General features: G+C 38.3%; 9 protein-coding genes and 2 long non-coding RNA genes across 22 annotated transcripts in view; 4 read left to right on the forward strand and 7 right to left on the reverse strand.

The window, feature by feature from the left end:
• LOC138130723 (G-protein coupled receptor Mth2-like) overlaps positions 1-4,413 on the reverse strand; it is a 6,412-nt gene extending 1,999 nt beyond the window's left edge. The window contains exons 1-2 of the mRNA XM_069047346.1: positions 3,645-4,413; positions 1-146 (exon numbers count right to left, since the gene is read on the reverse strand). The exon at positions 1-146 is cut by the window's left edge and continues 289 nt beyond it. Coding sequence (XP_068903447.1) covers positions 1-146; positions 3,645-4,332 — 834 coding nt within the window. The 5' untranslated portion in view covers positions 4,333-4,413. The remainder of the gene's footprint in view (positions 147-3,644) is intronic.
• Positions 4,414-10,508: 6,095 nt separating this feature from the next.
• Positions 10,509-12,475, reverse strand: LOC138131300 (guanine nucleotide-exchange factor SEC12). The gene is made up of 6 exons (XM_069048236.1): positions 12,226-12,475; positions 11,783-12,176; positions 11,223-11,457; positions 10,930-11,173; positions 10,722-10,878; positions 10,509-10,667 (listed from the first exon to the last, which is right to left on the reverse strand). The coding sequence occupies exons 1-6, from the start codon at positions 12,364-12,366 to the stop codon at positions 10,582-10,584; spliced, it is 1,257 nt and encodes a 418-aa protein (XP_068904337.1). The 5' UTR covers positions 12,367-12,475; the 3' UTR covers positions 10,509-10,581.
• A 128-nt stretch (positions 12,476-12,603) lies between these two features.
• On the reverse strand, positions 12,604-27,229 carry stai (stathmin). Of its 6 annotated transcripts, XM_069048241.1 has the most exons (10): positions 27,087-27,229; positions 26,609-26,660; positions 22,282-22,359; positions 17,209-17,378; positions 15,238-15,423; positions 15,030-15,176; positions 14,791-14,931; positions 14,535-14,687; positions 14,203-14,355; positions 12,604-13,852 (listed from the first exon to the last, which is right to left on the reverse strand). In XM_069048241.1, exons 2-10 carry the CDS (start codon positions 26,640-26,642, stop codon positions 13,781-13,783), a joined length of 1,134 nt encoding a protein of 377 aa, XP_068904342.1. In that variant the 5' UTR covers positions 26,643-26,660; positions 27,087-27,229; the 3' UTR covers positions 12,604-13,780. The 6 variants fall into 6 exon arrangements, with proteins under 6 accessions (XP_068904342.1, XP_068904343.1, XP_068904340.1 ...); XM_069048242.1 differs by lacking the exon at positions 22,282-22,359 and having other exon boundaries at positions 27,087-27,228; XM_069048239.1 differs by lacking the exons at positions 26,609-26,660; positions 27,087-27,229 and adding an exon at positions 24,137-24,438.
• A 2,896-nt stretch (positions 27,230-30,125) lies between these two features.
• On the forward strand, positions 30,126-33,068 carry LOC138131298 (zinc finger protein 501-like). Its single transcript, XM_069048233.1, has 4 exons — positions 30,126-30,752; positions 30,807-31,713; positions 32,248-32,451; positions 32,502-33,068. Exons 1-4 carry the CDS (start codon positions 30,642-30,644, stop codon positions 32,822-32,824), a joined length of 1,545 nt encoding a protein of 514 aa, XP_068904334.1. The 5' UTR covers positions 30,126-30,641; the 3' UTR covers positions 32,825-33,068.
• Positions 31,476-32,297, reverse strand: LOC138131305 (uncharacterized). The gene is made up of 2 exons (XR_011159756.1): positions 31,995-32,297; positions 31,476-31,799 (listed from the first exon to the last, which is right to left on the reverse strand). It is a non-coding gene; the product is annotated as an uncharacterized lncRNA (long non-coding RNA).
• Positions 33,054-34,792, reverse strand: LOC138131302 (transcription factor Adf-1-like). 2 transcript variants are annotated; one of them, XM_069048238.1, is made up of 7 exons: positions 34,575-34,792; positions 34,292-34,450; positions 34,088-34,244; positions 33,966-34,033; positions 33,771-33,917; positions 33,578-33,719; positions 33,054-33,531 (listed from the first exon to the last, which is right to left on the reverse strand). In XM_069048238.1, the coding sequence occupies exons 1-7, from the start codon at positions 34,639-34,641 to the stop codon at positions 33,102-33,104; spliced, it is 1,170 nt and encodes a 389-aa protein (XP_068904339.1). In that variant the 5' UTR covers positions 34,642-34,792; the 3' UTR covers positions 33,054-33,101. The 2 variants fall into 2 exon arrangements, with proteins under 2 accessions (XP_068904339.1, XP_068904338.1); XM_069048237.1 differs by having other exon boundaries at positions 33,966-34,042; positions 34,575-34,791.
• Positions 34,793-35,579: 787 nt separating this feature from the next.
• LOC138131297 (venom dipeptidyl peptidase 4) lies at positions 35,580-39,595 on the forward strand. The gene is made up of 14 exons (XM_069048232.1): positions 35,580-36,589; positions 36,681-36,822; positions 36,873-36,967; positions 37,019-37,093; positions 37,152-37,204; positions 37,257-37,447; positions 37,493-37,662; positions 37,708-38,162; positions 38,212-38,428; positions 38,475-38,659; positions 38,710-38,904; positions 38,950-39,110; positions 39,158-39,369; positions 39,421-39,595. Exons 1-14 carry the CDS (start codon positions 36,575-36,577, stop codon positions 39,559-39,561), a joined length of 2,307 nt encoding a protein of 768 aa, XP_068904333.1. The 5' UTR covers positions 35,580-36,574; the 3' UTR covers positions 39,562-39,595.
• A 3,856-nt stretch (positions 39,596-43,451) lies between these two features.
• Positions 43,452-103,463, forward strand: LOC138131296 (inactive dipeptidyl peptidase 10). 4 transcript variants are annotated; one of them, XM_069048229.1, is made up of 16 exons: positions 43,452-43,659; positions 79,570-79,786; positions 87,650-87,820; positions 91,263-91,403; positions 91,450-91,524; positions 92,819-92,871; positions 95,224-95,438; positions 95,606-95,799; positions 95,850-95,953; positions 96,316-96,445; positions 97,187-97,416; positions 97,880-98,054; positions 98,106-98,392; positions 98,439-98,788; positions 101,345-101,550; positions 101,606-103,463. In XM_069048229.1, exons 2-16 carry the CDS (start codon positions 79,679-79,681, stop codon positions 101,729-101,731), a joined length of 2,565 nt encoding a protein of 854 aa, XP_068904330.1. In that variant the 5' UTR covers positions 43,452-43,659; positions 79,570-79,678; the 3' UTR covers positions 101,732-103,463. The 4 variants fall into 4 exon arrangements, with proteins under 4 accessions (XP_068904330.1, XP_068904331.1, XP_068904332.1 ...); XM_069048230.1 differs by having other exon boundaries at positions 79,570-79,771; XM_069048228.1 differs by lacking the exons at positions 43,452-43,659; positions 79,570-79,786 and adding an exon at positions 87,031-87,472.
• Positions 103,464-103,530: 67 nt separating this feature from the next.
• mei-W68 (meiotic W68) lies at positions 103,531-107,169 on the reverse strand. 2 transcript variants are annotated; one of them, XM_069048225.1, is made up of 6 exons: positions 105,320-107,169; positions 105,124-105,264; positions 104,887-105,074; positions 104,691-104,839; positions 104,504-104,641; positions 103,531-104,448 (listed from the first exon to the last, which is right to left on the reverse strand). In XM_069048225.1, exons 1-6 carry the CDS (start codon positions 107,071-107,073, stop codon positions 104,152-104,154), a joined length of 2,667 nt encoding a protein of 888 aa, XP_068904326.1. In that variant the 5' UTR covers positions 107,074-107,169; the 3' UTR covers positions 103,531-104,151. The 2 variants fall into 2 exon arrangements, with proteins under 2 accessions (XP_068904326.1, XP_068904327.1); XM_069048226.1 differs by having other exon boundaries at positions 105,124-105,328.
• Positions 107,170-107,997: 828 nt separating this feature from the next.
• Positions 107,998-110,363, forward strand: LOC138131048 (uncharacterized). Of its 2 annotated transcripts, XR_011159702.1 has the most exons (3): positions 107,998-108,069; positions 108,125-108,230; positions 108,471-110,363. It is a non-coding gene; the product is annotated as an uncharacterized lncRNA (long non-coding RNA). The 2 variants fall into 2 exon arrangements; XR_011159701.1 differs by having other exon boundaries at positions 108,007-108,230.
• A 6,289-nt stretch (positions 110,364-116,652) lies between these two features.
• LOC138131964 (large ribosomal subunit protein eL13-like) lies at positions 116,653-117,556 on the reverse strand. The gene is made up of 2 exons (XM_069049258.1): positions 117,445-117,556; positions 116,653-117,318 (listed from the first exon to the last, which is right to left on the reverse strand). Exon 2 carries the CDS (start codon positions 117,309-117,311, stop codon positions 116,712-116,714), a length of 600 nt encoding a protein of 199 aa, XP_068905359.1. The 5' UTR covers positions 117,312-117,318; positions 117,445-117,556; the 3' UTR covers positions 116,653-116,711.
• Between the last annotated feature and the right edge of the window lie 26,623 nt (positions 117,557-144,179).

Genomic DNA, 144,179 nt, shown 5'->3' on the forward strand with positions numbered 1-144,179 from the left:
TTTTTCTTTGTCGATTGGGTATTGTAAGTACGAGCTGGATTTATTAGAGAAAGCGTACAAGGTTCCATCGGTGTTCAAAAAGAACTGGATTTTCTTTTTCAGGATGTAGATTCTGCAGTTGTAACCGTGCATGATGGCGAAAGGATCTGGAAAATTATTTTTGTAAAAGAGGAAATATGGTTATTACAGTTTAATTTTTATTTAAAAAAAACTCGTCTTTATTTTATGAGTGTATCTAAACATAATAGTTATTTATGATGTAAGTGTTAAAAGTGAGATTTTATTTTGTAAGTGGGGTAGATTGGGAAACGAGCGCAGCGAGTTGACCAACCCCACGAACAAAATAAAATCATTTTTAACACATCCATCATACATCTATTTTTTATACAACTGGTTTACATTGCATTAAAAAACGCAGTCGTATTTTTGATGTTTATTTTAATTTCTGCGGCAAAAATCATATAGCTAGTCTTGTATTGACATTTGTTTATTAGAAACGTCAAAAAAGTTTTCATTACGTTTTGTAAAACACTTTCAATTCCACATTATTGCATTCGTAAACATGGAATGCAAAGAAAACGACGTTAACGATGCCGATATCGACGACAGATTTCCCGCAGATATTGAAAAAGCCGCAAATAGAGCCACTTTAACATTTATAAATACATAAATAAAAAAATAACTAGTGTTAAAAGTTTTTTTTTACTAGTGTTAAAAATACTTTTAACACGGTAAGTTATAAAGAGCAATTTTTAATCAAATTAGCTTCCACTAAAAACGTCACTTTTAATGTCAGTTGTATAAAAAAATATTTTTTTACCAACAGTAATAATATTTTTTGGAGTTTTCTTAAAAACACAAATACCTTTGCGTCTGGAGTAAATATTTGTAAAAAGTAGTTGTTTATGCAACATGTGTGTAAAGCAGAACTTTTTTAACAAGTGGAAAGCTTACGCACTGTGAGTAAAACGTGCTTAATGCATACGTTGTGTTTACAATTTTTTGCAATATCATTGTCTTTGTAAAATAAAATTATTATAAAACAAATAATTAAAACGAATCACTTGAATGGTGATTCAAGTGCAAGGGTACTAAAGTACCAAACTGCAAAATAAAAGGCACAGTTATGATTAAAAAATTACTATTTTTTCAACGGTGGTGCAAAAATAGTATTTCACACAGGGTTCTTCGTATTGACGCTGTCTAACTGAGATAATAAAAGTATCTGGAAAATATATTTTTAGGAAAAGGGAGTCTGGTTAACATATTTTAGTTGTTATGATTGCTCCTGGGAATCGATCGAAACAATCTTTTAGTTTTAAGGTACTGGGAAAACTCCCGAATCATCTAATTTTAATCAACAACTTTGAAAAATAAAAACAGTGTTTTCTGAAAGCATCATCGGAAACTTATTTAACAAAATTATATCGTAAAATGTCAACCAGATAATTTCAGTTAAAATACTTTACATTTGTCAATAAAATGGCCAAAGGTTAACAAATTTTAATCTGATCCAGAGGGCAAAATTTTATTTGAAAAAAATCACTTTAAGCTGTACCACGCAAAAAATTTGACAAATTTACGAAAGACCTGTTGTTTTTACTTGCTCCATAGGGAGTTAAGTAGATGTTAGGGGAAACAAATTAATTACGTCCAACCAACACAGCTTCATTATTTTGAAGTTTACTTGATACGCCCTCTGATCATAATTAACAGCCCTCGGGGGTTCACCCGTGAGGACAGCAATATTTACTGAAAAGAACGTTAGGGTGCGTCATCGGAAATTCAATTTGCAAGTGTAAATTTAGGTATGTTGCATTGCATTGAGACCAATGCAATCAATAGTATTAGACTATTGTCATTAGGTAACTATGACTCCTTTTGCTGAATAAAACAATGAAATGATATTTGTTTATTTGCTACAATGCGATGTTAGTCACTCCAGTAATACCAACTGTGGAAAAATTGAATTTACTGCTTATGCAATTCAAACAAAATGTTGATGGAGGAAAAAATGTTGCATAAATATCGATTTGGAATAAATCAGTTAGCCTGTTAGTATCAGTTTTAAAATTAAAGAAAAATATTCTCTATGAATTTAAATAGAGTTTTATTATTAGAATTAAAAATGTAAACACTAAATGATCCATAAATCATCAATTTATTTAATATTTTCTCCATAAATATTATGTATTTATAAATTAACACACATTAAACGGTAGACGAGGAAGGATTATGTATGTAATATACCTAACTTGACATCTGTCAAAGATAACCTAAAAATTAACAATTAATTATTGTTTTTTGAGACTTTGTCCAAACTAAAATGCCCAAACGAACACGAAAAACGTTAGTCAATATTCGTGCGCTGTCACTTTTCCTGTTTTGCATCAGTGAAAATGAAATGAAAATGAAATAACTATCTATATGTATATTACTAAATGCGTCTCAGGACATTCAATTTCCAGATTACAAAGTGCACAGGTAACAGTAAAATCAACACATTATGTTAACCAATCAAAAGAATTGAAGCACTCGCGTTTTCCTTTATCCTTTTCTTTATTTACTCCTTCGCTGCGAAAAATATTAGGTAATTGTCAACGTCTGTAAATATACATTCGTAACAAGGTCTCAATCTACATCGTGCAAACATATATGACGTAAGAAATGAGTAAATAAGTATATTGAACCATTTTTGTTGGCTCGAATGAGTTAAGTTTTAATCCTTCTAATTAGGAAAACGGATTCTCATTGGCTAGTGTCTTAGAAATAGAGCAAGGAAGGTTGTAGATGCTCAAATTCCCTTATTGAGATTAGGAAGAGCTTTCCACAAAATTGAAGAAGTACTTAATATTGCATTACCAGTTACTTTCTTCTTTATCGGATGTTGTTATTTGCGTCACAAAATTTAGTTTAGTCCAACGAATGTCAGTCACTATTATCATTCAAAGGATGTCACGATGTTAAGATTAATGTTATTTTCGTGGCCTCGTAAATAATGCAAATCAAATCATTTCCATTAAAATATTCATTACTGGCCACACAGAATTTTGTTTATAGCAAATACGAGTATAATTCTTCACTTCGCTTTGCTCCTTGTTTTTAGCAATTTGTGTATTAACAAAAATTCATTAGATAAAGTTTGATAAATGTTATCAGAGATTTTATTTAAAATAGAGACAGCAGAACAGCGTTCTTATTTGTAATGTTTGATTATTATTATGACAACTACAAAGAAATAATTATCTTCCGTCAAATTCTTTTAAACCAGTCTTTATTACCCATTTGTTACAATTATAAACGTAGTAAAAAGATAAATTTAGAAAAATGTAAACAAAAAACGTACCTACCACAAAACGAGTCTTGTACAACTTTCTGTGTGTAACGCTTCAATAAACATTTAAACAGAGAGCAACAATAAAAGTAATAACAAATAAAAGATTAGGAGAAAGAATTCATTAACTAATTCGCAAATAAATATGTAGAGTGGTGCCAACAAATAAAGAGTATTTAGACACGGAATAGTTTCAGAATTAACAAATTGCTAATTATGCAATTTTAGAAATTGTCCAGACAAACTCGTTGAGAAGCTGTTGGCGTGATAAAAATGTTCAAGACTCAGCTTTGAAAAATGAAAACTTTACCTTGTGAATTATTTATTCTGTCGGAAAAAGACAAATTTAGACCATGGACGTAGGTGTTCTTGCACTGCGGTCCCCCGACGAAGCTCTGTCCATCCGGGCAACATTTCCTAACGCACCTGGTTGTGTAACAGACTGACAAATCGTCATAACACCCTCGAACCACCATCCCTTGGTCTCGATCTCTATCGATGCAAAACTCCCCATCTCGAAATTTGATGGACTGATCGTCAATGTACAAGTTTCTCAAATCTAGTCGGTACCTTCCGGGGGTCAGTTTGTAATCAACGATCACTTTACACTGCGGAAGCCCCACGCTAACAAACTTTTCAGTGATGAACTCCTCGTTCTGCTTCTTCTCCGCACAGGAGTGAGTGACGGAGTTGTAAAAATAGCCGAGAGGACAACACTTGTAGTAGAAGTCGGCGTGGACCTCCTTCTTCTCGACGATCGTCCAGTTTCTGTATTTGTACTCGACGATGTTCCCGTCGACGTCGAAGCACTCTCCGTCGGCGTTGTTTTTGAAGAAATTCGTATCTTCGGTGAAGATCTGCACTCTCTTATCTTCGTCGCGGTCGCAAACGTACGTGGAGTTGTTTTTCGTTAAACGAGAGTCTCGATCGCAGCATTTGTTCAGTGGTGAGGCGCAACGAGTGCTCAACACCAGCAGAAGTGCCACAAGAACGAACATGTTTCTGGAGCGAGCTTTCCTCGCACACACTTCTGTGTTAACTTGTTGCCAACGCCGACACTACTAACAGCGTAAGATGCGCGCATCATTATGAATGACTCGAGTTTGGGGGCGGTTCGCAGGTTCAGGGAGCTGGACCTGATTGTCAAAGGAAATGGACACAAATCGCCAGCTATGAGAGCAAATAATAAAAAGTATTTATAAAATTCCAGTATGATAGTACCGGTGACAATTGCTTTTTCTCAGTTAAAGATTTGTACCAGTTTCAATTAAGACTTCTTAACGTCGTAAAGTACCATGCGTACAAATAAAAACCTGTGCTGAGTAGGCGTTGAAAAAAGCAAACCAGTTGGAACAGTGTAAAGTTTGAATTTCACACTCTTTGACACGAATGACATTTGTTTATGTTCAATCGGCATATTTCTTTTTAGCAAAGAGTGGCCTTAGATATTTGCTTTGAGAACAAGAACCGTTACTTATTCTATTTTTAAAGTAAAACATTGCAAAGAAAGAAAAAATAGAAAGATTCTCTGTTTCTAAATTTTAGGTTAGCTGTCAACATGCTCTAATTACAACAGTCAATTTACCTAAGGTTCTCGATGATAAATAAGGTAGCGACAACTCATTGTTCATTTTTGAGACTCCAAATTGAAAGAGAGGACATATCGACAAATGCCGTGAGTGTGACAAAGACAGAAGTATACAGAATGTTATGGGATGTTTGTATCGTGTCACGGGATGTTTGTATCGTGTCGAACCGATTAACATGCATAGACTCCAAATTAAGTGAGATATATTGGCCTATTGGCGCAACCGTTGTCGTTACCTTTTATAATCGAGAACCTTAAATTTACCCGATTTCCAACGCCCTCCCAGATTTGAACGCCCGATACTTGCACTTATTTGCACTGAATTCTGCTGAAGCGTTGTTGAGTTGCAGACATTTTGTTATTTATTTATTTCAAATTGTTTTGTAAGAAGTAATTTCTGCAAATAACACAGGACTGAAAGCCAAAAATTGAATATTTTGCTTCAAAGAAACTTCAAGCTTTTGATGACGTAACAAGATTCATTTCTGGATGAATTATTGCGTTAATGTCAGGGAAGTTTATTATCAAGATGTTAAATTAATAAACATGTGAAAAACTTTAAACTTTTCAGTGCTAAAGCTTAGAGCAAGACCTCTGCGAAGTCATATTTTAAACAGAAAAAGTTATAATAACAAATAATTAGTGTTAGATTTGTAAAAATATTATTTATAGTTTTCTTTTGCTCTGGAAATGTATAAACATAAATGTGTGGGAAAAACCTGAAATTTTCTGTACCTACCTCTCAAAATGACAGTCCAATTCCGTTTTATTTTTTTTAAGTCTTAAAATGAAAAATACCAGCTGATTATAAATGTTTGTGATTTTTTTTTTGCCGCCTTGGAGACATATTTTAAGTTTTATGTTGGCATACCCGATTTTCAAATTCAAATATGATGTCAAGTGAAAAGTCAAATAAAACAAAGTTGTCATTATCACCCTTTATTTTCCAAATTGTTAATATTACTGAGCACAATTGAAGGACATTTGCAAACGTGATATCTGAAATGTTCGTTAATGTTTTTAACAATTTATAAAATCTTATTTAAGTACGATGTGGATTATGCACAATAATACTGAACTTACAAAACCTTAACCTAAAAAATGAATTAAGACAGTTACAAATTGCTCAGGGATGCCAACCCGCTAAATTTGTTTGGAACTCAACTTAATAAGAATAATGGGTAGATTTCACTGATGCTTCCTTAGGTTCACCAACATATTATACCTAATATGTTGGTGAACCTAAGAAAGCATCAGTGAAATCTACCCATTAAATAATAATTTATTATTGAAATCTACGCATTAAATAATAATTTATTAATTTAATAATTTAATAATTTATTATTTAATGGGTAGATTTCACTGATGCTTCTTTAGGTTCACCAACATATTATAAAATGTTTCTGTCGTTTGCTGATCCGCCTGTAATATCTTCTGGTACTCTTCGGCGATAGTATCATTTAACCTGCGTTCGTCTTCTTCTATTTTAGCAATCTCTTCTTTCAACTCTTTTATTTCAGTTTTTAACCGGTGATGCTCTTCCAACTTAGAGGCACACTCTGCAGATTTACTTTTTATTTGTTCTTCCTGACGTTCCATTTCAAGTGCTAACTTATTTGTTAGCTCTGTATTCATGGTTTGTGCCATATCCAGCAATTCTTTCCATTGTTCTACCTGTTTTGTTTTCGCAACAATTCTGGTATTTAATGACTTCACTTCATCGGTAAGTTTCTTTTGTTCGCCCTGGTGTAAAGTGTGTTGTTGCTTAAGGTGTTCCACAGTTGTAACATGCAATACGTTGAAGTTTAAACTCTCTAAATTCTTGGCACAGTCTTCAAGACGTTTTACATCTTGGATGGTTTTGTCTATATCAGTATCAAAATCTTCAGAGCACAATTCTTCGAGTTCTGTTTGCAAAGATTTTTCTGTATTTTTCAAAGCTTCAAAATCTTTTTCCGTTATAATGTGGTCTTTTAAGTTTCGTTCCTTCCCTTCCAGCAACAACAACTCATATTCTAAGTTGTCTACTTCATTTCGTAAACGTTTTGCTTCTGCCTTCTTTTCAGAATGAATCTGTTCCAGTTTGTCTTGATCCTTTCTCATTTTTTCGTGTGTTTTTTTTACTTGTTCGAATTTCACTTTCAATATGTCATACGTATCTTGTGCGCGCGCCAAATTTTCGGCGTTTTCGGCAGTTTCTTGCAAGTACTGCTGTTTCAATGCTTTCAAATTTTGACAATCACCCAGCTTTTTGAAATTATCGTTGACAATATTAAAGATCTCGTCTAAATAGTTGTTAACGTAGATCACAAAATGAATTGAAAATTTTATGAAAGGGTACATCTTTTTAGGATTTTGATTGTAAAAGTCGATCAGATGAAGCGAATAGTATTCCATTTTTTTGAAAATCTTTGCCACCTTGCAATACAAGATAACTTCCTTGTCGGTCTCTTGAATATTATCAAATTCGTCTCCAACTAATTCTTCGTTGATCAAGTAAGAAAGTTTGTCGTTGAGTTCGGCAACGAAAGCAGTGTAAAATCGAGTAACGAAATCGGGCCGTCCAGATTGGAGATCTTCTTTGTCAAAAGATAAATCCGGCCAAAAATTGCGAATTAATTCAACTGTGGTCATCAGATCGCTGGTGGCCATTCTGCAATATGTATTTAAAGAAAAACGTTATGGTATTAGCGAATATTAACAAAATGAACATGTTGCTGTTAAAATTACAAGTCAAAAGTATATAGAAAGAAAATAAAACGTACTTTTAAAGTTTAAAATTTTTATGAATTACATAACAGATATGTTGCTTAAAAGAAATATTCAGACACGCAAATGGACAAAGAAAATGGGATCCGGAAAAGAAGGGGAATACAAGAGAGAAGATACAAAGGGGAGGGTACAAGCAAAAAAAAAGAAGACAATTTTTTGGGAGTACGTTAGTACGGAGCTGGGAAAAAATAGAAAAGAATTTACTAAATGGTCATTACAAGTGAAAACGATGTTCGGATGAAGAAGAGAAGGAAGGAGATGATAAGTAAAGGAAAAAAGCGATGTAACTGTAGTACCTACCTTGTCCTTGCCGAACGCAGATGAACCTTGAAAATTATCGATGCAGATGAGGGATGTCTGACCAAGAGGACGATACTGGCAAGAGATAAATAAGTATTACTTAGATGAGTAGAAGCAATGAAACCGTTCGTAAGATACTCTTGAGAGGAAATAAAATTGAAACACTGGAGTTATAGGTACGGCGTGACCACATTTGCATTTGGATGCACTCACAAGTGCAGCAGTTCGCAGAAAAAAACTAATCGGCCCGGTGATAACTCCCCGATAAAAACAAGTAGCCCTGAAGCATGGAGTAAGTTTGGAGAGGGAACTATACGATCGGCTAGTGAAACCGCACATGACAGAGCGCCATTTTGATATGCCTTATTGACCGCGAGGCCGCCATCTTGTATGAAAGGTGCAAAAAACAAGTTTTCATAGAATAACTCGATAACCGTTCATTATATGAGAAAAATGTTCAAATAAAAGTTGTAAAGGATAAAATTTGTCAGCTTTTTTGTACCTATTTACAATTGTCTTGTAAGCAAGCAATAATATTGTTGAAGACTTTATAGATCTTGGTGGATTCCGGTACAGAATTAACAAATTGCTAATTATGGATGATAGTTGTGCAATTATAGAAATTGTCCAAACTCCCTAAGCAGTTGTTATTGTATTGTTTTATATACCACAACATGATAAATTATATGAGCATAGCATCAGAAATTTATCATTTTTATTGGTTGTAAAGACAAGATATTGATGACATCAAGTTTTTATCGCCAAAGTTTTTTTAAACGGTTTCATCATCCTTAATATCCAAGGAAATGTACAAATGAATCCTGTCGGTTGGTACTTTCACTTTTTTCATAAACTTGAAGATTAGTTAATAAATTAATAATTTTAATAAAATCTCAATCTTCAGTTTCATCCATCAAGCTCAAAAGTATATTTTTCCGGAAGATTCCAGGAACATCAAAATGCGCTCAGGCACTAGGAACCAAACTGTATGAAACGGGAAATAAAAACCCCCTTACTGAAGGGGTCTAGGGCAGTTCGCAACCAGCACCACACCATACTCCAGTTGTTATTACAACCACGTGGCCTTCGTTCCTTCAACACTGGTGACCTGCACCACTGCCACAGATTAAAATACAGCAATAAGTACATTAATTTTAACCAGTGACAGATCTCGTCAAGAACATTGTTATGTACCATTTTTTCGAAATATAATTTTCATTTCAGTATTTTACCTCCCATAAATTAACGAGCTATCTATTTACTCGTATTTCCTAGTTATTGACCCAACAACAGTGACCGTGAAATAATACTTTTTGTAAAATCAGCGCAAAACATTGTGTTTTTAGAATAAAGTTTTTTCGCTCTGCGGCCGAGGTAGGAGGATTACATGTTCAGTTAGTTTTATACGACTGCAAAAGGCAGGTGTTTACGAGTTGGTTCTGTGATTTAAGCAAAAATTTTGTGAAAATGGCGCGTTTATTTTCGAATAGTGAATACATAAATGTTGTGTTGGCGTATGGTGAAGCGTGCAGGAGTGATCCTCGAGCCCAGAGAATTTCCGTGCGACTTCTTCTTATGGGGGAAGGTACATGAAGGATTTGGTGGAAAATGCTGCTACAATTCGCAATAACAGAGGTAGGTATGCTGGAAAGAGTGGAAGAATCATTTCGTCGGCGCCTTCATTATTGCATTGACAGTAACGGCGGTCACTTTGCACTTCGTGTAATGATTGGTGATTACTCTGATTACTTCATGATTAATACACTAATTTTAGGCGACATTTTGTCATTACTTATCTTAGGTATGGATGATTTATTCGGGGCAGTTTAAAATATTTATAATTAAAATTGTTTTCATTTAATATCTACCATATGATTCTTTTTTTTTCTCTTCCACACTTAATAGGTCATAGTAACGGGCGCAGCAGTTAGCCGGTGTTAGCAAAAAACAAGGGAAGGTTTTCTCGTATTTGTTTTTTTTTCTTCGCATCGGCGAAGCAAATAATGCCCATAGGCGGGTAACGAAATTTATAGCAAATTTTTCAATAATTTTAATTGCATAACTGCAAGGTTTAGGAAAAAATATATTTCAAATATTGTTTCTATTAATGAGTTCTATTACCAGTTGAAATTAATGTAGGTACTTATTTCTGAGACACCGTTAGAGGACAACCACAGACGCAAGTTCAATAATCAAGGTCAGAAAGATTTTTTTTTCAATTAACCTCATTGCGTAAATCTTTGAAATTAATAAGTGAATTAAAATTGTACTATCCTTTTCATTCTTTACGTAAAAAAGGCGTCACTGATGTAATGTATCAGATAGCTAGCTAAAAATATATCTTTTGCTGTTTTATCAACGTTTAGAGGTCAGTTTTCGTAAATTTGAAAACAAATGTGTGGACTTGCGCTATAAACATGACGTGTAGTATATTGTTGCTAAAGTAATAAGTTATTGCGTTATTAGTAATCACCTTCGCGATTAGGAATATGGTTTACAGTAAAACGCTTCACGTTCATGTAAATATTTTTATTCTGTGAACCACCTTTGTACAAAAACCATAACTTTAATTATTTGCTATCTCCGATCATAGGCCTATGTAGGAGCAAAACACAAAAGTCAAGAATAACGTTAAAACTAATATCAAAATTCCTACTAAGGCCGGCATAGTACCTGTAAAAAGAATATTTAAAAAATTACCATAATGATGAGATAAATAATACTCACGTCTGTAAGGTAAGGTATGTATACAAACGTGATTATCCACAGATATAGACAACACAGCCGCTTCTGCTACACTCGTAACAGTATGGTTTTCAGAGACAGGCAAGAATTCCAGCCCCGTGACAAACATGGAATGTGCACCAGGTATGTTCAGTACCCTCTACAACACCCAAATCAGCTCCTCGACAATTTTACCTTTACCCCAACCTACCTGGAGACTAAAAGCGATATAAATCATCACCGACCCGCTGAACATCGTCCCAACGGCTACAAATCTCCCGTCGTCTCGCACGGCCAGCGCCGCCAGACTCTCGTCAAACTCCGCCGACTTCTTCAAGACACCCTCGTCGGGCAACCACTGCTGCAAATACGACTTTTGTTTCTTGGCCAAACCCGTCGGGTTTGCCAACATGTACAGCGCGGACTTCTTGTCTTCGCCCTCTACGACGCCGAACCTGCGCACGATTTGTTTATTTTTGACAAAGAAAATAAGTGTTGACGGACCGAGTGCGTTTGTACAAATACTTGGAACCCTCCGGCTGCTTCCACGTCAACCTTCGAATTTCTTTCCCTTTGGAGCAGTCCCACAGCACCGCGACACCGTCTTTCGCTATCGTGATTAGATAGTTCTGGTGAGCGCTGAAGTCTAGATCGTCGATTTCTTTCGTGTGCGCTTTGAGGACGTGGGCGGGCTGCAGGCTCGGGAACTTCCACAACCGCACGATGCCGTCAGTCCCCCCTGACAAAACGATCTCAATATTTAAACAGAAAATATCGTGTTATTTTTTTTAATTTCACCTTAGAGTAGGCGTTGAAGAGTCGATTGTGAACGCACCACGGATTAGAGATCACGGATCAGCTGTTTAACGCTAACCTCACTTTTTGCGTTGTTTGTGTTTTTACTGTGCAGAGCGTTCACAATCAACTCTTCAACGCCAAGTTTGAGGTGAAATTTAAAAAACACCAAAAACACGCGATATATTACAACAAATTTGACACTGCCATCTTTTTTTTTTAATTTCGTTTAGCGACGTGACAATATCCGATGAACGCTTTTTGATTACCTGTCGCCAAGATCTTCCCCGTTGGGTGGATCCGCGAGACCCTCAAAAGGGGCTCGAGCCCTTGAAAGTCCGTCTGTACGCTGTCCGCCGGCTTGATTACGAACTTTAACCTCTTCGAGTTTCTGTTGTTGTCCGTCTTCGGTTTGGCCTTGGACTGCCGTTGCCTAACCTCACTATTGTGATTGTGCCCTATCGTTTCAACGTTTTCCTCTTCCGTGACTAGAACGCTCTCGACATTGTACAACTGACAATGACTCTCTTGTCCAGCTACCAAGTACGACCGTTTATTATCACTGTAGGCCGAACAATTCATAACTACACTAGGTCCAGTCTCGTGTCTTGTGACTTCTTCAGCTACAAATTTCGTGCCGTCATGTGCCAACTCGAAGATTTCCTTAAAGGTTTGTGTTATAAAAGGCGATTGTGGTCACTGTTTCACTTACAAAACCATTTGCCACTCCAGTTTTTGAAGAGCCTCCACCGCCCCCGACGATTACGTGTCTGTTAGTGAGCATTTGCACCGTATAAAGGGGGAAATTTAACCGCGCTAATATGTCGTCAATGTACTTGCGTGACGGTGCCATTCTCGAAACAATTTCTTTGATTTTTATTCAATATTTTTCAAAAGTTCCACGTAGATAACCTCCAAAAACATAAACACTTTGGAATGTCAAAATATAAAAGGTGGGGAGAAACGTCCCAATTTAACTAGAAGCGCCGCACCCGACAGGTGGCGCGTCATTCGGAAATTTGAAAACATTTACGACACTTTTAACTTTTTTGGAAGTTTGTGGTGTGGAAAGGTGACGAAAAATGTCAAATCGTTAATAATATTTATTAAGCAACATTAGTACTTACTGAACAAAACGTATAATGAAACGAAACATATCGTTAAAAATGTTACAAACAACACGTTAAAATGTAGCATTAACCAGGATACAAGTACGTCCCCACAACTGATTACCGATGATTTGAACAAACAATATTCGTTTATACATATTGAAAGCGTATGAAACATTATAAATTGGTGACTGCTGAACACTACACAAATGCTACAGTTTTACATTTTAGCTAAATATCTTTTCTTTGCTATAAATTTATATTCGAAAAAACAACTCATCACAGAAGCTAGTAGTGGTATTTTTGTTTAATTTGTCCAAATAATCGCCCCAAAAGCGACACCATCTGAAATTACTTGGACAAAGCAAACCGAAATAACTACAGCAATAAGCACAATCTGTATTTCCAATCACTCCTGTCGTTCATACACAAGGCAGCACTAGGCGGTTGTTGTTGTGATATAAACACTTAAACGAAACTCATCCTCTTATTGAAATCGAAAAAGTACTCACAAGACGCTCGTGTATACTTTTTACTCAATCAATAAATCCTTACTCCTAGTTTCGCATGGGTCCGATTTTTCGAGTGACCGACATTGTACAAATGAAATGGCACTGACATGCGTTCGCTACCGACGTCTTTCTATAAGAAATATTTAAACCGCGCACTACCATGTCACTCGAAAAACGCAATCCAACTTCTTTACACAAAAATAAAACTTTGATTTACAATTCTTTTAATATCTAGCTACATGTGAAAAAGTGCGCGAAACACATCTTAAAGCTTTATTATAATTGTCCACAGGTGGCTAAGCTAGCTGGTCAGTTTAAAACACAATTATCCTTAGCGTTAAACTTCGCTTAATATCAATTACATTATATTGGACTTTGCAAAAACTATGGAAACAAACGGAAAACAAACACAACTCCATCTATAAACAATGAGCATTTAGTAATACAATATACTTCATCAAAAACAAATACAAATGAAATATAATTAAATAATCACAAAGTTTTCAGTCTAAAAGCAATACTTGAGAAGAACTTAACTATTGATAATCTTCTCGTAATATGATATTAATCTTGAGGCAAAAAACCCAAGACCGGTTGATACAAGCAGATGATTATGGATATAAAATAGAACTACGTTTCGTGATATTTAACCAGACGAAGGAGTGCCTTGGGCCAGAAGATTCGCTTTGTTCTGGCGCACCGCCTCGGCTCGCTTCTCCTGCAAAACAACTCAACATCACAAGCCTGATCCGGACAGTTCGAAATCTGAACGACCACTTCAAACGAAACATCAAACATTTACTTGACAACAAATCGAAGCGACAACTTTGATCGGCAAAGTGTCTTCTTCGATTCGCCGTTCCACCATCCCGCTGACATTTAAATCTTCCCGTGAAACAATATGGACGCACATGGGTCATTAAACGTCACAATATTGACTCTGGTTCCCGTTCGGATTGCAAGATGAAGCAGCGCGTCCAACATTTATCACCTACACACATCGAGATGATACATGACCCATTGACAAATACCCATTACAAAAATTCCACAACTCCACCAGATACCTACGTTCTTTTTGATGATTTCCAATTTACGCTGTATCTCCTTTTCTCGATTTTGCTCGGCGGTAGTGAGCTTACTTTCGATTTTGGTAACCTTCTCGGTCTTGCGGTTCTCTTCCGTCGACTCGATTGTCTGTTTGACTTCCATTAAGTGCTCGTTCTAAGCGGGATATGTCAAACAAAGAACAAATAAGCCGGTGTGCCGAAAGCGAAGGACGAAAAAAAAATTCAAAACAAAAAAACAACTCGCCGCCGATACCACTTTACGCTCTCGTCGAAAGCTCGTTTCCGACGGCGCGTCGAGTGCCACCGACGGCAAAAGAAAGCAAACATAATTACGTGTTTTTTGGCAGTTTCGAGTTTGCGCTGGATTTCCTGCTCCCGCTTTTGCTCGGCGATGGTTAACTTCGTTTCCAGCTGGGCCGTGACTTCGGTTTTGCGAACCTCCAACGTGGAAACGGCGCTCTGTTTCACTTCCAGCGGACGTGAGTTCTGAGGGGTATTAATTGATGGGAAAAAAATAAAACAAAAAACGGCATGCCTGGCGTGCTCGCACAAACACTACATCGATATTCTGTTTGTCCACGTTACTTACGTAATTACGCAATTTCTCTTTCTGTTCCTGCTCGAGCTGCGAGCGCCTGGTCTGCGCCTGTTCCAGTTTTTCCTGTACGGCCGCCTCTAATTGTTGGAACTTAAGAGCATTGCTGGTTCGGACCTTTTGCACTTGTTCTTCCTGGATGATGCACACAAACATGCAAGCATTTGTGAATGAGATGTGTTGATGATAATATTGAGAAGTGCACCGATAACGAACCGACACAGATTACTTACGTGCTCCTTCAGGCGTTCCAGCATTTTTTTGATATTCTCGTCGCGTTGCACCGACGCCGTCTTCAGCTTCTCCTCGATCGCAGATCTCACTTCGTCGGTCTGTTGTTCGATTGATAATCTGGTCTTTTCTACGTTTTCGATGTGATCCTGCGGATTAAAGACGCGCTTTGTAACACCCGTCCGCGCTAGATTCCCTCGCAACTATTACCTTAAGTTTGGTCTTCAGATCCGTGATGTACGCTTCGCGCTTCTCCGTGTGGTTCTCCATTTTCTGTTCGAGGGCATCTCGAGTGGCCGAGATGAATTGACTAGTTTGTTCGTCCTTCTTCCGGGATGCGTCCTCGATCTTTTGCATCTTCGCTGCCAGCGCCGCGATTTTGTTAGATTCTAGTTGCTGCAATCATGGTAGGAGGTTATCGCGAATCGTCATCCAAGAACTTTTCAAACATTTTCAATTCATAAATATGTATTGCGTTTTTGTTTTTACGTGCCGAATATGTATTACGTTACTTTCAAATAAAAATAAAAGTAATCCACATAAAAGGAACAAGTTTTTCAATTAACAATTCCCCAAAGAACGTAGTCCCGCCCGAAATTGCTTCAAAATCGATGTTCCATTAGATACAAAAGACAAGCTCGTAGTTTCCGGTGAGCATATCATTACAAGTTTGGTCGATTAATATTTTACATCTATTAGTTTATAATAGATTTCTGAAATGTCGTTGAACTTGCTTTTTATGGAATAACTGGAAATAAGAGTTTTTACTAAAATCCTTCCCACACAAATAAGTTCATATGAAACTGTCAATGTAACAGTTGTGGACAATTAATTTATTATTCGTTAATTTGGAGCATTTTTCTTGGGAATATAAAAATATTTTCAGATAATTATCTTCTAAAAAAAGCTTAAGCAACTGATGCCTTAATCCAAGAAAAAGTGGAATCTATTTATAAAAAAATATGTGGGTAATTCAATCGTTTTGTTAATTTATTTAAAAACTTTCTAATTACATAAGTAGGCAATTTAAAATATAAAAGAAAAATCATTTCATTCAAAATCAATTATGAATATGTTATCAAAATTTTATTTTACTGTGAAATTAATTATACTCGTACTACAAATAAAATAATTACTTGTAATAATTACGGAGCTGAAAGAGGAAGAGAGAATGAGTTGACGAATGAAAACGGGAACGGATGAGGTGTGCGAATGAAAGAAGAAGTGCACTCGGAAGATACCAAGAGGAATTTAATTAGTTTTTAATATACAGGGTGATTCATATAGCTCAAACATCCATAAATTATTCGGTCAGAAGACCAATTATTATCAAATAAAAGCCCTCGACTTCGTCTCGTGCTCTTATTTGCTAATAATTGGTCTTCTGACCTCATTTATGGATGTTTTGCTTTTTTTAAGATGCATTTTTTAAATGAACATACTATGTATGTCCTTAACTTTGTGTACCTATTACGTTGTCTATTATTTCATTACCACCTTTTTTATTTCTTCTTCTTATTAAATTATAAATAAAGGTAGACATGATACATCAAATTATTATTTGCCATTATAGTTTTTACGAGTTATTTTAGAAATCATTTACAAAAAGTAACTCCGAACAAAAATATTTACATTTCTTTTATGCATTCCACAAACGACAATCAAAGTCATAAATGGCCTAAATTTGATCCTAACGGCTTATTATCCTTCCATAATAAATAAATCCATAACAATGAGTGGAAAAAGTGTTAACCTTTAACACTCCGTGACCTAACGCAAGTTTACCGAGTTTATCCCGAGATAAAAATAGACACAGACATACAAGCGCTCCGACTATTCGAGCTTTTAATCTATTTCACGTAATTTATAATTTATATCAATTCCGGAGCAACATACAATTTAAACTTAATATTTTAATTTGTCAGAATGTAAAAGAGCACTTTTATTAAAATTTCAACACTTTTGGTTTCATCGGAAATGACTCCAACTTTCTTCTCAACTCTTCCTTTCCCAGTTTGAGACCAAAAATATAATCGTATTGAATTATGAAATTTTTTTAAATAAAAATCACGTCCAGAATCTGGCTCTTTCATTTCTATCGACCAAAAAGAACCTTCCTCGTGCTCGCATAAAGTTGAAATATTTAAGAAAACGAGAACCCATCATCGCTCCATCGATTACCTGTCTACGTTCTTCGGCCGCTTTGAGCTTATCCTCGATGTCCTGTACGGACATGCTGTTCTTTGGGGAAGCGGCCTTTTTCGGCGGGGTGACCTTGACTTCCGGTTCGCTCAGAATGACCTCGTAACGCAATCCGCCCCGGGTCTTCTCCTGGCAACGAACTTCGGTCGCTGAAAAAGAGAATTCGTCAACAAAAAAAATATAAAATGATAAAGAACGACTCGATCTAGCCGAGACAACAAAACGACCGAGAATTTGTAGCGATATAAGCGTTAAAAAGGGGCAAAAAAAAACGTGAAAATAACGGCACTTCATTAGGGCGAAAAATAACGGTAATGAGGTGGCGGACCGGTTAAAAATCCTCCATCCTCGGGGGCGGCAATTTTTCACCGCTGAAATTACCACCACCGTCGAAAATAATCGTGCTCGCTGTCTCCAAGAATCACGTCTTATAAATCAGGAGGCGTTTTCATTAGCCCCCTAACTGAATTGTAATTCGTGATGAACGATCCGCGAAAAAGCAATTTCATAGGATCGTGGCTTCGGGGTTGATTACAGACATCGAACATCCCTTTTCGGCGGACTTTTCCCCACGATTTAACAACATCCGCGCAAATTTGTCAACGGCTGCGACGCATCCGCAAACAGCCCCCGACATTCCAAACTTATCGTCGCAATTTTTCCGTCACAACAGGCCAACGCATTCTCCAAAAAATATTATTTCGCGAATCTTGCGCACAAAAAAATAAAAATTGTGTTTCTCTCACCTAATTATTAACACAAAAATATAAAAAAGTGTTGTTGTCGTCGAAATGACAAAGGAAAAGTTGTAAACTGTGACAGTGAAATATGTGGCAGTGGAAGTTAATGGAGGGACTGCATGTTCAGAATTTCATAAATACATTTGAATGCCTAAACAAACGTAACAAAAAACGCGGCGAACCGTCCCTGTTGTTGACTCCTCGTTCCTCCAACTGGAAATTTTCCGGTCGCCACTCGAAAATTCCCTTTTCCGGGTTTGACGCGATGCAAATCCCATCCACCGCAACCCTGTCCCTCTCCAGTCATTGAACGCGGAAAATCGATGCGAGCGCCAGACGAATTTCACTCTCCGAAATCGGCACCCCCAACCCCATTCAGACGGCGAGGTGAGGTGATGCGGACGCTGCGGATGACGGGAGAGTCCTTTCTCTTTCCCTTTTTCCGGCGTGACGTCAGAGACGCGACGTCGAGGGCGTCTGCCAGGGGTGGATTTGTGTGTGTACATGGCGGCGTCAAGACAGACTTTGGGGCGCCGGCGACGGCCAAGATCGATAAGACCTAGGCAACGAGCCGTCCGCACGCTCATCAATTGTTGATGAGGGGCTTATGAAAAATAGTGGAGTCGCCGCCGGGGTCGCAATTACACGGTCGCCGAAAAGCGCCAAGGACCCGGAGCGGACGAGACGCGACGACTCCGGACAATTACCGGAGGAGGTGCGAACCGAAACGAGGCTCTATCGGGCGAATTTATCGCGCCGGCGATAACTGTGAATTGTTAATTTCCAATTCTGGCGGCGGCGAAAATTACGCACCCGACAAATTAGCGTATCTGTACACGTGGTGGGGCTAATTGGCGTGTTAATAACTAATTTATTACGGAGGTATCGACCCGTCCAAAGAGCTTTCCGCCGGTGTCAACCCCCACAATAACGTTTAATTTTAACGGCCCAAAATAAATTAACAATGAACGATCCGGGCCACAACAGTTCAACCAACTCCGGGTCCTTTCGAGCATATTTCATTTGAATTGATTGAAGAAAACTGGGCGAAAAAATATTAGTTTCATTTGGAAAAAAATCGATCGGTATTTCGGCAACAGTGCTGCCAACTCAAGGTTCTGCCATAATGTCCCGGCTAGTTTCGTGACCTTCAAAGTAGCGTAATTAGATCGATTCCATCTCTGTGCGTGGCGTCATCAATAATTTTCTACTCACGAGTTGATCATGCAAACGAATAAAATGAAACAAGCACACATAATGCAGTGAAAATGAACTACCCCCTTCATGTTTATGCATCAGGAAAATGCACACAACACACACTTAAAATCGCAGAAACACAGCATTGTGGGATTTTAAATTTTAGAGCATATTCTAGTATGGAATTGAATATTTTATTCTGTTTGGAGATTCTTTTTAAACCATAAAACGTTTTACTGTCGGTCTTTTGTGTACAAATTTACTCATGTTTTCATAGTGTACAATTTTTTTCAAATAAATAAAATTACAATTAAGCTTGCTACATCCGCGAACAAAATTCCCAAATGGCTGCCACGATTTCAACAGTACTGCTCAGGTCAGAAAAAGAAACGAATAATTTCTTAATCAGTACCAGTATGCCTATAGTTTTAAAATTAATCAACAGATTTTTTTTTTTTTATTACTCATGGGTTAAAAAGTTAGGTAACGGTGATGCCACGTAGCCATCGAAATCGAAGTCAATCGGTAAATAGACCTTAATAAAATATGGCAACACCTTTAAAAACTTATAAAAACGCGTTTATTAATTTTTTTATCTACAATTTTACTGATTTTTTTTTAAACCGGTACAAGTTCGCTAATGCTGTAAATTTTCGGATGGGGTTTTAGAATAGTTATTTTCATTATGCTGTCAGATCACTTTTCAGGGATGAGGCCGAAGTTTGAAGCACGAGACGGTAGCCGAGTGATGCAAAACAGGCCGAATACCTGAAAAATGACAGCGCACGAATATTGGATGACGTTTTTCGTGTTGTTTCAAATTTCTAGACTAGAATATCTCCTTAATTTAAAAAAGAAATCGGAAGTTTTATTTGAATAATTTCTTTTTGTCCATAGTTCCCTTATTTATCGGAGGATTTTCATTATCTATACACCAAATTAAATTGTTGTGAATAGGCTACAAAATGGCATAATAAAATCACGTATGGCCCCAAGGGCTTCAAGGCTAAACTATCAAAATATTTTGAGTTTTAGCGTAGTGTTTTTTTTTTATGTAAGTGTATACTTGTGATACCTACATTGTTGTTTTCAGAATAAAAATCTCTCATAATTACTAAAAAAAAGTGTGTTCACTATTATCGCGCGTTCAAATGAAATCCTGTGCTGGGAAGGCGTTGGAAACCCTCAATTGTTGTGCTTTTTTAAAGCGTAGATTAATTGGAATATGTTGACAGCTAACCAAAAATTTAGAGCCAAAAAAATCTTTCTTTTTTCTTTCTTTGCAATGTTTTACATTAAAAATAGAATAAATCAACGATTCCTGTTCTCGAAGCAAATATCTGAGGGCACCCTTTGCTGAAAACAAACATGTTCAATTGTGTTCCAATTAAACATAAACAAATGTCATTCATGCTAAACGGCGGGAAATTCAAACTTTACACTGTTCTAAACAGTTTAATTTTTCCAACGCCTACTCAGCCCAGGATTTTATTTGAACGCGCGATAGTAGCATCTTAGGTATAATTTATATAAAATTTGTCTTCATTATTTAAAAAAATATAACGCTATCAATCTCAGAAGTCGGTCAACCGTAGCAGGTGGTCATTATGTTAAATAACTCCTACCATTAATGAACCACTACATAACTATTTGGTGATGTCTGTAGTGTAGACTTAATTGTAATTTTGTTGAGCCAACCCAAATCGTATTTATTCCACTTAGGCCACAGCAAATGAGCTTTTATGAACATTACTTACAAATATGTTTTTGTCGGAGGTAAACGAACCCGAAATCGGGATCGCCAACAATTCACTACAACATTTAGCATTTCTACAGAATCTTAAAATGCAAAACATGCACTTTCCAGAAACAACTCGCTTCATTAAAACCCACGAGTGCGCCGAGGGGGTTGCATTACCATTCGCTTTTACATTCGACATTTCTTTGGAACGGAAGCAACGAACGTATCTATAATTACCGTAAAACAGTAAATCGAGAAAATAACAGGAACGGCGCCAATTTGCAAATTAAAAGCGTTAATGAAGAAGGCGATGCAGCATTCTGGGGGAAAAACACATTTCACATTCGTTCACTTTTTTCTATTCCGAAACAATTTACTCCGTTGTAAATGCAAATGGAAGCGAGAGTCGTACTTTAAAACAATGTTTTTTATTCGTGCAGCGAACGCGTTTTAATTTTTACGGTTACGACCGAAAATCCACAAGTAATCAAGCAACTCCCCCAGTCGCTTCAATCAACTCACAGATGTTTAATCTTTCGGTCTTAATTAAAATTTTACGACCTTAATTAATGCGGGTTGTCGTTCTGTAAGTGTTAAAGCTCATAGTGCGGTCGCCTTTCCGGGGAAACACAGAATGGAACTTAACCAGCTGATATATTACGTGTCTCATCCATTAGGAAATGAAACGTCAGCGGAATGGAAACGTTCTCGACAGGTAGAAATAAGCTCGAACTTTCGATCTTTCCCGTCGTCTGTGTACATTTCCGAAAATAGTTCCGCCATGGACTTTTACAACAGTGCAAAAATCCCGTTTTCCAGGTCACCGTGTCGAGTCCCCGATCCGACCAAAAAAAAAAGCGTCTCGTCTGATAAAGCGCCGACCGAAAGTAAGTCACGAGTAAGCTCCGATAGAGATTAAACGAACCTGAGAAACTCGAATAAATCACGTGGCCATATCTGTGACGTCGTTCGCACCCTCCGAAGGAAAAAATCTCAAGAAAGTTGTCCGCATTGCACCAAACGAGATCAGACCTGGTGGTGTTCACGGCGGAAGTGCCCGTCGAAATGGCAAGATGCCACATGCACTCGTAAAAACGCGAAACGACACAAATTTCGACGTTCGCGATTAAGATCGATCGAGCTATTTGGGTAGGCGATCGCCGATCGATCTGAACCAGATTTGGTTGCCTAATTTCGATTTCGCATGTCCGTAAAATCGGGGAAAGTGCGGACGGGAAAAGCGTGCATGACAATCGGGTCGCCTCGAATTAACATGAATTAACAAGAAACAACACCAACAAAAAAACACACATAAAAAATAAAGAAACAAGCTTTTATTGCGGGACAATACAGAGCGACTGGGTCTATACTTACTGACGAATTGTACTTTTTTGGGCTGATTAGTCCTTGGTTTCGTTTTAACTTTTGTAATTGGAATTTGTCTCCTATGAACTGAAAAGGGGAAAACATTTCGATAATTCTTTGGCAACGAGTCGGACAACCTTGGTAAAGTCTGATATGGTAAAACGCCGATCGCTGGACCTTGCCGTGGATTATTTCGAGAGCGAACAAAAACGTCACCGACAGCTTTCCAGTCGACCTCTCCGGAACCAGGATATCCTGGATTTTTTTCGACTGGGCAAAAACAGGAGTAAAGTGAATGAAAATGCCCTTTCGAGAGATCAGCCCTTGACAGTGATTTACGAGCGGCTCTCGCCGCATTCAACGATCAAACTCGCATTGTCAATCACGGCCCTGACCGCAACCGACGGCGGTGTCCACCAGTTCCTCGTCAGCTCTTCAATCCGCTCCGAGAGTCGTCGGATCGATCGATCCGAAACACAGAAATAGATAGGACAAAGCCGACGACGATCGGATATCGAAACTTTGAACGTTTTAATTACAGGAGGGTGAAACCGGAGACGCCGCCGTAAAACCGCGAGTCGGCCGAACGAAACGGGATCATCGTTTCGCAACGAAGCCCTATTACGTTCGTCCAACTTGTTTAGAATGTCAAACAGACGATTATTTAAAACAGATCCCCGAGAATCCCTACAATCTGGAAAAAGACGCTCCGACACGAATTTTTTCGCCGCTCCGCCGTTTTTCCCATTGTCGCAAACTCCCACTATGCAAATGAAATTCCTCCGGGACCATAAAAACCGAAATGAATTTCGGGATCCCTCAAACCTTATTGCGGAGATGCCAGACCGACGGCCGCAATTAAAACGAACGGCTCCGCGTTCCCCTATCACAACACCTGTACGTCCCGGCGTAATCCCAATTATCCCCGGAACGTCTGGCGTTCCCGGAGTTCCTCCCCGATTCAACAAGACCACGCGTCGGACAAGCCGACGCGTCGCGTCGGGCGTGTGCCAGTCGGGGAGCACTTTATCCTCTCCTACCCCCCGGTAGCGCCCCTATCCAGTCCTCCCGTTCGGCGCTTTCTCCCCAGCAACAGTGGGAGAGCGATGACTCATGCGGTGCAGACCGGGGGAATTCCGGGTTACCGGGCTGCTTCCACACTGTCCATTAATCGGGCAATAAACCGCCGCCTCCGGGACCACACCGCCGTCTGCTGAATCTCCTCAACAGTGCCGCCGGAGCGAAACTTTTCACATTAGAACCGTCCACTTGTTACCATGATTCACGACGAAACGAACAAATGAAAGGAAGGAGGAATCCGGGGGTCGACCGCTTCAAACACCACAAACCATCTCGTCAAGCTTTTATCGCGGCATAACCGAGCTTTATTAGCATTCATCGATGAAAATTGCAAATAAAGCTTACTTGACTGTGGAATAATGTCACCGTAAATGGTCCGGATGGGAAATCATTACACCTGCAAGACTTTGACTTTCGTCAGATGCAAGAATGCAAAAGAAATCGGAAAGAGTGACAATGAGACATGTCTCGAAGCAATAATTTACGACAGATGATCGATAAAACGAAACTCGGCGGTGCAGACTTTTCCAGATGATTTATGCGAGTCAATTTCGAGAGACCGACAACGCAAGACCGTACATCTTCATCACGGCGGCGAGACTTCACCCCATCCGGACAGGTGAAGACGGAATCTCTCCCTCTCCGGCGAATCGTTTCGGACCATACCAGACTTTACGCAAGACATCGAGGGGGTCGCACCCCCACGAACCTGTCAATTCCGGCGTTTAATGCGAAATCGATAGGTCGGTGGGTCCCATCTCCGAATTTTACCATCGATACTTACCGGCGGCCGGGATGGGTGCTCGGCACGTATGGCAGAAGCACTGCATCACCGACTCCCTGACGAGACCGATCAGCATTTTGGCGGCGGCGTGTTGTTCTCCTCTTCACCGTGTCAACGTGACTGGGCTGTTGCACCACTGAATAACCGACAGCGACGGCGGCGACGTCGACGACGCTCGTGTGCTCGCGAAACGGGGATGAGACGGACTGTGAGCGTGTGTGCGAGACGGGAGAGCAGGTGTGGTGGCGGCGCTGGTTTGCGACGCCGCACGGGGCCTGTTCCGGTCGATATCGGACGGCGTCGTCGCCACAGACGCCGCCGCCGATGCGACGCCAACTTCTTCCGTGTGTGTGCGTGAAACCCCACGGGCAACAGCCCCAATGGCGTAACCGAGTCACTGGAACGACGCACGGCGGAGACGAGAATATTCAGACGAAATTTCAAAAACTTCCAAAGGGACAAAGGAAAACTTACACCAACAAATCGACACTCCGAGGAATCGCACAATTAAACAGCGAGCGCATCCGTGCGTAACAACATCTCAGGGTTCAAGAGCAAACTTTTCTGATTTGTTCTTTTTCTGAAAGTGTCAATCACAAATCCCGATAATCTCGATAATATCGGACAATTTCCAGTTGCTTGACAAGACTCCAAAATTATTGTTCTGGGGTTTTTGAGCCTCTTAAGTTAACTTTTGTTAAACGTCACCTCTAATGACTATGGGCTTTATTAAATTTAGTCATGACTCTAATTACGTTGGTGACGCATTCATCTCTTTCTAGCACGTTACAATTGCATAAATCTATATCGTTTTATGTTTATTTTAATCACCAATTTAGTTATCGGCAACTTTAATAACACAAAAAAAAACAAAACAAAAACAAAAAAAAACATATTTCAACCATTTTTAACTGCAATTTCTCTCTCTTGGCCCAATAAATCTTGTGCAAAACCCCCAAACAACGCAATATTTTTCATATATTTTGCAAGCGCCACGAGAACTGATGGGCGCCGCTCCTCAATTCTGTCTCCTCCTCGGACGAGGGTTTCCCTTCGTGTCACGTTCTGTGAAAAGTAACGGCAGACGAGACGCCCATGATTAAAAAATGACTCAGCCGGGCCACGCTTCTGCCCCACCGGAACCCTTTATTAAATCTGATAATTGACACGACACCAAAAAGTAACCGAAACAAAATTGTTCAAGAGTCGAACGCTTTCTCTAGAAGCCTCCCAAATAGGAAGCTCCCACGCAGACGGCTTTCGACCCGAATGCGACCCAGCAGGACGCACCGAAACCCTGCAACTCTTCAATGACAATTTACAAAAAAGAGCGATGATGTTCACGAAACGGGTCAGGGGAGTTTGTTTTAGTATTCCGAGTGCGGAGCTAATGCCACATATGGAAAGGATCACAGCCTTGGCGAGCCGGTCCGGGATTTTTTCATCTCTTCATGGGCGTGGGGTGAAATCTTTACCGTCTGCTTTCGATCGAGGGACTCAATTTTAACATCGCCACCTCTCTCGCTTCCTCCCTCCTCACGTGTTGCCCATTCGTTAGGGTGGCTGACGGCGACAGGTCAAAAACATTGCGTGTCAAGGCCGACTAAATCAGGAAGATTCGCATTAAATTCGCATCAAAAATTTCATTATGGTTGCGGCTCCAAATCGGTCCCCGGAGCCGCTCTTTCTGCGTGATTCACGTGCGCTAAAAATTTCGCAAAACGAGACAATCCGAATGAACCAAACTAGTCGCCATTGCATCAATTAATCGTCTTCATTTCCTGCTCGTTCCGCTTCCGTCGTCCCAAGAGGACTCTACGGACGAGGAAATGTGCACTTTCAACTCACACCATATGTGTCGGTTCCCGGAAAAAAACACGTTGCACAAGCGGTGCCCATAATCGTTGACACATTAATCGCCTCTCATTGTTCTATCCGCAGACTTCCTACTGTCAATAGAATTTATGTTAATTGGAGGAAGGGTTGGTCTTCACGGTCGCTAGACAGCACTTTCAGCCGCTCACGCAATGACGCTGCAATTGCAGCGGCCGTAAAATCGATCAATCCTCTCCAGACAATAACTTATTAAAAGACAACCGGCTCAGCTCCTAGTTTACTTAAAACATTACTCATCATCAACAAACGGACAAAGAACGAACGCTGACCCACTTGGGTCAATTTCTATCCGATGAAGGAGCGACCAGAACGAACCCCTGACCTGAGATAAACGCACGCTAATCACTGCTGACCTGCATCAAGGTCAACACGACCCTCGCCGCAAGTGGGAGGTATCGATACGAGAACAATGAACCATTCAGGAGCCGAAATACGACGCACTTCTAATCGTCGAGTTTTTACAAGTCGCTTCCGCAAAACGTGACAACCGGGCATGTATAAATAAATAAATAGATGGTAAAGCGAGCAACAGGTTGCAATATCTAATGTTTTTCTTGATCTAATCGAGGTACTTACGCTCGGTGGATTTCACAACTTCAACGTCGGTCATTTTAACGGTTCACAACACCTGAAAAAACGTAACATTAGACACAAAAAATTTGGAGCCTAGGGCGTAGCGTTAATCACAACTGCTGTCATTAGATATGAACCAAGCTGTACTTTCTTTGTCTTCACATTTGGTGAAGACAATGCGAAAGTTTGATGGAAATGTAATGTTATGATTGCACTAGCATTAGGGCCCCCGAACCGTCAGCTAGTCCCACTTGTCTTTGTTACCTGTTGAGGACTTATAAAAACGGTGTAACAAGGACGTGTGGAACACAAATCTGATAAAAGTGGGTAAATTGTGGATTGGTGTCATAAATGCAGGGCAAAAACGATTCTGTGATTAAAAATCACAGAAAAACTGTCGAAAAACCGTCAAACAACACCCGTCACCCTCAACCGTGAAATTATCAATGAAAAGTGTGAACTAGCGGATTAACTCACTCACCCTCTAATAATGCAGTTAATGAAGCGGTTGACTCGGCTTTACACCACTTTAGCAGCAAAGGAGCACAAGAATACCTTCTGAGATAAAACAGCTTTGCAGCATTTATAAACATCTGACAGAAACGGCCACTGTGTTTTGCTACGGGGAACGACGCCTCGCCATTGGCCCGTTCAGTTTGAATCGTGCGCTCCGATTGGTCGGCAGCAGCAGTAAACAAAAGAAGTGTTGGTTCCAAATTTAAATTTTCAAATGTGGATTGCACTCACAAAGGAATGGTTAATGTTATTGTTTTTTGGGGCTATTTTAACGCATGAATCATGTAACTACTTCTGGTGTAGTTCACACTAGATGAGTAATTTTACGAAAAGTTGATTGAATTGGCACGACAGTTCCGATAATGATACATTTGCAGTGATTGTGCAGTCTCTAATAATAATAATGAACCAGCAGTAATGGTGCAGTCTGCGTTTATTGTTATTGCTCAATTATATTTAAAGAAAGTAGTCTTGAAGGTTCGTTTACCCACACCTACGCTCTACTTGACTCGTTAGCAATGATGATCGATGATGCTCGTTATGGCCAAGATCGAGATTTATTATTTATTAAACCAGAGTACTTGAATGGGAAAATGTCGTTAGGATTTGGCGAAATGCATCCGACTTGACGGTTTGTTAGTGGGCGAGAGCTCAACCGTTTCGTTTGGAACAATGTCGTCTTTCCTTATAGAGGACAGAAACTCATTTCTTTGACCTTGCTTATGAATCATGCCTTAACCGTTGAAATTTAAATTATACTTAAGTTCCCAAAGGTGAACGCGATAAACCATCACAAACACCAACCGCTGAAATTTAGGAGCGAAAATTATTGTTAAATGGCGCCAACCAGGAATTTGCATTTTGGGTTTGCGATAGTTACTTATCCTACATTTGTTGCCGCCGAGTTTGGGGGCATAATTAGCACCTGACGGTTGAATTTTGAGGTGACTGACTCGATAAAAAGCACTTCCTTGTGTGCTTGACACAAAGGTTGCAAATTTATTTTAAATCGCGTAGGCAATAGTTTTGGCAAAATTAAGAAATTAACGGCTTGGGAGGACTGTTTAACGACTGTCCCCAAAACAATGGGCCGTAAATTTTATTGATGTTAATCCGATGGGCCACAGACGCCGTTAGATTTTGTTGTGGCCCCTCGGGTCTCCGAGTTCGTGGTCATCAGAGAAACTTTCTTATCGAGTTCTTAATTAACTATTTATTGCCATATCCGTACTAAGGCAACTTTCTTAGAATCGTATATAGGTTCTGTTTCGTTTTTGGTCATGACAGATTAGTGTTACCCACTTCAAGTTTATTACAGATTGAAAATACAGATTCACATCACCAACAAACAAAGAAATATCACCATCAAGTGTAATTTTATTGTGAGTATTTTTTAACAAAAACGGTCAATTTAAATAATGGTAAAGTACAATAAATGTTTGTTCGGAAGTAGTTCCGTGAAATTGCTTCGATGTTTTCCTGTTTTTCCTTGCACCTCATATTGCTTTTATCAGATAAGCAGGTATCAAATATCATCGCAAGGAAAATGGATACAATAGAAAATTTATACCTCGACTACATTTCCACTTTCCTTTTGAAGGAAATCTATTTATCTGCAGACATTCTAAAAAATGACACGTCTATCTTTTTTCCCTTAAAAAAATTAAACGTTACGAATGCAGACACCAATAACATAACAATAATATTTCCGTTTCCGTCCGGTGGAGTGTGGAAGAGCGTAATAATTTTAAGCGGGCAAATTGGTCCGAAGGGACAGCGCGAAATTTCCCTGCGGGCTGTACCTTCGCAGAAGGGTTGTTCAAAGCGTACTTACATAATTTAAAGGCCATTGATCCAATATAAAAATTCTCTCTTTGCCGGAAGCAGCTTGGAGGGATTTCAGCAAATCTAGAATTGGTCTCGATGTGGGTATTATTCTGCTTTGGTAATAAAGAGTTTGGGGTCAGTGGAAGTACTTGTACAAATTGATGCTCGTGAAGAAATCCATTTCAAGCACTTGCACTGTGGGACCAAATTACTCTAATAATTGGTATTTTAAGGATTCCGCTGTGGTCCTTGGAGAATTCTTTACAAACAGGCGGATTTTCTGGTTTCGAATCGAGAATGGTCACGTAACACGCAATGCATTTGTGTGAGTTTAAGAGATTTTGTCTTTTGGGGATTTAATCAAAAACACTACGTTTAAAGTTGCTTAAGATTCAGTCTTAGCAATCTGACTTATTTGAGAAAATTGAAAAGTTTCTTCTTCAGATAACTAGTAAAGTAGCAATTCTAATTATGAATCACTGTTGCTTACAAATTTATCTGTTCCAATCAAAGCCCATTTTTTAGATTTCTTCCTTTTTAAAGCGAAACCTACTAAAGAAATGCCTGTACAAAATTGTTTGTTAAGTTTTTTACCGTGTAAAAGATAATCCAATGGAAAAAATATACCTGGTGACAGCTAAATATTTTTTTTACATATAACATGTTATAGAAGTGGGCGGTATTTACCGTCGTTACATCTGTTATTTATTATGTATTCAATAACTGTTTTTAACTTGCTTGACCTTTGGTAATGATCTAATTATTTTTTAATTATTATCGAATAATTAGTAGGTACTCCACGTACCGCACTAAGTACCTACGTGTTTTACATTTCCGAACGGTAAGTCCACGTTTTAAAATTATTTGGAGAAAAAATTATATTGTGCATTTCCTCATTAAAATTAAATTATTCAGTTTATTGACTGTATTGCATGCGACGTGCAATAGCGATCAGGTTGTTAGAAACGAAAACTGGCACACCTTCTAGCATCCGAGCTTAATTAGTTTACTTTGCGAAGTAAATTGATCTTTGCAGACACAAGAAAAAATATTGTCAAGAAATTAGAGATTTTTCAGGTGTACGAATGGTTTGTTTACTTTAAACTGTGTTGTACTATTCTTATACTATATTCTTATTCGACGAGGAGTAGTATACTTCGGATGTTTCATCAGGAAAATAAATTCGGTGTAGGTAGTAAAAGAGAAATTGTGGAGAACCACAAGAGAATTAATAGTAAGGAATCTTAATAAGGAATTTTTATCTGTGCGTTCTTGCAGATGAAAAATCAACTCTGTTCAATAATGTTATGTAAGATATTTTTTATGGTTTCGAAAATAAAAATGTGTTTAAAAAAGCCATAACTTGAAGAGGATTTGAGGAACTTCTAGATTTGACCTTAAAAACTAGCAATAGTTAAAGCATCGATTAGGTACAAAAAAAAAATGTGTATTTAATCAATGCAAAATAGATGATAGACATATTTGTGGATGTAGTGAACAGGACTGTAAAGAGATGCCTCTGGTTGCGCAACGTCTTGCTGAAAATGCACCTTTATTGAACCACCAGATGACATAACCATGTTTTTTGGTTATGTTGGCAGTTGGTTATGTTTACAAGCTTAGGTTAAATCCAACACAAACACACAAGTTTTTATGATACACAAAGAAATAATTTGACCCCGCACCCAGAAAAATGGAACTAGATTTCACGAAAATATGCCGAGTGTGTTTGAACGAAGGTGTTATGATGTCAATATTCAAAGTGAACGTTTCAAAAAAGATGATGGCATGTGCTTCAGTCCAGGTAAACAATCCCGCATCCGATCTCGCACCATTCCCTCGATGATATGACCCTCAGGTGTGGCAAAACGACGGTCTACCCTCACAGATCTGCAATAAATGCTCAGCTAAACTCCACATCTCCTTTCAATTCAAAAAACAGTGCGAAAAATCCGACGCTAAACTGCGCCAATACGTGTCGAGTATGGCTCAAGAGAACCTGCAACAGCAGTCACAGCAGCACATTGAACAACAGCAAACGGTGCAGCAAGTGACGCAGCAGCAACAAATTAGTAAATTAGATGAACTAGATTTGAACCAGCAAATCAACCAGAACAATTGTGTGTACATCGAGTGTGCACCCCTTCTTGAAATTCAACAAGAACAAAAGTTTGACCCCCTGTTCGTGCCAGCCTCACAGCACCAACAACCCTCATTAACACAAATTAATTACAATGTCCAGTCACAAAATCACTTGCAGTTGAATAGTTATAATTTGCAAGGTGTGAGTCAGGTGCAGGTATACAATGGCACTTACACTATGCCCCTGCAACCTATGCAACCAGCAAACATCTTGCACAACCAAGTGATAGCACCTCAAATGCAAATACAGCACCAGCAGCAACTTCCCCCTTTGCAACCTGTCATGCAACAGCAACAAGTTCCTCAGCTCATCGAGGAAGACAAAGACAAGGTGAAGAAGAATGGTAAGGTGAAGAGAGACAGTAAATTAAATGAAACAAATAAACAGTGCCCCACTTGTAATAAAATTTTTGCTACCTCTACTAAGTTGAGCAGGCACATGAAGACCCACTCAACTGACATGCCTTACAAGTGTAAAGTTTGTAACAAGGCATTTTCGCACAGCGGGAACTACAAGATTCATCTCAGGATGCACACAGATGAGAGGCCGTTCAGGTGCACGGTCTGCGACAAGGGGTGCAGACAGGCGCAGGATCTGGAGAAGCACATGAGGACCCACACAGGTATAGTACTGACGGTCGTCGCGGTCAAGCTACAACTGATGTTTTTGCTGTTCCCGGTCCAAAAATGTCGTTTTTCTTCATTGCGTCTGTAAAAAAAGCTATTACAAAACGCATTTTTTGTGTTGTAATAGAAATTCGCGTTTTGAAAGAAACTAGCGCAATTTACTTTTTCAAGGTTGACATTCCAGATCATAGCATTACGAAAATAATGTCAAAACAAAACGAATTTTAATTTAAGTCGCTTCTGTGAAATGTGCAATTGTTATAAATGGGGTACATACAAAATTGTCTTCGCTCATTTTTAATTTGTTAACAGTAATTGAAATTTGAATCTTCCAAATAATATGACATTTGTTGCCAACCGTGGTAAAATTCCCCAAATTTTAAAACTGCGATTTTTCATTTAAAAACGCACAAAATAGAGAAAATAGTGTATGATATCTCATTTATAAGGCGTTTTGTAGCACCCCTTGCAATCTCGTCCCGCGCGTGCTACAAAATGCTTCTTATAAGACTCGTATCATGGATTTTCAGGAGAGAGGCCCCACAAGTGCAACTTGTGCACCCGCGCCTTTTCCACCAGTTCCAACCTGATAGCGCACATCCGCACCCACACCGGGGAACGCCCGTACGTGTGCTGCGTCTGTCAGAAGGCGTTTTGCCAGTCCAACGAGCTGACCAAGCACATGAGGACCCACACGGGGGAGAAGTCTCACATTTGTGATATCTGCCACAAAGGTGCGTCCCCGTCGCCCGCAAACGCCTTTACTGACGGTGATGATTTCCAGGTTTCAACGGGTCCAGCACTTTGATCGTGCACAGGAGGTCCCACACGGGCGAACGCCCGTACGTTTGCTCGGTCTGCAACAAAGGGTTCGCGCAGTCCAGCTGTCTTGCGGTGCACATGAAGCGCCACAACGGCGAGAAAAACTTCACTTGTGGTTCTTGTGATAAATCGTTCGTGACGAACGCCGACCTTAAAGAACACTTGTTGACGCACAGCGGAGAAAAACCGTTTACTTGCAACATATGTGATAAAAAATACTCAAGGGCTAATGATCTCAATAGGCATACTAAGACGCACGCGTTTAAAGGGATGGAGGAGAGCTAGCCCCCTCAGGTTGCCTCCTTTCCCTCGTTGTCAGTATTTGACTGAATAAGTATTAGAAGTTTACGGCCAAAAATTACGATTATAGTATTTATGGTAGGCGATAAGACTTGATGGAATACAGTGTAAAATGTCCGACTTGTTATTTATGACAAATAAAAAGTTCTACATTTTTCGGCGTGCTCAAGCCGAGACAATTCAATTTTTGCGCGCACGGAAAATAAACGAGAAATAAAAATACTACAAATTATTTATTTACAACTTAACACCACATAACAAGTTATTCGCAAGTGTGCTCATAAAGAAGTCTATAGATCTCTGCTTTCAATTTAATTTTCTTCCTGGGACAAGGCAACCTTTTCAGCTCGGCGGCGATGCTTTGCCCGAAGAGGTCATCTTCGTCTGGACTAGGTTTACTCTGTGTATTTTCTCTCTGGTCGTTCGTCGCAGCTTCCGATATGTTGTTCTCGGACGCGTTGTTTTCCTCGTTGAACAGAGGCGCGGGAGAGGACGTTATGTCGCTGGAAACGTCGAAGAACTCGACGTCTTCGATCGGAACTTCCTTTTTCGTCGACAACGACATCTCGCTCAAAAAATTCGAAGAGTCGAGTGTGACAGGGTCCGAAGAAGAATTCGTCGGGGACGTGACGACGTAACAAATATTTTGGTCGGTGGCGGAAGGGTGCGTGGGGACCATCCTCGTGTACCTCCTAAAAATACTCGTACAGCCTCAGTATTTTGTTAACAAGAAACAACCTTCTCGCTTTGACGTGTTGGTCTAGAAATGAGAGTTCGTCGAATAATTCCCACTTCTTCACGGCGATTCCCGCGTTCTGCATCCGCCTTTCCCTCGAGTACCTCTCCCGGAGCGTCCTCCACCTCGCCCAACACTCTTTTACTGCAAAACGACGACAAAGAGTAAGCGATAAAACTCAAGGTGAACGCATACCAGGTACTCCAAAACATTTAGCTATTTCTATCCACTGTTCTACTTTCTGCTTCCCGTACGACCCGCCCGAGTACCTATGATGATACAAGAGTGGCGCGCTTTTGATGCGTTCAATGAACTGGCTTAAGTCATCAAAAGAAGCAGCTTCTGCAAGTGATTGACTTAAAAAACAAAATTCGAGCTGTGAATCGCAACCTTTTTCCTTCGGAACGTCGTCGTCGCTGTTCAGATGGTCGGACAAAGAGGCGGTAACGCCCGTGAGCCTAGAAAGACTGTAATAACATAACATAAATTCAAACAACTGAAACTGAACCGACCTCGTCCTCCGCCCCACGATGTACGGCTCCAAAAATTTCAAATCTTCGTAATACGGACACACGACATTCTTATTGCCCGTACTGTGCCCCTCATTTTTATTTTTGTGCTTATTGAACAAATCCCGCATGCCTTTCCACCGCTGTTGCACCTCGCCCACTTAAACCGCCAAACCGAATTAAAATTTTTTCACAAGGGTGGCTCACCTGATACTCCAAAAACCGCCGATATCGCCTCCCAGGCTTCGTTTTTCTTTTGTATATTTTTAAAATCTGGAAGGCTCTTGTCGTACAAAAACTGACAGTTCCTGACCAAAGCTATCAGTTCTAGCTCGTTCCCGAATAGACCTTTTGTTCCCTCAATATCTGTCAAGCACAATCACACCAATATAAGCGAAAATGCGGCGACGATTTTGCATATTAAGGTACCGTTAGTGAAATACAGACGTAAATGTACTTTGATATTTGAGGTTAGTTTACGACTACTCACTTAATTCTTTGCTTAAACGTTGTATGTACTCTGTCACAGTCAATCTTATGGTTCCCTGATCCCCCATTGCGTTTAAGTGGTACGTCTATCATAAAAATTACAGCCACAATGAATATGTCTTCGAAATGTAGTTTGAATTGTTTCAGTTCTTATTACTTAACTTATTTTGACATTTCAACAATCAAAATCAACAAACCAAGAAATCAACATGGTTGACAGTTCGCGTAGTGGCGCCATCTACTCGTTAAAAGCAAAAACAACATTACAGGACTCTCTACAGACTTGCTTCTATTTTTCACCCCCTTCTTAGGCATTTTACAATTTTTTGAGTCGCCTTTTGGAATCTTGTCGACGTATCTTGTTAGGAAAGATAAAAGTGCGAATAATGCGCCATCGATTTTGATCAGAATCGAAGTGTTTCGCCCACAATGTTGACGTCTCCAGGATGTGGGCTAAATGCATGTCACTCTCGACGATATCCAAGATTTTGGCCTTAAAAGAGAATTTCTTTATACATTATTGAGTTTAAGCCCTGTAGATAGATAAGGGTAGGTTACACCCTTAAGTATATCGACCCAAATGCGATCCTTTATAAATATATAGGAGATAAATTAGATAAAGGAAACGTGATACCTATCTTCCGCTATAAGTGGTTGGGGTTTAGGAAAAATGACCACCTCTGGTGTTTGCTCACCACTTGAAACCCTCTAACAATAATGTTAGTTCAAAGTCGAAGTAAAAGTTTAGACAATTCTTATTGGAAGCAATGCCCAAGAGACGTCGTCGTTAAGTTGTCCAATTTATTGGCCTAGAGTTATTTTGAAATGCAAATTCTCTACATATTTGCAGTTCTGTCTGTGCTCGAGCGAGTACATATTTCGACATGACCTTAGACTGGAGAACAGGTTGGATAATAAAATAATTAAATTACAAAGACGATTTAATCAGTGATGAACAAAACAAGCAATTAATTAAATGCCAAAACTGCTTTTTGCAACTGCTTCAAGCAAGGCAAACAGACATCTCGAACCTCGACCACTGAGAGAAGGAGGAACGGTACTACTTCGACGAATTCAAGTGAACAACCGATTGTTAATGATAATGAATTACAAAAACACTTCGTTACGTCAGTATTACCTAAGTACTATGATATCTTGTTTAGCTAATTTATTCATGTATTTTTATCCGTGTGAAGACGTTCCGTGATTGTAGATTCGGTACGGAATAATATTTAGAGAAAAAATTGTTTATGTCTTCCAGTCACAAAAATAAATTTATTGTTTCTCGCACATACAAAACGTGCAAAATTATTTTTTCATCACGAACTACTCCAAACAAAGTTAAATCGACGAGATACTGATAATCGTTGTCACTTCAAATGACCGAAAAGAATTTTATCTGAACGTTTTACAACCGGAATTAAGCGGATCACTGCGTTCACTATTGCGGCACAATTTGTGTCATTTTACAATCACTTTATTATAAAAATGTATTGCTGGAACGATTACTTCTATGTCAATGTCTTGATTAAGAACCGTGCAATGACCAGGACCCGCAAAATTGCCCTCGATTTGTAAATCGTTGTTAAACCTGTAGTGAAAGTTTTCATTCATAATTATCACTTATCAGTGATATCGCTGAAGACAATCGAGAAAGTTTCTAAGATTTGGACTTGGAAACGGCAAATAAGACGCAAAGTAAAGTTTCCATTTTGTCTGGTTCGGTGTTTGTCAGTGGATCTGTCTGTTGACACGGCGGGTCGTACTAGCCCCACGCTTTCGTAGTACCGATTGCAAAATCATACTAGTTTTGGTATAAGTGGGTACCACATGGCGAGAACTAGTCATTGACAACACTTCGACTAAACTCTATTTTATCAAATTATAACTTAGATTAAGACAACTGTTAAATTTACAACCCGTCGAGATAAGATATGCACTGGCAGCAAAATATTCCATAGGTGTAAGTTGTGTGGATCATTGTGGCTAATTCATTCAGCTATGGTTCTTCATAAGGTGAGCACATTAAAACCCGTCTAGAGTGATGATTCGCGATTCGCTAACACTTTACGTACACAGTGCACATAATTTAATTATGGTGTTTTAGGTACCACTTTGCATTGTCCTTCTGTTCGTCGCGACAGAGGGAAAATCTTTAACAAAAAGTAGTGGCCAGGAACCTTTTGAACTAAATGAATTCTTGCGAGGTACTTTCGCGGCGAGGAGTTTCAACGGGTCGTGGCTCACAGGTACCATCTCAATTTTTTCCGCACTTGTTTCAGCGTGATTTCTCTTGCAGAAGACTCTTTCCTTCACAAAAATTCCGACGGCGACATAGTTCTCTTCAACATGAACAACAAAAGTTCGACTCCATTTTTGGAGAAAAGTATACTGGTGAGTACTGTTGCGAAATATCACATAAAACAATTAATTTTTATGACTTAGGCAGATTATCCGGGAGCCTCAACTGTGGTATCGCCCGATCACAATTATGTGTTGATTAGATATAACGTTTCTGCCGTAAGTACCTACTTTTAACTAGTTATCAAGTGCAGTACTAAACAAGTCAAACGTGCAGGTGTTTCGTCATTCGACCACTGCTCTTTACGCCATCTATGACATCCAGAACAAGTAAACCAGTTCGAGGTACGACTTTTCCGGTACTGATTCGCAAACATTTCAGACAGTATTACGATATAGCCGATAAAAGTCACACCCAAATTGCTCAATGGGCGCCCGTTGGTCATGGTCTCGTTTACGTCTACTTAAACAACATCTACTACCTGGAGCACCCATCTGGAGAAGCCAAAGCTGTGACCAGCGATGGAGACAAGGGAGTTATCTACAACGGAGTGCCCGACTGGGTTTACGAAGGTGCGTCTCAAATTCCTCAACGCTGGACTAATTGATCAATTCCAGAGGAAGTACTGGGTACTGGTTCCGCTCTGTGGTTCTCGCCCGACGGCAAAAAAATCGCGTTCGCTTCTTTTAACGACACCCTCGTAGACGAGTTCATATACTTCACTTACGGCAACCCTGGAGACCTCGAGGACCAATACCCCACGGAAGTCAGGATCAGATACCCCAAAGTGAGTCACGTTTTGGAAGAAAATTTTTCCTACGGGTTTTTTTAGGTGGGACGGAAAAACCCAGACGTGACCACATCCATCGCTGATTTACAAACTGGAGAAGCATCTATTGTACCGTTCGAGTTCAAACCGATTCCTGAGAGTACTCTTCAGGCGGAAGACTATGTTTTGTACGACATAGTGTGGTTAACGAACGACGAACTTGCGCTGATGTACACCAATCGGGTGCAAAACCAAGCAGAGTTGGTTAGATGCAATACAGACGCCACCTGCAAGCCTGGAGCTTCGTACAAAGAAGAAAAAGGGTGGTTGGAACCGCACATTCCCAAATACAACAAAGCTGGGACCCAGAGGCTTGAAATCTTGCCACAACCGGAAGGAGATGATTATTTTGACCACTTGGTACTCACAGATGTAGAAAGCGGTACCACTAAGAGACTAACTCAGGGACCGTTCTACGTCCTCTCTGTTTTCGGCTGGGACGAACCCAACAACCTCATGTTGGTACCAAAACTCACCCATCTGTCTTACTAATTCGTTGGATTTCAGCTACTATGCTGGTTCTGCTGACAACGAACCTTCACAAAGACACGTTTACGCGGTCAGTACCGAGAACAACGAAACTAAGTGTCTGACTTGTCAAATGAACACGTCAACGGGAGCCTGTAAGTACGCATCAGCAGCCTTCAGCAAGGACTTTTCCTTCGTCACGAAGGTCTGCCAAGGACCTGGACCCTACGTCATCGAAATCCAAAACACCAGAGATGTAAGTCGTCCTTGTGACAAATCCACCTCTGTCACTGCAATTTCAGGACTCTGATGTGCTTCTCTGGGAAGACAACAGCGCTTTGAGCGAAAAATTAGCCGCGAAGGCTTTACCTGTCATCAAGAATTTGAAAGTACCTGTTGACGGTGGTTTCACGGCGAATGTCCGATTGCTGTTGCCTCCAGATCTAGACGAAAGCTCGTCCAAGAAGTACCCCGCTGTTGTTAACGTGTACCAACAACAAATCTAGATGGGGTTTTGGTTAACGTTCGGTGTTCTAGATACGGCGGACCAAATAGTAACCAAATCAACGACGCTTACTCTTCAGGCTTCCAGAACTACATCGTGACAAATCGCAAGTACATCTATATCTACATCGATGGGAGGGGGAGCGGCAGAGATGGTCAGAATAAAATGTTTCAATTGTACAGGAAGCTGGGAACTGTTGAAATCGAAGATCAGATCGCAGTGACCAAGTAAATAAAAGATTTTGAAAAATTTTGGGTGCACGATTGTTTCAGATATCTGCAAGAGACGCTTCCTTATATCGATGCCAACAATACAGGGATCTGGGGTTGGAGTTATGGAGGTTTTGCAACCGCCTGGGTTCTGGTCCAAGACAAGCAGAATGTTTTCAAATTTGGGTTGTCAGTGGCTCCTGTGACTAGTTTCATCTATTACGGTACGACTTCTGCTGTGTGGTCAACATCTATGGTTGTTGATTTGCAGATTCGATCTACACCGAGAGGTATATGGGTCTTCCGACCAATGAAGATAATTTGGGAGGTTACAACAGGACAGATGTCACGCGAAGAGTGGAGTTGTTCAGAGACAAACAGTTCTTCTTGATCCACGGCAACGCCGACGACAACGTCCACTACCAGCAGTCCATGCTGTTGTCGAAGGCCCTCGAGCAGGCCGACGTACCCTTCAGACAACAGGTACAAAATCTTCACCCCTTATTAATTTTTTTTTTTAATTTGTGCTTGTAGAGTTACCCCGACGAGAACCACAGCCTGGGTACAGTATACCCCCACTTGTACCACACCATCGATCGCTTCTGGGCCCGGAGCTTTGGGCTGCCAGACCCCCCGGCCCCCAGACTGAGCCCGCCAGAAGAATCTAACGACTAGTTAATTTGCATTGAATAAAAAACAGAAAGACAAATCGTGTTATTTACTGTCGCAGCAGTGTCCTTAAATCTGTGCTTAGCAAATTAAAAATTTACAATTCGGCACTCCTTGCGATCACAAAGGGACGCAGTCACGCGACCATGATGAGTCGGGAATCGTCAATATTTAGATGGGCGAGATTGGAGGTGTTTCCGCTTTAGAAAGAGTCGAATGGAAATAAAAGCTTTTAAGACGACACGATCGCTGATAAATAACCAAACCAGAATGGGTTTTTTTTTGTCACGAAGTGGGTAAATTGTTGCGAGGATAAGTAATTAAGGCGGCGCGAAAGAACAAGAAAAATAACGTCATCAATCTCTCGCCAATTGTTGGAGATATTATTAAAATTTAAATAAAAAATATGACGCCCAGTCGAGGCTGTCGAGAAATAACTAATGTATCTGTGTGGCAAATTGCATAAGAAAAGCCCTTGAACACACGTGGGGTTATAAATCACGAAGAAGGCCACATAGTTATTGACGTGTAATATTGAATAAACAGTGATTTGCGAAGATAAAGAGGGCTGTTTATATTTTCGAGACAATTAGGCTACAACTGGAATATCATATATATGTGCGATAACCACGCGATATGCAAATAATGTATTGCCAATGCAGATTACAAAACCGTCGACCTGTTCGTTCGTAATCGTTGTTGATGAGCCAAAATCGGGACGAAACTAGAATCCATAATTTGTTTGACACCATTCGTTTTCGCAGGTCGCCCAGAGGTAGCACCATATTATTAGCTTGAATTTGAAGATTTGGAAAAACCAATCCTACTGTAACTATTTCAATCACGAAACGCGGAACGTGTTGGCGGAAATAGATTCATTTTTAAAAGAAGTGGAAATTAAAAAACGTATTTTCTCTTGTGACATTTTTCCGAATTTGATAGTCCTCAGGTATTTCTCAGATCTTCTTGTTCTTGATGGGTCAAGTGACGTTCATAGGTAGCATTCCACAAGAATAAAAAGTTGAAACAGAAGACAGCAAGACTTCATTTTTTTTCCATAAAACTGGAAATAAATCCCCGAAGGAACATACCTACTCGTATTTCATATAAAATTAATAATGTTCATTGCCTTGAAGTGAGGAAGAATTTCCCAAATTCAAAAATAGCTTCCAGATATTTCTGTTACAATAGAGAAGAAAATCCTTCAATAGATTTACACAAAAAAATTACATTTTTGAAAATTAGAATCCAAGGGTTATTTTTTTGGCACTACTCCAAGAAAGATTTAAAAAATTGAACGAGGATCTGTTAGGTACTCGTACATATTCTCTGTTTCATTAAACTGCCAAGAATGATTCTCAAGGGCTCAAAAAAAGTAGGAGTTTTTGTTCTCTTGACACAAGAAAAAAAATCAGCAAAAAGGTTTTGAAGAAACATTGCATATAAGAATAAATTAAAAAGAAAAACTTTGAGTGCCATGAGAAACTTCATTTTTCCTTATTTTAAAAAAGATATATTTTCAAGAATTTAGAAGAAAACTTCAACGTACTTGTACAAAGTGTCTTATAAGAACGTATATCAAGAGTCCTGTGGAATTGTGCGGCTCCATAATTTTATTGTGTCGAAGTATATCGAGCCGTTGAAGCCGTCAAATCAGACGTCAACAGTCAAATGCCAAAATATGAAATCTTTGCTTCAGTGAGTTCTAGGTCTCAGTTATTTTGCTTGTGATTTTCTTCAGTTTTTCTATATTCTAATTACTTTTCATTTTACAACAATCTATTAAAACCCTGTTGTTAATGGACTTACATAACCTCTTTTTTTCTATTTGATACTTCAATATGCAACAGAACGGCAAAAATCGGGACAAAATTCGAATTCCACAGGACTCTTGATATACGTTCTTTTAGAGACACTTTGTATAATATTTACTGTCACAAGTAGTATTTTCAAGAAGTGAAAAAAGGAAACAGTTTTATACCTAACACAGAGGGGCATTTTCTTCATTAAGAAGAATAAAAAAAAATCTCAAGAGCCACAAGAAGGATTAAAAGAGATGATCGTAAAAAATATCATTTTCTTGCTACAAAAAGAATTTTTGGAGAATCATTTTTTATAATACAGCGTGAATTCGAAATACGTCACAATCTTAAAACCCCAGGATCTTAATTCTATCCGGAACGAGATGCTTCTGAAAATTCTAATAAATCGAAACATGAATATCCGCAAAAACGATTTCAAAACAGAGAGTGACAAAACCTTGCTTTGAATGAAATAGTCGAAAAACACACAGCCGCAAAAACGCGTAAGATTCAGAGTGAAAACCAAGTGAAAGGAAAAGTCAAAGCAAAAACCATAACTAAACAGTACTTACCTACCGTACTTACAATTAGACACATTGTTCAAAATGTCAGCCGTGATTTCTAATACACGCCTATGCCCTTCGATGTAGACTCCGTTAACAAAACTATTCGCAAAAAATTAGATTGATCGACGCACTTTTGATTCGTCCACTCACAAAACTCTTGCCGGCGAATGAAATCGTTTGGTTGCGATGCTTGCACCGCTGAACACGATAGGGGTGCTAACTGCTGGGTACTAATTTGGGGTTCGAGATCTAACACTCGTGGCGTACGCTCTTGGCCCCTGTTCACACTTTTCGGTCGAAAAGTAAAATTTTTCCCGTAGACAATAGCCAGAAATGTTTGCGAATGCGGAACACGACACGCCGGAAATTTTTCGCGATACAAAGCTTGTCATTTCACTATTGGTATAATTTGCCACACTGAGACGCAAAATTCGAAGCAAACAATAGCCGAAGGTGCACTGAATGCTTAAATCTTACTATTCGTTTTAACGTGATATCAGTGGCGTGCTCAGCTTTTGTGCTTGAACTGTACATGGCTTTTCTGCCGGTATGCGGATATACAGGGTGTTAGGTAAACGTCCGGCCAAACTTTAACCGCGAGCTACTGGCTTCATGTAGAACTCGGAAAAAATATTTAAACAAATTCTATGTCAAAAAATAAATTGACATTTAATTTTTGAGGATTTTTTTTTTTTAACTGCTTTTAGTCTTCTACGTTGTCCCATAACCTCGTAGGTAAAATTTCGGCACATTTTAAAAATACACCCTGTATATCATACAACAAAGACAAGAAAATGAAAATTTCCATAAGAGATAAAGGATGTATAAGACCCGATAGATATAGAATTCCGAATATAAGAAGAATAAAACACATTTAACGTCAATGATAGAGTTAAAGAAAACAGCCAAAAGAAGAAGGTTCCACTACCAGTGAAAATAATTTCCAACAGAAACAAAATTGGATTTCGATTTTGGAAGCCGCAGACCAAAGCTCGAAAGCTTAGATTTTGTATCTATTGCGAGTGTCATTTTAAAAATTGTAGCGACAAAGCACAAGTTTTGACAGCTCCAGAATTCTAATTTAAAACAAAACGGCCACGTTATTTTTAATCAGCAACTCCGGAATCTCAAACATTTTAAAACAATGCCCATTCACATAGTCCCAGTTTGAAATAACGACAAAGCATGCGGAGATACCATCTAGAAACAATCCCCGACAAGATAAGCCGCAACTTTGTCGAGAACTAGTTTTATCAGCATTTATGAATTCGCATTACGCTAGCGGCATTAGCGTTTTTCGGGAACTGTTGCGCCCCCCTAATTGCCGAGACTGGACCCGAAGAAAAATTGTGGGGCGACAATGAAGAAAGATAAGAGCGCGTCTTGCACAAAAAATAATTGCTAATATCATTCCCTATTATCCTGGCGGTGTCTGCTCCTCTATGGTCCCCACATATAAGGGAGATTGTGGAAAGATCCGCAGGGAGCGCTGTCGTCCTGGCGTCCCGGCAAACCCTGATGCAGTATTCGGCCGGAACCCGAACATGATGCACAGCGTCGCGACGCCTCAACTCGGCAGAACTCTACCTGTAGTGTCAGTGCTTCCTAAATATCGTTATGCCTATTGGTGATAGTTCGCAATCACTTCTCCATTCAACACTCGACGGACCCAGCCCTCTGCTCGCCCTCGAGGAGTCTCGTTCTTCGGCTCATGAAACTTCACGACTCTGAAAAAGGTATCCTTAATTTGAATTTGCGAGAGCGCGGACCGTTCGGACGGCGGGGGCGTCGATTTAAAACGCGACCGGAAGGATAACGCAAGGATCTCGAGATCATTCCCGAGGTGTGGGTCAATGCAGGTGGCGTCGCAACACGGTAAATAAACATTTACTGCCGAAGATGTCCCAGTGCTTAATCTCGTGTTAAAGCACAAGACGCAAGAAATAAAAAGTCAATAAAATCCAGTCACATTGCAGTGTCCCCACGTTACAGATGGATCGGAACGGCGCTTTCGGGGCATTTTAAAGCTTTTACAGCTTTTCCGATCCATAAAACCGACAAGTTTTAATTTTTCAGCGAATATGAAACTTGTACATTTTCTTTGGAAGGAATTACTTCCAGCAACAGTTATTCAGGACGAGCAAACAATTCCTGGAGCTTACTCGCGGTTATTCGCATGATAATTTCTTCTTTGGGTAGTCGCTACCTCCGACTCTCTGATTTATTAAGGAAATTCCATGCACCCTCCTAAAGGGAGCGTCTGCCCTACAAGGATTTCAGATTCGCCGGAAAGAGATGTTCCGTGGAAAGCTAAACTTAATAGAAATCATTGCCGTTGGGCGTCCGTCAAAGGGCCGGACGTCATGCAAAAAGGGAATTAAACCGCAGCCCCATAAAAAATAATTAGACGTGGTGGGAGCGCGCCCTAATCATTTAATTGTACGTCACAGGCTGTTTAGCACATTGTCCCTTTTAACGGAGATCTGAAAAGGTTTAACAATCACTTAGCCGGAGTTTTGGACCGAGATGGAAGTTATTTTTATCGGTTTTGCTGGCAGAGTTTATGGCCGGTCCTGGAGCCATGTTCGAAGGGTTGGCTAGATCAAATACACAACAGTTCACATTCGGAAGGTAAATACTTATGAGGGAAATTATGTTCGCTGCTACTTGTTAGCCGGCTAAAAGTTCTCCAGTGTACCAACTCAATTATTCAAGCTACAAAGGAATTAACCGGAGTGAGATCTGGTGGGGTGGAGGTGGTTGCAGGAAATCCTCTAAAAACTTGCGAGTTATGTCTTTATTAATAGGTGCTAAAAGATAGTTGGCATGCGGGAAGCGGAGGCGGTGGGATTTATCAAAATTTATCGTGTGGGCCAAAAGACAATGTGGCCAAAAACATTGCGAAAAGGTACATTTGATGCCTGTTATTAATGTGAAACCACCTCGAGATGATACACTGATTAATTTTTTATTACGACGGATATTCAGAAACATACATAACCTAAAATTAATATGAATTGAATTGCGAATATGAACCAAATATCAACCGCGTGTCAAAGATACACAAAGTATTTATAAATGACATCTATAAAAGACCAAAAATCTGTATCTTTCAATACAAATTGCAAATACGTCCGCTTTTAGAGGTAAACAGACTGGCAATATTTGTGAGGTTAGGTTTTAATGTTTTGTGTTTTATTTTACCTTTATTTTCTTGAGGATGGTTTATTCTATTGAACAGGACACGTTCACTGTTTCTAACTTTCGAACTGGTTTATTAATGATGAATGGACAATTGGACATATTCAATATTTGTTTGTAAAAATTAATTACAAGCAAAATATGAAATACCTACTGTAACTTTTCTGTGTTAATCTAACAAACTTGTCAAAACTCTCTTGTATTTATATATTCTTCTTTGTTGTCTTGAAGTACTTTATTGTTACTTTCAAAGCATGTTCCTGGTGTTATTTGATATTTTATGGAGTGATATATTTTACGGTCGTTCGGGTTTCATACCTTGACATTTGAAGGTATAAAAATCTTCCATGAAGTTGTGCCGAAGTACTAAATATTTACAACAAAAATGAGTAAGATAAGTATCGATTGCACTTTACTTCTCTTAAGACTAGCTCTGCAACCACCTGGTGCAACGAAATTTCTTTCGAACGAAATAAAACCTGCTTTGATGCATGTTGAAACATGACATCCTTGCCAGATCCTCTTTCCGCGACCCGACCCGACGAAATGAAAGATTCCTTCATAATTGTCAGCTGGCCTCGACGGAATCAGAAAGAAGAAGTCTTCCTTCCACCCACGCCCCTGCCCCCAAATTCGAGGAACCAATCAATCGCAAGATTGAAATGTAAGTTGCATGCAAGGACTTTCTAAATTCGGTCCGAATCGATGGTTCTCCATTGGCAAATTGAGCCATTAATTCATATCAGTCTAAAATTAGTCTTGTCATAGGAAGTTTTTTCGTAACAAACCCCGCAAACATATTTCAGGGTTGAGACAGTTTGTCAACGGTTCGGAGACAACATTAATGACATTATCCGAGTGGGCTCGTGTGATTTGATAAATATTGATCGAGGAACATTATGAGTTGCGAATCGGTCCCTGAAGGAGTCACTCGGAAAAACTCACCCTCCCGGCTAAATTAAGGGTGGGTTTGATCGGGTCATATGATCTCGAATGATCGTGTTCGCTATTTGGGGGTACGTGACGTCGTAAAAAACATCCTAAGAATCGGTTTCTGAATACACCTCGTTGTCGGCGCACTAATATTTAATCAGGATCATATCCGACGTATCTTCGTCCCTAACCACTTAACCGAGCCCATTAATTTCTCGGCTTGAATTAAAAATGAGCGAATAGATGGCAATAGTGTGCTGCACTGAATTAGCCGATGCTTCACAATTAAATGGCTTCAGTCAGGCAATCTAAGTTTGGAGGGAAGTCGAGGACGTGGAGCATAAAAATACATAAAAGAGATGAATCAGAAGCGGTGTAAGATATGGTCAGCAAATAGTCGGAGTCATTCTCGCATAAAAAAAAAAAAACAAATAAAGCTGACAGTTTCTCTGATCACATAAATTTAATTCTTAGCCTTGAAAAGTTAATTATAGTCTCTTCTTAAGAGGTTTTTTTTTTCATTGACAAATTTTGTTTGTTTATATTTTATAATTTTCAGAGTAGAAGGTCCTTTTGTGCTTCGCCCACTTGCCGACCTCGTCTCGGTCTTCAATCACTGGGCTTAGCACAAAAAGACTCACTTCTACTCTTAATGATATAATCTATGTACTATTTTTTAAGAATTATTATTTGCAATTTCTCTCTAATCTAAGTTATTATTTTTATAGGGAACTCCCTTTTCAACCTATTTTCAACAAATACAAATTGATAGAAATAATTTTTTGAAAGGCCCGCCGTGAAGTATTTTCCTAGAAACTTACCAATCAGAAGTTTTATTTTAATTAGTAGCATAAAGATCCGACTTTTCTCAGATAACATTTCGTATTAATGTTATTAATACTAAAAGTTCTTTAATAAAATAAAAAAAGCTTGAATTTTTTTTCTATTGCGCATTTATAATAAGCAATTATTTCTTGTTACGAGTGTTCCTCATTTATTTTTAATTGTCATATTTTATTCAGACATAAAGAAGTGTTACGAAACGTCTTCCATCCAGAATCCAGACCCACCTTTTTGCCAATTATTCTGTTATTTCTTTCCATTAGATTCTTTATTGTTTGTTTACTGGTCGTAAACTGTATGACTTCATACAGAAGGAACAAGTTCAATTCCATTAAAATCCCCCAAGTTTTGGGGCTCCACTTGCATCAGTATTTACTGCTCATTTACAAGTTCATACTAGATGTTTCATAACTGGTTGTGTTCGCGTTTTCTCGAAGGACTAGACTTCTCGCGATGTCGTGTCCGGCTCGAAGGACCAAAATCTTCGCGTTTTCTCGAAGGATCAGATTTCTCGCGATATGATAAGACTTGATTACTGGATTTTTACTGTTTTTTTTTACTAGCAATATATTTTTTAAGTGAATCGTATCTCCACTATTTTTGTAAGTTAAAAAGAAACGTCAAGACACTTTTTTCCTAAATTTTACTTTCAAATTTTTATAATTATAGAATTTTTGGACATGATAAAGCACATACCACACTTGAAACATTATGCACAATTACCAGATTCGCGTCACGTGTTTTTTTTTATTTTGTACCAAGTAGATTTATTTTTAACTTTTAAATGAGACATTCCCTCTTATTAAGCGCAACAGGAGACGGCACTGTGGACTCCTGCAGAGAGATAACAGCAGGACTATATCTGCGGCAGGAGCAAGGTCAAAGTATTATCACTATCTGCAACCAGCTTTTAGCATAAAACACAGAGAGAAAGTGTGGAAAAATGGCAACTCCTAAAATTGCGACAGTTTAGTTTTATTGACAGCAGGGGCTCGAGTAGCAGTAAAAAATTGCACAAGCTTAGCAAGAAGGACCTCAGGATTATGGTGGATTATTTACTGGACATGTCGATACAACGGCAAAGAAAAAACGTTTCCGATCTGCTACTTTCCTAAATATTACTTTCGCCAACGTATTTTCTTATTTATTAATATGAAAAGTTCAAAAATATTTCTGCAACTTTCCAGATCTGGAAAAAAGCATTAATTCATAAGTACTTAATAAGTCCTTGGTGATTTGTGTTAATTTTTGTCAAAATAGGTGGGCACTAATGTATTAACAACATCCCAAAAAATTGCAACCGTGGTGTTTCTTTGGAAAATTTTTCTTTTGGGACAAGACTAATAGTCGGTGCAATATCTTTTACTCCAGTCTTTCAAAAAATCTTTTGACCGCTCTTTGCAGTGACCTTATTAATATTACGATGTCCCTGTAGAAAGCGTAATGTTTTTTTTAAAGAATACATCCTGCTATTAGCTGCCAGCAACTTTTCCTTCATTCATTTTCTTTGAAACAACTTCCATCGAACTTTCTTGGCAAGATTGGACGTTGTTTCTAAACGAAACCGTCGTGCTTATTTTTTAAGAAAGGATACAAAGGGGAAAAAATTCCCGCAAATAGCACTCAGACACCCTTTAATCTTCCACTCTCATTTTGAAAGGATGGTCGAAAAGCTGTGTCTTAAATTTTGACTTACCTATCTGGATTTATTATTTAAAAAAATTGCTGGTGTTCGTTGGGAAATTTGTAGAGCTCTGTTCAAAATTGTATCGGGCGTTCAAATGAAATGAAATCCTGGACTGGGAAGGCGTTGGAAACGTCAATTGTTTTGCCTTTTTAAAGTGTAAATTGACAGTTGTAATTAGAACATGACAGCTAACCTAAAATTTAAAAACAAAAAATCTTTCTTCGCAATGTTTTACATTAAAAATAGGATAACTAACGATTCCTATTCTCGAAGCACCTTTTGCTAAAAACAAACATAAACAAATGTCATTCCTGTCAAACGGCGGGAAATTCAAACTTTACACTGTTGGTTTATTTTTTCAACGCCTACTCAGCCCAGGTTTTTATTTGAACGCATGATATATCTTGCGCAAAGCGTGCATTCTGAGTAATGATAATTATGCCGCAGCGAGTTTAGTTTTTAATTGAATTTGTAGTGTAGGGGAAGGTTTAGTGAAATAGTTTTTATTTTTGAATGTGTAAATGAGTTCTTGCGTTGGGATTAAATAGGTGTAAATTAGAGCGAGCTCGATGACGCGGAAAAAAGTCGAAAAGAAGCCGGGACAGCGTAATTAAGCACTAATTTGGAAAGTTCCACGATTGATGTTTCTACAAATTTTAATTCAGCTCGAACTATAAATTTCGGTCCGAGTATTAAGAGAGGGCGCCCAGCTCAAGAAACAATATATTAAGACTGCCAAGAAATAATGGCTTCGTTTATTTAATGCACCAAAAAGAAACAATTTAAGACTCTTCTTCCACTTGCACTGTTCCTACGATCATTTTATACAAGAGGAGATTATCCGCAAATCCCTCTAATAGGTGGGTGTAGGAACAATTTAATTTCGGCTGAGGAAAAAACGCAAATTAAACCGAGAAGCTCGTAAAATATGCCGGCAAGCGAACCGAAAACAAATCGAGACAAAGTGACAGATAATGAATCCTTTCGTCCTTTGGCATCGATGCCCAGAAGGACGCCAAAGGAAAAGGACGAGAAGGATAACAACGTGCAGGCTTTTTGATCAAGCTCCGTTTTCATCACACCCGCCTTATCTCACATTTGGTACGAATAAATCCGGGGATGGGACTCCGGGGGAAAATATATGGTTGATAAGGGCGCAGCGAAAGGCGGCTTTCTGAAGCGGTAATTGCTGCACGGGGTAAAAATTCGCGCCGGTAATACCGTCCAACTAAGGCTTAATTTAATTAGGAGCGAGCTTACAATCACCGGATCGCGTATCACGTGCAAACTTTACTCCCCTATTTATTTTTAGATTCATAATTTGTATTATTAGAGGGTGGCGCCCATTTAACAAATTAAAATCGATAGGTCTTGTTTAAAGGTTCCCGGAATCGATCCGGTGATGTAAGGAAGTTATTGTTTTCCGGGAGTGATCCCGAATGGCGAGCCGCACGATATATTTATTATTCTTTCATCACGTTTATCAGGATTTAGTCGACGTGGAACACTCCCTAATTTCCAAGTTCGCATTTTTATAAACATTTTCTTAATTAAATGGAGCCCGCTGCCGGGGCAAATTCCGCAGTAATGGATTTCGCCCTGCTCACTTTTTAAATTTTTACTGTTTCCACACTCGTAAATAATGGAAAAGTGATCTAGACTAGTGGTGGATGTCGAGATAACATGAATTATTGAGATTCAAATGAGCTCCCGATGTTTTTTGGCATTCGCTCCCTGCTTTTGGCTCTTCATTTACCATAAAAGAACTTCATTATTAATCATACTCAAATACTATTATACGGACCGCTCTCAATTTTAAAAATCTTTGCAGATTAAAATTCTCCGATACCAAACGGGTTTTAATTCTTTTGTAATTCAAGCATATCAACTCTCTTGAGAATTTACAAGTCCATTAAAAAATAACTGTGATGAAACAGCATAACAATAAACCGTTTTCGCAAAGATTTTTTCAAGAGCAAATATGTCATATTACGTCATTAAACTCTGTACAAAATTATCAAATTGATACTGATTGGTCATCAGGATGTAATAAAAATGGAAAATAAGTAATAAAAACATTTCTTTGCCATAACAATGCAAAAAAATGTTAGCTGCTCACCAAGAGATTATCTCGTATCTTTGAATTAATTTTGGTCCGACAGGAAGTCAGAATGTTTGGTAAAAAATCTACAGAGCAAAAGACTCTGATTAGAAAAATCAATAGACAACCGTACGAGGGCGGTTTTCATTGTCCTTGGCACAGAAGCAAAAGACTAGGGAAATTCAAACATTTTTATTACTCAACTAAGATACTAATCCCTCTGGTTGAAATGCTTTTACAAGGTGCTTGTTCATGAGTACACGAAGGTGCTCTTTTATTTTCAACAAACAATAACCACGGGAGTTAGATCTACTAATTAGGGAGTTAGTTCGGTATATTGCAACTGGCATTATAGAGGCAACTCTGGAAATGCAGCTTGTGAGCCGCAGCAGGAACAAATAACCTTGATTGTTGCATAAAGTTTCAGCAGAATTGTGTTAAAATAGAAACTCGTAGTTATCGAACGCAACAGGAAATGTAGGTGCGGATTCCTGCAGAGAAACAATGAGAGGAGTAGATCTGCGGGAAAAGCTCAAAAAGTGTACCGGCTTTCAGCATAAAGTACACTCAGAAAATGGGTAGAAAAATTGCAACCCTAAAACTGCTACAGGCTAGTCCTTTATTGACAAGATGGGCTTTTGTGGGAGTAAAAAATTGTTGAAGCTTAGCCGAAAGGACCTCAGATTATATTGGATTGTTTACTGTACACAGGACGACACGCGTGGGGAGGAAAAATTGTTACAGGCTGTTATTGTAACATGTTTTGTGGAAAAATTAAGTTTTCAGAAATCGTTAATAACTAAATGGCCTCATCGGTATATGTCATTTTAGCTAAAAAGGAAAAGCATTGGCACGTTAAGCGTTCTAGGATGAAGTTTGTAATTTTTTATTTTCGCTGATTCATTTTCTATTGAAATTTTTTCCGATTAATCTTAAGTGTCTTAAAAGAATTAATAAAATATCTGACACAACTTTTTGAAAGGTTTATTTTTAATAGATTGAACATTAGGTCTTTAAATATAAAATTACAATACACCGATTTTCAAAATCTTTGCATTTAGTCATAAAAATATTATATTTTAGGAATTTTGCAACGAGACAAAGAGACAACTAAATCCGTGAGTGGAGAAAGCGAAAAAATTATTATCCCGATTGGAAATCACCTTCTAGCATAAAACAATGAAACTATAGTAAAAACGTTTTAGAAGTGGATTGTCAAATTCAAGGTCGCTTAAAACTTATGACTGAACTGTACGTTAGTGAGAAAACTGTCATAAATTCAAAATACCTTATAAGCGCGCCTAGTTACTTTTCTTGGTAGTGCCAACTTAACGACAAGCCCCCAATCCACATCTACAGGGTGTTTTTGAAATGCGTGCACAAATTTTAATCACGAGCTACTGGCTACATGTAGAACTCGGGAAAAATATGATATACAGGGTGTATTTTTGAAATGTGCCGAAATTTTACCTACGAGGTTGTTTGACAACGTAGAAGACTAAAAGCAATTAAAAAAAAATGTAGCTCAAAAAATTATGTTATTTTATTTTTTGACATAGAATTTTTTAGATATTTTTTCCGAGTTCTACATGAAGCCAGTAGCTCGTGGTTAAAATTTGTGCACGCATTTCAAAAACACCCTGTATGAAGTTTTGTAGTTACTAACTTGATTATTCAATTTTTATCATAAATTTTATTTATCTTCTTTAAAGGTTTCCTCACATTTTGAATAGATTCGAGAGTTTTTCTTTTTTAATGTGAATTCACAATAGGTTAACTTTGAGAAGCTCCGTATATCGCTTAGTAATGCAAGTTAATACTTTTGAAGCGCACCAGGAAGTACTCCTGCGGATTCATGTAGAGACAATGACAAAACTAATCTAGAGCTGGAGAAAGCTCAGGAAGTATTATCACGGTCTGAAACCAGCTTTTAGCATCAAACACACTCAGAAAGGGGGTAGAAAAATGGCAACCCCTAAACCTGGGACAGTCCAGTCTCTTTATTGAGATGGGCTTGTGCTGCAGTAAAAAATTACTGAAGCTTAACAGAAAGGACCTCATAATTACAACGGACATTTTGTACACATGGTGGCGCAAGCAAAATCATTAGACACTTTGTTATCATGGAAAGTACGTATTGCTCATCATTCAATAAATAAAAATATTTCTTTTTGATTTCTTCAGTTTTATCTATTCTATTACTGAGGCCTGGCACGTTTCGGTACATTTTTTCAACATTATGTTTCCTTTGAAGTTAATTTCTCAAAATCCCTGAAAATACGTTGGTGATGTGAATATTTTAAAAGAGATATTAGTTATCGAACGTAACAGGAATATCTTCCTGCGGCTTCCTGCAGTGAAAGGACTGAATCTGTGATTGGAGGAAGTTCAATCGGCTTTTAGCATAAAACACAATCAGGAAATGGGAAGCAAGATGCAACCCCGAAAGCTGCGACAGTTTAGTATTTTTATTGACAGGATGAGCCTGTGCAGCAGTAAAAAATAGCTGAACTGGAAGGAGCATCAGGATCGTAGGGAACGTTTTGTACACGTGACGATGTACGGGGGAAGAAAAATTCATCAGCGTTCTAAACATTCCTTATTTATTTTGAAGATTTGTTTTCTTTAGATTGGCTGTACCCATGCTGAGTAAATCTCACTTAAGTTAAGCAGCGAAAAACAATATAAACATGACAAAGTTGTTTTAAACGTGATTCACCAACACTTCTCTTAATAGATTAATTTTGGGTGAGTCACCGTGAAAATTTTGCAATTTGCCACTGTAATAACTTGAAAGCATAGGAAAATATTTGTGATGAGTGCCAATAAATTGAAATTAAATCCAGTTTTGGCAAGTGATCAAGTTAAAAATAACAAACTTCGTCGCCTTTAAAAAACTAGTCGCTGGTACAATAACAAAAAACGTCACAAGCAAAATTCTGCATTTTTCCCAGTCCGTTTTGTGTTTGGTGTAAATTTGGGAAGTTGGGCAATAATTTTTATTTGGCTTTAAAGTGCACTCGTCGAAATCAATTCAGGCGAGGGTAACGGCAAGCAATCTTCCGCGTTGCCGATTGTCGCCATAATTTTCATCAAACTCTTTGACCTGAACTTGCGTCGGCAAAGTTTTTACGAGGTTAGTTTCGTTACTTCCGCAACCTTCCGCGATACCTCCAGATGGAATGGCTGGATAACGGCAATTACAAATTCGGCAAAGAGGTCATAAATCCGCCCCCGAGCCGTCACCCCTGCACCGTGCGAATTTGCATTTCGGTCACTGCAGACCCGGCGCAGCCACCATTCCTGCAGTAGGCCGCCATCATTTTGCCCAATTAGACGCGCGAAATTCCTGCGACGAATTACGTCCCGGAATGCTGGTCGCAGGAATTCCAATCTATATCATTGTTGTTTTCCGCTCGAGCGGGGCTAATTGCTGCGAGGGCAATTATAATAATTCGAGGGAGGGTTTTTCGATCGGCAGGTCGAATTCTGGAAATTCAGCTGTTATGGAAATTTCCGCGGCAAACCGGTATTCGCAATAAAATTCTAGTAATATTGTAGATAAAATCCTTGTGTTACAGCCAATGGCGCTATCGGTGGCGGCAATAACGCGCATCGCGGCCCCCGAGATCGCAGCCGGTCGATCCGAGCGAAAATAATTTTAAATTTTATTCACACTTCTGCTCGAGAGGTTGCTTTCAAAGGCTCTCCTTATCATTTTTATTAATTTTTACCTCATTACCATAATCTTCGTCAGAAGCAGTCGACGTCGGCCCTCGATCTGGATAATTGGACTCGAAAGCGCTCGAACATCGTTCAAAAGACGTTCCGCCTCCACTCACCCTCGAATTAAATGCTGAAAAATTAACCCCACATACAGGCTGGAGATTACCTATTATCTCGCTGTTTATTGCCGCAATTAGACTCGGATAAATTACACCGAAAAGAGGAGATCGCGCACGGTGAGAGGACCCAAAATAAATTTTACACAAGGGCGAGAATAATGCGAAGGAGACCGAATCCCCACAGGTTTTCTCTACATTAGAACCTGTTTTTATGCAATTAAAAAAATATATCACCCGTCTTGGCGTATCGTGGGGGAGGTAACAAAAGAATTAGGACTTCTCGGGTGAGCTATCACGTGATCTCAACGTCCACGCAACATTGTACATAACATACATGCTTGTTTAATCGCGTGCTCCTTCAATCAAGTGCAGTCGTGTTCAACACCACCCCTATGACTAAATTAGCGGCTCAATGGACAACCCACGCACCACCCCTAACAAAGGAATCAAGCTATTTTTATACCTTTCTTGGCACCGTTGGAGAGTGGCGATCACAGTTTACACAAATACATACATTTTTGGACACCCTTAATGAAAACGGTAGAAAAGTAACTCTTTTTTGGACGCACTTTTTCGGACGGACTTTTTCGGACGTACTTTTACGGACGCACTTTTTCGGACGCTGACCGTGGCGTCATCTGCTGGTCTGTGCTGGTCTGCTTTTGTTGAAATATTTTTTGAGTGTTGCGTTTTCAATTCCGTCGGGGTCATTATCACTCGTGAAACACCCTGTATATTTAAATATTTTGAAAAAGTGTCACAAGAAAGGTTCTCTAACCTTCCTCCTTGAAATAAATAGAATTCCTTAAATTTAATAAATTTTATTCAGAACGTTGAGCACTGCAACGCAATTTGTGTTTTGCACCCCTTTCCATTTCCTAGGATTCCGGGACCATGCATCTGTACACTAATCACCGGATTAAGTGCACGAATACTAAAATTAAGTATTTAGGGGATGAAGGAATTCCTGGCCGCGGTTCAATTTCGCAAATGCGGCCAATTTGCGGCCACCCTGTTATGAATAATTCCGATTTTTCCGTAAATGTATCCGAATCGCAAGAATATGTATTCGAGGGGTTGCAGACGCTATTAAGCCTATTCTATTAGCCCTTTCCGCCCACGCAGTAATCGAGTTGAGGAGGAATTCAAATCTTGCCCGCACCACCCTCGTGTGTCTTCTCTGCAGGGGTGGTTTGCGCCGCTCCTCGACTCTTCAGCGAGATGTCCTTTGTCCTATCCGATGCAACTCCCCCCACTGCTATTTTTACGACTGGTATAACAATAAGTATCACCGGTGCTGCCGTGCAGAATTATGAAAATCGCCGATAAGCGCAAATAAACGAAAACATAATTTATTTTTGACGAGGGCAACAACGCTTAACCCCAAAGCCGTAGCTGAATTATGTTTATTTAGGTCAAATAAATAAACAAAGAATGCCGCGCCGCTCCCGCATTCACATCCCCTTTCATCCCTTGTACAAGGGCGGAAATAAAGTGTCCTGTTTTTATTTGACTCCTGTTGAGGGACTCCACTCGATTCAAACGGAATTAAAAGAGCAAGGTAGGCATTAAAGCGGGTCCGGGTAATTGATCGTTTTTGTTGTTTTTGGAAAAACGTCTACGACGTATCCTCGAGCTTTCCGGATCTGAATATAAAGATGGCACGGCACACGAGTTGGTACAAAGCACCCTTTGATCGTCGACCAACCCCAAGGATAACGCACAAAATATCGCAGCGAGTTGGGTTTTAAATTAAACCCCATCCCCTATCTGCATGGAAATTATTTTATCGACTCGGTAATGACGTTACTGCTCGACTCAAAACTTCGCAGACACTTCTTATCGCGGTTATTTTTCACGAAAGCTCGCAAAGTGACAGAGTCAACAACGCAACCTGATTGAATACCGAGAAAAATCAGTATCCCTTAACATCACAAACAATTCCTCGCTGCTTTTTTATTTACAGAGTGCTTGCGCCTTATTATATTTGAAAGCTCGGGATTCGGCCGAGGGTCCGGCTGTTGAAATAGTTTAACTTGTAAGATTCTGCCGCATTCTCTTAAGAGCACATCCTGTTATATCCCTAAGGCATTTCAGGATAAAAGAAGGATGCCGGAATGGGGCGCTCAGGGGTTGCGCGAAGTGGCCAGACATGTTTGAAGCACTGCTAACTTCTTACAGCTCATCTGTTAGTGCTTCCATTTTCTTAAAACATCTGCCGATTTCGACAACTTTGTCAGGATCCCGCGGTTTTCCTCATTAGGTCACAGCTTTTCTTGCGCATTTTCGCACCACTCAAATTGTCTCCCTGCGTAACGCCGTTTTGATTGGTCAATTAAAAATTAATTAAAATCGAAACCCGATTTTTTTAATTTTTGCTGCACTTCCAAATTAGCAGCAGCATCGATCACGTCGGAAAACTTTGTTGCGCCAACTCTTTCACAACCGGAGAAATATATCAGCGGGGCTGCAAATTGGAAAGGCGGTTTTTAATTAAAAAACGGCGCGAAAAAGTCGTCGCCGCTTATAAATAAGTCTAATGTCCTAATTCGGCTTAACCGAACAACTAAAGGATCAAAATTTAAATTAAGCTGCAATAAAAGTTCCAATTTGCGTTCTGTTTACATTGTAGCGTTTACTTTGGAACTAAGTTGGTATGAAATTTGGAAAGTTGAGACCGAATAAAAAGATCAGATTGATATTGGATGTCCAATCGATACTGTTGCATGCCGGCTCTCAAGAGGGACCGAATTAGCCAAATCAAACAAAATTGTAGATTTTTCAGGACTTTTTACTCATTTCGCCCGCTAGTGTGTATCGATCCGGCGGAAATAATAAAATAATGCCACCCATGTGGAACGCTGCTCTATTAAAATTTATGTCGTCTTTATACGCCATAAACATTAAATGTTAAGGGCGGATATTTCAATTTTACGATACTATTAATTATAAAAATATTAAAATAAACTACAAGGGTTAAGCTTGCCCGGTTTACTACAATCAACCTGCTACAGTTGCACCCGATTAAAAAAACAACATTGTTTTGCAGTTAAACACATCATTTAAAAAATCTCAGTTAATGAGATTATAATTAGGATATAATGTTATTTTAATGTGTTTTAAATGATCGTTTAATGAGTTTCCGATGTGTTTTTAATGAGTTTTTAATTTGATTTTAATTTAATTTACCAATATTACTGAGACACTATTTCAGCGGCCACTTGGCGAAGCTTGGGAGAAAAGATCGTCCGGCTGTCTATTTTTTCTGGTAAAATTTAGGAGCCCCCCCGCCGGCCCATTAACCTGGCCCAAATCGATTAATCGCTTTCCGAATTCTTGGGTCCGGCTCTTATCTGGCTTAATGACCATCCCCGATAGCACTTACGTGGCGGCGATAAATAAGGCGGGGGTTTAATTTTTGTGTTGGGGGTGGGCGACTGCGGCGGCGACATCTGGAGGGCCTATCCCCTAATCCAGCTTATTAATTTTTGATCCAGGCAAACACATTAACCTGTAGAGTCGCGAGTGAAGGAGGTCGCATGTATACCTGGCGTTCAAGAGCCTAAGGTGCGGGTAGAGTTGCCGGGATACGCGCCTGGATCGATAGAGTCCTCATCCCTGAATGCGAGGCCCAGCAAAAAACACTCTCCTTACGCACGAGGAGACTATGATCCTGTGGCGGTTATCGCAGCAGGATTGCTCACCGCCCTGCCGGACTATCATAATTATGTTTCGCTGCGGGGTTTCATAAGCGGCCATACACCCGATCGTGGGATTTTTTACAGGGCTTATCGGAAGGGCGTCGGGGAGGCAGGGGGGCCACTGCAGGGTAGAGGGCATAAAATTAACATATCTGATTTTAATCCATTTCCTTGCAAGGGCTCGGTCAGTTCTTTTTTTCCGTTGCTTCTTATTCTTTCCTTCCCTTCATTCGCCATATTCGTCGCCATGTTTCTTTCACACAGTCAGAAAATAACATTTTTATCCAAGAACAAGAATATGTTACACAGCGATATTATTATTTTAATCGCCCGGCGCATCCGCCATTTCCTCATTAAAAATTAAATTTTTCTTGTGCTTTTTGGTGTCACGTTACGGCGCTAGTCGAGACAATTTCGTGGCATCCTGAGCCGGAATGAAGTGTTAATACAGGAGAAACTAAGACCGTCTTAATTATAAACTGAAACTGATGGTAAAACACCCTCTCAACATTGACGTCTAAATCTTAATATGTCTTGAACTAAGCAAAGCTTAAGTATATTATATTATCATGAGAGCTTTAAATCCCATTAAGTACCCTTTGAACTGCTCTGAATTATAAATTCGGCAAACAAGCACCTCCCCCGTAACAAAGCACCGCCACAAAAATGGCTTTTTCTCGCCGCCTGTCACGGTTCCTTTGACCGCGGAGATGGCGGTGATTTTCTTGTTGTCTATTTTCATCTGGTCTGAGAGGCGTCGTAAAAAACCTCAACGTCTCATCACCTGCAATCTTTCTCCAGAAACACAGGATCGTTATCGACTGGATGCGTCTTCGTAAAAGAGCCGTTGAAATTTTACTGGCGTAATATGAAACAATAAAAGTCATGTCCAGCGGAACGAAATTGATACAGAAAACGGGGTTTATACTTTTTTGCACGCCAAACCACCTAATTATGATTTCTGTGGCTGATACCGCCGCATGCAAATTATCAGTAATGTGATAACAGTGACGTAATCGAGGAAATTTTGAGGCTGATTGATAGAATGGATGGTAATGAGCTGAGCAACGCTTCGTTATGCAGAGTTACAGCCAATTACAGAATTTACGCGTCCTTTGAAGTTTTAATTAACGCTAATTAGCTTTTTTTTTTAATCTCGTGTAAATAACGAAAAAGTGTGACAATTGTTGGTGCCGACGCGGTAAACAGCGACTGGAATGTTTTCCAGTCTTTTTAATGTGTTTTGTGAAAGTTTCAACTAGATGAAGACCAAACAAGCTTGCGTAAGATACCGCAACACTTAAGAAAAAGAGATGTATTCATTGTTAAGTGTTGAGCAAGCAGCGGAGAAAAATAAAACATTCTTTGATGTTGGTTGACTGGATTCTCGTAAATGCTTGATAAGTAAGATAAGAATAAAATGAGACAAGTTGTAAATAAGCAAAGAGAAGGAAATTAGCTGTTTATGTTTTATAATTTTTATGGTTTTTGTTGAGTGTCTTAAATTGTCATTTTTCGTGTTAAATAGTTTTGGATGATTTCCTCAGAAAGGTTGTCAGAATGTATAATGGAAAAATTTGTAAAACCGAAACAACCAACAAGGGTATTAGTTATTTATAGAAAGAGTGAGGAAGGCAAAGCTTTCGTTCACGCGAATTGCGTGTTCGATGCAATTCAAGTGAACGAAACCGGCCGTACTGTCGAGTGCTGCATTTGGTTTTGTTCGATACTTCCTTAGAAATTGAATCTGTAACTTTGTAATCAAAATTTTAAATAAAAATAAATCACATTTTTGGAATGATCTGTAGCTATGGAAACAAATAAAATACAAAATAAGCAAAGCAAGCAAACAAGGCAAGCGCGCGAGGTAACAAATGCTGCCTAAAAAAATCAAAATTACGTTATTAGAAAGCATTGGAAAAATTTACCAGTGCATGAAAACCAGTGAGTGAAAGACAGTGGGCGAAAAACGATGAGCGAAAGTGAACGAAAGAGAAATCTTCACCCACTGCTAACTATGGATACAGACTCACTTTTTGGGGAGGTATCGAACAAAATAAATTGCTTATAAAAGACAACTTTGGTAACGGCAAATGTGCTTACTCTGATGATCTAATTTTGAGAAAGTTTAATTTATAGTTAAAACATAAAATGAATATGAATATAAGGAATAAAGTGTTATTTCTTCCATTGAGTGCATTTCCAAAATACTCGCTAAAAATGAAATGTTTTGTAAAAATGTGGTCGTAAATAAGGCGAGACAAGCACTCAGCGAAGTGAATGATGACGACGTTGATATTTTTAGTCCATTTTTTCTATTTTAGTCGCGAATTTCATTTATTAATGTCAAAAGCTTTGATATCATATTCTAAAATATCCAAACTAAACAAAATAAACCATCAACATGTTTTATTTTCGCTTTCATCAGCGTATATTTTTTGCGAACGAAAATAAAACGAACCAATTTGAAGTACAATACAGTTGATAGTTTGTCGATTCTCTTTGACAGCTTATTTATTTCGATACAATCTGCGTGCCTAGTAAATTCAGTTAAAAATGTGACTTGAAGAAATGTTTTCCCTTCACGTGTCTCGCGCTCCCATAAAGCTTATAAATAATTGAGCAGACCAGATTTCTCCCATCTGGAAGCTTGTTTGTGTGCTTTGCCTTCGCGACGGTTATTAATTCTGGATCTTGTAATAAGTGAAGTTGTAAAAAGAGAGTGCCTCTTGCGGACTTCCGAGTGTCGCCATTGTTATCTAAACAGCAACAAAACGCGGCGAAATATGAATAATCACAGCGAGATGAAAAATAAGCCACAAATCTAGGCAGCAGCGAGGGTGCTTAGCTGAAAGGAAGCTGCCGCCTATTGACTCCAGGAAATTTAACTCTCCCCTTCAGGTTTAAAGGAAGCGGCGAGAGAAGAGGGTTATGTCCTGCCTGTTACACGCCATTGTTGCAAAATACTCGGCGCCCCAGGGACATAAAAATTTTTGGTAGAGTCGTAAAACCGCCAACAACAAATCGCGTTTTTCGCGTGATTTCCACGGAAGAGTTAAACGAGTGTGTAAAACAATCTCCGAAAATGACGTTCTATTTGCCGATAAATTCGGGTGATGGTCCCGTTCGCAGCACTATTGATCTAGAGGGGTCCTTCCGCGCCTAAAGACCGAAAGGACCCTAATCCTGTTCCTGCTGATTTGCATCTGTTTTACAAGCATTCACATGCATGGAAGTGGCGAAGGTTCCGCGAACATCGCTAGCGTGAGTTTCAATTTCCACGCATAACATTTTTTACAACCCCTTCACCTCTGTCCAAAACGAGTCAAGGACTTAATCCGGGGGCTAATGAGTCATCAGACGTTGTATTAGACGGTGTCTCATCCCATTAATTGGACCGAAGCTCGCTTAATTACTCACTTTGTCTTGTAAATATTCTTCACTCATGTTAAGTTAATTTGCTGGAAGGGGTGATTGATTGTTTCCCCTATTCCAGTTTTGAGGTGGCGCAAGACAGACTGCGCCCTCCTTATCCGTACACAATAAAAATCTATTTCGCCCATTTCCGACTTTATTACGTGTTATCAGCCGGTGGAGATTGAGGACCCTCCACTAAAAATAATAATTTGGACGCGATCCAACCCCAGTCTCGAATAATGCAGAGTAATTCCTCAGATCTCGGACATATGCAGGTTCCTGGGCTGAAGAGCTCGCCGCCGGGAAAAAAGCTCGCAAAAAGCTCGAGCCCGAGAGGTCGTACGTTATACCAGCGCAAAGCTCCGTCTTCCTGGTGACCGACTTAAATGTCGGGCGATTTATTTCGATAAATCGTGGAAGTTTCGATGTTTATTTGATATTTAGAAGTTGTATCAAATTATAGCCGAATTCGTAACAGATCATAAATCGGAATGGTTCCGGTAAATGCTACGGGAACAATTTCACGATCACGAGGCTTACGCAACCGCTGCGTGTCCTTTTTCCAGCAAAAGTTCAGATGCCAAGTCTGGCTTATAATTGCGCCGAATTAATTCAATTACGATTAATCTTGTCGAGGTCAGAAAATTAATCTCGGTATCAATCAAGATAGCAAAAGCACTCAGAATCGATTAATTAAAGTTGTTTTTTCGCGTTTGCTCCTGCATATTGGATGTGAGAGGGTCGGATTGTTTGCCCCTGTGATACGGCTCATTAATCAATCCGTCACCTTCTGCATTTATTTAAGGAGCTATTGAGTGCGGAGACCATTTAATATTATCGTCTCGGAGTTGCCGCGTAATGGAACTTATCCCTTACTTAATCTAATACAAAGCCAAATTGCATTAAGTGGATTGGTTAGGTAATCATCAGGTACGCCTAAGCCAAACTCATTCTCCAAGTTAACGAAGCAAGGCTCGGAACAAGGGCCAAAGGTGAATGGGACGGGCGATACTTTAATTTTTGATTCTGCGACGACGGCGATTTAATTAAGGGGGCGGCGGAGGTCTCAGCTGTGGCCACAGATTCTTCACAGATGGCGGCGCGATAACGTGTTGCCTGCCAGGGCTTCTCTAATATAGATCTTTTTATTTTATAACCTATCACCTGCGGGGATCGTAAATTTCCGGGAGATCTACGTATCCTTTCCGCATCCGTCAGTTTATGAGGGCGGGGATTGCCCTTTTCAATAAACGACGCATTACGTATCATTAAAATCATTTAAAAAAAAAGAGCGAACTTACTCGAATGAGCCTTTCACCTCGGAGCGTGTGACGTGACGCGTGACAATTTTGCTAAAATAGTGTTGCAAAATTTTGCAAGTAGTAAACAAAGCCACGTTTTCGTTTCCGTGGGTGTACATTTAAAATAAAATAAATGAGGCAAAACAAAACGGTTGCATTAGTTTTCGTGTTGATTTAAGAAGCGATTTAGTCCCGTGAAACTCCTCGACAGATCTATAAATACGCACTTGATATGATTTAGGAAAGTTTCACATCCAACGTTTTGACATATGAAATATTAAGCAGCGGTATAGTAACCCAGTGCCCTTGGAAGGGATGCGGTGCTTCATGCATTAATAATTTCGGCAGGGAAAAAATCTTACTACGTCGATTACCCCACACTTACACCAAGGCTTAACGGCGACTTGACACGTTTTCGCACCCCGTAATATGTAAATGTTTTTAATTAGAAAATCCTCACTTCCTCCTACCAACAAATAAATATTCAAGCTTGATTTTCTTTCGTCCTGTTCACCACAAACGCCTTGTCACGGAATAAAACCGTCACTTTCCAGCAGGAAATCTGCTGGTTTTGTTAATTCCGCGCAATCAATTAAGCCCCGACATGTGGATATCGGACGCTTTTGTAAAAAGCGCAATAAAAACGCAAACAACTTGCAGAAGCTCTCCGCTTCCGGAATTTATTGCACCAACACGGCGCCAATTTAAACAATTTGCGTTCGGAATTGTTGCTAAAATAACAAATCGGCAGATTAGATATCCGGTTTAATTGGGCCGGCTGGCACTTTCGCCGATAAATCCTTGCAGGATTATTGATGCACTTGTTGCAGTGTGCCGCTGCATTCTAAATGGGGGCGATAAAGTTGTTCCGCTCGCCAATCACGACTCCGGTTAATGGGCGATCAACAGGGGGACTCCAGGCCTGCAAAAACTAACTAAATCAAACGTCATTAAACCGGTTTGCTCTTCCTGTCATGATTTGACAACTCGACGGCCATTTTGATTCCGCGAGTTTAACTACGTCACCCCCCGAGGTGTAGCGATTTTATGACAAATTGTGAGCGATGACTAAACTATAAGATTTCTTATTTGTTGTTTGGCCGCTTGGAGCCATCCAACCTATAAGTCAGTCTGGTTGGCAAGGATCCTTCTCGCCCTTAACGCTCTCCCCTCAATGTTTATCTCCGCAGCTCGAGGAATAACACTTTGCACTCGCTGTATCTCGGGGCGCATCCCTTCCTGTCTTACTACAACGACTTGTTTGATTTTATTGTCGCAAAGAGCGTCATCTGGAGGCGGACTACGCCCGAGGTGGTTAAATACACTATACATTATCAAAGTGTCACCGAAACCCCCGCCGTAAATACCAATCATTTCGTCGGGGTCATAAACAAAATTGCACAGTACACGTTCGGGGGTTAACTTCCCCCGTTTTCAATGTGGGCTGCCCAAAAGGCTTTGCCACCATAAAGTCTTGTTTAAGTTAGATTCAATAAACCGTAACGTTTGCTCCAACTGTGGGTTCGTCGATTAAAGAAACTTGCAGAAGACAATAACATCCAATTTATTATATACGTTAACTGGTTAATCACCGTCTCCTCTTGCCAATAATTTCTTATTGCTCACTCTAGTTAATTGACTGTAACGCGAATGGTTTTCTTTTTATCCTGAAGCCGGCCCTGTCTCGAACATTCCAGGTAGGCCTCGGCGCTCCATCCATTGCAAATGAAGAAATTGAAATGAGAACGATTTCAAGCTTCCCCGGACAAGAAGAAACGATCTGAAACAAACTTAGCGATTTTCCGAATCAGCCCGTCAGAACCGAACAGGTGGAAGGCTGATTGAGACAGCGCTGTCGAGCACAACAAGTCCTTGCCCCACTTCGTGTTATTAATGATGGATTAAATGGGGCCAGAATTTAAACAAAATCGACTATTCAATTCGTTTAATTGGTTTCCCTCCATATTCTGCTAGTTTTAAAAGCAATTATGTCAGTTAATTGGCTGCAGTTAGATTCCCGTTTTCTCCCCGAAAGGAAATGTGTATTTAAGCTAATGTTGGCGGTGGAGGCAAATTAAATAAAAAAATGCAATATTGATGACTGTAATAAGGGGGACTAGTTGCAAGTGACGGGAGGAGGGGTTGCGGTGGTTGCAAACGAGTCAGTTTTGTGTCTGGTTAATGATAATAATTGTGTCGATTCGGTGTGGCATTTGGTGCATTGTTCCCTTCATGTTGCGTAAAATGTCGACGCTTACATTGGAGTCTAATTAGGCGGCGGTCCCGCTGTGAATTGTGATGGAGCTGTTGCCAGCAAACTGATACGGTAATATCACAATCAAAGAGATTTCGAAATGACGGGTTTAAATAATTAAATGGGACAAATCTGTATAAAACAAAACGTTATTTTGTCCTGAGAGTTTCATTTGCAGCATTAATTAGATGCGAATTTAATTGAGTGGCATTTGAGCGTTAACCTAGTCTTGAAGATTCTGTCAAACTTGTAGAATTCTGTTCAGCGCCAACGGCGAATTGACGAACTAAACGAGTTGCAGGTCTTGTCGTTATAACGTTATACACGGTTAGGCACGAGAGACTTCCGATGAAAATTTCGTTATATGCAACGGAAACTACAATTTACAATACTTAAATCAACGATTGCTGGCCCTTATTGTCTGTCATGTCAATTTTCACATTTAAAGTCTGTTTTTTTTAAATAATCAATTGTCAAAGTGTTGTCAGGTTGGTAGAAAATTCGAAACAGTGATTTTATAAATCACGTGACTTTTGAAATTGTCACCGATTGTCACATTTGACAATTTAAATTAAATTAATTTCAATTAAACACATGTCTCACGCTCATAAACATATGCAACATAACCTCAATAATGATCTAGGGGAAATTGAGATAGAACTGGACGAAATGTCAATGATTTTTAATATACAGTTTGGTTTTTTTCTGTATTTTGACACTGACAATTGATTATTAAAAAAAACGAACCATATATTAACTTTTGCTCATAACCTCAATAAAAAGGAATAATCTTACTCGCCAAGCTACATACTTGGATTGCTAACTTATTTCGAATTAAACAAATTATCAAGTTCTATGGGTTTCTGTATTTTGGGTTGCATATAACGAAATTTTTATCGTGACTAACCTTGTTATAAATCTGAAGAGTTGACACAATATTAGGAATTTTAATTTGAAGTAAGAATAGAATGTGTGAACACTGAAGCGGTTTAAGAATATGATTGCAAGAAACAGATTCCGCGAAAAAGAACATCCCTCTGGCAATAGTCGTAAATTGTTGGCACCATAAAATGCAAATATTTTTTCAAGAGTAAACACGCAAGAAATCTTTCAGTGGAGTGAGTTACTACAACTTTCGCCAAAATATTTGCATTTTATGGTGTTCTACCTTGTCAAGGGGCGTGGTGACATTTTTCAAATTGGGTACAAGATTTGTTTTGAAATTATTGAGCAAATTAATTTTTAAAAATTTAAGCACTTAGTAGTAGTTGGTATTTTGTGTTGCATAACTCGGGAACTCTACGGTGAATATTTTTGTATTTTTAAAATTTGAGAGTGGCTCAAGTTACAAACAATAGAATACATATTTTGAAGGCATTAACGTTTTAGGTAAATGTGTTGGGAGATGATAATAACTTTCATCCTTTGATTTTACGTCAGAAAGAGTGAATCGAACTGCGCAGTTATTTCTGAGATTTGAAAACCTAAAACATTTTAATTTAAACGAATTTTTTTTGTGCATTTCTTATTGCTTTCTAAATTTGGAGTATTTTAGTTACACCACTTCAAATAAAAAATACACAAATATAATTACCAGAACTTTTTGCTGCACAAAAGTATGTTATTTATTTTACTCACATTTCAAATTAGAAGTGAGCACGTTCTGTGAATAATTTTAATTGAAATTAATTTTCAGAGTTAATTAAAATATTGATCCAGTCTGTCTTGTTCATTCACTCGAAGTTTGGCGCATTATACAGAGTGTTTAATGAGATGATAGCTTCTCAAAAGTCACAAAAATATCGCAGCACTGTTTTACTATCATTTTAAACATGAAACATGTATAATAATTTTCTAAAACTTTCGGCAACACCATATTACTCCAAGGTATTAAAAACAAAAAGGTCCGTTCCTCTTTACAAAATTAATTAATGTATCGATCCGGCGTATCTTGTTCATGCTTCAAACTTTGATGGCGGATGCTTGTTAAAGCGATGTAATTTATTGTAACACTTTTAGATAATAATTAACATTTCTCATAGAAATTATCATGCTTGCAATTTTGCTCTGAATGGCAACTGAAAGTTTGATCAATTCTAATTATTATACTCATCGTACAAATTTTCACACAAAATAATTTTAATAAATTTGATTTTTTGAGCGTTGAAGCGAATCACTTTCTTCAAGTTCTTTAGCCTTTCGATCCGACCAGACGACGTCAACAAAGCCAGAATGTGAACTTGAACCTGCTTAGACATGTTAAGATTTGCAGTCGAGATTAGAAATCCGATATATCAAAGCAAATTGGACTTTCGCGTAAAACGGAGGCGTCAAATTCCCTAAATATTTTTGGCACACTCGCTTCAATTACCACACTTGACACATTTACCTACAACATTTTAACAAAGTATTTGTGTCAAGTTTACTATTTTAGTGTCACTCTCTGGAGCAGTGTGCCAAGAAGCATCCATGTGATTTCATTAATTTTAGAAACCGCAGGTTATCTCCTTTGCCACATGTTGCTGCCACCTTTGTCGAATTCCAGATATTCCATTGCTCAAACTTGGCGAACTAATTGCAAAACGAACATCTGCATTAGGGTAGATGAATGTTTAATTAGAGTTATTTATTGCGCAGCCGACTTGATTCCGTTACACATGTTGGGGCTTCGGTGGTTTGCGCAACACTTTTCGACATTCCAATTTCGGTAATAACTGAATAAAACCAAGCTGCAGATGTGTTCCGCAGGAACTCGTAAAAAACTTTGATAGTTAAAAGCTCCCCGTCAATTCGCTGAAATATTACATTTTTCGGCCGACACTTAGCTCGATACCTTTGAAGAGAACGTTTTATTCCTCCACGGGTCGGATTAAATGTAACACAAAAATTCGAGCTTTCCGCAAAACGACAACGCGTGAGTTTATTAGGTTGGTGGCAATCCGGGGCCCACGGGGTGGGTCTGACGTTGTTAATGTCCTCGTGGTCTCGCTGACCGACACACTGATGAACCAACTAGCCCGAGCTTTTTCTCTCCAGTTTGCGGTCAGCGAGGGATAAATTTGCATTCCCGGAGGCTTGACGGGAGTGATGCCAACAAGAATTTCCTTCAGATTGGAAATCGCAAAAAGTTGCATTGCAGAGATTCAATCTCAGTTTTTTATCCAACAGTTCTTTCTTCCCGGCGGTGTATCTTTCTTCCATTTCTATTCACATCCTGCTTTTTGCGGCACTTCTTACTTGTTTTTCAAGCATTTCTATTTTCTCATCCTTTCTATATTTTTCTTTATTTCAATATGTTTCGAGCGTATTGTATTACACACTCCTAAATCTATCATTATGGATGATAGTACTTGGAGGAATAAGGAGCAAGGCATAAATAATTAATATTATTTAAACCCAATTCTGTTTTTAAATAAACATCAAAAACCTGTATTTTTCAATAGAAACTGCAAATACGTCTGCTTTTCTCTGACAAAATTTGTGAGGTTAGGTTTGGATGTTTAAGTTTTATTTTCTTGACGATGATATTGAACACAACACCATAGCAATACCAATACCCTGTATTATGATAGTTTGTCAATTTTCCTCTTCACATTTTGCTACACAAATGTTTCCAATAGATGTATTGTTGAAGCCATTTAATTGAGAATTACGTATTAAATCCTACATTCATCTGTAAACTTACAATATTTGTCGTGTCTTTATCGTTTATATTATATAAAACTATACAGGGTATTTAACGAGTGATAATGAGCCTAATAAATTCAACCCACAATACATTTTCAAAAAAAGCCGGACATTTTAATAACAGTAGCCAGCTTTTTTCGGAAATATAGTGTGGGTTGCATTTTAAATTACGTCAGGCTCATTATCACTCGTGACATATCCTGTATATATATACAGTTACTCCTGCAGCTCTGCATTGAGATCAGTCAAGTCACAACACAACGTACAATGAAAATTGAAAATTGACAAGTGACGCACAGTTGATTGTTTTTCGCTCGCTCCGGTAAAAAACTCGACTCCCTTGATATTAGCTTGCCGTGTCGTGCTGCGAACGATTCTCGCTGATCTGCGAACGATTTTAGCTTGTGCTGCGAACGATTTTACCGTGTCGCATGAAACTAATTCACTGCCCGGAAGAAAATGTATGTGGCGCGCCTAAAGAAGGTTTCACTTGAAAAATTCTTCTGTTTATGTTAACAGCATAAGCAAATGATGAAGTTATCATTATTTGCCCCAATGCTCCGGCACCACGAGCTGTCGGCAAGAATTCGCAATGCTTTGAAAAATTAAAGCCGCCACAGTCGAGCCCGAGCCTCATATCATCATTCACGACTGTTAAAAAAATGAAATATATCCCGTCCCGGCCCAATCTAATTTATTTTTGTACCGATTTTCTTGTTTCAGAAGCGGCTCCGTACCATATTTTTTAATTTGTAGCCTTGCTTTTGACTCGTGTTCCATCCCAACTTCGCCGAATAATTCTTAATCTGAACAGTGTCGTTTCCTCCCCATTGTTCTATTCCAGCAAGAGAAAGAATAAATCGCTGTAGTTCCTGCGGCGGTGGAGACCTTCGATCCGCAATTTGTCTAAATTACACAAAGACCCCAACACCGATTCGACTGTCTCGATCGGCCATCTTGTTCGGTCAAGCGCTTTTAGCACGACTTCATTAAGCTCGACCCTAATCCGCCACATTTTTACGCCACACATATGAATATAAATTGCGCGATTTTTCCACCCCCGACCGAATCATCTAATTAACGTGGCCCCGACTGATGAAATTAGCCGCTCGGGGACGCATTTTTAAACGCCGGACATCTCTGCGCCGCGAACTGTTCTGCAACTTGCCGAAGAAAGCCCATTTCCGTAACGAAATTAACTCTATTTATAAAGTTTGCAGACCGTGAAAGCTCCCCACTTACTGCCGAAAATATATAAATGTAATTATTACAGATGCCTAATTCCACGTCGGGCTTATTATCTCAGATGCCTCTCTTTATGCTCTGATATGTTCCAGCGGCACAGCTTGACGGGGAAAAATTCAAGTTTGTTTTAAGCCACATTAAGATAACTAAAGCCTAGGATTTTGTACGCGCTCCGGAGGACCGCCACATCGGCTTTACAATTTCCTCAAATGCTGCACGAATGGAGCGAAACAATAGGAGGACCCCGTTTTAGGAAACCCTGGAAAAACAAACCGTTTCTACTTTTAATTAATGTGCAGTTGGGCTTAATAACATCGGCTACAAATTGGGCGCGCAGGCAAGGTAGGCTCCCGTTATTCCTTTACGAATGGCTTTGATCAAATTTTAAGGACTATTCTTAATTAAACCATAAATTTTACTCCGAGAGGCGCATTACCGTCACCACCTCCCCAGAAGCACAAAGAAAGCCTGTCTATACATTGTTCGTCGTAAAAATGATCACAAACTTATCCTAACTTGACAGAAAATCAATTGCACAACATTTGAAGACTTGAGCCAAATTACCAGATCACACTAAAAAAAAATCTAAAGAAATATCGCACTATAATAGAGCATTCAGGTTTCTACCTACGCCACTGTCCTCATTTTTAGAGGAGACAAGCTTTAGACGTGATCTGGTGTTGCGGATGCAACCAGCAATACGCCTGTAATTCATGTTTCATGCAAAGTGGTGTTTTCAATTATGAAGCAACAGTAATTGATCAAGCACCCTTCCTGCCAAGTCCCCAAGAGTTAAATTTCATTTAAACCTCCATCACGAATTCGTGCCGAAAGCAATAAAATTGATTGTCGCGGTGGAACAGCTCCACTTTGCACTTTTAGAAAAGTGTTGTGCAAATTGCATAACGTACACCATTCATGCGGTTCGTTCGGTTGGCCTAAATGCAACTTCCGCAATTGAGATATGAATAATAAACAGACTTGGTCTTTTTAGCGGTGGGAAGATGAAGAATAGGAATAAATGATTGATGAGGGAGACTCCTCCGAATCGTATTTCCAGGAATAGTGGCCGGGCAAAAACTTGTAACTACAGATAATTTAAAAGATATTTATCACGGGGGCAAAAAGTTCGTCTCATTTCTACGATTTATGTTGCACCATACTTACTTCGGACACAATCTGCTGAAAAATATTGTTCGGTTTCAGCTTTGCATCTAAATAAACAACATTTAAAATGCGGAGCTTTGGTAAAACGTCCCGTTCATACATCACAAGTACTATTGGTTATCATCGTGATGTATGAGGTAATGCAACGGCACAACCGGAATTTTAAATCGCACTTCCGGAAACCGGAACCGTGCGAATTTCCTTGACTCTATATGACGTTTCCATTAAACTGTCGATAACACGTATGTATTTAATTACGGTTTTGAACAAACACACCCAACGAACTTAATACCGGCGGCGTTAAATTGTGATTTTACTCCAACTTCTTAAACGAACCTTAAATTTATTAGCGCTTCCTCGGCTTTCAGTTCACGTATTGGTTTCATAAATTGGTTTATTGCGCCGTGCCAACCGATTAAGTTAAACTTAAATTACGTTGCGACATTTTCCTTGACAAATTACTCGAATATACACTTAATTAAAATTGTTCTGTAGGTTTTTTGTCTTGCAAGACCGGTTCAATTCTGATGCAAAGTTTTCAAGTAGGCAACCCATATTACATTGTGGTAACAGTCTGGCAGTCGTTTTCAGTCTGCTGAAAAGTGAAATATGGCGCGCACGTGTTGGCTTTAATTTGGACTGTGGTATCTGTGTTTGTTCATGAACTATTTTGCTGATTGATGGTGGTGGTTTGGTCACCAGTAAATTTATTTTATTTATTTGCCTGGGTAATAAAGCTGGCGACTGCAATAATCACAACAAAAAAGACATAATTATCTTGTCTAGTATTTTTCAACACATATTTATGTATTTCAAAGAAACATTATTTGTTTAAAACTAAAGGTAATCTATTGTATTCAGCATCACTAGACAAAAATTCATTTTATCACTTAATAAAGTTAGCGAGGAAAATAAAGTCACTGACATTGCCATAAGGCAGCAATTGTTTTTGATCGTGACGTCACAGTAAAGGCTTCATCGAAAAACGAATTAAACCTCCAGAATTTAATAAAAACAGTAAAATTTTTGGTTAGCACTCTTTTTTTTAGTAGAACGATGTGTTTAGGCTTGACAATTACTGCCTTGTGGAATAAAATGTCATTAATGATGCGAAAATTGTCATTTACAAGTGAGGTTAAGTTTGTGTATTTATTGTTTTTGCCTAATTTTTACATTGTGAATCATTTAAATAACGCCAAATCGCAGTAAATGCTTCTTACATCTTAATTATATGTGTACATACTGTGTAGCAAATATTGTTTCAACTACAATCACGAAAATGTTGATAGGGTATAAAAATACTTCCCAAAAATACTCACAATTAGTGACAACTCCTTTATGTTTAAAATAGCCAGCTACAATTGTCCGTAATCCTGTATATCAGCTTAAGATCGCCTATATACAGGGTGATTCACAAGGGAATAAGAGCTTGACCAAATTTTCGATGCACTCGGATGCAACCAACATTACACTACATTACTTTGCAAAGTAAATACGAGTATATGACAATAAATAGAATAAATATTGACACTGATGACGTTAATGAACAACAGGGGTCCACGAACGGAACCGTGCGGCACACCAGGGGAAGCTGTATTTTCTAAATATTTGTAATCGTTGCTTTTCTCAAGATTCTCAAGATATGATTTAAAAAATTATTCTGCGTGGCTGCTCTGACTGAGATGGGCCAAATTGCTGAAGTTTGTTTAACAAGATATAATGATCTAAAGGATCGAAAGTTTTGGAGAAGTCTGTATAAATTACGTCGACCTGAAATTTAGTGTGAAAACTTTCAGCAACACATTGCCTGAAAGAGAATAATTCGATTATCGAAAAACTACCTGCAAAATCTTGTTGAAATAAAAATAGAACTATTCTAACCTTGAATTCCGTATCTTACGAAACAAATAGCTTTTGGCCAAAACTCGAACGCGAGACTCACCACATTACAGTCAGTACCAAAGAGTCGCGAGCATTACTTTTTTACATTACTGCACAATTTCGCCGTCGACATATTCTCTCGATTTCCCTCCTAGCAATTTACTAATGAAAGTTCTGTCTTTTGTCATCGAAAATTCAATAAGTAAATGTATTTAGAGATCAGAGCGACATCGATATTGTCCGACTTTACAAACTGGAAAAATTGACTTGTCCTCGCCTTCTGGACTTAAGAAGCTATAAATAGCAGAAGTAAACATCGCGGAAAGTAATTTCATTTCGATATGATTTATTTATAAGTGCACTAAGCGACATTGAAGGTCCGACCGAGCATTTATTTATATAAAATTCAATCTGGCAAATAAAATGAAACAAAGTAGCAAAGTAAGTAAAAAAGCTCGTAGGTGGTGGAGAGTGTTCGGGTCTGCCCCAGACCCACATAAAATTAACACCGTTTTAGATAAAACCCGGTAATTGAATTTCTCTCGTTTGTTGAACTCGAAACAAAAGACATAAATTGGAGGTTTCTAGTGTAACGGTATCGGTAGATCGTAGATGAAATAAAATCAGGGATGTTTACCGCACCGCATCCCTTGTGATTAACAAACGCTGTCGCTGAAATGAAAGATGATTGGAAGGAACGAGTCACCATGAATGTTGGGCGAAACCCCAGGAGGTCTCTCCCAAATTGGAAGTTTTCTTCTGAGACAATAAAATCACGCCAAGATATCACGCGATCCTGAACGAATGCAGACCGTTTCAATTATGTACCAAAACGGGAGCTTTTACACCTCCATTAGGTGCACAATGAGAGATAAAGCCGCAATCTCGTCGAAACCATCGGAAACAAACGAGTCTTGTTCGAACACGGCGGGAAATTCCCCGAGTGGAAATCTATACTTTCCATATTAAAGAAAATAGCCGGCGTTATTCTGTTTTCGTCGCGCGAAAATCTCCGACGTAATTTCAGGACGTCATCGACTTCATCTCCTCGATTAAACTATGTAACAACAGCTGAGGATAATGTAGCTTCTCCAAAGTTCCTTATGAAAAACTTTTAACCCCGTTCACTCTCCGAAATGCTAAAAAGACCCAACGACAATCACATTTTAATATCTCGCCCCCTCAAGAATCTGGCACAGGACCGACTTGGTGGATTTTGCGCGCGAATTGGTAATTGATGGGAGAGATAACATTCAAGGATTTTATCCGCACCGTCGGAAGACAAGGAGGCCGTAAAACAGCGAGCGGATCCGCCAACACCAAATACGCGGAAAAATAGAAACAATAACCGTATTTCTTTGAAAAACAGAAGAGCTGTTTTGGTTTCGCAACGTTGCACCGCTCCTCCAATGTGGGTAAATGTTGTTTGGTGAAACAACACGCGATGATTTAATTGGTTTGCGAAAAATAACAGGTGAGAGCAAACAAGAGAGGGAGCTGCGGCGTTCAGGCCGGCGAGTCAGGCTTATAAATCGTCGTGTTTCAGCCCTTAATAAATTTGGGATTGGAATTTTTCAGCAGTACGCAATATCTTTCGAGTATTTCCGTTCTGACGCTGACAGGTTTCAGCGTAAAAGTGACTTTAATATTTATGAACTCTTCATTTGACGTCTACAAACACATTTCGGTCGGCCTTTCCACACTCCAAAAGCCCGCAGGGAGACAATAATGCAAGGAATGAAAAATTGCACTTGAGGTAAAAGCTCAATTAAAGGAGGAGGGACGATCAATCTTCCTTTTTTAAGTGGAATAAATAAAAATAAATCAGGCTGGTGATACGCCCGTTTGTGCAGAGCTTTGTTAGTCCCGGATTTGAACTAGTTTGCACTTTTACATAAAAATGTAATTTGATAAAACCTTGCATGCACCTAATTCGTGTTTCACCCAGAGTTCTGACAACAAATATTTGCAGCACTAGTCGTTGCATAATCTATTTTTAAAAAACGTCGATTTAAAATATCCGCCAAAGCAAACTTGAGACTGTCGGGTTAATATCAAAGCGATGAAACTTCAAATATTTACGTGGCGCGTTTTTCGGTTAGAATTTGATAATATTGTGTATTCAGGGAATTTACTAGCTCCACCCTTTTACAAGTGAAGCTTAATTAAGAGAATTTTAACCTGGGCTGATCTAATTAATTCCACATTTTCGTCAACGAAAAGAGGAACGAGATGCATTGTTGCCAATCGTTCTAAATTGTTCAAATGTGAGTTGGGCATTTCAGTGTCAACAAAGTTGCGTTGGGGGTATAAACCCATTAAGTGGAAAAAGTTTCAGATGCTCTCGTTTTATTTTATTGGAGATGGCCAAGAGGTTGAACGCCCTAAACAACCTAAACAAAATATTTCGGCTGTTCTACATTTTTTAATATCTACTTATCAAAACTGACGTAAATGAAAATATTCGGGTAGTGTCAGTAAATATTGATCTACGAGGATTTCTGAATGATTGTTGGAAACTGAAAACGTTGTTAGAAAAAATAAGGTAAAATAAAAAAAAAATATGGAGTCAGCTAAAAAAAAAAAGGTTTTTGGTGGATCAAAATTTTGTAAAAAGTTGACTAGAGCAGAGACAAATGGAGAAACAAAAAAAGTTTTTGTATATACATATTACGTACATTCATTAAAAGAAGAATAAAAGAAAATTGAGAGCACGTGAAGAAGCAGAAATATTAATATTCGCTTCTTTAGGTTCAAAATTTTGCGAACTCCTGAGGATAATAACAAAATGGGAAAATGGGAAATACAAGAAGAGGAAGATGTAAAAATGAAGATGCATTTGTTTCGTAAAGTTAAAATAGAGAAAGATAAAAATGGGTTTGCACAGGAAAAAAAAGAAGAAAATTCCTGGTTTGGAAAAGAGTGTGAAAACGCTTTACCAAGAAATGAGAGGGAAAGAAATGATAGGGAACAGCAGAAGATAAATAAAAATTAAAAATATTATAAAATGGTATATTTTAGAGAGCAAGAAAGCTTTCAGGAATATGTGCTAATATCATAAAAAAAATGAAATTCAAGAACGAGACAAAACTGAAGCAGAAATGAAAAAATCAAAAATAATAAAAAAAAATAGAAAAAAATTTGAAAATGAAAATATCGTAATTTTGTTGATTTTTTAAAAATTATTTGCTGTCCTATCTTTTCTTATCAATAAATGCAGAAAATATTTGGTAGATTAATTTTTGTAGACCTTTGTAAACCCCAATTGCTTAAATAATTTTGTTTTAATTGGAAATTAAATTAGGTGGAAGCCCAACAGGCACATTTAAACTTGATTGTTGACAGTGTTTTTATAAATATTCTTGATACAAATTTAAAAACAAGCGAAGGACAGAATGAATGCAAAAATTTTAATGTAAAAAACAAGAAACAACAAACATGAAATCAAAATTAAAAGAGAGAAAGTGAAAGTGACAGTTCTTATGCAAAAATAAGTTTCCTTGTTTGCTGAATATGTTTCCGTTAGAATTTCCCAACAATTTGTAAAGCGAGAATTTGAACGCACAAGTTTTATTGCGGCATGTGTAAAAATAAGAAAACGATGAATAAAATGGAAAAGTTGAAAATAAAAAACAATAAAAATTTACTTTTATTTCTGAAACTTCCAAGAGTTATTGGTCACATTAATAACAAGAAAACTTCTAACCTTTAAGAGCAGGAATGAAAATAAATTGATTTGAAGTAAAGTGAAGAAAATGTTTCAAAAACTAAAGGATTGAAAACTGAAATTTGCATTGAAAAAAATACGAAACATACACTCTGAATAAAACTTAATTCTGTTGAGCTTTTTAAAGGATCTGAACGTTGCACGTTTTTTTTTGTTGTGAATTAATAAATATAAATTAAACCGTTCAGAACAGTGTAATGTTTGAATTTCCCGCCGTTTGCCACGAATGAAATTTGTTTATGTTTAATCGGGACATAATTGAATATGTTTGTTTTTCCACAAAGGGTGCCCTTAGATATTTGCTTCGAGAATTGGAATCGTTCAGTTATTCTATTTTTAATGTAAAACATTGCAAAGAGAGAAAAAAAGAAAGATTTTTTTGGCTTTAAATTTTAGGTTAGCTGTCAACATACTCCAATTAATCTACACTTTAAAAAAGCACAACAATTGACGGTTTCCAACCCCTTCCCAGCCCAGGATTTCATTTGAATCGCGCGATATATTAGATGAAAAAAATGACTAGGAAAATGAGAAAGAAATAAAAATGATATGAAATGAACCCTTTTATAAAATGCCTATGTTTACTAAAACTCAACTTCTTAATCGGTGTCAGGTTCCTAAGATGACTACCTGAACAACAGTTTTTCTAAGAATTTCCGAAAAGTTTTAGCAAACTTTTCCAGAAACCACTAAATAACTAAACTGAACTAAATGCTAAGAATAGAGCACAGAATGAACAATAAAGACATTTTATCACAAATTGCAAGTTGAACTTCACGCCAGTGACAGCATGTGGTGACAGCTACAAGTTTTCATAAGGGGAAATAAACAGAATTTGTGACATCTCACCCTTCATTTAGATTCAGATCTATATTTAGTCATCCGACGAGAGCAAAATTACGCATACATATTTTTAAAACGGTTAAATTAATAGACCTTGAATCTTTACTAAAACCAATATTTTCCCCAAAAAAACATTTCAAACGCTGTTTTTTTGCCGAAGGTAACAATTTTTCTTTACCTTCAAGAGGTCGAAAATCTATATCTATAGAAACAGTTGAAGTGGCTTTTTTTGTAACCGGACTTGAGACTTCAAATCCTAGGAGTTGAAATATCCACAGGCGGCTCGACCGAGTCAAATGTAAGGTCATTTAAATTATCCCTATTAAAAAAACCACTAAAAAAGCAAAAGCAAGTTTAAAAATTGTCATTTTACTGTAACTGCAGCAAAAGAAAATAAATGAGTTCATGTCCGATTTTTTAGAAGGTCCTTTTGTGCTTCGCCCAGTTGCCAACCTCGACTTCGTCTCGGTCTTCAATCTCTGGCCTTGCCACAAAAAGACTCACTTCTACTCTTAATGACATCTACTATTACATCTTGACAATAGGACAATCAGAATAATTTTGCTACTCACATGCTTTAGATAATGAAGTGATAATAATGTTCGTTGGTTGAGAATTGTGTCTTCTTATGGATTATTATCACAGTTGTTTCCTTGATCCATAGCAGAGGTAGATAACGCCTCACTGATTTCATCTTTGTCAAATCATAGCCAAAGAACCCAAGTTTCATCTCTGTTAAATGTTGTTTCAACAACTTTCTATCACCGTTTCTAAAAAACCGAACAATTTGTTCAATCTTATTTGATGTCTTTTCTAACTGCATCTCCACTGATCTCATCCTCAGTAGATACTTATGGAAGATTTTTGAAAGAAACTTTATTTCTATTCCTTTCTCTTTTGTGATCTGTTCTCCAATTTCCCTTTCTTCATAGTAGTTATTGATGTTTTCCGCGTTATCATCTTCCAAAGTTCTTAAACTTCTTCCCTCCTTAAACAAGACCATTTCAGCAATTCTCCCATGACAAAATATGTAGAGACGTAGAAAGCTCTGTCTTAGTCAACTCATTTTTAATATTTTATTGACGACTAAACAATTTTTAAAGAAATTTCTGTTTGAATTTAACTAATTAGTTATACATTCAACTGGTGAATGAATTAAAAAGCAGCAAAGAAAGAATTGTGCATGGGTATTGTCAGTCCTGATCGTTTCACAAAAGCAGAAAAATAAATTTCGTTTGCGACGTTGGTCACCATTTGTCTGCGCTTGTAGGAAATAAAAAAGAAAGAAAAAGATCCCCGATACACGAGTTGTATTTTAACTACTCGTGCAGTTTTGGAAATTGAATGACAATGAAACACTTTGTCGTTTCAGCTGAATGCTTCAACAGTTTTGACCGTAATTGAATTCGTATTATTCAACTCATGTACCGAAGCCTTTGGAACAAGTTCGATAGCTCCACGGCCGCTCGCAAAAAATATTTCGCTCGGGGGTTGATGGCGCAATTCCACATAATTTCCCCAACGTAACTTATACGAGGCGTAAAATATTTCAGAACTACTCCACTTATCTAGGCTAGAGTAGAAAAATTCATCTCGAAGTGGAACGTAGTCGAACAACATAAATCCGGAAGAGCCCCGGAGCGTGTGCATATTTTATAATAGGAATAACTTCGAAAATGATTTAGCTTTGGTTTCGCGACCCCCTTCGAGATTTATCTGGCGAAAAACGGCCGTAAACAACTTCGAAAATGTTTGTTTTTTTCTCTTTCACTTCGTTATGTCAGTCCGCTGACCGTGTCATTTCATATTTCAGATCAAAACTGTTGAGTCTACTCGCAAGAGCCCACTTCCAGAGGCGGAGGTGACGCAAGAGTTGGGACAGTGGCGGCACGGAAGGGTGAGAACACGGGGCGGATAGCGGAATGCACGCTAATGTGCACGCAGACCGAAACGAGTGGCGACTGCCCCCGGATGAGACTTTACAAGTCGCCGATCCAAAGGCCAAAAAGGCCGAGGTAGGTGACGAAGAGGTCAGTACTCCAGGTGGTAAACCACTGCACTGTATGTATCTTGGCAGTTAACCCCGAGGACCATCAACCCTCAAAAAAAATAAATCTCTTTCGACACACTTTGCGTCTCATTCTCTGCCAAATCCTCGCCCAACATTTAAGTCCTTGCGCGCATTTCGTCAAGGACTCGCAGGAATATGAAAACGCGTCATAAATTATTCACAGAATGTCGTGATACCTCCCGCATTGCGAAAATAAAACATCTGTTGATGGGAAACGCCGCGTTTGCCAATTTGCTTGTGGGGTTGATGGATCCTGTTATCAATATATAGTGCATCTGGAATGGACTAGTGGTATGTAATTAAGGAATGAGTACTGACTTAGCAATTTAGTATCTAGAGTACGTATCCTGATCTGTTGTCGGAGGCCACATCCCGCCCCTGCAGTGATTGTGTTTGGAATCACTGTCTGAAGGTTTCCGGAGTGTGGCCTCTCCAAATTAGTTTCTAAAACTTTTGAAATTAATTTTCCAGTAATTTAGCTTTTTCAAAGTTTCTGCATTAATTTCATATTTTAAATATACTGCACTCTTGCACTTGATCGGATTCTGGCACGGCACTTTCACGATTCTCTTGTAGCATAGTTAATCTCTTGCATTTTGAAAAATTGCAATCCAAATTGTACATTGCTGTTCGATGGCGGACCCAAGGAATCAGTTCATTCATTTCAAATCCAGAAGCTGACTTCGCCGGAACTTCCGGAGGCGGCAAAGTTTGCCCACCGGAAGTTGGTCTTGCTTTAAGTGTATGCATCCATAATTTAGCGTCGCACACTTTTTCGACACTACGCGAATCGATAAGTGACAACTGTGAATGCACCGCAACTTTGCCATTATTGTAGTAAACACAATCAAAAGTTTAGTGTCTCTGCGACGACATTTTCACACACTTTCCACGACTTTTACACGCGCTCTATTGTAGTTTGTCGGAGATGAATCGATCACGATTCGCTTCCACTAACATAATGCGGTGCCAAATAGTTGTATGTACTCTTCGGTTAGTGGTGGAGGGTAGAGTTTGCCGCATTTCCACCCATGATCATCGCTATACAGCACTGATTGCCAATAACCGATACCAGCATCTAATTAATACCGATAAACCGATAACCGATACCGATATCCGGTATCGGAAGGGTGGAAAATTTGATGGGCAGAGAGATGGCAACACGTTCTCCTTCATAATTTGCGGAAACTACAGATTATGGCGAAATTTATTTGCTCTCCACGAGAAACTTTTATGTCTGGTTTATTTTTCACATTCTATTTTGTTCTTTCACTCCTCTACACATCTCAACTCAATTTGTCCTCTGCAGTTCTTAGTTGTCCTGGAAAATAAATTGACATCTAATTACGAAAAAAACGTACTTCAGCTTCCTATTTTTTTCTGAATTATCGCACTATAGTAATTAATGGGTTTGAGGTATTATTGAGAAGCGATCTTAAAAAATCGCTTAACAACAAAATAATGCAGCGACAAGCTCCGTTTTCCTTTTGCGAATAACGCAAGTCTCTGGTACGTCATAAGAAGTACTTTTAGGACTGGAAAGGCACCCATTAAAATTAAAAACAACTTACGTGATCGCTTCACGTCAGGAATTTGTTTTTTTCTTGAGGTCGTAGACAGTGAGCTGAATGGTCAAAGAAACTTAAAAAAATAAATAAAAGGAATGTTGTAATATTTCATTCAAACCTGAATCTAAAAGCAAAAAGCACGATGGGTTTCTATTACAGTGAAAGTGTAGAGAAACTGCTACTGCTCCTTTTTCTTCGAATTGAAGCTTTTGCAATGATTGCGTAGAGCTTAGGAGAATTAATCCACAGTTAATGCAAAGTGGTGCATAACAATATGTGTCCCAAAATTGTTTGAAAATAACACTTCATGTCATACTGTGCAATAAGCGAGGCACCATACCGGAATATAAGTCTTCACAAAAAATTATCTGCTGAGATACATATACAGGATGATTCACGAGGAATAATGAGCCTGACCAAATTCTCGATGCAACCAACATTACACTTTCGGATCCACGATGCCTATCAATCATTATTATCATTGTCATTTTTTGACCTAGACAGTAGTAAGTGAATACCAACGCAAAAGATGTTTTAATGACGAATAGAAGATAAAAATTAAGTGTTCAAAATTTTGGCCACCACTGCTTTCACACGCGTCAATGCGGTTCCGGGAAGATCCTCTCCTTCTCATAAAGGTTATTCACGAAAGGGGTACTTCTGAATTTTTATTTTGCCGCAACCAACAATACCAGTGGCTGTAACTACTAAATCAAATGTGTTATTTCTTGTAAATTAGAAATCAAAGTACGTTGGATAGATTTGTCAGAAATGTCAGATTGACAGATAACCTGTACTTAATCAAAATTCAACAAATAAATTAACAAATTAAGTAAACATCCGCAACGGCCACAGAATTCTTTCCACACTCACCATAAACGAGGAGCATGTCAGTCTTTTCGTCGTTATTGTAAAAACAAATTTTTCGAATTGACAAAGATTTTTTGCTTTAACCTCAAAGAGACAGGACTAAGAGCCATCGTGGATTCAGTTATAATTATTTTCAAAATTTGAAATCAAGAGATTGTGCAATGTGTATAATGGGTTGCGGCAAAAAGAAATTCAGAAATACCCCTCTCGTGAATAACCCTGTACAAGCGAAAGTTATTCGATATTCGAGATCTTCTCTACTGTTGATAGGTGTTTGATAGACACGCTCTTTGACCATTCCCAATAGAAAGTAATCTAGTGGAGTTATGTCAGGAGTTCTCGGGGGCCAAAGATTAATAGAACCCCTGACTGTACACTTATTCGCATACACAGTGTCTAAATAGCGTCTCATCTCTGTGGAAATAAGGGGGAACGCCATCTTGTTGGAGCCACATGTTTTGTCTTCTGGGTAAATGTATTTCCTCCAAACAAATTTAGCAGAATGTTTTGCAGAAAATTTAAATACACCGTTTAATTTCTTACATTTTTTTTCGAAAACTAAGAGAGTTATGGGGTGACTGTTATACAGCAAAAGATGCGCGTTAAAGAGAGGAATCCAACAGTGTAAAATTAAATGGAATACGATACTTAGTAAGGGAGCAATGGTATATCGAATTCGCAAATTCAAACACCAAATAAGAATTTTTTAAAAGTTTTTTTCATTTTTCTCGAAAACTAAGATAGATACGGAGCGACTGTTACACATCAAAAGAAGCGCCTTAAAGAGAACACTCCAACAGTGTAAAGTTCAAAGGAATACGATACTTAGTAAGGGAGCAACGGTCAATCAAATCCCCAAATTTAAACATAAAGAGTTCTTTCTTCTTTTTTCTCGAAAACTAAGAGAGTTGAGTAGTGACTGTTATAAAACAAAACAAGTGCCTTGAAGAGAGGATAATGATTGATAGGCATCATGGATCTAAATTGTATTTTTTTTAAGTTTCGCGAAGTAAATGTAATGTTGGTTGCATCGAGAATTTGGTCAGGCTCATTATTTTTCGCGAATCAGCCTGTATATTTAAAGGTAGAAATTATCCCCTAAAACGCAGTCTTTCTTCATACATATTCAGCTTACACATATCTCAAAAACTAAAAGAGATAGTGAAAACTGTTTTTTTTTGCATACCGTAATGAAAGTAGCACTTTTTTTAAACGAAAAATCGCAGTGAAAGTAGTACTTTTTTGCATCATTTTATTCCATCTCCTTGGAGATGATTGTCAAAGCAACCATATGCAAAAAAATAGCGTGTACAACACGTTATGAAGGTCTCTTTTTTCACTCATTTGCTTGATTAGCTCGGGCTACGTTCTCGATAATCAAACTGCAAATTCATTCAAAAAGTGACTTTCATAACTTTTTACGTTCACAAATTTAGAAATAATCTTTACATTTAACTTATTCGTCTTGTAAAAATTGATTTTAGTAACTTCTGATTATATTTTTTCAATTTATTCTTGTATAATTTCACTTCATATCTTCCTCTAGCGTTTTCCCTATTTCGAGTTATTTCATCCCAACATGTTTTTCAATTCAGATTTTTACATCAATACATCTTACTTATCTTCCTTATCTACAACTTCAAAGTTATTAAAGTGGTTTTATAGTTTCGCATTACATTAGCGTACATCATACATTTGCTGCACTTCAACTTCCTCATTCTCCCCTAAATCATGTAACTAGCTATCTAACTGGATAACCACGACAATAATGGTGCCTTAAAATCGACATTTTTATGTCTTTCTCAATACTTTCTTGAAACGTCTTTAACAATTCAGCTATAAAATCTGTAGAATGAATTAATTTTAAACACGACTTTTTATTTGTCCAGTAAAACAGGGAAATTATAGAATTAAGATTAGGACATCGTTACTTTTCCAACATTATTTGAATACTGTTGGATAATTAATCCCATAAACCTAAAATCAATACTGAATTTGGATTGTACGATAAGTAAGACATTTATGGAAATTCATATTAAATTAAAATAATTAATTTTGTTTTATTCTCAATGTTCCTTTCATAAGATTTTTTTTTTACATTTTTCATCGACTCCTTTATTACTTTCCATTTTTCAATTGCCTGCCCTTGAGTTTCGCTTATTATTATATATTTAATTTAATGTCCAATATTCATTTCAGCATAAATACTCTTGGCAGAAATAGAACTTACTGCTGTTTAGATAACATTACGACATTCCTTCAATCATTTGTAAAGTAAAATTTACGAAAGATTCCAGATGTTCAAGATTCCTTAAGCAACTCTTTCACTTATTTTCTTATTTCCTACCACACCTAAAACATATTTTTTTATGTATTTATTTTTACAATGCATTTTCTTATCATTTCTATCAAAAAATTGCAAGCAATATTATTAGTCTTTGTGAAAAACTCTGTAATGACTTGAAATTCTGTTATATTTAATTCTTGCTAAAAATATAACTTTTCATAGACGAGTTTGTTTATTATTTCTCTGTGAAAGCTGTTTAAATTAAATATCAGTTGTCTGATTTTCTAAGTCTTCAATTTGTTTTTAATTTAATAAAGCTAAGAAAAATCTAGTTAGCAGATTACTTATTACCAAGAACAAAAAAATAAAACCCTTGATTTGTTTTTCTTTTTTTCATAATTTGTTTACGTGATCCTGAAGTTCTTTGCAGTTTACAACTTTTTCATTTTTATTTCACGAGTAACATTTTATGAAAAGAAAACTTTACAAATCCAGTCTCGAGACTATTTTACGATCCTAGAAATATAAAAACAATACATGAGAGAAGTAATAGCTCTAGCTGAATCTGACATTAGTGACATTTCTCTTTGTGAAAGACGTCATAATAAGACATGAATCAAAAATTAAGAAGTGGATGTACAGTCGCGAGCAATAAATTTTGGTCGTCAATGTCATTCTTTGACGCAATCGAAAATGTACCATTGTAAAACAGTCGTAAATATCATAACCTATCATCATGTTGTATGACATTAATTGTCATTTTTTTTCTCATTTTTTTGACACTTTGTTGACATCAATCAGGCAGGGAAATTTTTTAAATTTGTGACAATCTAACCAAATTTTGAAATGACATTGACGACCAAAATTTATTGCTCGCGACAGTATATGCAGTCTCTTCTGGATGGCGATGAACACCCAGTATCCTCCCCTAAATTTTTTAGCATTTAGTTGTGATTACAAAAAAAATTGTCCGTTCGTGTCGAGCATCTTTATGCCCTACTTAACACTTCTTTCATTACAGTTGGTTTAATATTCAGCTCGCGTTGGGTGATAAAATCATCGCAATTAAAAATTTCTGTTCCTAAACAACACAATTAAAAACACATTATTACGATATCATTGGATGTATATGCCATTCACGATGTTTTGGCATAAGGGGAGGCCATGGAAAAAGTGCATTTAAGTTGGCAGTAAAGCTGTCTGTTGAATTAGGTTATGTTTTTCTAAGTTTGAGGTTATAAACTGCGTCATTGTCTAGTGCATTGTTGTCAGTTTTACTAGTTTGCAATATAACAATACTCACACATTTTTAATCCAATTTAACAAAACAGGAAACTGACTTGAACAAACTATAGAATAGTAGGGACCGGGACCGAAAGACGAAGTGGCTCCTGTTAATTTATGCACCACTTAGATAACCCAGCTATACAGTGTCTTAACCAACCAGTTAGTAACTTCTCAATGAATTTTTCATTTTAACCAAAGCATTCCTGGAACTAGATTGTATAAAATCTTGTACCTACTTATTAAGCCTTACTTTATTCGAATCTTTCTGCAAAATATTTACACACCCATCGTCTATGACACAAAAGAACTTCAACTTAATAATTTCATAGATTCATTCAGATTTCATTAGAAAATTCTGAATCATCGTTACCTGCTTCAAAATCCCAATCAAATTCCGAGTCAGATTCTCCTAATGAAATTTTTAAAGGAAAAACGTTTTCAAATGAAAGATTTCACATTAATTTTGCCCAATCTTCCGAAATAAGTTCTTCACAATATCTACAAAAATATTGGCAAATTTCAGGAGTACATTTCAAAATAGACTGAAGCCATAAATTCACAACTATATCGCGAAGTTATAATAGGTCTTACAAAACCCCTGTGCCATTTCATTTGGGTCGTTGTTCCTTCCTTCACTATCCGTGTTACATTTTTTTCTTGTACTCACCTACGATTCAATTTATACACAAAAAAAAAACTTGACTTCATTGTAACTTACTGAAAATATGTTCTGCAGTCTAATACAAACACCATCAATACGTCTTAAAGTCACTTAATTATGATTACGGTAAATTCGGCAACATGTTACGTTCATTTTGATAGGTCCGCATGTCAGGCACCTTAGTGACAGCAGAGATGACAGAAATCAAACATGTATCCAACGTTAAAAAATGAAACCATAGCCTCCCCTTATGCCAAAACATCGTGAATGGTATATAGTGCTTGGGTTCGCTATTTGAAAACAGAATAACTTTGTCTTCACTTCCAAATTAGTAGTTGCAGTTCGGAATGCTGTAGAAACATTACACCGCTCTTCGACAAAATGTCCCTTCGATTTATTTGAAAACTTAAAATTAACAAATCCGCTTGAGCCGAGAATTAGTAAATAATTTCCGCGTTTTCCAACACGAACATAAACATTTTTTGTGTGAGCAAATTGCTTGTAAATTCGCTACATTCACGAACTGGCTTATCGCGAAATTGAGATCTCCGAAACAAGCAGTTTGTTATGTCGTGATAAAGATCGCACGAACTTGAACCTGTCATTCAAGTGCAAACGCGGTCCGAGAAAATATTATGACAGTGGAAGACGTACTTCTGCGGAATCGATTCCAAAAATATCTGCAAGTTTTTTGTGGCGCGCTTCTATATACAAATCAGCAGCAGTGAACAAACCGAACACATGTCGGGGCGTTCTTGAGTCGCTCTGACGCGTTCCATCATGGACAGTGCACACTTGTCGGTGGAAAAAGGCCGCCCCAGCGGCGACAGTGACAGTGAAATGTTGGAACTGTTGAACGCGGGTGTTGACGAGGGCAAAGCCGACAAGAGGCGCACCAGCAGCTCCGGACGCAGCGTCCGCAGAAAAATCAGCTGCAGACAATGCGGGGCGCCCCACGAGGGAGTCTGCGAAGTACATATCTTTCATTACGCGAAACTCTGTCAGATTAACCGCAAATTCTCCGGTAATTCACGCTGCACCAAGCTCGACTGCGCGCTTTGACTTAAGTTAACTCGACTTAAGAGTAGAGTAGTTTGGCTCCGGTAGCTGGCGAGTGCCCCCCTAGTGATCGGCAAGTTTTATGTTTAGGAGCTAGCATTGCACGAGGATGAGGGACACAATTGGTGGTCGATCATATTTTCCCTGCTGGTCATCGGGCTCGTCATCTCGGGCATAGTGGCGGCGATCTTCTTGGTGGGTTATGTCGACGAACTTCTCTACTGGCATGGGACGAGAATGCAGCTCGACGAATACCTTCAGGTAATGTGAGACTTTCTTATTTATTATTACGAGCGCTGTTTACCGACGCGGTTTTAAAATAACCGAATCCAGATGAGTTCTTATAAAAACAAACAACATTTTAATGGGAGTTTTCGAGCAAAAATCGATGCTCACCACCATTAATATCATGGATTATCTTTATCTCGGGTCATTCCATCCCTCTTGCTTTAAACTTTTCGAATTTATACACCGCTTTTACAACCGACTGCAAAATTGCTCGAACGAGCCGATCCCTACAAGCAAAAATATCTCATTTCTTTGTGAGCGAGGAAAAACTACAGCGCAACGTGTAATAACTGAAAACTTTGACAGGATGCTGATCTGTATTCAAGGGCTGGTTTTGGTTTTTGTATAATGTGATGGTTTTGAGATTATTGGCAATGTCTGGCCGTGTAATCCAACAGCACATACAATAAACTGATCAAAACAGTTTCATCATGGAACTTTTTAGTATCCTTTGTTCCTTATTTTCCAAGACTCATCGTTCTTTAGTTGTTCAAAACTTTAAATATAATTTGATTGAAATTATTTTTGTTCGGTTGGCAACACATTTACGATTTTATGTTGGTACACTTGACTGTCAAATTCAAATATGACAGTTTAAAAGTCAAAATAAATCATTATGCATCTAGAATCTTAACCTAGAAAGTAATCAACAGACAATTTTTTTACAAATAACTAGGCATACCAATTATTCGCGAGTGCCAAACCACTAAATTTGTTTCAATCATTAAAAGTCACCTGGTACATTCATATTATACCGCATATTGAAAAAAAATTTGGTCAAGAGAGATTGTGAAAAACAAAATCGTGGAAAATGTGGGGTATGGTACATTCTTACATTCCCATAAAATAACTGTGAATTAGCAAATTACCACCGGCCTTTTGGAGCGGTCGAACTGTCGAATTGTGCACGAACACAGTTCGAGCGTGAACGAAAGTAGACGAATTTCGGCGAGCGTCACGTGTTTATCGGAAAGGTGGGATCAAACGCGGCAGAATGGAGCCCGCTTATCGGGCAACCAATGATCTCGTTCACTGATCGACCAATGAGTACCTTGACAAAACCGGGACACAACATTGCCCGGTATCAAATGCAATTCCGAATCGCAAAATTATCCAGCAGAATTGTTTTTGCTCCAAATAATTTTCTGTATTAGCAGCTCAATCATTCATTGTGGTTTCGCAGGAATTTGTGTCGAAAAACTGTCAACTGACAAAATCCATCACAAATTTGTTGTGGTAGTTTTTGTCGTCAAATTTTTAGGCAACAAACTTTCGTCGAGAACGGAAAATTACGAGTAAAAAAGCTCTTATGCATTACAGTCGAAAATATTTAAACAACGCCAAGTACACACAACATCCTCGTTTTTCCGAAAATATTCATTCGTTTGGTTAGACCCACTTAAACACGACAAATATTTAAATTATAAAGGACTCTAAGCACTCCATGTGGCAGTAAGATAACAAGAATGTAATTAAGTGCTTTATTAATTAAATTGATATTAACGTTGTCTCCAAATCTTTACAATAATTTCCTCCCAACACAACATATTATTTAATCTGTCAATTTTTTTAACTCTTTCATTATTTTCTTCTAATTGATTCCTGCATTTTAAAGAAAAGCATCAACGCTCAACAAATTGATTGCGCAACGAATTCTGTGCAATATTTTTTCTTTTCACGTGGAAAGTCATGAATATTTTAAAATAAACATGTTACAAAATTATACAGAACACGTTTAAATGCAATTGTATAAATGTGTTATAAACCCGATTTCACACCACTGAACTGTTCCAAGTTAAAACGAACACACGCAAAGTACAAATTAGCAAAACATTGATGTTCTCCGGTTCTTTAATACTTCTAAAAATAGAATCCAACGTATTAAAATAGAAGCTATCAAATCAAAAAGTGTTATTTCGAATGTATAAGAATTTTAATTAATTAATATTAGAATCAAAAGCATTAGGTTGTGGCAAAAAACATGTACCACAGGACCAAAATGCCTTTTCATTGCTCGTGTAATTATTATCATCGCTGTCCTAGTCCAATAAAATCTACCACAGGATTAAAATGGCTTTTCATTCCTCGTGAAAACTTACACTCGGAGATGCACTTTAGTCTCTTGTCATATGATATACCGGGTGTTCATTTAAATTTCCCTTCAAAGTAGGCGTTGAAGAGTTGATTGTGAACACACCACGGATTACAGATCGCGGATCAGCTGTTTAAATCTAACCTAACTTTTTGCGTTGTTTGTTTTTACTCTGCAGACTGACGGGTGGTGAGTTCACAATCGACTCTTCAACGCCAACTGTGAGGATAAATTTAAATGAACACCCGATACTATACAGGGTGTCTTAAAATTATCGTATTCCGAGTTCGGGGGCTTAGTAGGGGACATCCTGTTGACCAAGTAAAAATGTAAAAAAAAAATTGCTGTCACTGAAAAAAATATCAAAGTTGTCAATATTTGTTCAAAAGTACTAGCTATGTTGTATTTCCCTTTTGAACAAAAATTGGAAAAATAAAACTTTTATTTTTTCGAGATAAAGCTGTTTTTTCAAGAAATGCCTTTTCATTTATATTTTAATATTTTACATAATCATCCTCACCACATTTCAAAATGAATGTCAACCATTTATATTTTTTATTTGAAGAAAACATGATGAAAAATTTGAACCTTCAAACCCATATATCTTTGTAAAGACCCCCTCTATATTTTTTATTTTATTTTTTCGAGATTCCTGAGATTTTTCCCTACAAGACCCCCGACTTGGAATACGTTAATTTTGCGACACCCTGTATGTTGAACACGTCATCAGAGTCAAGAACACTGTGTTTTAATTTTGCAGATCGAAAGAAAATGACACGAAAAAGCAAACACACCGAGCTAGTAAACGTCCTTGTTAGTTCCGGTGTTTTCGATTTTGTGGTAATCTGTCCAATAAATTTCCCGTGTTCCTTTAGAGTCCTTGTTAAAACACCCCTAAAAAATCGAATGATGAAATCTTGGCCGGTGCAATAAATCTCTGGCGAGTGTAACCGCCGAGGTGGTATCAAACGCAGAGGTCGGCTAAGCCCTTGCAAGAAACTTTTCTCGTGGAACTAGAACTGCAAAGGTTTCATTCAGTTGTTGGGAATGTTTTTGATTTATCTTCAAAAGTTGGTAGTCGAGCTTCGGCAATAGAAGTTCCCGTATCCGTGTCGGCGTTATTGTTTTCGAGCCGAACACTAAATTACAATAAATTTTAATGAAATTATTCGAGAAATTCCCCCCTGGTCAGAGCCGCCAAGGAATGTTGCCGCTCGACTCGTCCTTAATAGTCTTTATGAGCGCCTAATATCGTTCCGAGACGAGTGTTCCTTCTTGTCCTTTATTTCCTGTTGGTTTCAATTACATTTGTCACAATTTCAGGGCGAGCTGACTCCGAGACGATTACCTCCTTCCTGGATTTCGCACTCCCATTTCGTTTACCAAGCCGACGACGGAAGCCTGGCCATACTCGACACTAGTCATAATTTTACCGTTACTATCCTAGTTACTAATCACACTTTGGTAAGTTTCCTGCGAGGCTCTATTCCCCCTAACCGCACTTTTCCAGAGGCAACTGATCGTCAAAGGCTACCAGTGCTCAAAGGACCTTAAATATGTGCTCTTCCAACACGACGTCAAATCAGTAAGTGCCGCTATTTTTATCCTTTCGATTAAGACCCGAAAAAACAGAGCTCGACTCGATAAACTTGATTTATTTCCCCCAAATTGCCACCGATAAACAGACGCCGCGGCGTTTAATTAATCGCCGAAACGCACGTCTCAAATTTATTTCAGGTGGCAGCGATTTTTGAATGCCATAAAACAATTAATTGGCCTCGTAATTTTCAAAACCTAGCGCTACAACGTTACATGCGAACTAGTCGTGACAGGGGCTTTATTACTATCAGGAAACGCTTTGTAATGTGAGGCGCTCCACAGATACCGTTTGTCCCCGATTTACACCCCTTGACACTCTTTAATACGCGGTAAAAATGCGAAATCTTTACGACTCGCGTCGAGCTTTAATCAGCGCCGTAAACTTTTAACAAAATGTATTCCGGACAGTTACGCCGCCTGACAAAGCTTTCGCGTGCAGGAGGCCAAAGCACACGGGTGCAATAGGTAAAGCAGGGTTCAACTGAGCAGACTGGGAGATGTTGTTAAGATAGAGCGAAGGTTACATTATTTCAGTATTCAGATCAGATCCGAAGAGTTATTGTTGCTCCTGCTGCCGAACAAACAGCGCTGAGTCACGCATGCAGGACGATGGCACATTTTTTAAAGCCCTCCTGTCACGATGACCTCCGAGCTTAATTAAGCCGCGCACATAAAAGCTCGACGTAAACTTAACAACCCTCACCGACTTAGCGCTAACCTACTCGAATCCGGGCCTGAGCCCCGTTTCAGTTGTCAAATCGTTAAGCTCAACATGGTCAATTAAATTTAAGACTTCGAGTGTACTCTGCGAGGTAATCCGCGGTGGTTCAAAGCACTCCCGACTGACTGATAGGGGATGGGAGACAAGTCGGCGCTTAACGAAATTTGGCACAGTGCCGCAGGACTCTCCTGCAATGTCTGCAGGACTGACACGTAGCCGTAGCGCAATTGATCACCAGGCGGGTCCTTGCCAACAGGATATATCCCTTTATGTCGTAATTCAGTGGTCAGATGGGAAAAACCGGGGCGATTTTTGCCCTTATTACGACATTAACAGCCGAAAAAATCCTGCTGTCGTCACATTCTCCTGGAACAATTTGCTCGGGGGCTTAGGGGGATTGATGACAAATTATCGATACACTGCCCCATTAGACGAAGCCAGATGATACCCTAATTGCCGTCGAAACGTTGGACTCCAAAATGGCGCCTGATATAAATAAATGACACAAAACGCGCCAAGTCGGAAGCATTCATCCTAATAACGTCATTCCATGTTTCAGGTATTCAGACAATCCTTCACGGCGCAGTACACCATCTATGACGTCAGTAAAGAGTGAGTATTGTTTCCGGAGTGTAATTTATGCTTAAACGGCACTAAACTCCTCGAGTCGGTCCCCTGCGGGACTAAAAAATTCACTGGAATAATTACTGCAAAATTTAATATTCTTCGCGCTGTTTTCACCGATTTGCGATATTTTCGTATGCAAATCGGCGACCTTCAAACTCCAGAGCTCTTAATTAATCTGTTCCAAGAAGAGATACTTCTTGAGCTGCTTCTAAATCAATTAATCCTCACTTCCCTCCAATAATAAATTCCAGTTTGAATCGTCTAACTCGCTAAAATATCGCTGACATTGCTTGTGTAGACGACAGGTAACACTTATCTCCTTAATTAATGATTAGAGGAAATCGCGTGCATTCTGTTGTGCAGCAAAGACCCTCGCCAAAGCTTTTCCACTACCGTGACATATTTCCTTTGAATAGCTGGGTCTAGATCAATCCTTCAAGTTTTACGTAGATTGTACTCAAAGCTCGTTCCGGTTGAGACTCTTGTTTTACAAGTTTTGTATTCCGCGGGGAGGAGATGGCCATTATTAACAGGAAAAATCTATTTCTCTCTTGAGTAATCAACCGGATTAGGCTCTTAACAGTCGCTGGGATTTATATCAAATCCATTTTTATTGATTTTAGAGGTGTGGCCGTTGTGTTCCTTCTGTTTTGCTACTTTTTCCACTTACAACAGCCAAGGATTTCGTGCACGCGTTTGAAATTTTTTGACATTTCTTTCGCTGAATTTTGCAACTTTCTTCTTCCAGAAACTTCTAAATAATAAGTTCTCCTTTGTAATCACCATTAATCTGTAATTACTTCTTTTCCTATCATGTTTTCCTTTCTTCACTTCTTTTTCCTTTACTTTTGATGTTTCCGTAATGTTACAGATCTTCCAAAACCAATATCCTTTTCTTCTTGTTCTTATAATAGTGTCCATAAAATCTTCTTTTGTCTTCTCCTCCCTTGGTTTTTTCAACACAGTTTTCTTTCAACATTTCTTTCGGTGAATTTTGCAACTTCCTTCTTCCAGAAACTTCTAAATAATAAGTTCTTCTTTGTAATCACCATTAATCTGTAACTACTTCTTTTCCCGTCATGTTTTCCTTTCTTCACTTCTTTTTCCTTTACTTTTGATGTTTCCGTAATGTTACAGATCTTCCAAAACCAATAGCCTTTTCTTCTTGTTCTTACAATAGTGTCCATAAAATCTTCTCTTGTCTTCTCCTCCCTTGCTTTTTCCAACGCAGTTTCCTTTCCTCTTCTAATGGAGTTCCAAAACTGATTTTTTTAAGTCCACCCGTACTCTGAGGCTCACACCATATTTCCCCCCTTCTTCCCCTTCTCCCAAGATAGAAAAACAATTAAAATTACACTCCCTTTCTTTCTAATTTTAAAGTGAATCTTTTCTTCCAAGATGGAAAACCTTCTAGGACAAATATTTTGTCTGCTTCAACGAGTAGAGTAGCATAATTGGAGTTTATCGGAGCCCTCCGTGCCAACCTAAAGGGCTGAAATGGTAATGTCGATATATGCGTTATGTTTCCTGGTTCAGCGAGTTCATTTACACACTAGGAACTAGAATTTAATTATCTACGCCTCAGTTGCGTGATGCGATACACCATGTAATTTATCAGTAGTTAGTTTGAGGTGAATTTTGATGAAAATACTTCGAACGGTTTTATTCACAAGTGGACACGAAACGTTCTGATTTGAGCGAAGCACCGGATGTGTGATTACAGTCTTAGAAACGAAGGCAAATTAGCACGAGATGCGATTCCAGCAAGATAATGCACGAACTCACACGACGAGCTTATAAAAAAAAGACCCCATAAATTATAGTTTTGTTTTTATTCGAACCAGAAATCTTTCAGTACATTTGCGCTATAATGTTGGCGTTTATAACTCCTGCGACTGAATTATTTGTTTAGATTATTAACGATAATGGTTGGTTTGTTTTAAAATAAATTTCAACGAGTCATGCTGCAACGTTTTACGGAAGTTTTGTAGAGCGGTAACCTTCTCAGTGGCGAGTTTGTTTTACCACATCCGCATTTAATGAAAAAATCCAATATTTCCTCCTTGGAGAACACTCCCCATTGTGCAAGTTTCTTTCGTTGTGGTCGTTCGTTATTTTCGGACGCACCAGCTGTAGTGATAATGTTATAAGTCCAATATCGGCTCCAGTGGATTATTTTTTCACAAATAGTTAATCAATTCGCCATAGCCGTCGAGATAAGGATTTTTTCCCAACTTTACGACACTCTGTGCCAAACAAGCGGTCATTGGGAGTTGGCGGGTCAACAAATGTTCGACGATTTGGGTATTCCGAACTGAATTGATTTCTGTTCCGCAGTCATCACATTCCAGTTCGATTAGAGTCGTCCTCGAAGGCGAAGCCTGAAACATTGCAGTACGTTAGCTGGCTGGGTGACACAAATTCGCTCTTAATGGTGTATAATAACGACATATATCTCCGCCAGTCGCCGTCGGACGAAACGGACACCAGGCTGACCTTCTCGGGCCGGCCAGAGGTCATCTACAACGGAATCCCAGACTGGCTCTACCAAGGTACGACAAATTCCCGTTCCCATCTCAAACGCGTTTGAACTTCGCGCGTGAAAACGTCACAACTACTAGACTCGGCGCTATTGGATGCAGCGTTACCAAAGAACCAAAGTTCTCTCTTGACTTTTCGGTTGCTCTGGTTTCCTGAGGTCCCATTTGTCATTTTGCAGAGGACGTGTTGAAAAGCCCTGAGGCGCTGTGGAGCTCGTACGACGGCACTCACCTGTTGTATGCAACGTTCAATGACAGCGAAGTAGGAATATTAAATTTTCCGTGGTTTAAAATGGAGTCTGCATTGGCTGCCAACAAGGCGGAGCACAGGACGCCTTCCTTCCCCGCTTCCAAAACAGTTCGATATCCTACGGTATATTAAGCATAATTTGTGCGATCGCTTTTATAATCGGGAGCTTTCAGCCCGGTGCGACCAATCCCACGGTGCAGCTCTGGGTGCTGGATATCTCCAACCTGACCGACCTGCAGAGCCACTTGGTGAGGCCCCCTCAAGCCCTAGTCGGCCAGTAAGTATCCGACCTTCCCGCCCATAAAACTCACAAATTCCACTGTTGTATTACAGATTTCTTTCGTGACATTTGTGTCGCCTAAATTGTTAGGTTTCTAAGGAGTCAGCCGCACGTAATTAAGCCATTTCTATTGGAATTTCTTGTAATGACTAGAGTTAGAGCGTCCGTTCCGACAACTAGTTGAGTCGATTAGCATAGAGAACGTTCAATTGAGCATGAATGAACGCGACGCATTTTCGACAGTCTGACAGAATTTATAGATATGTAGGTCACATAGCAATTAGCTACTTTAGCAAATGTCACTCAAACAACCACCGGTTGTGCCACATGTGTAAACGCTTTAATCCTCTGATTTCCAGGGATTACTATTTGACATCGGCCGGGTGGATCGGCCAGAAGAACACGCAAGTCTCGGTGGTGTGGATGAACCGCGCGCAAAACCTCAGCATCATTTCGGCCTGTCTGGCTCCCAACTGGGCATGTATAGAGGTCAGCACAAACGACCCAGAAAATTATTTATTTCCTAATATGTTTCTCTGACGTAAAAAATTGCCCCGCCGGGGTGCTCCGCTCTTTCGATTCCCGACACTTTCCAATTGTCAACCCCATCCAGATTAAATAAACCCAATCCTAATATTTTCACAGCGACTCCTAAAATTACCGCTCACATTCTCAAGCAAAAAAACGACACCATAAAATTCGCATTTGCATTATTTTTTCCTTTAGTCTTGTTATTGGCTTTCGTGTAATAATTGCCCTCGCTGCGCTACTCTCGCGACAAAAACTTGCACTTTAATCCCTTATCATACAATACACTGTTATTTTATCGTTTTGACAGCTGTATTTCACATTTGCATTTTGCTTCATTTGCTTCAGAAATAAAGAAGATACAAAATTAATTTCTTGTGAAATACTTGACAGTGACATTTCACTTTCATCACCCCCAGTTCCTTTGACGTGACAGCTTTTGCCATTTAGCTGTTGATATTGCGCAACTTGCATTAAACTTTTACATCGCTGCACTTGTGCGTGTTCACTTCCCACTTGTAAATTAAAGTATTTCTTTGTACACATGTAGCTTAAATAAGTATCACGTCTGATTGATTGATTTGGTGGGATGGGGTAGTGTTGTGTAGGAGAATTGTTGAGTGGGGTGGCTCATTCGAGCATCCAATTTTTATCTTGTAGAACGAAGCAGAGTAAAGTGCCTTCTTTATGTTATGTCCTTAGACCCACGCCGAACGAGCAGCTGAACGATCCTGGCTCGACATCCAGGAGCATCCGATGTTCTCACCGGATGGAGACAGCTTCCTGATGCTCGCTGCTGTCCAGGAGGGGAGCAGGGAGACTTACACGCATATTAAACACGTTACTGTCACTCAACAGCACATCGCCGTTCTCAGCCATGGTCGCCACGAGGTCGACCGCATCTTAAGCTGGGACAACGTCAGCCATCTTATGTAAGACTTCCCCTTTCGTTCAATTTTACGCGGAACGTGGATAAAAAATCATTTGGATTTCTTTTGCATTATACAGGGTATTTCATGAGTGCGACGGAATGGAAAATGCAACCCAAAATACATTTGCACAGCAAACCTGGATATGAACGCGGTTTGCTTTGCAAATGTATTGTGGGTTGCATTTTCAATTCCGTCGGGCTTATTATCACCTTGTATAATCTTTTTCATATTGCATCGTAGTCTTCAAATAGCGGCATTTAAAAAAAGTCATTATGCATAGATGGTTACTATGTTGAACGTGTTTCAAGTTTGTTAACTGTCCTCGGTGAGGACGTGAAGTTTGGTCTAAAGCCATTAGACACTTTAGGGCAGCATTATCATTTTGTTGTCGCAAGTATGTGACGTGGAATATGGGTGGATGCGCCGGGTTGTCTTCGCGCTGTAACCCTGATTGTGTCGGCAGATATTACTTGGCAACGGAGGAGCACAAGGCGGGGCAGAGGCATCTGTACGTGGTACGTGATCCGTCTACTGAAGACCCCCGCCGCCTCGAGTCCCACTGCATAACGTGCGAGATAGGGGACGTCCTTTGGAGTAGCCGTTATCTTTACGGCAACTGTACGCACTTCAACGCTTTGGTGAGTTCGCTTCCTCAGCACTCGCCATTTCTTATAGAATCCGCGTTCCAGATAAGCCCCCGTTCGGAATCATCGAATTCGTCATTCTACGTCCTTCAGTGCGAAGGGCCCGGTCTTCCATTAGCAGGCATGCATAATGCGACAACGCACAAGCTCTTGAAGATCCTCTACGACACGAGGCCGCAGAAGATGCGGATGCTCGAGAAGTTGGCGTTGCCCAAGCAAAAGTCTTTCGAGGTGCCTTTGCCCCATGGTAGTAGGGCTCAAGTTCAACTACTCCTACCTCCCAGTTGGCGGGAGGAGCTGCGAGACGCTGCCTACCCTGTCCTTGTTGAAGTGTAAGTATGAGTCGGAGGGTGACCAGGGTTGACGGGTCGGTTTCAGTAATGGCAGACCGGGCAGCAAAGCAGTCACGGAAAAATTTAGGATAGATTGGGGTACGTACATGTCAAGCCATTGCGACGTCGTCTACGTGAGACTTGACGTGAGGGGAGCCAGTGGACAGTACGACCGATCGCTTTATCGCCAGTTGGGCGGTGTCGAAGTGCAAGATCAGGTCGCAGTGCTGGAGTTCCTCCTGAATACGCACAAATACCTGGACAAAACTAGAGTGGGGATCTGGGGTTGGGGGTACGGTGGTTACGTCACGTCGATGGTGCTGGGACTGGGGAATCAACAAAAAGTGTATAAGTGTGGGATTGCGGTCAGTCCGATTTCTGACTGGTTGTACTACAGTAAGTAACACATCAGAAAATATGCATGAAAAATATAGAAAAAGAAATGCAAAATGATAACTTATATTTGTTTCGCGACTCGTAAGGATGTTTTTACTCATTCACATAAGAACCGTTCTCAAACAAAAATTATTTTTGATCTTGCCGAAACTGTTACTTCACGGCAGTTCATGTTAGATAATTCTAATTAATTCATAAAAGTATAAAATAAATTAACAGAAAATAGACATATCTTTTATAATTTTGTGGCTGAGGATTCTCTGTTCTCGCAATTCTTGTTTAAGAAAAAGCAAGTTGGTTAACATCTGAAACTTGCAGTTTCAAAAGTTTCTGAACTATTCAAAGATTCTAAAGAGCGCAACTTTTAATGGAATAATTACAAAAACTTCACGGCTTATGCATTTACAAGATGAGAAACTGAGATTTTAATTTCACAAGATGGCGAAAAATTACTTAAGTCATTTCTAGACTTTGTAACAGTCAAAAGTTCAATTCAAGCTTTACTGCGAAAATTCAACTGCAACTGAACATTTTGGAAAGTAGTAATTTGGATATGTAACAGTGATTTATGCACCAACGGCATAATTAATAGATCAAGACTCGAGGGAATGTTTGAAGCAGGAGGCAAAGCGGAAGGGTTTAAATTTCCCGAGGGATATCATCTTGATTATGCACGTGGTGCATACAAAGTTGCATATTATTTTAATTCTCGCAAAAATTAAAATCCAAAGGCTCAGTATTTTGAACAAAGGCTATTATTACGTTATTGTTGTTCTAAAGCCGTGAATTTTTGGTCTACCATAGGTCCTAGAGCCACGAAAGCTATACTACGGGAGCCATCGAGGTCAAAAAACAGGCTGATGGTTCTAAAATAAAATAATTTAAACAACCATAATCCTTCAGAGTAATATATTTTTGTCTGTGTTAGACTGTTTTTTGCAAATTTTAATAAATTGAAAAACGCACAAATTAAAAAAGTGAAAAAACTCTAAGGTATCAGGTACCATATTTTTAGTCATGGAAGCAAACTATTTTTAAAAATAATAAAACATTTTAAGGGGAAAAGATAACTAAACTGAATCTGATTCCAAGTTAATAACAGTTACTTACATTAGAGTACGGTTGGCGTATTTTACAGCGCGAAAACTAGGTTTCAGGCACGAGGCGAAGCCGAGTGCGTGATTAATTGGAGCCCTGTAAAATACCTACAGTACGACATTTATATATGTTGTATTTTCCCTTTTAGGTTATTTTTTAGTCAATAAGAATTAAAAAAGAAATATTTATCGGAAAAATAATACCTACATGTAAATGTGTTTTTTAAACTAAATCAAAGTAACGTATGAACACTTTAATTTTAAAGTAACTGTAAAAAGAGTAAACTAACCGTGCGTGCAATCCCTTAGAAATCTACATCATTCGTCGGTAAATCGCAGCTACCTTAACCTTAAATTGAAAGCTAAAGGTGTGTTTTACAGTTAGGGAAGTCGAGCAAATATTTACTGATCATATCCTTAAGAAGAAGTCAAGAAATGTCTCAATTTGACATTAAAAAAATAGTGCTCGTATTAACCTATAGAATTTGAAAAATACCTAATTTTTATTTTAATAATTTGAAACCATCCAGCAAAGAAACAACAAGAATAACGCGACTTACTTTATAAAAATCCTCCAGAAGAAATTTTACTGGGAAACGCTACATTAATTAATGGATTAGTTTTTGTTTTTTGTCTAGCGATAACGACCAAATCCAATTAAAAATTTAATTGCAGACTCATTTGTGCAGTAAATCTGAAAATCCTTGATTGATTTCAACGTAAAAAAAGCAATCTAGGATTAATCAGCAATTATACGTAGGTTGTACAAAAAGTTTCCAGGATTTATTAATAAAACAACTTTCATATTTTTTAAAGATTTTTATTTTTGTACTTCAAAGTACTGATTTGCAATTCAGCTCAACATCACTCTTTCTATGTTACTTCAAAAATCAAAATTGCAAATCAAGCTTTTTGTTCCTTAATCCGAGTACCAAAAGGAAATCACGAGGTCCCAAATCGTGATTATAGGGCTGACATAAAATATTATTTTCGAACACTTTTGGGGGGACATATTGGACTCCAGAAAATTATGTCATTTGCATTTGTACCATTTATACATATCTAAAAAAATATGTATAAAACCCAGAGAGGCAAAAAGTTTTTGCGTAACCCTCGTATTAATCTGACATTAAAAATAATGCATAAAACCTCTTGGTATCTCTATTTTCAACACAGCCTTTACAGTATTTTATTTCTTTTATAGCATCTTTAGGGTTTAATACTTTAATGTTTAATGGAGATTTTGGTATGTAGTAAATTTCAATGTAAGTAAAATTTGTACGGTACCGGAAGTCATAAAAGCGTTACAATTTACAATCCTGGCGTCAAGTTTCTATCTGGTAGAGATAAAAAATGCATTTAGTCCGTTTTCCGAAGCGCGATGAAATCAGCGGCGGCGATCCCTCTTTACGGTACCAATTTCCATTTTGGCGTCATGAATATTAACACGTCGTTCCAGATTCAGCATTCACGGAGAAGATTCTCGGCCTCCCCACCGAGAATTACAAGGGATACGTGAAGGCAGATGCGACGCAACGGGCGCGAAATATCCCCAAGAACTCCTTTTTCCTCATGCACGGTTTGGCAGACCTTACGGCACCTTATCAACACGGGATTTCCTTGGCACGTGCCCTGACGGAAGCGGGGGTTCTGTTCAGATACCAGGTGCGTACCTACCTTAAAGTCGATGTATCCCTTAAGACGTCCACTTCTTGTGCAGAGTTACGCCGACGAGGGTCACGAACTTCAGAACGTCCTGGAACACGTGTACAGCTCGATGCAAAGCTTCTTCGAAGAGTGCCTTAGTCTAGATATAGACGAGAGAGACAAAGATAAAAATACCTGAAGGTTGGTTTCCCACTTGATACTTCGCCATCGAGTGACGGCCTTCGGAACGGTGCCCGTCACGGCGGACAGCCCCGCCGCCACCGCCCATCCCACGTGGCCTCGCCTGCGAAAACACCCCAAAAAACACAACAGTCGACAGTCGGAGCTGGTCAATTCAATCAATAATCAAGCTGTTTATATCATAGCAGAACTTAGTGAGTTGTCAGTGTAGAACAACAAGACGAATTAGTGATTCTTTTTCTGAGATTTCTTGTTAAGCGGTTGAACTGATATCATATTTTATAAATTAGATCCAAGTTGTGACCTTTCCTCTTCTCACACCGATCTCCACTTCAACACTACTTTTAATAACAACACGAATTACCTACGTATTACTGTGAAAAGTAATTAATGTCATTATTTACAATCTATCTTCCAACTTACCCAGATATATCAACAACATAACACTTTTTTTTAACTTTCTAAAGAAGAGTACGTAAGTATTACATTAGTATTGTAATTTAGGACATAATTTTAAATACCGTTAGTATTGAAATTCTTCCATAGAAGTAGAACTCTACTGTAAATAGCTTCATTGATTAGAATAAGACTGATTTTATAAACTATCCAACAACAACTGCTTCAAGCTTTCTACCGAGTAGTCGTTTCATGCAAAGAAATTTCTCGACAGTCTAAAATTTTAAGATCTACACGTTCACATTACACAACACAACCAAAATAACGAAAAAATATTCCCCTAAATCTTGCATTCAGTTTTTTGGCCAACACCGAGCACTGGTTAAAACTGCACTCCAAGTTTTTCAGTTGTGACGAAACTAACTGGACAATCCACAAAACCTACCAAAATCGAGCAAAACACTAATCAAATCGAAACGTTTGAAGATTAGAAAATGGCGGTCTTGATCCACAGATGACATTAAATACTTTCCACGATGTCGAGAGCGAAGGTGTCGGTTTACACTCTTCTATGTGGCAGCCTTTCTAGTTTCCTCGTCTGATTTCCTTTCCTCATAGTACAGATGATGTCAATTACGAGATGTTTTTCAATTTTCGGAATACAAAATATGACGATATGAATCAAAATAAAACGACTTAATTATTAAATTGGAGCTTCGATATTTAAAAGTAATCAATAAAATGGTTGTGAAACTAAAGTAAACTTTCCATTTAAACAAAATATATTATATAGTGTAAATTTTGCTTAGACTTATTAGTAGAAGCTGTGCTTCTGTCACAGCGAAGACAATCTTTACAGCTGGAAGTTACGTTGATAAATTCCGAATTGATTTATTCATGTATCTCTAAAGCTGTCGACTTTTTCACACACATTGCGGATTTTGGAAAATTCTAAATTTGGTGGTCTAGCTATAAATAGCTTCGTTTCGTTCACTCGAGTCTATTTTCGTTCGAATAGTTTGGCCTTACTCTCCTTTCTCAAAAGACAAAACGATCGAAACTTTTGGCCTACTTCTCAGAGGATTTGTGTTTTCCAATAGTCATTCTCGATGTGTTGTTTTTTATAGCAATACTAACAATTTGTTGCAAATGTTGCCTAATAATTGTTGTACACATCAGTGTTTGTAAATTAAAAATAATGTGCAGAACACCAACTAAATTATTAATTTTTATTAGACAGCAATGTTAGATAATGGAATGTTAAATGTTTCGTTTTTGTATTATATAAAAACAAAATGATGCAAACAATGTTTACAATAAATCGTTATTAAGTACCACACGCTTTATTCGCACCTCGATAAGTCGCTACTGATCAATTTGACATTCCCAATCAATATTGACTTTTCGCTTTTTACACCCTCAAAAAATCCAAGTAGTTAAGAATGAATCAAATTGTAAGTCACTCCACTTGAGAACCTAAGCAGAGTACAAGTTTTCAGGTGATCAAGCGACGAATGAGTCACTACAGAAGAAAGAGGAGATTTGCCTGTCAACTCCTTTACAGGAAGAGACGGATCCACAGGAGCGACAAAATGCCGTCACACAGGTACAGAACGAGACAGGCGGCGTTGAACGGGAAATCTTCTGAAGACTCAGTGGTCTACGTCGGGACGTGCTACAGAACCATCGTCCATCCAGCCATCGATCTGACACAAAGCTCTACTAGTCTAGTCAAAACAAAAACAAAAAGGAGGAAAGAGAAGAACTCGGAACGAAAACGCAAACGGCTGCGACAAACTAAAACGAACGAAAGCAACGAAGATGCCGTGATCATGACAGGAAAGTGTAGTGATCCGTGTTTGGGCAGCAAAACCACCCTAATGAAGGACCACGTGGGCGACGACGACACTCTGGGAATTTTGTCCCAACAGTACCGATGTGTGTCCCAGATTCCGTCAGTCTCTGATCTCTGACAACTCGTGCTTGTGTCAAATTGGCGTCTGTGTAATAAAATGAAAATTCTTACAAGAAATCTTGATTGAAAAATTTCATCGGGAGGTAAGACTCGCTGAGGAAAGTGTTATTTTTAATGAGACCTTCGATCGACGCCTTCTTGTTGGACTCCAAAAGCACGTTCAGTTCTCGTGATATTGTTGTCTGGTCCTCCATGAAAGGACACTCGAGTAGAAGCTTGGTCAAGCGCTTGTCTCTGTTCGACAGTTTCTGGTGCTGCATCCCGTATTTCGATATTTCCGAGGGAAAAACACCCAACCAACGGGCATTCGGTACTGCCAACTGGTCCGCCACGTGGCAGCTTTTCTGCAACCGGATGCAATGTATCAAAAGAACTACAAGTTGTTTGTGGTGGTCTCACGGCGGATCCGAATCTGTAGGTCAGCATGATTTTAATACCGTAGATGTCTGCGTCGACGAGAATAAAAACGGGGAGCGACATCATGTTTGATATTTTGTTAAGGAAGAGTCGGGTGTTTAGGTCTGGAACGCCTTTGCCCTGCAAAGGGGTTTGAGTAGAAATGGAGGATCTGGAGTGGGAAACATACTGTGATCATTATGAAGGGGCGGGCCAGCTTGTTGGGCAAGTCTTCTTCCAGTAGCTTGTGAAACATCGATTCTTTCTCGATGACAAGTATGAAACAGGCGGTAGATTGCATTTCGACGATGTCTTCGATGTTGTAGGGTATCATCGTAGCTATTGAGATTGCGATTAGAAAGTGATCACGACAGCGGGACAACTACCTGGTGCGTTACAGTCTGTGATCTCTCCCGAAGCCCAGAACAGTTTTAAATTGCCATAGATTTGACCACAGTGAGAGACTATGTTTAGGTGCCACTGGCCGACAGTTAAAAAACGAGAGACTTCGTCGATTGCAATATTTATCACAGCCTGACTCTTCACCAAAGGTTTCATCTGGTAATATATCTCTCTGTAAAAATCACTTTTCATCATGTGTACCCATCTACTTTTAAAAATACCTTCTTGTTAGTTTATTGTTATTTTCTAGCAAAGTATACACTTTACCCAGAAGATACAACATGTAACACATCTTGTATCTGGACCGTCTCAATGCAAAATTGACCCTTCCTTCGGGTTTCCCGTTTTGTTTCAAGTGCAGTCTAGTATGACAAATAATACAGATTTAAACGAACACAGTACAACATGAAATCAAACCTTCCTTTAAACATGACACAGTGTTTTGGATCCCGCGGCCACTTAAACACGAAGCACGGCATTTGATCATTGTGAAACACTTCGTAAAGTCTTGCGAACAAATCGTGAATTGCACTCTTAATCTTGCTTTTATCGCACTCCCTTCGAGAGCTATCGTCGCCAGCTACTAAATCCTTGTCAGCGCAGATTTTAGCGATAGCTGATCGCAATTTTTCTTCAGCTCCTGTCAATTCTACACATGCATCTTCGTCATCTTCGCTGAAGCTGTGCGTAACGGAGCGTTGAAATCTAGTTATCCTTCTAGATCCAAATTTGTCTATTTTGAAGATTCTTATTTTCCCTTTGCGATAATTTCTTACACGCGATTTCATATCGTCCTCTATGTACAAATCGTAATAATTGTGTATTTCTACCATCGCCCTTCGATTTTTGTTTACACCAAGTTTGTCAACAGTCGCTAGCGCAGATTGGAGCCACTTCAGAGTACCAATCTTACTAATGTTGTGAAAAGTCTTGGAACCATCTTGTGAAATACAAATATCCTGAGAAAGTACGTCTAAAATGTTTATCTTTTCAACAACCGATGCTTGTTCTTGACTGGCATCTTCACTTGGTATCTTGGTTTCTGCGTTGTTCTCAACTGTTGTTTCTTCAAAAGTGGCGAAATTCTTCTGATAGGAAAATGGAGCATATCGATGTGCAATACTCGTAACGGGCAAATCAGATCTTTGACTCATGTTGAAACTAGACAATTCGTCAAAAGATGTTTGAGTGCTCATTTCTTTCAAACAACTCTTTTGTGGATCTCGTCCAGTTTCTTTGTTTGAATTTCTTGGATCAGGAGTTAACATTTTATCTATCAAGTCTTCAAAAGACTTCTCAGCGCTACCACCAACACTCTGCATTGAAGACTGCAGATATGTTGCACTGTAATCATCACTCATTTGACTCTGTTTTTCTTTTTCTTCAGCTAAATTTCTTGGAGTTAACATTTTAGTTATAATTTCGTCAAAACTAAACTCATCCCCTTTATGCTGTAAATCTTGACTTGTCTCAGTTATCTTATTGGAATCTTTTGTTATTTCACGTTGTTTTTCTTTTTCTTCAGCTAAATTTCTTGGAGCTAGCATTTTAGTTATAATTTCATCGAAACTCAACTCATCCCCTTTATGCCGTAAATCTTGACTTGTCTCAGTTATCTTATTTGAATCTTTCTCAAAATCATCTTGTTTCTTTTGTGCAATATTTATATCTGGCGTTAAGATTTTTTCCATGAATTCTTCAAAACTTTTACTGCTTTGATCTTCACTTGTTTGTGTTACTGGCTGTGAGTTTTTTACAGTAAAATTTTTGTTCGGGGGATTTAATAATGAATTTAGAAACAAATCAAAACTGTTACTCCCTGGCTTAACTTGATCAACATCGGTTGAACTGACACTATTATGTCTTAGTCCAGCCTTTACCTCAATACTTTGTAACGTTGCATTGGAACAACTCGCCGATAACGATAGCGATTCTTGAAAGGAAGATTTGAAGCTCCTGTTAGACATTGCTATGTCATCACTTTGTGTTAAATCAATGATTTCACTGAACGCGACTGATGATGACCGTTCGGTACTACAATTAAATGATATTTTTCTCTTCCAATTTTCATTTTCCTCAACTATTACATTTTCTTCGTCGTTTTCTTGCGTTTCTCCAGATTGATTCAAAGATTTGAAAAGAAAAGCACTTTTACGGTAAGGATTATCCATAATTTCATTAAATAGCGTTATTAATTGTTGCAATAATTAATTAATTGTTTTAAACACAACAATGATAACAAAAATGTAACAATACATAACCTCAAAAGTTATCAAAACAAAACCAGCTGTTGTTTGTTGAAATTCCAGCTGAATAACTGGTTGCCTATAGCACAGAATGTTTTTCGTACATTTTAATTTTACAAAAGTACAATTGCGGAAAGGAAAGGAGTTTATTTAATGAAAAAAAAACAAAACATATTTTTTATTAAAAAAGAATAAAAATTAGAAACAATTACAATTTAACAATAGACAATAACAGTGGCATCAGTGACATCTGTCAAAAATCAAAATACTTTCCAAATTGTTTATTTACAAGTATTTTATTTCATTATTTGTTGTTAGCAAATTTCAAAACAAAAGCTAAAAAATATTGGATTGTTTATATGTATGTAATTGTTATTAATATTGTTGTAACAATGGTTGTAACCTGAAGCTCAGACACTTCAATTTGTTAATTTTGACAGATGTTTATGTAAACATTTGACATTACTACCATTGTTAAGTACCTATCAAAGATAAATTAAAAATAATATTATTATTAGGTATATTTCTCAAAAACATAGATAATTTCGCTTTTCTTTAATAAGTACCTACCTATTTAAGCCGTGATTTTTATCCGGTACTTTTGTTCTTTTTTCTTTTTCAGTAATTAAAACTTTTTTTCTCTAATAGAACGATCAAGCCTTCATCAGAATTATGGTTTTTAAAATCTCATTTATTGGATATTGCAAATTGTAGTTGATTATAAATTTAAAAGTGTTTATAATGCATAAAATTTTGTTAAATCCATGAATCCGGCGAAACTAACAATTACCGACTATCAATTCAATCTCTGGTCATTAAATAAATGTTATTATTAAGAGAAATAATTGCACCGGACTTAGGGGAGAGAGGGGTAAAATGATCCTATCAGGTGAAATGATCCCTCTCAATGACGACAGAATGGTTAGCGCAATCTAGCGGAAATTGATTACAACATCACTTACAGATGCAGTTGCAGTCAGGGCACCCAGTATTGTTCCAAAGCTAGCACGCATAGCGTCAGCAGAGTGAAGTATTTATTTTTTGTGACATTGATATAAGGCCAACCGGCTTTTGTTACCATTGTAAGTACACTTACTGCGACGTAGTTGTAAAATTGCATTCATTTGTGATTAGAGCATTTTGTAAACTTTCGATATACTGCAATATCATCACATTTTTTCGCAAATTTAACCTAAAAAAAAATAAGTAAATGTGAGACATGCGGTGTGGGGTAAAATGATCCTGCATAGTAGGGTGTAAAATGATCCCGGGGATCATTTTACCCTCCTCAACGATTTCTAAGTAAATAAGTTTTGTTTCAGTCTACACAATGCCTCGTACGTATATACGAAAGACCACAAGGCAAAATTGGTCAGAGCGGAGCATGGAAAGTGCAATTAACGCAGTCAAGAACCAAGGAATGCCAATAAAAACCGCTAGCAGAAATTTTGGAGTTCCTGTAATGTCCTTAAAACGTCGAGTGAGGAGTAGGAATGTTATTACTAACACTCACAAAAAAATATTGGGCAGCAGAAAGACAGTCTTCTCTGCTGAACAGGAAGAAGAATTGGTAAATTACATTTTGGACATGGAAGTGAGAATGTATGGTTTAACTACCCATGATGTTCGAAGTTTAGCATATCAACTTGCTGAACGAAATGGTATTGCTAATCACCCATTTTCACTTGAAAATAAAATTGCTGGTCGAGACTGGTTATTTGGTTTCCAAAAGAGACATCCTGGATTATCACTGCGTGTCCCAGAAGCAACATCGGTTGCTCGAGCAAAAGCTTTTAATAAACCGGTTGTTTCAAAATTCTTTGATTTATTAAAAGCTGAATACCAAAAGCACAACTATCCAGCTCATAGAATATACAATGTGGACGAAACTTCATTGTCCACCGTTCCCGGACGCAATTCGAAAACTTTTGCAAAAAAAGGTCGCAAGCAAGTTGGCCGTGTTACTTCCGCAGAACGTGGACAATCATCAACTGCAGTGATATGTATGTCAGCTGGTGGCATGTTTCTTCCACCAATGATTATTTTTAGTAGAAAGAGAATGAAACCTGAATTAAAAGATGGAGCTCCTCCAGGTACCATCTTTGCATGCAATGAATCTGGCTGGATGAAAGAAGAAGTGTTTTCCTTATGGTTTGAACATTTTTTGTCTTTTGCAAAACCTTCGCCAGAAGATCCAGTTCTTCTAATTTTAGATGGGCATCTGTCCCATACAAAAAATTTAAATGTCATCGTTAAAGCAAAGGACAATTTTGTTTCTATCTTATGTTTACCTCCACACTGTACGCACAAGCTCCAGCCACTAGATGTAGGAATTATGTTTCCACTTAGTACAGCTGTAGATCATGCACTTGAAAGATGGCTAAACAACAACCCTGGCAGGACTATAACAACCTTTCAAATAAGTAAAATTTTTTGTGAGGGATATCTAAAGGCTTGCACTCCAGCCAATGCGATTAATGCATTTAAAAAAACAGGGATTGTGCCTTACAACAGTGGTATTTTTAATGATTTAGATTTTATAGCGGCTGAAACCACGGATGAAAAAGAAACAACTGAGATTGAGTTATCTGAAAATGTTGAAGCAAATGCCACTGATTTAGGTGAAGCCAGTACAAGTAACACTAGTCCAAATAAGACTGAGGATGTTGAAATTGATAAGACTCACGATACGTCGTTTACCAAAGCCGGTCCTATCACACTTAGGCCCTTACCTAAAATAAGTGGACCCCGAGCACAGAGGAAAAGGAAATCTGTAGGTACCGTATTGTTAACCAGTACGCCTTACAAAGATAATTTAACAGAAGAAAAAAAACAAAAAGCTGCTAAGGAAGAAACAAGAAAAAACAAGAAAGGAAAATGCAACCCAAAAAAATCAAAAAAAGGGCCTCCCAAAAAGCTTGCAGAAAGTAGCAGCGAAGAATCAGAACAGGAAAATGGTGCACTCTGTATTTATTGTTCTGAACCCTATGGAAATTCTATCGAAGGCGAAGGGTGGATACAATGCTCACGGTGTCGTCAATGGGCTCATGACGCTTGTGCAGGAATAGATGAAAACGCCTGGGATGACTTCATCTGCGACCTTTGTCTAACAAATTCATCTCATAATGCTAATTCATCCAAACGCCTATTAAAATTTTGAAGATTTGGTATTTTTTTAACTTTTGTTCATCCAATATAACTTTTTTGTGCATTTATTAGTGTGGGATCATTTTACCCAAACCTGTGTACAAAATGATCCTTTTGCAACTACCCAATTATTTATACATATATATAAATTCAGAAGCTTGAAGGCGCCAATAAAAATATTTTTGAGTAGCTAAATGATGGATAAAAGCGATGTATATAGTTACGCACAAATTCACTCAACACGTTAAGAAAAATCAATTTTTCTTTCTTAGAGGGATTATTTTACCCCTCTCTCCCCTACTACGTGTGCATGTACCAATTCACTTTTTAAGAGAAACTCTATGAATTTATAATATTCGATTAAACATTCCACAGGACAATATAAAATCGTTAATAATAATATTAATAATAACATTTCATAAGCGTTCTTCTCGCCATGCAAATCTCGATACCCGAACCCGTTCGAGATAAAATCTCTAAGGGTGGTCGAAAAATTACCATAACACATCGACAATCCCGATGATTAAAGTTGAACCACCTTTGGTAGTCGCTTTACGACACAATAAATTTGTTTCTGGAAGCAGATCACTTTTTGTCATCGTTGAAAAGAAGGACGTCACCCGGTGCGAACCGGAATTGAAAAAGATCGCACCTCGTAAATGAAATAATAAAATTTTATTGCGTTAAGGGTTGATCCGTTCTCCGCTTAAAAACAACGTCACAACTTTGTTATTTACGTGGGAAAGTTTATCGCTGTTAATGGAACCGATCGCACCACATAAACTCGCACATTTCATCTTCTTGCGAAATTGCGAATCCGCCAAGGTAAATACGCTCCCTCGGACAGTTATTATGCTTATTACGGATCACACACTGCGCTCAAACTCGATTAAATCGTGGATTTTTGCAGAAGGATCTTAAACGGCGATCCGGCCTTTTAAGAGCGCCGTCAAGCTGTGCGCAGGCATTAATCCGGGAAAATTTCGGTTGTGATTTGCTTTATTAATGAAACCGGTGGAAAGTGGAAGAGCAATTGATCCGAACAAAAACCTCTTGTAAACTGTGACTTTATCGTTTCCAGGGATCTCGACCTTTTGTTGCTCGGTTTGCCATAAAACTGACTTCGGCGCGATCGATGTGTGATAGCTGAGGGCTATTGTTGCAGACGGTTCCCGCAAATACAATAAATTTGTCACAATTTTAATATAGATATTGTAAAGGCCACTCGTGTTTAGAGAGCCACTCCACTAGAGGTGGTTGTTCTTGTGTTTTTCAAACGGCCGTTGTGGGGCAATGCGGTTAGACAGTAGGAACAATGCTAAGTGGTTTATACGATTGTAGTTTGTAGTTTTATTGTATCGCAGCTGCGATTATGTCCCTTGAATAAAAATTAGTTATGTGTCTGTCGGAATGATCGCATTGTCTGTATTATAATGTTTTAGACCGCAGCGAGAGCGCATTACCACCCCTCGAAATTATGCACGCACATATTATTTAATACTCAACCAAAAAAAAAAAAAAAAACAAAAATGGTTACATGTCACCACCTAATTACAACACTGTGACCTCCAAGACCCCGAGAATCTTGGCAATGTAGAATTTACATCTGTAAGAAAGAAAGAGTATCTACCTAGCTTATTCAGATTTTAGATGTAGCTGAAAAGTTCTAAACTGGATGATGGCGATTCCAGCTAGATATCAGTGAGACATCTGGTGTGAATTCTACGCAAAATTTTAAGACACATTCAAACCGGTGACTATTCAAATGATTTGTGTTTTTAAAACAAAACGACGGTTTAATTAAAATTTATTATATAAAAATGAATAAAAATAAGACCGATAAAACAAATTGTTGTGTTTTTGGCTGTAACACGTGCCGAAAAAACGAACCAGAAGCATGTTGCTATTTATTTCTGGATTGTGCGGTAAAAGCAAAATATGTTCTCATCGAAAATGTTTTTGGTTCTAAAGACCGAGTAGAGAAGGAAAACACAGGGAAGTGCTTTATTAAGGGGAAAAACTTCCTCTAATTATTATTATAACGGGTGACTATTAAAATTTTCACTTAGGGTTGGCTATGGATTATTCTTTGTTTTCCATTGCACCTTAGACACTGACAAGTTTGACATTTCAATAAATGTTTTTTCTCATTTATAGGTTATGTTTCAATTGTACTGACTGACATTTGTCGTTCGTTCTTGCGTGTGTCTAAAGTAACAGAAAAAATAAAAACTCGTTCAAAGCCAACTCCAAGTGAAAATTTTAATAGTCACCCGTTATGAAGGTCTGTGGAAAACACTTTAAAAAAGAAGACTACATTTGTAAACGAAAAAAGAAAATGTCATTGACCTCCGTATTTTAATTATCTGTCAAATGAGTGTTTACTTACTGCGAAAAAACGTTCCAGGACAAAAAAATCCGAAAAAAATGATTTCGCGTTATTATTTAATTACAAATTAATTATCATACTTAAAAATAGTTATTTATTTAACGAGTTCGTGTGTAATTTTGGCTTTTTTTGGCATGAGTGGACCTGTTTAAAACTCGAGTGAAACGAGAGTTTTAAAGGTTCACGAGTGCCAAAAAAAGCCCAAATTACACAAGAACGAGTTGAATACAACGGTTTTTTGTTCGACGAGCCCCTTAAAGGCTCCACATCGCTAAAAATCCTTAAAATTAGCTTGACGTTTCGTTTTGACAAGTTGTCAAATTTATCAAAATCCGTTCACACAGGAGAAAATTCTCAAATTCTGACAAATTCGAACAAAAAAAAAATAAAATGTCATTGACCTCCGTTTAGGTGCCTACTAACCAACCAAAAGTCAAGCATTGCTTTAAAGTTGATTTTGTAGAAAAATTCCGAAAAAAATAACTCCATGTTTTTAGTATAAGCACTTCGTGAGGGTTTGTGGAGCCTTAAATAGTATTTGAATGTTATATTTTGAAATTATTTATATTGGGAGACTACTTAAGGCACTTGTTTGTAGACATGATCCAAAATTTTCATACATACCTTGTTTCCACCACTTTAGTAACACATCAAATTAACAACTTCGCACACACTTTTTCGCCTTCCACAACACATCCGCTTTCTGCTGTTGCCTCTAATAAACTAAAGTTTTGTATAACCTTAAAAAAAGCCATCACAAAAACCGATTTCAGGTAAAACCAACTTATTTTAAAAAATAATGCACAGACATCAGCCGGGTCGAACAGGAGTATGACTTGGCAACAGTAGCTCAGTGGCGCCCCCAACCGTAGCCGAAATCGCCAATAGATGAGTTAACACTAATTAACGATGATACTAAAAACAAAACACCTAATTCTTTTTGTTGTGAATGATTTTATTGTGATTGTTTCCACTTTTGTTGTGTTGAATTTGTTGCAAACTAATTACACTGGCCTAATCTTTTTGTTGTGATTGTTTTTACTTCTGTTGTGTTGGATTTGCTGCCAGCTAATTAATTACAGTGGCATTAAAATGATCAAATTGGCGCAACATCGGAGCTGGGTCTGTATTCCCACGGATTAAAGCGTCTTTTATTTATTGCACATTATACTAAACAGTGGTTTAGTGTTACTCATTGTTTATGGCACTTCAAGAAACAAAGTGAATCATTTACAATGTTTTGTCTATTATACTTATTAGGGTGACGGGGTGTTCAATTACTGAACTTTAATAGGGGTGATTTTAAGGTCGACAATCGTTGCTGCTGCGTTCAGTAGTAATATTTCAACCCCCCTGGACCAGTGAAATATGCTGGTTTGGGCTCCTGCGGTGCTATGCGTGTTAGCCAAGGGTGATTTTTTTAGGATGACCACTCGTGCCGCACTGATCCACCGTGACGTTCTCATGACTTCATTACATTAATGAAGGACCTTTAGAGTGTGCAGGAAGCATCGCTACAACAAAAAATCACTCCGAAGGAAGGCGAAGCTTCAAGGAAATAATAATGAAGAATAAAGGAACTGTTAATTTTGCAAGATAAATTTTGTGTCAATCGTGACAAAAAAAAAAGATTCAAATGAAGATGACAAGGTTGTATCTTTATGCTGTTGTTTTGGGATAATGGGAGGCCATAGAAATTTTGCATTTATAATTTGGTAGTAAAGCTGTCTGTTGAATTAGGTTATGTTTTTCTAAGTTTGAGGTTATAAATAGCGTCAATGTCTAGTGCATTGTTGTCAGTTTTATTTGTTCGCAATAGAAAAATACTCAGACATGGCGGGAAAAGGTCCGCATGTCAAGCACTTTAGTGACGGAAATCAAACAGTGTCCAACGTTAAAAAATTAACCATGACCTTCCATTACGCCAAAACAACGTGAACGGTGTTTATGTAAGTTTGAAATTTTAAATTCCTTTAGAATTTATTCAAACCCATTTTTATTAGCAAGAGATCTTCTTAGAAACATGTAAATCTGGACAAATAGATAAATATCCTGTTTTGAATTGCAACAGAAGTAAGAAGAGCTTCTAAAGAGACGAAATTACTGCAACATCGTATATGTAAAATAATTTAAATTGTGTTAGAATTTATTCAGATCCACTTTTTAGAAACATAATTTACAACTAGATTGTTAATATGTATGTATTAATTATAATAAATAAAAAATATAAACATTGATCATTCTTGCAAATAAAGTTTTTTATTCGGAATCGTATTGTAATATGCACATTCCTAACCTTATACGAGGGCGGAAAGTTAACCATTCCTTTTTATCTTTACTTCCCTCTCTTGGTCAGTAATAGGCCACTTTCCGCCCTGTTATGACGTTTTTCCAGTGGCGTACACGAATTGTCGAAAAACGGTAGAAATGAAACTTCATCAAATTAATTGTTGATTTGCTAAAAATGTAATGATTCCGAATAAAATAGTATACAAACCTCGGTGGGAAGGTGTTTCCTTCCTGTCTCGAGCATTAGTTCACCTCGGCTACGCCTTGGTAAACTATCTTAGCTCTCGACAGGAATGAAACACTTTCCACCTCGGTATGTAATCTACTATTTGTGGTTTACAACAAAAGCAAAAAAATTATTCGATCATTTTCATTAAAGAAATAAAAAGTGTAAATCTACAATGTCTGTTAATTTTATTTGCAATAAAAATGAAAGAAAAAACCATTGCACATTCACGTCGAAATGTTTTAAATTGTATAATTTAAACTGCAAAATTATCATAATGATTAAATAAGTGGAACTACAGTTAAAATTAGCCTATCATATTTTGCATTAAAAAAACGAAAACGTTCATTATCAGTCAATATGGTTGATTAGGCACGATCGAGTAACTGTTTCTCACAGAAACAAACCAATATCGTCCTGCCTACCCTCAAATTGCATATCCGAAGTGGAATCCTGCCGGGATGATGGCAGATAAGAACGCAGAGACCACCCCGTTCACACGCAATCGAACGACCGCAGCTTATCCATCTGCACAAAAGGCAATAAACCGACAATTTTACGAATTCAAATACGTTTTGTTAACCATTTTATCGCCGTTTCGACGTCCCTCTTTGCGTTCATCGACCAAACAAAAAAAACACCATCCCAGCGAATTTTCTAAGGCGAAAATGTGGTTTCATTAGATAGTAATTTTATTTGTACAAACATGAATATTTGTCGCCCCATGAAATAAACCTGTGATGTTATGACACGTTTTTACGTTGGCTTGCGTCTTCATTTTAATGTCGCATGGAGCACCGTGGCGGTTTGAAAAGATCCGTCTTATCTGCAATCAACATCTTAATTCTTAAATATACAAGAGTATTTATGGTGGTAATTATTTTTAACCAATGCCGCACGGGTTTAAATAAGTTGAAAGATTTTTAAAACTGATAATCGGGTGGCAAACTTATTGTTATTGTGCTTGATGGTGTTAACATCGGACCTATCGTCTGACGAATCTATAAAATTTAATTGACTCTGTTCCACTGCGGGTCGACAGTACTGTAACATTTGCAAGTGATTAGAGCGGCACGAAGCTTGTGCCCGTTATCGAAGAGATCCAAGCTGAAAGACCGCAATGTAGAAGTTTGTGCGATCGCAGATGGTTAATTATGTCGATCAATCCAAAGTCGGCGAGTTTAGATAAGAAAAGGTGGCAAGAAACGGCGAGAATGTGTAAGAAGTGTGTGATAAGAGGCAATTATTGCAGGGTAGTCCGATTCGGCTAATTGCGGATAGAGTAAGTCACTTATCGCAGCCGATAGCGCTGACCGTTTACCAGGAAATAGATGGGGGTCGTCACTTATGAAGAGGATGCTCTGTGTACTGTTACAAAACCATAAGGCGGAACTGATAGTGAAATCAATATAGGTAATTCCCCATCAGTCCTCCGCCAAAAACCAAACCAGACTTTGTACTATGACTGGCACAAACTGTACTTTATTACTACCAACAGAATACAAACCACACTTAATTACCAGTTTTACCATCAAGAGCGTCACTCTTGATTTGCTTCCTCTTGATTCTCACCCCAGCGTACTTGGCGTCGCATCTTGCCCGCCTCAGTGTGACATAAGCTTGAAACTTCTTCTCCTCATCAGTCACACTCCTGATTTTGACTCTAGTCTGAGCAGGTCTCACCTTGTTCAAACTCTTGCCATCATCAGTCTTGACAACCTGCTTGGCGTTGACAGGAAACACGACAAGTCTGTCTTTGTACTCTCTCAGTCTCTGTACGTTGCGCTCAAGAGACTCCAAACAGCGATTCTTCCTTCTGTGATCAACCGCAATACCAACGGTGCGCGCATACTTCGCGTTCAGACCCGCTCTTTTCAACTCTTGCAAAGTAAATCCGCGTCCCACGCGACTCTTCTTGTTGTAGCGTACGGTGGGACACTGTACCATGGGTCTAAGGAGCTGGACGGGACCCGGAGCCGCTTTCGTCAGCTTCCTGGCGCGGAGGATTTTGCGCCGGAGCTTCTTCATGGGTTGGTCGAACCAAGTCTTGACTCTGCGTTGCCATTTCTTGTGGAAGTGGCCATTAGGAATCATATTATTGTGACGGACCATGCTGCAACTTTAAAAGACGCTAATACGCAAAGATGGTGGACGTGACATAACCTCAAAAGCGATTTCTAGAGTTTTTAAACGAATCCGGGCATGTTTGGATAAAAGGGGACGAGGAAAGCAAGGGGCAACTTACGAAGTTGTGTCTCGTTGGAATTGAGAAGTTGATTTGGTTTTTTAAACGATTTTTCAGCAGTCTTGACCGGCGAAAGATGCACACTCGATGGGGTATTAATTTGTGACGTGGAGGTGGTGGCCAATGAAATCAAGCAATTAATGGCGCGGTTTTTGAATTTGTCTTGTAAATTTTTGTTATATTTCTAGTTCAGCAACGGAAGTTGTGTTTTAATTAATAAAACGGGAAAAAGCACACCGGTAGAGCTGCTCAGCTGCTTTGCCTTCAGGACATCTGCCATGTCCTTTACCTCAGTTGGAGTTCGCTCTGCGTTATGTAATAAATGTAACGTTAACACAATTGTCCGGTCGCGATAATTTTATGAGACTTTTCTGCTGCAACGTCCTTCGTGGATTATCAATTTTGCGCCTTCTGCGACTGCATCCTGGCTCTCATTGCAGTAATAATAATAATTCGTTACGAAACGTGACTTATCGGACACGATCACTTAAGAAAGTTTAAGAATGAATCGTGTATCAGATGGACCGATACGATCTTCCAGCCTAGCAAAATATTAAAGGGTTGCAGCTTGTGTTGCCTTAACACCTAATGATCTCGACCGCTCAGTTTGAATCCTGACGGTTTCAGATATGATCTTGTGCAGCACTCGACTGAAATACATTTATGCAACGCGATGTTCAATCACTGGACAAAAATAAAGTCTTCGATTATTAATTGTTTTTGTTGGCGAGACAGACAACCACACACGTGGACGATACAGAGTTGTACTTTCGGCTTGCACAACAGCTTTCAGCTTTCGTTAAAAAAAGAAAGCAACGGATTAGCTGGATTTGTCATAAATTCAGCCGATTAGACTGTGCCTATTTTTACCAGTGTTAATATGTAAAACAGTAAAATTTCCCCTTCGCGAAGATAGTAATTGTAATAGAAACCACCTGTACGAGCTTATCAAAATGCAATTTCTACTCCGTACATGCGGGCACGTGTCACAGTTTATTTTCAGTTTTTAATGCTTTTTTGTGTATTAAGTGCTGACTGGGGAGCCACAACTCGTCCTTAATTAGATGATTCATCTTAAACAAGCATGTTTATTAACAATGGAGCATTTATGAACTAGATTTTATCGTTTATTGGTGCTTCTGGCCGGTGATGTATGGGCGCCAGGCTTTATTTACAAATGTCGCGATCTGTCCATTATTCCAAATAAAAGAGATTTCTCTTCGGTCTGAGGAATGCGCGATTTGTCAAAAAAGTCCAATACTAGCAACCAGGAATTTTTATAGCTTTTTTTAAATCATGCAATAATGGATGCCATCAAGCTTAACTACGAGTACACTCCTCATCTGCTACAAATATATTTTTAATTTTATTTTGAAAAAAAATAAATTCAATTGCAAGCATTCGGGGCACTTTTCCAGATTCCGCAATATTATCGGAAATTTTTATATTATAAAACAAAAATGTTTATGTAATTATGTTATTAATATAAGCTCTTTCTTATAATTCAGAGAAACGCTAATAAAGCTGCGCCAATATATTTTCCTTTCAGCATACACAGAATTGTTTTGCATTATTTATTTAGGTATCAAAAGAAAATGTGGGCTTAGACATATTATTAGAGAAAGAATATTTTTGAAATTTTATAACCCAATTTTTATAGACATTTTTTAAACTCTAACGACGTGAAAGTGTTCCTAATTAATGAAATAATGTATTTTATTATTACATATCACAACTGAAAATTAGTGGTCAAGGAGGCCGTGTTTTCTCTTCATTTTTATTAGGTATGTTTTGGAATTTCCTTCAGATACATAACCTCACTTTCACCACTATTTTATTGTGAATTAAATCATTAATTTAAATCAATTTTAAAATAAAAACCATCACCAGAAACACTCGTTGGTGACTTTTCAAAGGAAGTGTTTTTGCACCACTGCTTGTTCGCTGAATATTTGACGTTTGACGTCTACGACATACGTTAACGGAAACAAAAGCAAGCATCAGACAACAAAATAATTAAAAATTCGGAAAAGCTGTACGAACCAATTTTGTGATATATTTTAACGGATTTGTTGGTCGTTTCTGTCTAACTAGGCATGCAATAATACTTTTAGTTCAATCATCTTGACTTCTTTATTTTCAGAAATACCAACCATTCATATGACTGTCTAACAATACAGTTTTATCAGATTCAAAAACTATTCTTCGTATTTGTGATAGTATCACAGTTGGAAGAGCAAAAATCCCACCTCTTGGCTTCACTTATTATTGTAATTACAATGTATAAATACTGAGATAACAATCGTATGTTACAGGCTTGACTACTGAAAAATGTCTCAGTCTAAGCAATCAGATTCATACCGTATGCTCGAAAAAAATACAAATTCCCTTTCTAGACCACTGATATAGAAACTCCATTTCTTTCCTTCGTAAGTGGACCAGTAAACTGCGAATTTGTGTAGAGAATTATCACCCCGCTCTGATTTAAACATTTACAAAATGGCCAGATAAGTGGTTTGTCTAATTATCATAAAACTTGAACGCAATAAACAAGCAACACTGCAATTTTGTCGCCAAATGTACCGACTCCTGTCGAAAACCAATATCTTTTATTTGTTTTTAATGATATATCTGGAGAGATAAGCTCAATCGAGCTCGCTACACGATAATTATTTCGTGGAGTGGTCGCGGTCTACATCAGGCGTTCACATTCTTCAGATAGCAGAGCACTAAACCCAAACTTGTCTAGTAGTAATGTCGAGGAAATTTACAACCAAGAATGAAAATGCAAACAGCAAAATCAACCAACAACAGACAAGGGTAGAATGACAGACTGAAATGGGTCTTTGCGAAGAAGGTAGTACAAAACGATCTAAGACCTGACTACGTTTTTCACGGCCTACAATACTTCAGTAAAAAATAATTTTTATGGACAGATTTATTCACTTAGATTCTAAGCCTTTTTGGTAATTTTTAACGCCCCTCAGGCCACATTTACCATTCTATTTCTAATAATAATGAAGGTGTAAAAAAGCGTGTCCGCGGCGCAGATGCAGCCGCCTCGTTTTATTTTGATGCAAGTTTTATTACAGTTTATCCAAGTTCACTTTTATTTCCTTTCGAGTTGTCGTGCTCACTTTTGCACTTGTCCTACCGCAACTGGCGAGATGTTACCATGGTCAAGGTAAGCTGGTCAGCTGTTGCAGCTTTTTCAGGAGTATTTTTACCCCACCTGAAATTCTAACGTCAGATGTAACGACCGCGGCACAGGTCAGGACTCGACCGCAAATTATTTAATTAACAAACAATCGCAGTAATTGATCGAGCAGATGTGCTGAAATTGCCAGTCCTGAGATACGACCGACTCCCGTAAACGTTTTCTAATTGAGTTAAACGCAAGACAGTAAATTACGAGGAGCATTGATAGCGGCCGCACTAAACAACTGTCAAAACATTTTTACGAGGTGTCCTGAAAAATCCTGCTGGAGCTAAACGAAGCTTTACACCTGCAACACCAATTACATCCAGCGAGTGAGTTATTGCAACAATTCCACTTCGATTTTGACGCTGCCATTTATTCACGACCGCACTACAAATTCCACCCATCAAGAAATTAATCTATTAGTGTGACGCGGCTCATTTCTCTCGGTACTGCTCTGCGCGCGAGATAGCTGCATCCTGCAGACTGCAATAGACAAGTCCATTACCATTAACTAGCACCAGCAGACAGGAAGGAGTGCGCTAACCTAAAAACCTAGAACAGGCGTCTAGCGTGAGTCTAGCGGTCTCCGGTACTAGTTCTAACTCGTCTACCATGACCGTAGAACTGCAACCGACATCATCATCGCTCTCGCACACAAGTCTAGACTTTTTCCAGTTGGTAGGTACTACAAACTGAACATGTAAATCATTTCCTGCAGGTCGGTACTTGTTGCGATAGATTTTACATCACTCTGCAGGAAGTTCTAATTCAAGTACCTCTTCATTTTTTCTACTTTTGTACCATCTTGGTATCACAAATAGAAATTTCAGTTCTACATAGCTCTTTCAGTACTCCTTTTTTATCAGACACTTATTTTTTAACACGGTACCACAGAAAGAAATGTTTGGGACAGCGTGTCACAAGTGTGTAGTGCAGATGTTTTTTATTGTGAAGGAATTGATACATAGTCTCCTTCTAATTAAGGTACTCATTTCTGAGTTGTGAAGAAATAAGTTAGTTAGTACCGTTCCAGTTTTAGAAAACTTCCGATTTTGGTTCTGTTCTAGTACCAGTAAATTCCAAAGTTTCAATTCTATCTGATATTTTTACGTTGCAGTAGTACCTTTCGTTGTTGTTGTTCAAAGCACCTACGCCAATGCTTTCCTCTCAACTGGCAGCATTTTGCAATCACACCTCGTGCTATAAATCATGCGTCTAATAATTATTACAAGTTTTTACGTCAAGTAGAAGCTGCTGTAATAAAATTAATACATTCGAAGCCTACGCATCTTAGGTGAAATGGCAACTGACAGATTCTTGCAGATTCGACCTATCGGTACCACCAGATAAATTCTGCACTGACAAATTATGAATTATTTATTTTATTCTTTCGTAAATTATCACATTTGTTGTTAACATCAAGACACACTGACTCCATACAGGTTTCCATTTACGGTCGGGCTTATTTGTCAAATTGTGCTGTGAGCGGTCTCACATGAAAAACTGCAGAATCTCGACTAAATCAATTTTGTCTCCTTGTAAGGAAGAATTTTGTGCGTAAATAGCAGTCCTTGTAAGGCTCCGCGAAGCCTCTAATACAATAGAATTATTTCGAAAGAATGTGCGCAATTTCACGTGTCGAATAAATTATGTAGTAAGAATGCATTCGTTTTCTATGCGCACCTTTCTAACAAGTACGTACGCTAGATACCTTTAATGTTGGAGTAATTACGGTCGTGTGCCAGGCATGAGGGTACAGGTGATAACATTTTTTCCAGTTCGTAACGTGCGCTAACCTGTTTAACGGTTGGCACTATTGATTGATATCGCCTTTCCATGAACACACGAGTGGAAGCGTCGCGTCTTAGCTTACTGTCACCGGTCGAGTCGAGCTGCGACGCGCTCCCGACGGTCACAGCCTAGCACGCTTATCGCACCATCCATTCACACCTCGGGAGCTTGTTCTAAACGAGCGTAAAAAAACCGCATGTTTGTTTGATGAATAGATCGACCACCTCAAAGCCGGCTCAAGCTGTGAAATATTATCACTTTATTATTCTTAAGAATCTAATCGGCGTCAAATCTGACGTCTCAATAGAAGACGGGGGGCGAGTGAAAAAAGGTGCAAAAGGGTTAGTGGCGCAACGCATCTGATCTCACGTCAGGACATAACGGTAGCGCGTTATCAGATAAAGGACGAGGAATTCCTGAAAAATCCGGATTCAGGCGGCCGCCAGGTACTCGGGAGTCAACAGGGGGGCGAGCTAACCCTTCATTACGGATAAATGCCGAATAACAAGGGTTAAATTACACTATTGTGTGCGCCACTTAAGCGACTCCTGTACAATCACAGTCGGCAAACTGTTATGGGAAAGTGGAGTCGGGAGGAAAATAAAATGGGAACGAATTTGGTCAAGGGTGCATCCTCCAATTAACTACAAGCGGATGTGTCTCAAACACCTGCAAACTAGTGTAATGGCGAGCTTTGCAAATCACTCGAACAATTACTGTTTGCCAATAAGTCAGGCTTAATCGTAAATTTTGACAAATCATTCGCTTCACGTGGCTCGATTGCTATGCAACGACAGAAGCTGCAGTTCTTGTTAAATATGTTAACGCCATACATACTGGACAAGTGCTCAAGAAGTGCATAACGGCTGAGATTAGAGATCATCCGACGCGCTTGAAAAATGCCTTACAATATTCAGTGCCTCGTACTCGCTGCATTTTAATGCATCTCTCGACACACTGACACTTCACTTTTGCATACAGGAAAATTTATTTCATTACGAGATTGCATATCTCCAGATAGTTGTACCGTAATTTATGCATGGTGGTCAAGATACGATAAGTCGTATTGATTTTTGGAAAGCTACATTGTAAAGTTCGTTTACCTTGTTTTCCAGTAGTTCTTCACGAGATGATGCAGCAATTTTAATGTCTAGGATAACTCGGTTAGAACTGGTCCAGTTTAGTGCCGTAACGCTGAAATTATCACTACAAACACAAAGTTAGTGTTAATTTCAGCCAAAGTGGACATGTAGTTAACGACATGTTAGATGAGGCTCTTCTTGCATCTTTATTTTTGAAGTTAAGGGTGAATTAATGTGGTTTCTTTAAAATCTACCTACGCACCTGGCCATTTTATTATCTCTTGTAAGCGGATTTTCTGCACCACGGTGAAAATAAAATTCCTGCTATGTTTTCATTTCTGCAAACAAGTGTGATGTTGCTGGCAAGTAATAATAATATAAATAATAATAAAAAAGTAATGTTTCTACTTGGCTCTGTATTTTATGGCAAAACACAAGTAGGACAGATTTATGAAAAAGATTGTCCGGGGGAATTGCCCTGTGCAAGAATATAATCAGGAGTTTTCTTTATGCGGGCAATTTATTTATATTTCTGTTTTGCTGAAGAATTTGGTTCTCAATAAAAAAATAAGTTCGTTGGATGCCATAGTACTAAGAAAATGCACAAAGTGGTTATTAATTTTTTGTATAGTAATTAATAACTTGTTAAGTAGCAGCTGTAATGATTTTATAATTATTGTCATTATCATCAAGCTAATAAAACATCAATTTTGAAAAATTTACTTATTGGAAAAAGTACACAAGAGAACTGGAAAGTTAAGATTTTCAAAAAATAATACTTGAAATATACTGTGCGTTCAGAAAATTTCCTTGTATGTTTTCTGGGGGCAAAGTTATCCTTTTGTTATATTCATGTAGCTAGAAAATATTTTATCACGTTGTAATAATCGTTGTTGATGTAATATGTCTATGCACTAATTTTCTCTCAAGTGGGACGTTTACACGCACTAGCGCAGCGAGGGTCGTAATCTCAGACGTAAAAAATATATTGAAACAGGTTGACTACATATTTTTTACAACGTCACTGTCTGTGTAAAATAAAATCATTACAGAGAAATAAATAATAAAACTGTCATTGCGTAACTTAAGTAAATAGAAGAAAGTCAAAAGCTATCACTACGGTGTACATTTACAATTATTTCCATAAAATGAGTGAATATGGTGGTGAAAGTGAAAAGAAATTAATTTTGTATTTTCTTTACTTCTTCTGTAGCAAATAATGCAAAATTTGGTTAAGTGTAAAAATGTACTATAATGTGAAATAAATTCCACAAACTCTGAAATAAAGTGATTTATTCGATTGTGAAAAAAATCTCACTTTAGACACAAAACAGTGACTAAGAAAGAACTACATTTTTTCAGTGATGATGTAAAAAATATTTCTTCCGAGTGTGCATGAATAAAAATGTGTTCCCTGTTAGTATCTATAAATAATTGTCGGGTCAAGCCAGCTGTGGAAAGAAATATTATTGTGCCGCCTTTTTGAAATAGATGCCCAATTTTAATTTATCATTAACTGTCTATTCTGACATTAATGGCGCTTTATTCGCGCTTTTCGATCCAGTTTTCCTTCCTTGCATTCGTTTTATCACACTTAATAAACATCAAAAATCTGTATTTTTCAATACAAATTGCAAAACGGTCCGGTTTTAGAGCTAAACAAACTGGGAAAATTTGTGAGGGTAGGATTTAGCCAACAACCTAACCTGAAAATGTGACATTCAGAATTTGCCGAATTTATTCTACAAGTAAAGCGGCACACTCAAAATTTGTAAGTAAGTTTTCATAGCAAGTTGCACCAGACAAGTATTTATAGATCCCCTGTATAAACCTTTGCTTAAATTTATTAATTGTTCCAGAGCGTGAATATTGTGAGAAACACCTGATATATCTATTAATAATATTTTTTTTAATTGAAGCAGTTTTGTTTGAGATCATTTTCTAATAATTTTCTCTGCAGCTGGGCTCATAATTATTATTTATTAAAGTACTGACTAAATTGGAGGGAATTACGTAGGCTGGAAAATTGCAAAATTGCGGAAACATTTAATTATAGAAAAAAATCACAACATCTTATACTGAGTGAGGTATAAAAGTCGGACATGCTTGTGCTTGTTTATTTGTGTTTCCTTCCGTCAAAACAGACCACAAATGACTCCACTTTCATAACTTGTGACGGCAAATTTTTCACTGCAATTGAAATCCTGTTGCAATAAACTCGAAGAATTTATTGTACCATTTATTTATTTACTTGTTTGAATCGTTATACAACTGGTTGAAATAAGTAACTGTTTACACAGTTCTCTTTGGGAAAGTTGATAATTAGAGCGGTCTTCATTAACAGGATGCTTCTAAATGAGCTAATTGCAGGAATAATAAAATAGTGCACGAAAGAAGTATTTCCAGTGCAGTTCCTACAACCAGACCTAATCTCTCGTAGGCCCAATTAAAGTCGGAAACCCATAAAGTAAATTGGTTAAACGAAGGGTGGCTCACAACGTAAAAATCATCATGTCGAGGTCATTTTCATTAGAGCTTTTCAATAGGCTCATAACAGATTTGGTCTCGACTGTCTGAAGCTCCCCAGCCGGACCAAGCACTGTCTCTACCAGTCGCGCAAAACTTATTTGCCGAAAGCTCCCCTGAAAAATTAAAAGCTTTTAATGCAATGTTAAATATGTTTCGAAGAAGGGGTGAGACACATGTACGTAAGAGGGTCGCGTGCGACGATACCAATTTATCACCTACATACGATTAGTCTGGTAGCATATGTCGAATTGTCGAACTTGGCTTAATTTATGACACGATACATGCTTAATGTTCGCACCCTCTCCCTCATCCTAACCCCAATCGAATCGGACAGACAAGGAGCGCTGCTTGTATGGTAGTGAAATATCGTAGAATAAATTAAAAATTATTTAAATGTGTTGATCGTTCTTCACGCTTGGTAGATTGACGCTACCAATTTTTAGTGCTCGTCGCTCTATAAGTGCGTCTATTTATTTAAATTAGTGAGAGGCTCGGGGTGAATAAATTTCATGAAGCGGTAATGCACAGGATGTTTCGTATTTTGTACACCTAGGCGTGTCGCGCATTCACAGATAATTTCTTTTTTCGGTGCGCTCTTCTCTGAAAAGGTAAAACGAACTTGCTGAAAGAGTCTGCATCACATTCCGCGTGTCACTTCGTTATAAAAGAGACGGACTCTTTGGAAAAATGATATGGAGAACACAGGTGGTCTGGAAAATCAAAAGCGTCGCTCACATTGTCTCTATTTCTGGGTTGTTTACATGAAATTAGAATGTGTTTTAATTGCGTGTTGTGTCGAGAAAATCGAAATTGAGCGAATTGTAATTCGTCACGTGCATTCGTGAAATTGGATTCCCTTGGTCGTATGCTAATTTTATTGGCACCTTTCAGGGCAACAGCGAAGGACACAGCTTTCAACAAAATTTTTACAATGTTGATAAAAATATTGCGCAGATGCAATCTTTATCACACGCTAATGGTGATAAAGTAGATATGTATAAAAATTCTCAAAATATATGTATTTGTGCAACCGTACGCGAAACGACCATTTCGTGTACCTAAAACAGGCTGCGAAATCCAATTTCGCGGCCGTTGCTTTTTACGACGCACAAAAAGTGTTGTGAACACTTTGGTCCGTTAACATCATCGAAATTGTCTTGGCTGGGCCGCAAACGGCCTCGGCGACAATTTTTCTCTGTGTACGTTATTACTATCATGCGTTCAAATGAAATCCTGGACTGAGTAGGCGTTGGAAAAATTAAACCGTTTAGAACAGTGTAAAGTTTGTTTTTCCCGCCGTTTGCCACGAATGACATTTGTTTATGCTTAATCGGGACATAATTGAACATGTTTGTTTTCAGCAAAGGGTGCCCTTAGATATTTTCTTCGGGAATAGGAATCGTTAAGTTATTCTATTTTTAATGTAAAACATTGCAAAGAAAGATTTTTTGGCTCTAAATTTTAGGTTAGCTGTCAACATGCTTCAATCAATCTACGCTTTAAAAAAGCACAACAATTGACGGTTTCCAACGCCTTCCCAGCCCAGGATTTCATTTGATTTCTACTGCACATTTATTGTTTCCAATGCGTCGCCATACCGCTAATAAATTCCCTTCAAACAGAAAAATTAATTGACCGAAAAAAAAATTAAACGCCCACAAAGATTTCACGATGAGACTAACAATCGGCTTAGCCTTTCGACTTGAATAAAAAATTAGTGTAGGTCACGTGCTGTATCTGTGGGTCACGTGACCCGCTGCTGCCTGCCAGATACCACCGGCACGGCCGTATTTCAGCCAGGTGTTTCTTGCGTGGGGTGGTAAAAGCGTACTGATGAGTCGCTAATATTTATTCCAAGGGTTAAAACTATTAGTCCTGATAGGCGTGAGATTTTTCCACAGACATGTTAATCCCCAACAAACAAATCTCAATTTTTCAGTCCTGTCAGTTGTGAAAAACTGATAGTTCATTGGTGATTGTTTCTTGGTGAAAGTTGCAAAAATTAGCATAAACGTTTATTTCGAAACATGTACCCAGTCGACCAGACGGGACAAGAGTTCACTTTGAAACTCACCCCTCCTGCATTGTATCGTAGATTTGGTGGTGGTCTTTGTTCGAATCGTTGAGATCAGCGGGTGACTTTTTGATACGTTTTGTCCTATCCAGCTCTGGGGTCGTGAAATGTCTATGAAACAATTCTTGAATTCGTCCGCTGCGATGGTTCGCAACAATGCAAAAAGCTCGTTACTTTATTCCTTTGGCGTTTTGAAGAAAACGTCAAAAACAATCCGGCCGTGTTATAACAATAATTTACGAATTCAATTAACAAAGCATGTAGTTTTTGTGTCGTAGTATAATTAGTGTGCATGTACTTGAAATTTCAGATTAATTAAAGAGATAAACCCTTTGCTCCTGTCATTCCTGCAGGAGAGATTTAAATTAAGAGGAAAACCCATGCAGAACACATCGGACCAGGACCTCCACGTCGCGTGTCACCACTGAGCTAAAATTACCTCATTTCACCTCCTCCAATCAAATCCTTCGAGCTGTCTGAAGGATTTGAGCCTAGATCGGCAGATAACAAAACTAAAAATTTTCTCTTTTGCCCAAGAAATTCCAGCTGGTCGCTCCCAAATTGGCCACATCCCCCCACAACAAAAGCGTGACGTAACATCCGTTATCTTGGGTGATCGGACGGAAGTCAGGATCTTCACTAATCTACAGGTTCCCACACACATTAAGGGTTGCACCACCCTTCGTTGTAACCTAAGCGAAAGCATGCTCTCGGTTTCGATTGCCCGCACTGATTGTGAAAATAAACTAATCGAAATTATTTTTTTTTTAGCAAATTTTTAGTACAATAGCGCCAAATTGCGATTTATGGAGTGGAGAAGAGACGTTTTCGGGGATTAAAAAACTGTTGATAGTTTGAATATATGTAAATGGCCCTCTGGATGTCCAAATAAATATTTATTGACTAACACTTAACATACAAAACATGTACAAATAGGATTAGGTCATGTTACAATGTGGCCACAACGCCACATAACTGACAATAGGATTATTATGTTAGGGGAGCTCTTTCACTATTTTGAGTCTTATGTAAAGTGTGTATAGGGGTCGGCTTATCTGGTTGGAATCTTCAACTCTATATGCAACTGCAGAAGGTCCTGCGTGAATGCCACAAAAATTAATGCCGCAGAAGCTCCAGGTTTGTATTTTGGCCTAAAGGTGTTCAAATAAATTAAGTACGGCGTTATGTACTTGAGACTCTTGAGAGTCTCTGTTGAAATTCCTATTTATCGCAAAAATATATCAAAAGAAGTGAAAATATGGAGTACAAAGAAAACAGGAAGAAAATAGTACATGTTTAAGGACTGTAAGAGATTTTTTCTTCAAACGTCCGTAAAATATGACATTGCACTGCTGCATTGATAATGCTAAAGTGTCACTTCATTGTTATGGCATCTAACGAGCTGACCAGCGTCCGTGAAGTTATTATCTCCGCTGAGGAGCGTCCGTGAAGTTATTATCTCCGCTGAGGGCGTCCGTGAAGTTATTATCTCCGCTGATGAGCGGCTGTAAAGTAAACTATCTAAATCATTTGAAATTCCTACCTGGTTTCTTAACATGTCTTAAATAATTTGAAGAAAAAATAGTATTTTATTATTTTTAAATATTTTTCTTCAAACGTCAATAAAATGTGACATTATACTATACTGCTGGATTGATAATGCTAAAGTGTCACTTCATTGCCATAGCATCTGACGAGCTGACGAGCGGCGGATAAAGTTATTATCTCCGCTGACGAGCGGCAGATAAAATAAACCAGCTAAATCATTTGAAATTCCTAACACAAATTTTAACAAATTTGTTTCTGAATCTGACATATTGAAAGCTGAAGTGAATAAATAAGATTTACTCAAGAAACTTGTACATTATTAGACATTTTAACTTTTCAAGATTATACTGCTCGTTAACTGCGTGTAAATTGAAATCTCTTGTGAAAGAACACTGTAAAATGTAGATTCCTGGTATCGTTGGCGGTTCTCAATGAACTTTGCTATAATTAATATGAAAACAACCTATAATTAAATTCCCTGCAAGTACTTGTTGAGCAAATGGCGTGTACGTTTTCGTGTCGCTTGAATAGAAAAATGCTGAACCGTCAACGCGATCGATTATTATTGGCTGTATTAATTATTAAGTACATGTTCTTTTAAGTAGGTATGTGTGGAACGACGGTTGATATGTATCTGGCCATTCAATATGAAGGTCGCCTCTTCGTCCATTGATTGAAAAACTCGTCTTAAAAATTAACAACAGAATCACGACCACTTATGTCATCAGCCAGCAAAAGTCAATTACCCGTGAATACTTCATGAATTAAACCCATACGAACCTCTTTTTGCGAGTTTCTGGAAACGCGTCCGTCACTGTTGGGTCCAGGGACCTGCGTGTTCAACTGAAATTAAGGCGAGTTGATGGGTCTCGTTCGCACCATTGGGTCATTTGGTAATAGCAGCAACACGTGTCTTGGCTAATAGATTCTAAATGGGTCTACCTTTTCTCACGATTTGGCCACCTAATTAATATAAATGTTGCACCAAGGGGTGCTGGCTTAGATTTTGATTAAAAATGGTACTCGTTAGCACGTCGATAATGAAGATTTAGTATTCAAGTTTGCAAAAAAATTCGATTTTTGTCTGGAAGCTATTTATAGAGCTGGTGTACGTGGATTTATATGGCGCCTCCGGTGCAGAAATGACTTTGCTGTATTTGTTGGTACCTATTCTGTACTGAGTTCAAATTAAAAATGAATTCTTAAATAGATTAAAACAAATCAGTTTTATTTCGTCTTTTCTTTATTGCTCCGTTTCAATCCCTCAGATCCGATCTCTTGACAAGAGCTCCTTTTTTGGTTTTGTTTTCTGTCTTTGTCGGTGAGTTTGCCATCATTTACCATTCACAGACAACATATTCATACACGTCTACTTACAGTGAATGGATTGGTATAAGAAATGCCCACGTTTTGAGTTGAGAAAACTTTTTCAATAAATCTTTATGCACCACTCATTGATAAAGAAATTAGTCTTTTCTTTTGTAAATAAAAAACGCGCGATTTACAGTAATTAACACTTCTTTTGAAGACAGGAACTTGGTGGTAAGACTATTTCCAAGGTACCCAAGGTAAGCAAAATTCAACATTTTACAAAAACTATTCAAAAAAAGCAGTTCAAGAGAATATACACATGATATTTATTTATTATTAATATATTAATTGGAGCATGTTGACAGCTGACCTAAAATTTAGAGCCAAAAAATTCTTTCTTTTTTTCTTTCTTTGCAATATTTTACATTAAAAATAGAATATCTTAAAGATTCCTATTCTCGAATTTGCTTAGCTATTTAGCTAAGGGCGCCCTTTGCTGAAAACAAACTGTTCAATTGAACATAAACGGCGGAAAATTCAAACTTTACACTGTCCTAAACGCGCGATATTTCAAAACCATTTTTGGTGCATTGGTACTTTCTCTTTCATCATTAACGTTGGACAACGTCGACACCTGAGACAAAATGAAGCAAACGTACTCTAGATTAGAGCAATCTGTTGTTGTTTCAAAGTATTATATTGAGACTAAGTGAAAAAAAAAAAGGGAAAAGCACAGCGGTCCCCTTGAAGGTGTAACTTTTAAGAAGAATTATTTCTTCAGATGAACCAGTTTGACATTTATTCTTATTCCAGTGGAGGACCTGTGTGGACAATCCGGATGTGCAAATCCTTCGTGACATGTGCAAGGCTTCATAGTTACCACTGTGGAACAATCATGATGTGAGGTAGTGTGCAAATGGTACTAAGAACAAATCTCTTGGTGTGGATGCATCGTTGACTGTAACTTGTCATGATGACCTGACGCCGAAGGCTGTTTTGAAACGTTGGTCCTGATTTAATTCTGATGCATGACAACGCAAGTTGCAGATTTCTGCACGATCATTAAATTGATGTACACCCACGCGGACAGCGCGATCTCTCGACCTAAACCCAATTGAACAGGTGTGGACTTTTGCAAAAAAGACGCCAAAAGTTTCGGGACTAAAGATTATGTAAATGCGAGCAAAAATTGGTCCAATTTCAATTTGTTATACGTTATATAACTTTACTTATTTACGTCATTTATCCTTCAATGGATTGATAAACTTTAAAATGGATAAGAAGGAAAAGGTAGTAGTGTGAGTTTAAGATTCCTAATGTTTTTATTTCTTTAACTTTATGACTTACATCCTTATATGAATTACTTAAAAAACAGCCTGAATTATATTAAAACGTCAAAAATTATTACCTAGGCTAGATTGGGTATTCATGATTATCAAGGATATATGTGGTACCATAAGCTTGATTCTTGTCATTTAGTATAGTGAATTACCTATTCTTCTATTTGCATTCCAGACAGTAATAGCTACTGCATCATTCTCAAGACATATTCAATTTTAATAGGACTACTCTTAACACAAAAGAAAGTAATAATGACGCTCCGAGGAGTCCTTCAGGAATTTTAACCTTACAGCTTTTCTATTATGTATTTCTGTGGGTAAAATTATTTAAATCACGAACATTTTAAATTTCCAACTAATTATGTTCTACAAAATTCAGGAATGAAGGATTAAACAATTTGTCTGACGGACACTTTTACTTTTACCCTCGTAAATCACAAATCTTGGTTGTATCTCTCAGCTCTGTTACCAACCGGGGACGGGAACTCCCCCGTGCCATCCCCGCAGTGCTGCCAATCCCGCCTCAGTCCACTTTCCAAGCTCCATTCCTTGTAACTAATTCGAATTATTAATGGCGACGCCGTCGGTTATTGGCAAGTCGATCTTGCAGTTTAATTGCGGCGAATCCTTCGAAGCCCAAAACGGAAATCTGGGCTCGCACCTGCTGCAACAGCAAATATAATTGTCAGAAGCAGAAAGCATGGCATCCATCGAGCGCGATAACAAATTGTTCTGGATAAACATTAATTTGATAGATTATCCGCGCTGTTTATCGCTAAAGGCCGGGTATAATTGGCTCACAAAGGCGCGCAGAGTTTGTGAGCACCTAACTAGCGCGATATCAGCGCCCTCTGCGATATCCACTAATTACTGGAATCGGCACCACTTTGAGGGTTGTTATCTGATTACACGAACACTGTCCGATATCGAAGACTGATCCGTACCATGCCAAAACGTGAATTATTGGTGTGCACCGAACTAGATCTCGCCTCTATCGGAAAATTACATCTAGAGCTCGCCGGAAAAAATGGCGCTCGCTGGAAAAATGGCGGTGAGTTACCGTCAAGAAGGCCAAGGTCGGGGATTAATCTACTTGGAGCGCCGACCGTCAGCATCATCCGTCCAACCAAACCATAAATTAAACCCGTTCCAGATTGATTGTTCTTGTTGCGACAAAATCACTATAAAACCAGAGCCTGTAACTCGATTCCGAATCGCATTTCTTGGAGTTTTGCTAATGGTGAACCATCTAGAATAAATTTCGATCTGGGGCATGTGCCGATATAAATTTCTCCAGCTTGTTGTTGCTCGCTATTTATTAAAATTATCAACAATCACCTGTAGCTCTTTTTATCGAGATTAGAGGAACGCAAATACTTATTTATGGGGTATCTGCAAGAGAGATTAATCAGACGAGATACTGCACAAAATTGGCCGTGTAATGCAGCCGATTCAAGGATAAATCGGTAATACTGTTGTTTTAAAAATGGCACGCTTCTGATACAATGAACTGTACACCTCGTACTCTCTACCGTCACGACAGGAGTCGAGAAAAAGCAAGTCGGACCTGACAAATAAAAGTCTAGTCGTAGATCTATTCATACGGGTTTGGCTGCGGTACTCAATGATTGTGGTCGTTTTAGTAGAATTCGTTGTCAACGAGACTGTATGGACAAATCTAACATTTATTTTGACAGTTCTCGTGATCGTATAAGTCAATCTACGACTAAAACTTTGCTTCACTTGGTCAACAGATATAAATATATAAAAAATAGTATAATAGGCAGTATAAATCAGGCTTTTAATGATGTCGCTACGAACACCTCGTGACTACTTCACTGGTTCGTCGCGCCAACTATAGCTAGCTGACATTGTCTCTATCAGTCTCTTTTTTAGTTTTTGCCATATTTGTAAAAAAAATATGTTCTCGTATGCAGTAGGGTAATAAAATTAAAATGCTGCAATTAGGTGATAATGGCTATCACAGCACGTCTCCATCTTTAAAACCCGGCTTGATATCTCAAAGAGATGGCCATAAAAGGCGATAAAGCAGCAAAGCAAAAAATTGTTCCTTGAAGATAGAGTAACGTTTATGCTTGTCCAGATTTAGATCTCGGTAAGATACTGTAATTATTCAACCTTTAACTCGCGAGGTCTATAAATTTGAACAAGTTTAATAAAAGCGATTTAGAGAATCTAATAAAAGTGTAATAAACACCTGCCAATACAGAGCTTTGAAATGAAGGAAGAGCCTAATAGTAATGAAGTAGATGAACGAGTATTACGTACACCTGTAAGTGCACTAGAGGCAGTTAAGCAGATGCAATTAAGCCATTCTTGCATTCTTTTGCAAATCGATCGACTGACAGACACTTGCAACTTTGTATCGTAGTAAACAGGAAAAAAGTTAAAAGACGGATTCTATTAAACGATGGATGGTAATTACCAACTAAAGAGCGTTCAAGTAACTACTACTGTTGCTCAACAAGAAAAATGAAATCGCGATAATTCGCTTAAGAAGTAATCTGAGTCTCGTTTACGCAAATTGGCTTTCAACATCCCCAACCGCGACTTCCAGAGAGTAATAACTAATAACAGTGAAGATAAAGAAGAACCGAACAGTTCGGTAATTTTTTCAAGCCGACTCGCTTCCAATTAGATCGTACAACAATGGCCAGATTGAGTGTGGATCAAAAACAAGATCAGATCAAAGCCCAACTAATTAGTCGCCTAGTACTCGTAGTAAAACACAAATGACTAATTTAATTGAGCAATTTGAATACGGTGTCAGATGCGTAATTTTCTATTTTAGATCAATCAGGCGTGGTCCGGGTCTCTCTCTTCGCCGGCGGAGGACGAGGAGGCCGGAAAAGGACAGACGACCGTGTCCGGGGAGGATAATTGCGCGTCAGCTGCAGGATCTAGATGGCGCGTTCCTAAACACTAGCAGGGAGATTGCTGAAACACAGCACATGTCCTCGGACTCTTATCATTTACATACACATCAGCACATATTGTTGTAGAGGACGAAGCGGAGAGACCAGCGGTACTAAATCAATATTACCACAGGGAATTCATTAAAGTCAGCCAGGTCTTGAATAAGCGATAATTGCGAAAAAATACAGAATTGCACTAGTTTTATTCTGGAGGAGAATACACCTGTCCACTTGGGTTCTTCTATTTTTCGCATAAGCGCATAATTTATGATCGCTGGTTCCAGGCTTTCAACGTAGACGATAATGCTTATTTGCATTCGAGGGACGTCGCCGGCAATTTTATCAGATGGATTGACAAACTATTGATTTGAAACAGACCAGAAACTGGGTTAAGCACGCAGGATGTCATTCGTACGAAGGTAACGTGCGATCAAAAATTTCTTGAACCAGTGCACCAGCACTTCTAGTCTAAGCCAATAGTAAATGATATTTTAAATTGCACGAGATCCAAAAATTAACAAAAATGTGACATACGACCCAATATGTCATTTTTAGAACGCTTATCATTTGACTGTTATCAATAACATTCCAAAAAGAAAAGTCGTAAAGAAGTGCTTTATTGTATTCATATTTGTATTATATTCAGGGTGCAACAGCTTTTTAGTTATGAATTAATCAAATTGACCAATAGAGCTCGATCTAATTTTCCCTTTATGAGAAAATTTAGTACCTTTCCTCAATTGCCAAGCAACGTATAATTCGATGAATAATAAAATTATTTTCAATATTTATCTGGTCAACTTGTCGAAACAGACGTCAAAAGTGACAGCTACTTTTGAAATAACCAAAAATGGGATAATTTCGCCAAAGGCAGGTGAACAAATGTATAGAATCTAAATCAGGGAACGCAAGAAGTTTCTTCTTCCTGCAATAAATGAAATATGGTTTGTTATGAGTGAAAATTTCCAGAGCAATTGTAACCTTGAGGGGTATGGGAAATTGACGGGAGGGATATGATGAATTGAACCGTTGTTGATGGAAGGTAAAATGGCGACGTAGCGTCAAGTAATATTACTACCTTAAAAATCTTAGTAAAAAGTGAAATATGCAGGGCCTGTGAAGTGAATCGGAATCACAAGAAATTTATCCTGACTCCTGTGCATACTCTCTGCATCTCCAACGTATTAGCGCAGCTATGCACGAGCGGGACTTTTCATCGTCGAAATGAAAGAAAAGACTTTTAGGAACATTCTTGACATTGCAAAAAAAGCTGGAGTTACACGTAGGTTTTGAACAACAGATCAAGCATAGTGGCAGTTCTGAAAGAAAGAAGACAAAACTGGATTGAACTAACCTATTTATTTTAGCATCATTATTTGTAAAAATTTAAGGTCAAATTTTATAACTAAATGATGTAGAATGCAACAAATGAAATAAGAAACATGCAAAATAAAAAGAATAATTTATAACAAGTGTTCAAAATGACCACCTTTCATCTGAAGGAATAGGCGAGCTCGTTTTATTAAATTTTCCCTTGCCAGTCTAAGCATATTAGGAATAACAGAGCCAGTGTTTCGTGAATTTGGTCATTTAGTTCTTCTAAAATATTGATAGGTTCGCGGTAAATATAGTTCTTGAAATATACTTCTTCTACCGTCGTCATCAAAGGACTGAAAAGCAGCATCTTCAGTCTCTGGCGTTCTAACTTCTCGTGGGGGACCACCAATTGCTTGTTAGGTAGACACCAAGGACCCAGTGTCTCGAGCACGGTACACCAACGATAGAAATACGTTATAATTTGGATGTGGCAAACGTCGTGGAAAACGTATTGCATATTCCCTTGCATTGCGCCGGCACTCTCCATAAAGTATGAGCATTTCCGCATACTCTACAGCTGTATACATGATTTCAATACAAAGTTTGACAATTTCAAATTATAACTTGACGTTGTCAAAATCTTAACAGTTGCCCAAACATTTACTTGAAATTCCATACCATTCTTACTAGAATTATGTTGCTAGGCAATTCAAACCGTTGGTTATATTTACGTGAAATTCAAATTAACAGCGTCCTTCTGATTGGTCAACTTTACTTATTCATTACAAAAAATCGGTTATACCCTGTCCTTTTTTTTAAACGCTATTGCTTTCAGTTATCACCAAGGAAAACGCACTGTAAGTTTGATCCGCGAGTTCTGGGACACCCTCTATAAATATTTGGCAAATAGTAGAAGAAATAAGTACATAACTGAAAAAAAAAGAAAAATATATCCCCTCTTGGAGGAAATTTTATCCCAGTTCTAACTTTAGAGATTTAAAATTTATTCTTTGAATAATAAAATTATCTAAAAGAAGTTTTTAGGTACTTCCAACCGGACGAAAAGTAACTCTTTTTCGGACGCTGACCGTGGCGCCATCTGTTGGTCTATTTAGTAAGTTAACAACGAAACCGACTGAAAACAAATGAATATTTGACAGTTAAATTTAACCAAAGTATATAATGTATTTGCCCGTAAAAGTGTTGCATCGTTTACCTTTGATGCTGATTTGGTGCATAATAAGCAAATGAACGTTCATATAATCGAATCTATAGTAACGTTGAAACAGCGAAAGTGATGAAAAAATGTCTAATACAACAGCGAAAGTAATACACAAATAACTATTAGGAGCATTCTTGAAATTATATATTTTTAATAATAATATCTGGTACCCTACAGTCCTACACGATAGTAGTAAGTGTGGTACTTCGGTTTAAATCAAATTAGCATCAAATTAATCGATCTAAATTAACTTAATTGATATCGCGGTTTTCTTGGAATCTCGCGGTTTTGCCTTTCATCTCAGGAACGATTTAATTTCCGCTAATGACATAATTAATTTAATTGATCTTGCGGTTTTTTATGATTTAATTCTTCTTGGGGTATTTTTGACACTTAATTATTTTTTTCGCGAGTGAGACTACGAACGATCTTAGCAAAAAATTTGGCGGGCATCAGCGTAAAAACAACAACAAAAGCATAAGATTTATTAAATCAGCGAAATGCAAAAACCGTCAGATTTTGCCCTGATTTTCTCCGCGACAATTTTATTCTAATCCAAATAGAGAATCTAGATTCAGGGATAAAGTTGTTCAATTTAATTGCTTTTTTCTCCTTAGCTTTTTTTGTCAATAACAATAAAAAGAGTCTCGTTATTGTTTTTCTCTGAAGATCAAAAAATGTGAATGAAATAAGAATGAAGAAAAACCAGACCTTACAGCAATTTGACACCTTATTCCAGTGAAATAAAATTCAATTGATATCATCTAAAAGTGAATGGTTCTCATAAAGACTTTTCTTCCAGATGTCTGACCAGAACTGCTGCTCACATGACTCGTTCATTAAATCTTTCTAGTTTAACGACTTTATGGCAATATAATAAATAGAAAGTACCTACTAATATTATCGAGAGTACTAAAACGTTTAATTTCCAGAAGCGTCCTTTACAATTATGGTTTTTCTCACCGTTGTGATTGAAAAATGACGATAAAACCTTTTTTGAGATAACATATCCTTCTCGACATAGGTGCGAGGAAATAGTTATTTTACATTAGAGTACGGTAGGGGTATTTTACAGCGCGAAAACTAAGTTTTAGACTCGAGGCGAAGCCTAGGGTAGTAGATTTTTTAATAAAAATATTTCAAAGCAACTTCGTTATTCCCAACGTATATGATGATTTTAAAAATAGCGTTTTTATGAGAGACACAACATAACAGTAGATCATTAAGTACAGTTGGGATAATTATAGAGTCCTCGGGTACCATACTCGTATGTGACCAGTTACAAATGTTGTGTTGTTAACTATGACTTCTTGTTATGATTGTCTGTTACTATGCACAGTAATCATTTGTAAAATGCAACATAATCTTAAGATTCCACAATTTAGAGCTTGATCTTTTACTACATACATATTTATAAAAAATTATTCAAAGTTTAGAGATCTTTACAAGGTTTTATTTAATTTCACTTATGACAGCTGTCAATGTTTTTTATGTCTTATAATTTTGTCCATTTTTTACTTGTAAAATTCAATTATATTATTTAAAAAACGTGAAATGTCTGGTTGGAGCAAATATCAATTCTAAGAACATTAGTAAAAATAAAATGAGTAAAATATTTGTGAAATTTTCTTTCCGTCAACTGTGATAAGCATTTAAATTTTGCTAATCATCTGTTGGAACCCTTCCGTCATGTGGTACCACTAGCATGAAAATAAAAACAACACAACTGGACTAATCTCGTCGATCTAAAATGCATCTATTTTAGATAAAATGGTGCGATAGGAAGAGATGACGCATGGGCATGGTAATCCAGAGGGTCACTCTAATTACCACGGCAATTAAATCTACACTGGAACCTTTAATTGTGCAATATGGTTTGATGGGCGCTGTTGAATATTTATGAGCGCCTGGAATTTACACAATTTAAAAATAATTTCGGTGGAGAGCGCCCGTATGCTCCTATCGTGCACTGTTTTGACAAAAAGATAATCGCACCCTTGACACAAATATAAATTATTAACCCCCGAACAGTTACGCGTGCCCAGTTCAACGACTCCGTTTCGAGCGCATCCACCATCAGTTCTAGATTTTTTCGGATTTCACCAGTGGCCGATAATAAAAATTCCCGTGTGGCAGATCAGTACTAAATTCAGCCATATTTCACTCGCGATGACCAGACCAAATGAATAATTTTGTCGAGCTTAACGCGACCCTCTTAGACGGTGTTGGAGATCGTCGGGTACGCCAGCACCCGTCACAGTCTCATCGTCATTAAGTGGTTAATGTAACCATAAATATCTTGGACGATTCGAGACCATGATCGTCGGTTGACTACTTAAGTACTGTACATACAAGACTTGGAGACACATGCTGAAGGAGTACCATTTTGGATTTGCACAAAACGTAAACATCTAAAAAACCAAAGGTGCGTTCGGGGTAGAATAAGAAAAAGTCGGATAATTTACATTAAGCGAGTCCTTGCATTAGACGTGTCCTGAAATAAAAGTTGATATGCTAATTGGTCACGTAATCGTTTCATAAAAGATTTAAGTACTGCTTGTATGAAGTACCACTCCAGCCACCTGCAGTTTAATGATCGCGGATTATTCCAGAAAAATCGCAATTTTCTTTCTAATTAATTGAAGTGCTTCTACAATAAAAAGTCGAACAAGACATGACAGTCTGGTCTCCTTTTCAGAAGTACCACCCAAAAAACGTACTTCACGGAGAGACATAAAGTAAAACATGCGAATAGTAACATAATCGCACGCTCCTTAAAGACACATATTTATCATTTCCTTTTAAATGCCCCATTAATCTACCTGCTGCAAGAGACGAGAAACTTAATAAATTACCTCTTAAGGACTGTTCTTGCATAGATTAAGTTAATTATGACTCCGAAACGGTTTAGCAGCATTAACAAGTTATTACCGACGGAGCAAAAATGCTTCATTTATAGCTCACTATTTTTTTTAACCATTTCGCAGTTAATCTCATAGTTACGGGTCAAAATTTAATTATGTTTTGTCAGCTCTCGGTGGCTCTTTAGCTATGCTGCTTCTACTACGTTAATGCAGCTTCACGGTAATTTATATTCATTGTTAGTTGCATCTGTCTGAAGAGTTTATTTCTATTTTTTAAACTGTGACGACTCATTCCGTTTCTTGTGTTTTCTTTACCGGCTTTAGCACCACTACATTCACCATTAAGCGTAATTTAATAAAGCACACACCATGCACACAATGTTTCTCATCAAGCTGAATAAGTTTAAAAGGTGATTAGTTTTTTTGGGGAAATTGTGCTGCAGTAAATTGCAACTAAGAACCACGCCATATATAGGAAGTTAGGCAAATTGCCTTGTCAGGATGTAATTGCTATTTTGTGTTCTTAGATAAATACACTTAATTATCGGGACGTCAGAAATTAAAAATTATTTGGTTAGTGACGGGTCGGCTTGTTGTTGCAGCGTTTTCCCACATTTGTAAATGTGTGCAAGAATAAAGGTGTTCTGATGGGATACAATCCAAGTACATTTTAACATTGAACAAGCAAAAATATTCTTGCATAATAGTTATTTATCAAGGCTGCGAAATCGTTCTTTAACGTACGAGAGAAAAATTGTAGCCGAGGCGCTGCGGCCGAGGCATCACAATCTCGAGGATTTCGCGGCCAACATTTTTTGCCAGTCAAAATGTGTTCCGACCATTGAACCTGCCCCATCGAGCCGATTCAATAAAACTGTTGAATTTAAATTTTCTCCTTGAAACGTGCAAACGACGTCACAACGTTCAAAACAAAAACAATTGTAGTTTGTTCGTTGAAAATAACGATTTTTCCATTATCTCCCTGAAATTAGCATAAACTCGCAGACCGTAGAGAACTTATCGTTGTAGTTTTTCCTCTGGCTGTAGTTTGCTATCGTCATAATAACAAACGATTATTAAATACTAGGGTCTAGCAATGACCACGTGTGTGATGTTATGCGAGGGTAGATCCGAGTGAACCCTCCGAACATGAGTCATTCAATTAAACTTAACAAGTACTGGCACTCACTGATTGGTTGATAATACCGAAATTAACTTTTATTAAAATGGAAGGTGTCTGGTGCGTCTGGGCCTAGACGATTTTTACATTTTACAACTTTGCTGGCGAACGTTGCAGTAATATGTTTACGAGTAACGTGACAACAATGCTTGTCAGAGAAATAACCATCAAAGCAAATTACTCAATACACCGTGGGTGAGTATTAAATGATGAAACGTGCGTTGATCCAAGAATTCAAACCGGAGAATAATAAAGAGACATCCGATACTGAACACAGGCTAATGTTCCGGCAGACAGGAGCTGCAGTTTATGTCAGAGTGAGGACCTCGAAAATAAAACACTGAAACCTCAATGCCTCACAATGGGGTTGGACAATAATATACACCTTTATGTGCCACCGCAAGAGCTAGATTATTTATTCTTGGTTTGATTTATGGACTATTCAGCCAGTCGCATCTTTAAACTGCTTGTCAATGATGAAAAACAGGTGGATAATATGAATATAATTATTCTTTTATTGCAAAAAGAATGCAAACATACCCTTTGGACCCTTCACGATCTTCGACGAGGTTAGACTGATCTGTTCAAAACTTCACAACAAGACAAATTATTATGTTTTAATCATTTTGAAAATTTTCTACCTTTTTACAATAATAGTTATTTGTATATCAAGGGCGCGAAATCATTGTTCAACGTACCGAGAGAAAAATTGTCGCCGAGGCCGCTTGCGGCCGAGGCAAGACAATCTCAAGGACGTTAGAGTCTTACATGGAAAGTCTGATTTGTGTCAAATGACGTTTATTTTAACGGCCGTAGTTGAAAGCAACGGCGGCGTAATTGGATTTCGCGGCCTGTTTTAAGTACGCGAAGTGATCGTTTCGCGTACGGTTGCACAACAAAACTTTTGTTTGCTATTAGGCTTCAAATAAAATTAACCCCATCACAGTTTTGTTCATTATTATTAATTACCATTTATCCAAATTGTTACCCCTACGTGGGTTTATTAGTGGAAATTAAGCTCCCAGAGCTTTGATGTTGATTTTTCCACTTACATAAACTCACTGGAACGGATAACTAATATGAAGCAAAACAGAATGACGTTTAAAAGAGTTGTTGATTGTTTCAATTATTCGTGAAGAAGACAAAAGATAGCAAAACATCTAAAAAAGAATTTTGAAAAAATAATAAAAACATTTATCAGAAATATATGTACTTCTAATTTTATTAAACAAGATGGTATATGTATTTAGTTTAATTTAGTTTAAAACTGGTTTAGGTAATCGTCATTGTCGATAACCGAATTTTTGTGCAATATGAATATCAGCTGTTCACGTTCTCATTTTGGAAAATCTGCAACGTGAATAATTAGGAACATTGTGTCGGGCGGGTTTATCGTTTCACCCTTACTTTAGGGGCAAAACCGCTATTATATTCCATAAACACGCATTGTCAAACGCGTATTGAACCTCTTCACAACGGTACAACATGCATGTTTGCGCCCCGACTAAATCCAATCAGTATATTATTTACTCGTTTAGAAATCCGTTGCTATTTTGACTGTTTGCGAGGGTGGTTTTTGTCCGATTGTCCGACCCACTCGTGACGTAAACGATTAGCAACGTGTGAGAAAGTAACGAATTAACTCTGTTTTCCGAAAAGGCACCCGCCAACCTCCATTATTTATGACCATTGTCTGCCCAACGCTTTTCGCCAGGACAAAACAATATTATGTAAATTGAATGACCATCAACACGTGACTTTAAAGTGGACTTGGGTATTTAACCCTTTAATTCATATGCAAATAAACGCATTTTTTCGAGCTGAGCTCACGACGGAGGAGAATACAATTATTACAACCCTTAATTGGTGAAATTGTTTTTCGTGTCACTGGAAAAAATCAAATCAAACCGACCCCAGGTGACCGATTTTATTATCGCGTGTATTACAAAAACGACAATATTGTTCAATTTAGTCGCCATTACCATAAAAAAGCTCCGGTTTTTTTATAAACCTCATGAAGTGTGCTACCCACAATTTAATGCAATAATACCAATTACACACAAAGGGCAACTGCCAAAATTATCAGTCCATATCGGAACTGACGTTCAATCATTCCAGCCACCCTCTCTGACGGGTGTTAAACTAAATTCCCACCAAAGTGGGCCTTGGGGGCTGCACAATTGAGCATCCCTCCGGTGCAAGGGTGCGCGCGACAGGTAGGACCAATCATACTTGTAAACTCTTTCACTTCACAATTCGGCTTCAGCTAGAGCAGGAATTATTTAAAAAATGTTTTTAACATGGAATCGCTGAGATTTTGATTTTGCTGGGTCAATTTA

Source organism: Tenebrio molitor, chromosome 5 (assembly GCF_963966145.1).
Source record: "Tenebrio molitor chromosome 5, icTenMoli1.1, whole genome shotgun sequence".
Classification (NCBI taxonomy): domain Eukaryota; kingdom Metazoa; phylum Arthropoda; class Insecta; order Coleoptera; family Tenebrionidae; genus Tenebrio; species Tenebrio molitor.

Coding starts and splice junctions, on each gene's coding strand:
- LOC138131300 (XM_069048236.1), bottom strand. CDS start 12,366: ATGGCACCGTCACGCAAGTACATTGACGACATATTAGCGCGGTTAAAT. Junction 11,458..11,782: donor GGGGAAGATCTTGGCGACAG/GTAATCAAAAAG, acceptor TCGTTTTGTCAG/GGGGGACTGACGGCATCGTG. Junction 11,174..11,222: donor TATTTGTACAAACGCACTCG/GTCCGTCAACAC, acceptor AATCGTGCGCAG/GTTCGGCGTCGTAGAGGGCG.
- stai (XM_069048239.1), bottom strand. CDS start 24,212: ATGCTGATCGGTCTCGTCAGGGAGTCGGTGATGCAGTGCTTCTGCCAT. Junction 15,424..17,208: donor CGGCCGAAGAACGTAGACAG/GTAATCGATGGA, acceptor CCATGATTGCAG/CAACTAGAATCTAACAAAAT. Junction 14,688..14,790: donor AAGAGAAATTGCGTAATTAC/GTAAGTAACGTG, acceptor AATACCCCTCAG/AACTCACGTCCGCTGGAAGT.
- LOC138131298 (XM_069048233.1), top strand. CDS start 30,642: ATGGAACTAGATTTCACGAAAATATGCCGAGTGTGTTTGAACGAAGGT. Junction 30,753..30,806: donor TGGCATGTGCTTCAGTCCAG/GTAAACAATCCC, acceptor TATGACCCTCAG/GTGTGGCAAAACGACGGTCT. Junction 31,714..32,247: donor GCACATGAGGACCCACACAG/GTATAGTACTGA, acceptor ATGGATTTTCAG/GAGAGAGGCCCCACAAGTGC.
- LOC138131302 (XM_069048237.1), bottom strand. CDS start 34,641: ATGGGGGATCAGGGAACCATAAGATTGACTGTGACAGAGTACATACAA. Junction 34,043..34,087: donor ATCGTGGGGCGGAGGACGAG/GTCGGTTCAGTT, acceptor ATGTTATTACAG/TCTTTCTAGGCTCACGGGCG. Junction 33,918..33,965: donor CGACGTTCCGAAGGAAAAAG/GTTGCGATTCAC, acceptor AATCACTTGCAG/AAGCTGCTTCTTTTGATGAC.
- LOC138131297 (XM_069048232.1), top strand. Junction 36,968..37,018: donor TTTTGGAGAAAAGTATACTG/GTGAGTACTGTT, acceptor TTTATGACTTAG/GCAGATTATCCGGGAGCCTC. Junction 37,094..37,151: donor TTAGATATAACGTTTCTGCC/GTAAGTACCTAC, acceptor TCAAACGTGCAG/GTGTTTCGTCATTCGACCAC.
- LOC138131296 (XM_069048228.1), top strand. CDS start 87,281: ATGGACAGTGCACACTTGTCGGTGGAAAAAGGCCGCCCCAGCGGCGAC. Junction 91,404..91,449: donor TAGTTACTAATCACACTTTG/GTAAGTTTCCTG, acceptor GCACTTTTCCAG/AGGCAACTGATCGTCAAAGG. Junction 98,393..98,438: donor TACCCTGTCCTTGTTGAAGT/GTAAGTATGAGT, acceptor GGTCGGTTTCAG/TAATGGCAGACCGGGCAGCA.
- mei-W68 (XM_069048225.1), bottom strand. CDS start 107,073: ATGGATAATCCTTACCGTAAAAGTGCTTTTCTTTTCAAATCTTTGAAT. Junction 105,265..105,319: donor TGTGTCATGTTTAAAGGAAG/GTTTGATTTCAT, acceptor TTGTCATACTAG/ACTGCACTTGAAACAAAACG. Junction 105,075..105,123: donor AACAATAAACTAACAAGAAG/GTATTTTTAAAA, acceptor TGATTTTTACAG/AGAGATATATTACCAGATGA.
- LOC138131964 (XM_069049258.1), bottom strand. CDS start 117,311: ATGGTCCGTCACAATAATATGATTCCTAATGGCCACTTCCACAAGAAA.